General features: G+C 49.3%; 6 protein-coding genes across 8 annotated transcripts; 3 read left to right on the top strand and 3 right to left on the bottom strand.

Annotated features, from left to right (window-relative positions):
- The first annotated feature begins 28,338 nt into the window (after positions 1-28,338).
- On the top strand, positions 28,339-30,502 carry EGR4 (early growth response 4). 2 transcript variants are annotated; one of them, XM_021699233.1, is made up of 2 exons: positions 28,339-28,783; positions 29,184-30,502. In XM_021699233.1, exons 1-2 carry the CDS (start codon positions 28,339-28,341, stop codon positions 30,500-30,502), a joined length of 1,764 nt encoding a protein of 587 aa, XP_021554908.1. The 2 variants fall into 2 exon arrangements, with proteins under 2 accessions (XP_021554908.1, XP_044774835.1); XM_044918900.1 differs by having other exon boundaries at positions 29,187-30,502.
- A 20,061-nt stretch (positions 30,503-50,563) lies between these two features.
- Positions 50,564-60,081, top strand: FBXO41 (F-box protein 41). Its single transcript, XM_021699226.1, has 12 exons — positions 50,564-51,468; positions 53,125-53,350; positions 53,818-53,891; positions 54,157-54,515; positions 55,350-55,591; positions 55,788-55,903; positions 56,031-56,183; positions 56,342-56,437; positions 57,824-57,942; positions 58,120-58,278; positions 59,770-59,885; positions 60,019-60,081. The coding sequence occupies exons 1-12, from the start codon at positions 50,564-50,566 to the stop codon at positions 60,079-60,081; spliced, it is 2,628 nt and encodes an 875-aa protein (XP_021554901.1).
- Positions 60,082-65,699: 5,618 nt separating this feature from the next.
- Positions 65,700-83,412, bottom strand: CCT7 (chaperonin containing TCP1 subunit 7). Of its 2 annotated transcripts, none has more exons than XM_044918880.1 (12): positions 83,265-83,412; positions 77,966-78,119; positions 77,229-77,335; positions 75,109-75,234; positions 74,065-74,117; positions 73,538-73,709; positions 70,353-70,517; positions 69,107-69,295; positions 68,442-68,489; positions 67,665-67,718; positions 67,003-67,209; positions 65,700-66,081 (listed from the first exon to the last, which is right to left on the bottom strand). In XM_044918880.1, exons 1-12 carry the CDS (start codon positions 83,268-83,270, stop codon positions 65,860-65,862), a joined length of 1,503 nt encoding a protein of 500 aa, XP_044774815.1. In that variant the 5' UTR covers positions 83,271-83,412; the 3' UTR covers positions 65,700-65,859. The 2 variants fall into 2 exon arrangements, with proteins under 2 accessions (XP_044774815.1, XP_021554895.1); XM_021699220.2 differs by having other exon boundaries at positions 67,665-67,797; positions 68,392-68,489; positions 83,265-83,406.
- A 1,003-nt stretch (positions 83,413-84,415) lies between these two features.
- On the top strand, positions 84,416-88,551 carry PRADC1 (protease associated domain containing 1). The gene is made up of 5 exons (XM_021699058.1): positions 84,416-84,596; positions 86,574-86,674; positions 87,213-87,322; positions 87,586-87,753; positions 88,010-88,551. Exons 1-5 carry the CDS (start codon positions 84,530-84,532, stop codon positions 88,128-88,130), a joined length of 567 nt encoding a protein of 188 aa, XP_021554733.1. The 5' UTR covers positions 84,416-84,529; the 3' UTR covers positions 88,131-88,551.
- Positions 88,552-89,034: 483 nt separating this feature from the next.
- SMYD5 (SMYD family member 5) lies at positions 89,035-101,179 on the bottom strand. Its single transcript, XM_021699059.1, has 13 exons — positions 101,060-101,179; positions 97,160-97,268; positions 96,246-96,385; positions 95,610-95,731; positions 95,167-95,236; positions 94,472-94,576; positions 93,383-93,445; positions 93,095-93,165; positions 92,672-92,778; positions 92,249-92,305; positions 91,339-91,433; positions 90,625-90,695; positions 89,035-90,527 (listed from the first exon to the last, which is right to left on the bottom strand). Exons 1-13 carry the CDS (start codon positions 101,153-101,155, stop codon positions 90,377-90,379), a joined length of 1,257 nt encoding a protein of 418 aa, XP_021554734.1. The 5' UTR covers positions 101,156-101,179; the 3' UTR covers positions 89,035-90,376.
- Positions 101,180-103,278: 2,099 nt separating this feature from the next.
- Positions 103,279-107,229, bottom strand: NOTO (notochord homeobox). The gene is made up of 3 exons (XM_021699116.1): positions 106,851-107,229; positions 105,389-105,603; positions 103,279-103,437 (listed from the first exon to the last, which is right to left on the bottom strand). The coding sequence occupies exons 1-3, from the start codon at positions 107,227-107,229 to the stop codon at positions 103,279-103,281; spliced, it is 753 nt and encodes a 250-aa protein (XP_021554791.1).
- Between the last annotated feature and the right edge of the window lie 33,163 nt (positions 107,230-140,392).

Below are 140,392 nucleotides of genomic sequence, written 5' to 3' on the forward strand. Positions count from 1 at the left end.
TCTTTAATAGGAGCTCATGTAGTTTAGTCAAGTGCAACAAAAACAAGTAAGTACAATCAATTTTAAGAGTAGAATTTAAGATTTCTTGTTTTCTACTGGAGGAATAAAATTTAATGCTTTTTATTTTTGTTATATGATTACCCTTAAGTTTGACACTTACATTTATTTACTCCTATTAATTTATTTAATTTACCACATATTATCTTCCAAACAAAGCGATGACTTTAACATATTTTACGCCCGTTGGGACCATGACCAATTTGGTATTGTCTAGAAAATTCATTCTGGGTTGTTATAGATGTACTTTATTTAGGTTCCAGACAATGATAACATTTGCTAAGTTATTTAATTGCCCTTGTACCTCCCATTTACCTGGCAGCATTCTCTTGGTTTATTTCTCCTCTTATTTAAACACTTCCCTTAAGAGTATTTCCAGTGTTCTTTATGTGGTAACTTCTCAGGCCTTTTGTGCCAGAGAATATCTTCAATACAGTCTCACATTTAGATTATAATACATAGTAGCTCTTTTTCTTTAATACTCTAAAATTATTATTCCATTGACATGGATTCACTTTTTCTGTGGGAAAAGGTGATGTCAATATTATTCTTGTTCCTTTGTAGCTCATTTACTCTGGAGATTCTTTGGGTATAAATGTGATTTTTTTTTCTCACCTACCTGGCTTGACATGTAATAAAACTTTTCAATTCTGAGAACTTTATCATCATTATTATTTCAAACATAACTTACCAATAATTTTATTCTTCTCTTATTCTGGGACTCCGGCTATCTGGATGTTAACACTTCTACCTCAATGATTCATCTCTCCTAGCTTGCATTTTATGTTACATTTTCTGCTACCTCCTGGGAGAAGTTTTTAATGTGATCTTTTGAGTCACTAATTTGTCCCTTGGGCGAATCCATGCTGCTATTTCTCCCATCTATTTTTATACATAAATATAAATATAATTCAACTATATATTATATATATTATATCCCATCTGTTATTTCAAGTAGTTTTTACAGCTTTTCCACTGTATTCTTTTTAATGAATCATTTTTCTTTATTCATAGTAATAATCTCTTCTATTTTTCTCAGTCCTTCTTTCCTCATCTCTTCTCCCTGTCTCCTTGAAAATAATAACTTTATTGCCATTAAAAATAATCACAGCAACTTTCTAAATGCTGTAAGATACTGAAGAAAGAATCACAAAAACCTCAGGGGAAATAAACATGATATTTTATTCCAAGCCAAACTGTCATTCAAATACATAGGCAACAGATAAGCAGCTTTGAACACAAAAGAATTCTGAGAATTCCTGTGAGTTCAAATGGAGGATTCTATTAGAAGATAAATTTAGGCCTACCTGAAGATGACTGGAGAAGCTGCAACAAAAGAACTGGCAGAGAGCGTTGGATGCACATTACTGCGGAACCAAGACCGAGCACATGCAGTGACTGTGGTGGAAGAAGAGATTAGAAATGATCTAGAAAGGACATAACTGACAAAAATCAGAGGGGAAAGGGGCACAAAGACAGGATAAGCTATAAATATGTTGTGGCATAAATGTGTTTCCTCATCTTCAATAGCTTGGTCTATAGAGCTGCCAAAGCAAGTGAGAGAAAGACATTTAATAATGCAAAGTTTAACTCTAAGAAAATAAAACTATCAATTAAAATTAAGTGAGGGTAAAGAAAAGGGGAAGGAAGTAGAAATATTCTAATTTTATCATGGCTCATAGTGGGGAATTCATAGACTCTACCCGAAGAAATATAAGATTAAGATAGTTACATAAATATCAAAAAAACAAGAAATAACAAGTGTTGGTGAGGATGTGGGAAAAAGGAGACCCTTTTGCATGGTTGGTGTAATATAAATTGGTACGATCATCATGGAAAACAGTATGGAGGTTCCTCCAACAATTAAAAATAGAACTAGCATATGATCTGGCATATGATCCAGCCATTCCACTTCTGGGTATTTATCCAAAGGAAATGAAATCACTATCTATCTCAGAAAGATAGTTATCTACACCCCCATGTTCATTGAAGCATTATTTACAATAGCCAAGATATAGAAACAACATGTGTCCATTAATGGAGGAATGGATAAAGAAAATGTGTGTGTGTGTGTGTAATGGAATATTATTTGGTCATAAAAAAGAAGAAATCTTGCCACTTATAACAATATCAATGGGCCTTGAGGGAATTATGCTAAACAAAGTAAGTCAGACAGAGGACAAATACTATATGATCTCACTTATATGTGGAACCTAAAAAATGAAACTCCTAGATACAGAGAACAGATTGGTGGTTGCTTGGGGGGGGGGCGCAAAATGGGTGAAGGTGGTCAAAATGTATAAACTTCCAGTTATAAGATGAATAAATCCTGGGGGTATAATGCACAGCATGGTGACTATAGTTAACAATATTGTATTGTATATTTGAAAGTTGCTAGGAGAGTTAGATCTTAAAAGTTATCATCATGGGGCACCTGGGTGGCTCAGTTGGTTAAGCGACTGCCTTCGGCTCAGGTCATGATCCTGGAGTCCCGGGATCGAGTCCCACGTCGGGCTCCCTGCTCAGCAGGGAGTCTGCCTCTCTCTCTGACCCTCCCCCCTCTCATGCTCTCTATCTCATTCTCTCTCTCAAATAAATAAATAAATAATCTTTAAAAAAAAAAAGTTACCATCACAAGAAAAAAAATTTGTAATTATATGTGGTGATGGCAGCAGCTGGGTGATGCAGTTGGTTGAGCATCAGACTCTTGGTTTCGGCTCAGGTCGTGATCTCGGGGTCATGAGATTTAGCCTGGGGTTGGGCTCCATGCTCAGCACAGAGTCGGCTTAAGACTCTCTCCCCCTCTCCCTCAGCCCCTCCCCCCATGCTCGCTCACGCTCTCTCTCTCTTCTCAAATAGATAAAACTTTAAAAAGTTATGTGTGGTGATGGATATTAACTAAACTTATTCTGATAATCATTTAGCAATATATGCATATATCAAATCAAATTAGGGCGCCTGGGTGGCTCAGTTGGTTAAGCGACTGCCTTCGGCTCAGGTCATGATCCTGGAGTCCCGGGATCGAGTCCCACATCGGGCTCCCTGCTTGGCGGGGAGTCTGCTTCTCCCTCTGACCCTCCCCCGTCTCATGTGCTCTCTCTCTCATTCTCTCTCTCAAATAAATAAATAAAATCTTTAAAAAAAAATCAAATTATGTTGTGCACCTAAAACTAATAAAATGTTGTATATCCATTGTATCTCATTTTAAAAAAGATAGTTACATAAAATTACAAAGCTAAAAATTAGAATACAAATTTAAAATTTCCAAATTATTAGAAGAAACCCACACTCAAAACAAAACAAATTGCTGGAGAAATCTGAATAAGATTGGTGGTTGTATCAATGACAATATCCTGGTTGTAACATTATACTAGAGTTTTGTGAAATGTTACCAACTCGGGGAAACTGGGTAAAGGGTATGCCAGATTTCTCTGTATTATGTCTTATAAGTGCATGTGCCTGCAATTACTCAATTAAAATTACAATGAAAAAGACAACAAAGCAAACAGTGCAAAAATATTTTAAAGCTAAAAAGCAGTAAAGACCCAAAATATTACAGAAATAGAGCCCCAAACCTCATATTAATTAATGTAAATGAGCAAGATTTAGATTTTCAGACAAAAAGACTTTCAAATTGGCTCACAAAGCAAAAGGCAACTATGTGTTATAGTCTAGAGACACACCCAAAACAAATTGGCACTCTCATACTTCCTCACACTGCCTGACTTTTAGTGGATGCTATTTTATTTTCCATTGTGGAAGTTTATAACATAGACATTTCGTTCTATAACATTAGTTTCCCTAGTGTTTATTCCTAGCTCTATGTTTGAATTGGTATTGCAAATAACACTTCCAAACATCATTTCTAGTTCTTTATTTTGATTCTCTTCTTGATTCTATTTCTATCATTAAAATACTTTTTTCAAGAAAGGCTTATATAACAACAGCTACAACAACAGAGTCGGCAGTGCAAAACAATTTTAACATTGGTTCAGCCCTCGCTATGTGCTGAGAACTGTGCCCAGATACTTTAAATTATCTCATTTAGCCCTCAAAACAACCCTGTCTTGAAACTATTATTATCTCTATTTTATAGTTACTTATTCCTTAAACACAGTAATTTTGCTCTCTTCTAGTTTCTGTATCTAAAATTGCTTATCTAGGGGTGCCTGGGTGGCTCAGTCATTAAGCGTCTGCCTTCGGCTCAGGTCATGACCCCAGGGTCCTGGGATCGAGCCCTGCATTGGGCTCCCTGTCCCACAGGAAGCCTGCTTCTCCCTCTCCCACTCCCCCTGCTTGTGTTCCCTCTCTCACTGTGTCTCCCTCTGTCAAATAAATAAATAAAATCTTAAAAGTGAAATAAAATAAAATTGCTTATCTACACCCCACCACCCCAGCATTTAAATTCTATCGTCAAGAATATAGAAGGTTATTATACCAAGGACAATGTCTTCATTTGAATTTGGCAAACAAAAGACCCCATCATCCTTAGAGGGCAGTGGGAGATTAAAGATAATAGCAATTTTTTTTAATAATAGCAAAATTTTGTTCTAGCACACTTGGGAGTTCCACAAAATAAGCCCTGAAAAACTGACTTTTGAGACCCTCCATTTACCAAAGGGTGAAAGGAGAGCTTGAGGTAGCTCAGGGCTGGAAGTAAGGTGTTTTCTTACATGGGTAGGATATCAGTGTAGCCAAAGGAAGATCATACTAGAACTTTAAAGTACTCAAGTCTGGGTGAGCAATGAACAAGAATTGTTTTATGTGAAGTTGTAATTCTGAAGGAAGAGGCTAAAAAAATGTTGTTTTAAAAATTATTGGTAATTGGAATCATCCCCAAATCCTGGAGCTTACATACTTCCCCAGTTGTGGTAGTGAAGAAACAGGCACAAAATTCATTTGTGTGTATTGCCATATTCTTAATTAATTGCATCTTTCTGTACTGCTTCTGGGGTATTTGAAGATTGGATAATTACCTTCTCCTTTTACTTTTCTTTAAAATACTAGTTATGGCAAAGTTATTCCTCTTACTCATTCCCACCTCTCACTATTGTAAGTGGGTGTGTAGGTGGTAGTTAAATTCATCATTCATTCCATAGGTCGAAGAATACTGGAATGATGATAAACTGGATGAGGAATGGGCACCACCTGGAAATTGCAATCTCCAAGACTAACTAACAATCCTAAAATGAAAACAGTAAAGCATGGTGATTAAGAACAACGGACTTGGGAGCCAGAAGCTCAGGTTCAAACGCAGGCTCTGCCATACAACCTAGGCACCGCTGTGAGGATTAAGTTAATACATCTAAAGTATTTAGAGGGTGCCTGGGTGGCTCAGTTGGTTAAGCGACTGCCTTCGGCTCAGGTCATGATCCTGGAGTCCCGGGATTGAGTCCTGCATTGGGCTCCCTGCTCAGCGGGGAGTCTGCTTCTCCCTCTGACCCTCCCTCCTCTCATGTGCTCTCTCTATCTCATTCTCTCTCTCAAATAAATAAATAAAATCTTTAAAAAGAAAAAAAATAAAGTACTTAGAAAAATGCCTGCCACACAGTATGTGCTCAAGAAAAAAATTAATGGTCCCATGCTTTTATCTCAAGGTGCCGAACATGACTGTGTATTGGTTCCTGGGAAGCATTTCATGTTTTCCAGTTAGCGGTATGGAACAGACCCTTAAATATGTTATACTGCCTCCCGCATTCAAAGGTGTCCCTGAAACATTGGTATTCTTCTTAGTGATGAGGCACAAGGTGAAACAACTTGCCTTTCATTTTGGATGGAGTTTCCCAACATATCCCAGATCTTTTCACACTCCATCCGTCCGATAATTTCTCTAGAATGGAAGGCTCCTGTATTTCACAGAATTATCTCTTTGCTTTGCTCCCTTCACGGGAAACTTCACAAAGTACCCTGTGTACTTGTGGCTTTTAGTTCTCCAGAGCCTTTGGTATGATGCCATCATTCTTACAAAGCAGCATACTGTCCTTTGGAATGGAGATGGAGTCAGGGACACTGCAGAGTTCCAGAGCCCCATTTGGTTGTGGGGGCTCCCAGGCTCTGTTCCTGATTCATCAGCCACCTGACTTACCAGCCTCTGGCTTAGTTTTTTCTGCTTGTGAAATCGGACAAGGTTGCTTTGTGGAAGAGGCCAAGAGAAAGGTTGGGGAAAGACCTGGAATGGGCGGAGAGTCAGAAGAGTATGGGATATCAAGTGGTGTCAAAGAATGACAAAAGTCTTGGATGACAGGGGCAGCACAACCAGGGTCCACGCTGTACATAAAACCCAGCGTTCCCAGCAGATTGAATCTGTTTATATTCAGTTTTAAAAAGTGGCAATGGGGGTGGGGGTGGTAAGGAACAAGCAAACAGACTAAAAAAGAAACCATCTTATTCCCTTTTTTATGCAGCTTCTGGAACCCACTCAAGTGGTAAGACATCCTATTCCAAGGAAGAGAAATGCTTTTCATTACTTGGTGATAAGCTGGATTGGCAATTTATTAGCATCTATTTTAACATCCCAGGCATCTCATGTAACGACAGGAGAGGCTGATCAACATTTATGGAAAAACATTTAGGAACTTCCATAAATTTGTGTTTCCTGTACAGAGCACTGACAATCCGGAGATGTAATGACGATTTTGAAATCTGGGTTTAGGAATTCCTTTGAAATCGGTCCAGGCTTGTCAGTGCCTTTGAAAAGCATATGGCTAAAGGCAGCAATGATAATAAAAACCCAAGGAGGCACAGCTCAATCACTCAGTTGCTTTTCTCCCCCACCCCCAGCTGCCTTTGCTATCCATCCATTACATGCTCTCTGGGCCATTGGCAGGAAATCTGTAAATGTCAATGTGAGGAGTTTCTGGTGCATTATTATAGCAGGCAACATTATTGTTTTTTTCTCCTTTAAAAAATAGCTTGGCAAGATACCTGAGACTCTGGAATGGGCCGCCAAATCTCAGTAGGATTCCAGATGGTTGAGATTCCGGCTCCTGATGCCCTGATGTCTCCCCCTCCCTCCCCTCTTAGATATTTTCATTTGTGTTCTCCTCAGAGATAAATATTTTTATGTCAACCAGCCTCAATTGTGGTCATTATTGAACATTTCCGTGTTACCCCAGAGGTGAATGAGCTCAGTCATGTACACTTGTGGGGTGCAGCCTTCATTTCTCCCCTTTGCAGGTGCCCCTTGCCCCTTTCAGGAGCCTCCCCCCCCCCCACTGAGGTGTCCTGTGAGGACCTGACCTACTAATGCTCCCTCTTTCTTCCTCCATTTACCTGGCTGGCCCCTAATATGTCCTCAAGCACTGGCACGGTGGTGTGTGAGCTTCTCTGTGATCCTGCCCTGACCTCGGCGGTCTGGGTGACTGCCCTGCTCTGGGCTCCCCGTGGCACCCCATGTTGTCCCCCATTGCAGGAAGAGAATGTAGCGGCCACACATGGAGACTTCAGGCAGATTCGGCGCAGCTCCGGGCTCTGCCTCTTGCTTTGTGTGACCTCAGGCCGGGCACTCAACCCCTCTAAGCCTCAGCCCCCTCATCTGAAAGTGGGGAATACTAAAATTACCCGAGCCTGACGGTCGGGAGAACTAAACAAGGTAAAGCACTCCCATGGTCAGGGTCACACCTGCACATAGTCATTGTTCTGTGGATGTGTAGCTATTGTTGTTGTTATTCTAATAGAACTTCATTTCCACTGTTGGGTGGGGGTCTGTCTGCCATGCTGGATGGTAAGCTCCTTGAGATCAGGGACCACAGCTTTGTCATCTCTGAGTCCCAATCCCTAACTCAGTAGGTATTAATCCATTCTGCTCAAAGGGTATTTGTATGTTTAAGTGGGGCTGTTGGAAGGACTGTGCCCTCAACAAAAGGTGTGACTCTAATCGGGGACACTTCAGTTATATGTAAGGCAGGGATATTTCTACTACTTTACTCGTAGGTCCATTTTTCCCCCTAAGGAAGGGAATACCACATTATTGGTCCTTTCTGAGAGAGGAGGAGTTGCTCAAAGCCTAGAACATTCCTGAACCATGTTGCATGGGTGGATAGAGCCACTGGAACTTGTACCAGGTAAGAGTTTGAGTTCTGTTCTTTTACTCCCTGCCTCCCTGCAGTGAGTAGAGCAGGTTTGACTGTCCTTCTGGTCAACTCCCCTGTTCTGTCTTCCCTGCCTGGACCTATGGGAGGGAGGGGTATGTGTAGACTCTGCGGGGGTTACCCTCCGTTCAGAAGAGATGGCATAGGAAACACCTCCTAGACTTTCAGAACTAAGCCTCATGCTCCAGCCCAGAGAAACCCTACCTTTGGCAGGTGACCTCTACTTGTGGACTATTAATAACGTGATGCTGTATTTCCCACTTCTATGTATAGCTGAGGGAACCTCAAAATAGATAGGGAACACATACTATAATTCAGACACCAAAATCCCACCCCCGAATTGAAATAGGGGATATGGGGGCTACCCTCATGAGCATTTACATGATCCCTGCTAGGGACTACAGAAAGGATGACAGCACTAATCCAGACACTCTTGAGACATTCTGAGAGAGTTCTTGAGATGGGCCAGAGCAGGGGGGTTTTCATGTTACTCTCTACCCATCTGTTCTGATTAAATCAGTTATGATGAGCCCATGCGGCTTCGACCATAAAAAGGTCGTGATTGAAAAAAAAGAGGCCCATTTTCCGATTGGGCAGCAGTGAATAAGAGGCAGGGCAGGGAAACCACCTCTTCTCTCCTCCTTTGAGTCCTACTTCAAGAGTCCTTCCTTCTGTATTCTGCTTCCCCCTTTGAGCCACACTATCTTCTCCTCCAGAACCCTCTCCATTTCTAAGTAAATAGCCCTTGGCTGGAAGTCAGGTGCCCTGGATTCTTGCCCAGCTCTGCTCCTAACTCATCAGCCAGGGGACCTTAAATCCTTAACTTCTCTGTGTCCATTTCTCATCTGGAAAGCACGTACAAATACTTAGTTCTTAGGAGACTGTCAGGTCATCAGGGTGAGCCCTAATCCAATTTGACTGTTGTCCTTATAGAAAGGGAAAATTTGGACATAGAGACAGACATATGCATGGGGGTAAGACAATATGAAGAGAACACAGGGAGAATACAGCCACCTACAAGCCAAGGGACGCCTGAGGCTACCAGAAGCTAGAAGAAAGGCCTGGACAGATCCTTCCCTACTTCCTTCAGAGGGAATACAGCCCTGCTGACACCTCGATTTCAGACTCTGGCCTCCACTTTGTGATGGCAGCCCTAGGAAACTAATATAGCACTAACTGTCCTCAAGATTTATGACTGTGGCCAGGTGTTCTGTTCCTTACTGCCAAAAACATTGCTAATTGCTATCCCTGAGATGTATATACATTAGTGTAAGTTATTTATTACTGTATAACAAATAACTCCCAAAACTTAGCAACTTAAAACAACAACAACAAAAAACCATTTATCTCATACAGTTTCTATGGGTTGGGAATCCAGCTTAAGTGGGTTGTGCTGGCTCTGACGAAAGCCTCATGAAGTTAAAGTCAAGATGTTGGCCTGAAAGCCTGACTGAGGGTGGAGGGTCCACTTCCCTCCAGAACATCAACATTGATAAGACTCCATTCTAGGGACTTCAGTCCATGTGTGTTTTGGTTCCATAATTTATTTGTTTGTTTATTTATTTATTTATTAAAAGATTTTATTTATGTACTTGAGAGAGAGAGAGCATGAGCAGTGGGGAGAGGCAGAGGGAGAGGGAGAGGCAGACTCCCCGCTGAGCAGGGAGCCTGATGTGGGACTCCATCCCAGGACCCTGGGATCATGACCCAAGCCAAAGGCAGTTGCTTAACCAACTGAATGACCCATATTCTTTTGGTTCCATATTCTAGACCCTCCTAGAAGACAGAATACAACTGGCCCAGCCTGGACCAGGTCTCCTCCTGTAGACCAAATCAGCCTTTGGTGAGAAGTCCCAAGTCCTTCTGCCCCTGGCTCCCTCCTCATTTCTACTCTTCTACTCACACCTACCCACCCCGTCCATGCCTTCACCCTACCCGAGGCTTCAGACTCCAGGTTCCATTCTGACAGAGGCACTGGTGGTCAGTGTCTTAGAGACTACATTGTCTTGGTGACAGGTGAAGCCTTCTTATAGTACCTGAAGTCCAAATAACCATAGATCTTGCAGATTCTTCAGAGTAAAACATTTACAAGACAGACCTTTGTTCTGCTAATTCAACTTGCTTCCCACAATTCATTTTTATTCTAGGGACCCTCTCCCCAACAAGGGGGGAGAGGGACTAAGGGGTTTCCACAGCACATTTCGCTTTTTATCCCCAAGTCTGGGCAAGTGTCTTATGACTCCTACTCGCTATCTGGAACTAGGAGACACAGATACCAACTCCGCTGGGAGGAGTGAGTAATGGCAGCATGTGTCACTCCACGCAGCAGCCTCTAAATTATGAGCCTCGAAGGAGAATGTCACTCACCAGCCATTCTGCTTCATGGCAGAGGCTGAAGGAAAAACACTAATCAGTATTGGAGAGGAGGTGGGTAGAGAGTGTGGGGTGGGGATCTCTTAGTCAGCCACCCTGATCCTATCCTAGAAGAAAGAATTTCTGGAATGTGACAAAGGAAATTATATCCAAATTGGTGGGGGATGGCTTCAAGATGAATAATATCTCAACTATATTTGAGCTCCTCTTAAACATAGAAAGTTATGCTGCAAGAAATAGCATTTAATCTGAGCTTTAGTCTCTGCCAAGTGAGGCCATTTAAGGATGTTTTGAAAATGTTAAGCCCACCAACGCAGATTGGCCCTATCAGTGACAATGAGGGCAGATGAGAAAGTGATATAACAGGACAGGCTTCTGACTCCAAACCTGATCTGGGTACAGCATGGGAAGTCATCTTGGGGGGAGTAAGATGAAGGGATGACATGGGGGACCACACAATTAAATATGAATTACTGCCAAGGGCCTAGTTTTGTTCTGAGTGGTGAGTTTTTGGGTGCTATTACATTATTAAAAGCAACTAAATAAAAGTAAGTTATAAATGAGGATGGGGATGAGACAGAAGAGTCCTTAGCAGTTCCAGGTTCCTATCTTTTAAGTGGGATTTTTTTTTTTAATGCTTAGAAAATACTGGATTCACAAAAGAGTAAATATCTCCATTATCTTATCATGTTTGGTATATGGAGATTATACATATCTCTCCCCCACCCCTGCAAGTCTGGGAGTTCTCAGTAGGTTTGGGGCAGGTACTTCCTAATTTATAAAATGACCATATAATAGGGAGATCTTCAGCTTCCTCAATTCTGTCAGTCCACTTGGTGAAAATATCTCTTTAAAATCTCTCTCTTTTTTAAAGATTTTATTTTTAAGTAATCTCTACAACCCAACATGCGGCTCAAACCCACAACTCCAAGATCAAAAGTCACATGCTCTGCCAACTGAGCCAGCCGGGCGCCCTCCCTTTAAAATCTTAAAAAGTGTTTACACATATAGACTTGCCATGGTATGAGTTTAAGTGATGATCAAAGTGAATAGACCCAGAATCTGGAACTTCCATGAGCTTGCAATCTAGATATGATTAGGAAAGACTGGAACACCAGTTATTAAATAAATACACAGAGGTAAAGAAGGTCACTTTCATTTGGTTCAAGTGAAAGAAAGAAAGAAAGAAAGAAAGAAAGACAGACAGACAGACGGGCACTTGGGTGGTTCAGTCGGTTAAGCATCTGCCTTTGGCTCAGGTCATGATCTCAGGGTCCGGGGACTGAGTCCTGTGTCAGGCTCCCTGCTCAGTGGAGAGTCTGCTTCTCCCTCTCCCTCTGTCATCTCTCTTGCACTCTCTCAAATAAATAAATAAATAAATAATCTTAAAAAAAAAAAGAAGGAAAGGAGAAAGAATGAATGAAAAGGAAAAGAAGAGAAGAGAAAAGAAAAGAAAAAAGAGGGGCGCCTGGGTGGCTCAGTTGGTTAAGCGACTGCCTTCGGCTCAGGTCATGATCCTGGAGTCCCGGGATCGAGTCCCGCATCGGGCTCCCTGCTCAGCGGGGAGTCTGCTTCTCCCTCTGACCCTCCCCCCTCTCATGCTCTCTCTCTCTATCTCATTCTCTCTCTCAGATAAATAAATAAAATCTTTAAAAAAAAAAAAAGAAAAAAGAAAAGAAAGAAAAAGGTGAAGGACATTTAATGGGTGGTGAGTAAACTGTGGGGCCAGACGTATTCTGGGCACCGCCAGGAGGTGGTGTGGACAGACATGCGCTGCGTCCCTGTGCATTGAGCACCAAGCCCCCGGCCGGGTGCTCAAAGGTCTGCACAAGGAGTAAGGACCGGTGCCTGCCCTCAAGGAGTTGGGAGTCTCCTCGGGGAGATAGGCCTGTATGCCAGTAGCTATTTTATACAAAAACACAAAATCTGACTTAGATTTCAAAAATAGCAGGGGAAAGGGGTGAGCCAAGAATGTCAAGAAAGGGAAGATTTGAATAGTCTGGGACTTTGCGTCACCTTGTGCTGGGACCTGGAGGAAGAGCCAGGCAGAGCATCCCTGGACACGTCGCTCAGTGACAACAGGCTTAGAGAAGAGACAGGGATACTGTATGCTTGACGGCTCAGAAAGGGGGGGTGAGAAGGAGCAAGGACAAGGGGCACAAGGAAGGGTAGATCCCCACTTTTAGTCCCTTAATCTTGGGTTGAAACATAAACGCTTGGGGTACTGGGTGGCTCAGTCAGTTGGGATGCAGATTCTTAGATTTTTGGCTTGGGTCTGATCTCCGGGTCTGGTCTCGGGATCATGGGATCTAGACCTGCCTCTGGCTCTGTGCTAGGCATGGAATCTGCTTGGGATTCTCTCTCCCTCTCCCTCTCCCTCTGCCCCTCCCTCTGCCCCTCCCCCGGCACCCCCTCTTTCTTTAAATAAATAAAATCTTTTTAAAAATTTAAAAAAACATAAACTCTGTTCCTCAGATTGCTCATCTGTAAAATGTGCACGATAAAATCACCCACCTCTTAAAGCTGTGACGAGCAGGAAATGAGTTGACAAGTATAAAGAATAGCACATAGTTAGCAATCATTGATGTTAGCTAGGATTATTCTCTAGTCATTTGACATGAGTGCCCACCTTATCTTCTCTATCCTTACTGATTTTTTTTTCAAAAATCCATTCCATTTTAATTCAGGGCCAATTCATTCAATTGGCCAAAATGTGGACTACTGAGGCCAGTGGAGAGCCTGGAGCTCAGTCTCTCTCTATGGATCCATTAATGCTTCTTAGTTCTATACCAAAGATGAAGCACACCCCAGCACTGACCCCATCCTGGCAGGTGGTGGGGGGTCAGCCATTGGAAAGCAGGTGCCCTTGGTCATAAGGGACCCTGTAGGAGAGCAGGAGTGAGCAGGGACCTTATCTCCCCATTGAACAATCACTCTGGACCCCACCATTCCCACCATTCTCTAATTCTCTAAGATAGGGAGAGAAGAAATACTTTCAATCACAGGTTTCAGTCCCTTTTTTTCCCACCCACCTTCCCATCTCCTCCAGCCCCTCCCGGAAATCTGACACCCCAAAGAAGAGAGTCTTGACACTCCTACTGCTCTGGAGAAAGGCTCAGCCTCTGATAACACAAGAGACACGAGGCTCTTCTCGAAGGCAGCAGAGCCACCAGGCAGCTCAGGAGCTTCGAAGCAAAGGTGCCGGCAGCAGGCAGCCTGCAGCCTAAATATGGAGCTGCCAGGGAAATGACTGTTTCCAGGGTGAGTTGACACAGCCGTGCAGGAAACGAGCAACTCAGAACTTAGCAACGTAATTGAAGCCTGCCAGGCTCACCTCTCACACCTCCACCCCCAGCCCAGCTCCTGCTCTGTGTGGGGCTGCTTTGGAGGATTTGCGGCTGGTGCCCAATAGCTGGGTGAATTCTGCTCACATGTGTTTCCCAAACAGCCCTGAAGGAAACCTGGGTCTTCCACGGGGGTGGGGGGTGGTGGAAATAATAGCCACCCAGTGGAGACAGGGACATGAGAGTAGAAGGAGACAGCACAAAGGCACCATCCAGGGAAGAGAATCGGCCCAGATTATCCCGTATGAGAATGGAAAACGTGCGCTTGGGACAAGGACTGGCTCTCCTCTTAATCACTGTCATTAAAATAAAGCAATCATAAGACAAATGGTAGCTTAAACAAGATCAATTAATGAATGCATGTACTGACAGGATGCATTTACAAAGATACATTGGGCTCCTGGGTCCTCACAAAAACTTGCCCACAAGAAGTACCTCAATGGGGCTCTGTTCTCTCCTCTCCAGGATGATGACCCTGTTGTGATGGCCACAAGAACCAGGAAAGACCTGGATATAGGCAGCCAAGTCCAAAAAGATTTGCTTTGAAAGAAGTCTAAAATTAGCATGGAAAAGAAATGGTTAAGAGAGACCTATCAAGAGAAAGAGAGAGAGAGATTGGCCAAAGAAATGGGACCTCCAAAGCCAGGATGGGGCAGGGTTACCAGCGCCAGCCCTGAAAGGTAATCCTGGTCACACAGGGCCTCTGAAGAGAGAGACTCTGTCTAGGGCCAGAACCCACCTTGAACTGACCTCCAGTCACTTTTTTTTCTTCTCATTTTAACAAAGATATATTTGATTTAATAGACTTTTGTGTCAGTGCTATTTAAACATATTTTGTTGTCTTGATGTGGGCTCTTCTTTTTCTATCCTTATCCTTATTTTATTGCTTCTTTTTCTAATTTTCAGTCTTCTCTTTCTACCTTCTCTCTATTACTTCCCCTTACCTTCACATCCTAGGTATTAAACTTTATTCTTCAGAAAATTATTTGCTTCTATATTGTAGCTTTTCTATTCACACTTTTGAATCTTTAAAAAAATCTGCCTTTTCTTTATGTTTTGTATATTCCTTTAAAACGTTACTTATTTAGATATTTACAGATTTAATACTTTCTATTGCATTTAGTTTTAGCTCAATGTTTTATTCTTAAAGCTTTTTTAAAAAAGCTATTATTAACTGTATCAATTATGTTTCAGAGCAGGAATGTGGCAGATTGTACTTCCTAAAAAAGGCCACAATATTTTCATCCCACATGCTCTTCCAGAACTTTGCTGCTCTTCCATCAAGAGGAGGCATCTAAGTCCCCTTGCCTTGAACCTGGGTGAGTCTTTGTGACTGTCTATGGTAGTATGGTAGAAGTGATGCCACCGGACTTCTGAAGGGAAGTAATAAAGATGATCACACACACACACACACACACACACACACACACACACACAAACTCGACCTTGGAACCCAGCCACTATGCAGTGAGGAGAGGCTGGGAAGCAAGCAAATCAGCTGACAGCCAGCATCACTTTACCCTTCTGGAACTAGATGTCCAGCCTTCAGGAGAGCCCCTCCAATTTGTAAGGTATGGAACAGAGATGAGCTTTCCCTGCCCAGCCTTGCCCAAATCACAGATCTGTGAGCCAAATAAATGATTGTTGCCATTTTAAACCACTAAGTTTTGGGTGGTTTGTTATGTAGCAATAAAATAACCGAAACAAAGACATAGAAATGACCTTACATATTTTAAAGAGGAAGAGGCTTATTAGAGGGTATTGGGTACTTACAAGATGTTGAGAAGGGTTGGAATGAGCCTCAGAATGTAAATTATTGAGCTCCAAAGCACACTGCAATAGATGGAATCTAGGAAGGAACTAGAAGTGTCACCTGGCCAATACAACCCCCTTTCAACACCTGAGAGGCCAGGGAGGGAGCGGACCCTGGAGCACTGTTGTGGGAAAACCTTGTGTCTCCTTGACGTGACTTGGCAGCAGAGAAACAACCCAAAGAGGCAGGAAGAGGACTTCTGCCACACTCCCGCCTTCCAAATCTCACAACACTACTTGGCAGTACCTAATTTGCATTCTGAATTCTAGCTGCAAAGGAGTCTCAGAACTGTAGTTTTCAGCTTCATAGCCTCTGCAGTGTAGGGAAGCCCTTAGAAACAAGGGGAAGTAGAGACTGAGGAATCAGCCCAAGGTAGCCACATCGACCACCTGCCCAAGTGATGACAACAATGCTTATCTCTTCAAACTTTTTACTTCATTTTCACCTCCTTTTCTTCTCTTCTCCATCTTTATCACCTTGCCCTTCATTATCATTATTTGTTTTTATACTAGCTAGCAGAGTTAATGGATTTAAATAATGATCGCACTGAGGAGCGTGCATCCTCCACGCAGGGGATCCGAGCCTTCTGCACCCAGGTGCCCTTACAGGACCCATCTGGCCTCTCCTAATTAATAACATCAATATTTTTATCCTCACAAAATTGTAATGGGCTCGGCATCTATATTGTTCTGCAATTTTTGTTATGTTGTAATGTATCAAAACACATTTCTAACAGTATACATGAGATATGTATTATATATAACAGTATATATCTGAGCTATACTATCTCATTTTTAACAGCTACAAGTTTTTTCAATGGCAAGAATTACTGTAATTATTTAACTAATCTTCTCCTGATTGACATATAATTTGTTTCAAATGTTTTTCTATTATAATCAATGCTATAAAGAATCTTCATTCACAACTACATTGTGGGAAGTTTTTTTGGAATAGATTCTGGAAGTGTAGCTGTTGAATCAAAGGGAATTCTTATTGTTTTTCTTTATGTTTAAGTGCATTCATATTGTTTAAAAATTCAAACAAGGGGTTATGTAAAGTGAAATACAGAAATCCCTCCACATACACTTCCCCAGAGTTAAACAATCAACAGTTTAATGTATGTCCTTCAAGGCCTTCGTCTATACATAGACAAGTACACATATAATTGTTTGTTTTTCAAAAAATGGGATTTTATGTTTATTGTTCTGTGTCGCTTTTAAACCTAACAGTGTAATAAAATAAAATGTGTAATAATAAGCATTATCATAAACAACTCTTTTCTCAAGTTATTTGTAGATACTCTTTCAGTATTAAGCCATGTCTATTATATGTAGAGAGATTTTTTTTTCTCCTAAATTGTACTTTGTTTTAAATTTTATTATGGCTTTTGTCAAACAACATTTAAGGGGTGCCTGGGTGGCTCAGTGGGTTAAGCCTCTGCATGTGGCTCAGGTCATGATCCTGGGGTCCTGGGATTCAGCGCTTCAGAGGGAAGCCTGCTTCTCCTTCTCCCTCTGCCGCTCCCCTTGTTTGTGCTCTCTCTGTCAAATAAATAAATAAAATAAAATAAAATAAATAAAATCTTAAAAAAAACATTTAAAATTTTGGGGGTGACTGGGTGGCTCAGTCGTTAAGCGTCTGCCTTCGGCTCGGGTCATGATCCTGGGGTCCTGGGATCGAGCCCCGCATCAGGCTCCCTGCTCGGCGGGGAGCCTGCCTCTCCCTCTCCCACTCCCCCTGCTTGTGTTCCTGCTCTTGCTATCTCTCTCTGTCAAATAAATAAATAAAATCTTAAAAAAAAATTTTTAATTTTCACATAAACAAACTTTCCAATCTTTTTTTTTTAAAAGATTTTATTTATTTATTTGAGAGAGAGAGAGAACACAAGCATCCTCGTGAGCAGGGGGAGTGACAGAGGGAGGAGGGAGAGGAAGAGAATCCAAAGCAGACTCCCCACTGAGGACCGAGCCCAACGCAGGCCTGGATCTCATGACCCTGAGATCATGACCTGAGCCAAAATCAAGAGTCAGACGCTTAACCCACTGCACCAACCAGGTGCCCCAAAATGATAGAATTTTAAAGATTCTGCTTTGTTTTCTTTTTCTTTTATATTTCATTTTCTGACTCATTGTTGCTGATATATAGAAAAAATATATTTTTATATGTTGACTTCGCATCAAGAAACTTTTACAAACTCTCTTACGATTTCTCATAATCTGTTTCTTCCTTTAGATTTTTCCCTGTACATAATCATATCATCTGTGCATTTTTATTGGAATTACATTAAACTTCCAGATTAATTTGGAGAGAACTGACTAGCAGCTGTGGAGCCCCCCTTCAAGACAGGAAGTGCCATCCAGCTGCAAGGCATGCAGTTAGAACAGAGCCTCCAGCTGTTAGCACCCTTCAGGCTCACCTCAGCTTTCAAGCCAATGCCATGTTTTTTCCAGGAAGGCCCTTAGCAATGACTGAGTACAGAGGAGGTACTATGGGACAAGCCATTTCTTCTCAGTGCAAGATTTTTCTAATGGGCAATTTTTGCTCTGAAATTCATCACTGGGTTGCCCAAGACTTTATCAGATGTGCATTGCAGGCTAAGGCTCTCCTGCCCAATCCTGCCTTTATCCCTCACATGTATCACTCCCAAATAAGCCCCTTGTACCCCTGACTCCATCTCAATGTCTGCTTCACAGAAAATCCACTGACACTGAAACATTGACGTATTTATAATAGTGAGCCTTTCCATCCAAAAAAACATATCTCCCCACTTAGTCATATTTTTTAATGTTCTTCAGGAAAATGTTATAGTTTTCTTCTTATTCACCTTGCACAGTTTTCAGTTTATTACTAAATTGTTTAAAGCTTTTCTTTTTTTTTTGCTTAAGTAAATGAGAGCTCTTATTCATACTCTATATATTTTAAAACTATGTAGTAGGTCATAAGGGTTTATAACTGTTACATCTTTTCATTATCATTCATTTCTAAGTCATTTTTATTTTCTTCTTTTTTTAAGGTTTTATTTATCTTAAAGAGAGAGAGAGTGAGAGAGAGTGGGGGGAAGGGGTAGAGGGAGAAGAGAATCTTAAGCAGACTCTGCACTGAGCGTGGAGACTGATGCGGAGCTGGATCTCACAACCCTGAGATCACGACCTGAGCCAAAACCAAGAGTCAGATGCTTGAACGACTGCACCTTAATCATTTTTCTTTTGGCTTTCTCAAAACAAACAAACATAAAGGCAAACAACAACAACAAAAAGCTATTTCCACCACTAGGAGAATGGATAACTAAACTATGGTATATTCAAACAATGGAATATTAATCAGTGATTTAAAAAAAAAGAACAAACTACTGACACATGCAAACTATGGAGCGAATAAACTTACAGACTTTGTGTTGAGCCAAAGAAGCCAGACACAAAAAGTACATACTGAATTATTCCATGTATATGAAGTTCAAAAACAGGCAAAACTAATCAATAGGGATAACACTGAAAAATGTGGTTACCTCGGGGCGCCTGGGAGGCTCAGTTGGTTGGGCATTCTACTCTCAGTTTCGGCTCAGGTCATGATCTCAGGGCTGTGAGATCGAACCCCACATGGGGCTTCCTGCTCAGTGTGGAGTCTGCTTGGGATTCTTTCCCCCTTCCTCTCTCTCCCCCTCCTCACTCTGTCTCTCTACTTAATTTTAATTAGTTAAAAAAGAAAAGTAGTTACTTCAAAGAGGGGTGTCTGTTGACTAGAAATGGGCACAAGGGAACTTTCTGGGGGATGTAAATGTTCTCTATCTTGATTTGGGTAAAAAATCATCAAACTGTACACTTAAGATTTGCTCCTTTTACTGTATGTAAATTATAGCTCCAGAAATAAAACACAGTGTGTTTGGTTGGAAGACTCTGCTTTTTCTGCTGGTTCTCCACCTAAATAAATGATTACCCCAATGTCAAACCCAGAATCTGAGAGTCAACCCTGATTCCTTCTCTCCCTTCTGCCCCATGCATACCTAATCACCCATGTATGTCCATTATATACTCGCTCCTAACTGGCTGTTGACTCTGAAAGCTTCTCCTTTCCTGTTACTACCATGCGGGCTCAGGCCTCAGGACCTTCTCTCACCTGATTTGCTGCAGTATCCTAACTGATCTCCCCTCAGAGTCACCTTCCATACAGTAGACAGACTGGTCTTCCTAAAGTAAAAACTGCATGTCCTACACAGCTTAAACCTCTTCAAAGACATCTTATTGCCACCCTAAGGATACAGTCCAGATGCCTGAACATGCTTTAAAAGGTCCTCCATGACCCTGAGCTTGCCCTTCTCACCCGCTTGGCTCCACTTCTCCTTCCTTTCTAGCTTCTTTTACTCCTTATGCTCCAGCCATCATGGACTTCCTGCAGTTCCCTGAATCCTCTCTCTCCCCCAATCCGCCCCCCTCTTTTCAGCCTAGAACATTGTCCCCACTCAACCTGTCCTTTCTTCATGGCTTTCACTCAACCTTCTGGTCTTGAATGAAATGTTGCTGCCTCAAGGGAAGCTTCCCCTGAAATTCTGGGTTTTTAAACATTTATTTAAGATTTTATTTATTTATTTATTTGAGAGAGAGAGAGTGCATGTGCGCAAACGGGGAGGAACAGAGGGAGAGGGACAAGCAGGCTCCCCACTGAGCGTGGAGCCTGACGTCCAGCTCTATCCTACAATCCTGAGATCATGACCGGAGCTGAATTCAAGAGTCAGATGCTTAACCAGCTGAGCCACCCAGTTGGCTGTACCCTGAAATTCTTAACTAGATAACTATCTGCTGCCTCACTGTATGATCTCAAACCATCCTGTCCTTCCCCCGTCACATGCATCACACCTTTCTGTAATAATTTCTTGAATTATTCTTGGCTGATTCATTAATTCCTCAATAAAGATTTAAATGAACGAATAAGTGAATGAATGAGAGCAAAGACTGGCAGGGGGGAAGCTAGTCACAAAATTCTGGTCACAGTGACCAATCCCACCCCCATATGAAGAGGTCCTTAGAAAACAGGGAGCACATTTGGGGTGGGCAGGGTTACCACTATTTCTTAACTGGATATCATCTCTCAATTTGATAGTAAGTGCTCATCCTTCAACTGCCGAATTTGTTGATTCTAGCTCTTAATCTTCAGATTGTAGGTGAGCAAATAACATACCCCCATTTCACAGGTGAGAAAAATGCAAGCACAGAAGGCATTGGTAATTTGCTCAAAGTCACAGGACAAGCTAACGGCAGAGCTGGGTTGGACTCGGTTCCCCAGACTCCCAGGCTTGAGGTCACTACTCCATAATGGGATTCTCTGTGACCCTGTAAGTCATGTGTCCCCAGTCTGCCCTTTATGGGAACTGGTGTTTAGAAATCCTGTTGAAGCTCCTTTCATTCCCTCCCTCCCTGTACCAGAAACCTGCTGTAGATCATTGACAAAGCCAGTTCTGTTCTGGGCCCCTGCTTGCTGCTGCCTGGGCAGGGGACCCCTGCAGCCCTCCCCCTCAGACCCTGACTGAGTACAGGCCCCTGCTGGAGTCTTCACATGGCGCACCGCATGAATGTGTGGGACCCACTGGTTGCCAAGCCGAATATGGCTCCAGATTATTCTAGGAAATAAATACATTGTTTTGCTCTGGATTGCAGGAATTGCTAATTAGGGATTTTTATTTTGGGCAGTGTTCCTTGGAGCCGGCAGACAGATGGAGTAGGCGACTTGCTCCAGGGGCACTGTGAAGCCGAGGGAACTATCCATTTCTGCCCCTGTTATGAGAACATGCCAGAGTCCATTGCTGCCTCGCTCCTGCCCTCAGGGCCTGAGGCACAGGTCTCTTGGAAGACTTTCTGGGCTCCCAGTGGTTTCCTCTTCTTTGGAAAAGGCCCTCAAAACACAAGCACAAGCTCCTTGTGGTCTTATCAGCCGTCTATTACCCTGCCCCCTAGCCAGATAATTTTCCTAGGGAGGATAGCAGAGGTCTTTCCTGGGATTTCTTACCTGGGACTGAGAACAAGAATCCATTTATCACAGCAGGCTGACATGGAGAACACCAAATTTGCTCATGGCCAGGTTTTCAGTCATCAGTGAAAGGAAAAAGAGCTGAGAGCATTTGAAGAATTCTTAGCCCCTGATTCTACTAGTTCATGATATGCAGCTGTATCTCTACCCCCTTGTCAGTTGGTTAGTTGGTTGGTTGATTGACACTCTTTTGGATTCTGTGAGCTGGTAGATTTCAATTAGGGGGGTAATTAATTTATTTGGCCTAAACTAATTCAGGTTGCATTTCTGTCACTTGCAACCAGAAGCCTGGCCTACTGGTGGTCGTCATGGTTTGGGGACACACAGAGGACTAGGACTATGGCTCGATGGCCCATCCCATGGCTAAACTGCCTGGGTATTTTGGAGTTTTGCTGTCAGATCCCGGTTCATTGACCAATCTACTTTAAAGAGAACTATCGTGAGATGGAGGAGGAGAGAGGATAGAAGACAATGAGATGAAGTCAGGTGAGAGGAATCAGGAGAGGCCAGGGAGGAGAGAAATAAACCAGGAAGGTGTAGCAGGCCTGTTTCTGATTCTAATTCTGTTCTAGAGCTACAGCCTCTCAGTCCACACTGTCAGCCTCTTTTTCTCCTTCTTGACTCATGAATTGAAAATCAGTGCTCTGAACACCATTACCTAATCAAATAAAAACATCTATCAAGGTTCAAGGCCATCAGTACCCACAAAGGGGGGACCAGACTTAGATATAAAGGGGTGGTGGAAGGATGATTCCAAATCCCAAGGTGGGTAGCAGTGTGGAGAAGTCACTGAGTGCCCCCCGCCAGCCTTGCCTCTGACCCTCCTGGAACCCATCCCAGTCACACCTTTTCTGTGATCATCTACCTCTCAGCTCTGTCCAAAGTTGACTTCGCCTAAGGAAGGATGTAGAATGGAAGACAGGAGAAAGAATAACCTCCCTTTCTCCCATGAGAGAACAGCTAGAAGCTGCCTTGGAAGAGTTAGGAAGCTTTCCCTAAAAGGTTCACAGTCACCTTGTTCTCCTCTTCTCTACCTCCCCCATGACCCAAACTAGAAAGAACAAAAGGAAGGAGGGTACAGAAGCCCCCACACCCCACACCCTACTCTGGTCAATGTCAGAACAGAACAGCCTCATCTCCACTGCCCATTGTGAGGATGTGAAGAATATTAGGAAGGTTCCCCTGGATCACGGAAAGATTCCAATAATGTTTACAATGCAAATTAAATTTACAATGAAAATTAAAATGTCACTGGGCTGCCTCTTTGTGCTTACCAGTTGACTCTCATGCTGCTGTCTGGCTCCAAAATCGAAACAATTTTCTTAGAGGAACATTAGACATTATATAATTTTGAATGTTTGTACCTTTGACCCAGGGATTCCAGGCTTTGGAATCTAGCCTGTGGTTTTACTGTAGGTTCAGACTCTGGCACCAACATTTACTAGCCTTGTAAGCTTGGGCAAGTTTCTTGACCTTGGGCTGAAGCATGGGGGCCTCAATTTCCCCATCTATGAAACAGAGATAATAATAGTACTCATCAAGTTGTGAGGATTAAATGGTGAGTGTATGTAAAACTCTCAATACCTGATGAATAGTGCCCACAGTCAGTGCTATAAAATGTTAACTAGCATACGTATCATTATTAGCCCCATCAGTGCACCAAGCACACATACAAAGCTGTGCACAGCCAGATTCTTTATATCATAGTGAAAAACAGGAAACTATAGAGTTAAAAGCTTATATACATGTACATGATGGAATACCCTGAAGCAGTTGTTAACAACACTATAGACTAATCTGTATCATGATGGGGAAAAGAAAAACCATTCAAGGGATGATGTTGATTACAAGAGTATGTATAGTGTGACAACATCGGTATGAATGATGATGATGACCGTAGTGCTATGGTTGAATAGATGAATGTTGAATGAAGAAAAATCTATAGGAATCAACTTGAAACTCTTTAAATGTATATATCTGGGTATAGAATTGGGAGAGATACTTTCATTTTAACATGTTTATCTTTTTCCAATGAGCCTATGTTACTTTGTGGGCATTAAAAAAATAATGACAGAAACCATAAACCAATGACTGGCCAAGGGCAGGGAAGAGGGAGGGGACAGAGAAGGACCCTGACAGCGGGTCCCTTGCCTCAGGGACAGATGACCAGACTCCTTCTGTCCTCGTGGTCAGTGTAGCCTAAGGGGCGCTGCAGGGGCCTTGGGGAGGGGACATGTGTTCTGCAGAGGTGGTAGTTGGAGGCAAAGTTCATCTCCGCTGCAGCCTCATTGGCCTTTTCCTTGTTAGTCTGATGGCTGGATCCTGCTCTGTCCCTGCTTTTAAATAAATCTTTCAGGAAGAGAAAAAGGGAGCCAGTGGAGAGGGAGGATGAGGAGAGAAGAAAGGGGAGGAAGGAGGGAGAGAGGAGAGGCAGAGAGGAAAGGGAAGGGTGAGAGATGCTGTGTCCCCGCATCTCCATGGCCCCAGGAAGTGGGACGTGGAGCTGCTCCTCAGCTCTGTCAGGAGTCGCCATGGAGACTGAGTGCTGGCCTCTTCATGATTAATACTCTGAGGCAGCTGTCTTCTTGGAGTCTTTTTAAATATATACACTATTATTTGAACACAATGATATTTAGAGCAGAAAGATCAAGGTGGGGGGTGGAAGAGGGGGCAGTAGCATTACCAAAATGATGACAGGGGCTGGGCCCTTCCCAGAAGAGAGAAAAGGGAGGCTTACTCCTCCCCATCCCCCTCTCCTCCCTCCTCCCGCCCTGGATCCAGAGCTTCCAGTCCTCCCCACTGCAGCATCAGCATCAGTGTCCCGAGGGCCTGCGCAGCACCTGGCACAGGGCTGTGCTCAATGAACATTTGATGAATGAATTTTTTCATTCATTAATTCATTCAGTAATTGTTCCATGCTTGTCCAGAAGGTAAACTCTCCTTCCCCAGCCTTTTCCCACGGAAATCGGAAATTTCCTCTCACCTTCCCCAAGGCCACAGGCGTGCGTGGACACACACACACACACACACACACACACTCCCACGACCACCACCAACTTCCACAATAATTCCCAAGGACCTTGCATGTGCTCCTTCTCAGCACATGTCTGATGTGACCCACAGTGTTTCTGTCCACGGCAGTCACTCCAGGGAACCCTTGCAGGGAAGGACACCAGCCAGATCAAACTTATACTTCCTACCCTCCTTGAAAAGGTGGAGGGAGATCCTCCATCTAGGCCATCCCAGAGTGAATCCTTTTGTAAAATGAATAATATTTTCCTAAATTATCTTGTGGAGTAGACTAGACTGGGCTTGCCTCTCAGTCTTACCACTGAATAGAAGTGTGGCCCTTACGGACACCTGGGTGGCTCAGTCATTAAGCGTCTGCCTTTGGCTCAGATCATGATCCCAGGGTTCTGGGATTGAGCCCCGCATGGGGCTCCCTGCTCAGCCAGGGAGCCTGCTTCTCGCTCTCTCTGCCTGCCACTCCCCCTGCTTGTGCTCTCTCTCTGTCAAATAAATAAATAAAACCTTAAAAAGAAAAAAAAGAATAAACCAAATCTTTAAAAAAAAATGTGGCCTTGAGCAAGCTATTTAACCTTATCTAGTCTGTTTTTTTCATCTGTGAAATAGGTCTCCAATTCCTTATTCCATAGAGCTTCGGGATGATTAAATGGTAAGTTTGTAAAGTGCTCAAAGTGTGTGATTTTCCTTTTTTCCCTTCCACTTTGTGTTTTTATATTTAAAGCATGAATTAAAATAGAACTCACAGGTCTAAGCTCCTCTTTCTTCCATCCCCTCCCAAAGACCTTTATTCTATCTGGGCCCAGAATCTCTTTTAGAGCTGTTAAAATTTAGGGGTAAGAGGGACTGAGCTGGGAAGGGCTACAAAATGCCCTTTCTCTTTATATTCCCTCCCCCTCCTCAAGGAACCAAATGCAGATGCAATTACCCTCCAGAGGTAACCATCCCACATGGGAGAGAGTGTGTATGTGTGTCCAGTGAAGGTGAGTGGCTCAGAGATGGGGGTGTGGGTCAGCCCACACCCAGACCACAAGCTGTGTTCCCCATTTCCTCTCCTACTCGGTCTTCCCTCTGCAGCTCTGCCCCCAGGCCTGGCCTATAACAAGAAGTTGGGGTGACTTGGACCCTCGTCTTAACACAGACCTAGCCCAATAGCCCTTGGCAGAGAGCAACAAAGGCCTGGGTACTTGCCAAAGGAGTAGGGGAATTATCTATGACTAAGAAGGAGGAGGAATGCTGTGGCAGAGGGAAGAACAGCAGAAGGGATGGGGAACCTGGGGCTGGCCAATCTGGCCCGACGGGGCAACATGGGGAGCCCTGGACACCAGCCTAGCCAAAGCCCTCCACTCCTCCTCCCTCCCAGGCAGCAAGATGCCAGAATGGATTTGAGACATGTGTGCCCTGCGTGTCTGGTGTGGGCTCACCTGGCCTTGGCAATGCATTTGGAGTACAATCAATCCCAAGTTCTGAATTAGAGTATAATGGAAATAGTGCTCTGTGTGCTTCATCCTTACAGACATGTGCTGGGTTTCTTCATTTCCTACATGTAAACATATGTGTAGAGAACACAGAATTATTATATCTGTGGCATTTGTTAGAACATGCTGCACATGCATGACTCTTGAAAAGCTTTGTATGATTTCCAGACATGGGGAGAAGATGAACAAAAGCGTATCAGCACAGGTTTTGCAGGTGATTATGTGATGACATATTCTGTGAACACACTTACAGGGTCATCGTAGGGTGGGGTTGGGACAGCTAGGGATGGAGATGGGTCTTAGGGTCCTGGTAGACTCAAAACCAAAATCTACCTTCTGGCCTTTAGTAAGCACTTAAGGAATGAATACTGTGTGAATGAACACTGAGAAAATGAATGAATGAATTTTTGGATAATGGACACAGGGTAAAAGAACTGAGAATTTGGTGGGGTTGGGACATTCTTGGCACTCTCTCTAAAAGGAGAGTACCAGTGGGCAAGGGAGGCTGGGAGATACACTGCAAATCATGCTGTAGCTCATCACCCCTGAATGGCTTTGTTTCCATTCCTAGGAAAGCAGAGAAAGAAAAGGGAACCCCAGCTCTGCCCTCCCCACTTTCCAGCTCCCAAGAATTGATGCTCTTTGTAAAGAAAAACGTGCTATCCCATGTATTTATTTAATCCCCTAATTTTGTTCCAGAAAGGAGGCAAATGAGCTATAACACAAAATTAAACAGAAGATTTTTAAAGAGAATGAGAAAATAAGACAGAGTGAAAACCACAGAGGAAGAGAGATGAGATCAGGAGAGCAGGCAGTCTTCTTTGCTGGAACCGACTGACCTGCTGCAGCCAAGCAAGATTCACAGCCTCCTTAAGAAGAGGGATTTTTTTTTCCCCATAAGAAGCCCAATTATTCCAGGTGCTGATTCCAGGGAAATATATCCTGTGGATTCTCTGTGTGTTGCTGGGAACAACATCCTTAGAGTAAAAGCCATTTATATAAAGGCAGAAAGAAAGTCTACAGAAGCATCTCATACCCTGTAGGCGAGGGAGGAAGGAGCAGGAATTGGCCCCTACTTCTATGGAGGACAATTTGCCAGTTGCCTCTCAAAATTTTACATACCCTTGACCGAGAATTACACTCATTGGAATTTATCCCACAGATATATTCACATTTATAGAATTAAGAACGCTGACTACAACAACATTGGTAAAAACCAGAGGTTGGAAACTTTCTACATGCTCATGGATAGGGGACAAACTGACCTTCCTCACAGTGGAGTACTTTGTAGCCTTAGAAAAGAATGGCCCAGCTCTTTATGTTCAGACATGGAGCAATCTCTCAACTATTATAAATGGGAAAAAATTATATTGCAAGACAGAGTGTATGCTTGCATATGCATTATTTTTCTGAAAGAATACACAAGAAACTTAGATGTTGCTACCTCAAGACGTAGATGGGTAGGAAAAAGAAACTTACTTTTCGGTTTAGAATATACCCTTCTGTACTGACTTTTTCTCTCATCAGTAGCAAACGTTATGGTCCTTTTTTATTGAATTAAGTTATTTTTCCTAGAACAAACTAGAGAAAAAAAACTATCAAGAAAATGAAAAAAAAAAAACAACACACACAAGTGGGAGCAAATAGTGAATAATGGCAAGAATCTCTGTAGTTTACTGTGTGCTCATGCATAGAATTTAATATGCGCTAACCCAATTACTCTTTACAGTAAACTTATGAAGTTAGATATACCTGGCTCCATTTCACAGGTGAGGAAATTGATCAGGGAGATTAAGTGACACAGGTAGTAAGTGGCCCAGAGCAGATTCAAATCCCTAACTGTGGACTCCCAATGCCCACGAGGCTTTTCCTCGCCGACCGCGGGCCTCTGCCTGCAGGCGGGAAGGGCGCTAACCCAACGCCCGGCCCCACGCAGCGGAGCACCCCAGCCAGGCGCACCGGCGGCCCCGGCGCGCACGGGGTTCCACGCTCAGGGAGCGCGCGCGCACGCAGCGGCGCGGGCCCGGCGGCGGCGGCGGCGACGTCACAGCCCGAGCTTTCCTTTTCGGGAGTCCCCGGCACACATCCTGTGTCCATGTTTGGGCATTTACGTCACGGCGGCAGGGCCGGGGCCTCCCGAAATGGCAGTGGCCCGGGGAGTCGGAAGCCCGGAGCCAGCGCGGCCGCTGCTATATAAGTGGGGGGGCCGCGGAGCGGGGGAGCCCGGCTGCGCTTTGGAGAAGCGAGGAGCCGCCGCCCGAGGCCGGTCCCGGCGAGCAAGGGCGCCTCGGCCCCCGGACCCATTTCCCAGAGGTGAGCGCCTGGAGCCAGGAGCCCGGGTGCTTGGGTCTGTGAGGCGCAGGGCACCCCAACTGCTGGCCTCCCCGTCACCCGCTCGCAGCCAAGCTCAGCGGGCGAGGCCCCCGGCGCCCCGCAGCCGCCGCCGCGCCATGCTCCACCTTAGCGAGTTTTCCGGCCCCGACGCGCTCCTGGTCAAGTCCACCGAGGGCTGTTGCGCGGAACCCAGCACCGAATTGTCCCGGCTGCCCGGCAGGGACGCGCCGGCTACTGCCGGCTACCCTGGAGGTAAGGAGAGCGGCCGAGGGTGCTCAGACTGCGGCGCAGCGCGGGGGCGCATGGTGCCTGAGAACAGGCAGGGACTGGGACTATAGAGCTGTGGGGGTAGGGGTGGTAGGAGGCTCTGGGGTCCTGGGGTACGCACCCCCATCCCCAGCCCCACTGTGCCGCCAGCGCCTCCGCAGGAACCTGTGGGTTTATCAGGGCGTCCTTTTGCCTGTGCACGTGTGTTTTGCGTGTGCATGTTTGTGTGTGTGTCTTGGGGCGTATGCGGGCTCCGGCTGGATCAGAATGTGCAAAAGGCACCTTTTATGTGTCAGTGCGTCCCAAGGGTTTCGTGGGTAGGGGCTTGCAGACTCCGAGGCGCGCCCTTTGATGTGCCCGGAGCTGATTCCTGCTCCCTCCTCAGCAGGCGACTTCTTGAGCTGGGCTTTGAGCAGCTGCGGCGCCGGGGGGGACTTAGCCGATTCCTGCTTCCTGGAGGGGCCTGCACCCACGCCCCCTCCTGGCCTCAGCTACAGCGGTAGCTTCTTCATCCAAGCAGTACCCGAACACCCGCACGACCCGGAGGCACTCTTCAACCTCATGTCGGGCATCCTGGGTCTGGCACCTTTCCCCGGCCCTGAGGCGGCAGCATCCCGGTCTCCGCTGGACGCCTCTTTTCCCGCAGGCCCCGACGCCTTGCTGCCGGGTCCACCGGACCTTTACTCCCCGGATCTGGGCGCTGCCGCCTTCCCAGACGCGTTCTGGGAGGTCTCACCCTCGGCGGGCGCCCCCTCACACTGCCTGTATGAGCCTCAGCTCTCCCCGCCCGACGTCAAGCCAGGCCTCCGGGCGCCTCCGGCCTCTCCCGCGCTGGACACTGCCTCGGCCTTCAAAGGCCCCTACGCTTCCTGGGAGCTGCTCTCAGCTGGAGCCCCAGGGAGCTGTGGGTCACAGGGAGGTTACCAGGCCGCCCCCGACGCCCGTTTCCCCTCGATGGGGGCCAAGATTGAAGACCTGCTGTCCATCAGCTGCCCAGCGGAGCTGCCGGCCGGTCCCGCCAACAGACTCTACCCCACGGGGTCTTACGACGCTTTCCCGTTGGCCGCAGGTGACTTAGGGGAGGTGGCCGAGGGCCTCCCGGGTCTCCTGACCCCTCCTAGTGGGGATGGGGGGAGTAGCGGCGACGGCGGAGAGTTTCTGGCCGGTACTCAGGCTCAGGTTTCTCCCCTGGGTCTCCGCAGCACCGCGGCGGACTTCCCGAAACCTCTGGTGGCAGACATCCCTGGGAGCAGTGGCGTGCCTGAGCCTCCCGGGCCACCGCCGCCGGCCCCATTCCCCCCCACCAAGGCGCGGCGCAAGGGGCGCCGGGGCGGCAAGTGCAGCGCGCGTTGCTTCTGCCCGCGGCCGCATGCCAAGGCCTTTGCTTGCCCAGTGGAGAGCTGTGTGCGCAGCTTTGCGCGCTCCGACGAGCTCAACCGCCACCTGCGCATCCACACGGGCCACAAGCCCTTCCAGTGCCGCATCTGCCTCCGCAACTTCAGCCGAAGCGACCACCTTACCACACACGTGCGCACTCACACGGGTGAGAAACCCTTTGCCTGCGACGTGTGCGGCCGCCGCTTCGCGCGCAGTGATGAGAAGAAAAGGCACAGCAAGGTGCACCTCAAGCAGAAGGCGCGCGCCGAGGAGCGGCTCAAGGGCCTTGGCTTTTACTCTTTGGGCCTCTCTTTCGCCGCCCTGTGAGAGGGAGATGCGTTTGTAGATTGAGGCGCCGCCGCCCGGCACGAAAGAGGCGACCTGGCCCGCCCCCCCCCCCCCCCCCCCCCCGCACGCCCCGGGGCCGGCCCCTGGTCCCGCTTCCAGTTCCCTTGAAGTGCCCGCCGTTCACGCCTCGTTCAGCACCAGCTCCGTGGACAGCTCCTGCGGTACCCGGAGCTGACTCCCGCGTCAGCCGCGCTTTGAGGGAAGTCCTCTCAGGCCACCCACTGAGTAGGCCCTTCCTTGGGACTCAAGATAGTCTTTTGTAACTGGCTTGGCGCACGCCCCACGCCCCTCATTAGACCCTCCCCCAGAGGCAGGCTGGGGCAGCGCCGAGCCGGTCTCGCGCGGGATTTTGTACAGCAATGTCGTTTCCAGCAGCCATTGGATGTATCGTTTTGCTTTGGGGTTATTTCCTTTTGTTGTTGTTAATTTTTGTAAAGCAGACGCTACTCTCGAGCAGTTGACAAAACTGTTTATTTTTGCAATTAAAATTATTGTGCTAAAAGCTTACTGAATCTGCCATCTAAGCTTCTGACCCATTCCCCCCAACCACTCCCCCAGGGGAATATGTGCCAGAAGAAATCACTACGCAGCTACTGTCAGGCACTGTGGCACATAGTAGACATTCAATAAATATGTACTGAATTAACAAATGCATTTAATCACAACTGACCTAAAAGCTCAAAGTGTTTCTGAAACTGTTAAACATTGGGCATATATTATCCTTAATCCTCACAATCCTAAATAGCAGTGTATATTCCATTTCCAAAGATGAGGAAGCAAAATAGGTAACTTGTTGGATAACCTGGCTAGGAACAGACAAGGTCAAACTCAGATCTGTCTGGCTCCAAAGCCAGTACTCTTTTACCAACCCCAGAATGTTGGCACCTCAGCTTAATAGCACTGTTTGGAAAGGCTTCCTATCAAGAAGTGAAATAGGTTCCGCAACTAGAGGGAGCCCCAGGCAGTAGCCATGGCAATAGAAGACTGCAGTATGGCAGTGTTGTTTGTGGAACACCCAGAGTATTGGGTATCACAGAGGCTCCAGCCAGTGCCCATGCATCTTTATGAGAAGCACAAGCTGTCGTGGCCAAATGGGACTCAACATTCAGCTAGACCATGGATGGGCAGAGCCAAGCCATGCAAGGTGCTTGCCAGATTCTCACAGTCATGTTAGTTGCCCACAAAGGATCTTGTTCAGGTGGCAGCAGCCCATTTACCATCCAGCCATGCACCTGCCACAGTCGCTTTTCCCTAGCTCTCCTTCCAGGTGAACCCTTCATGGCTTGGGGAGGGGGTTTGGAGCTAGAAGGGAAGAAGGCATGATCTTGGGATGGGGAAGATGGGGAATGGATGCAACTTGGTCCCCCTTTACTCCCTGAACTCCCAACTCAAAAGCTTTTCTGGCCACCTTGAGCAGACTCAAGCCGACTGCTGTGCACCCTATCTCTCTCCTCCCCAGTAACTTCTCTCTGCTAAGGAAAGGATAGGACCTGTCTGCAGGCTTCATTCTTTTCGCTTTCAGGCTGAGCTCTTCTTGAGCTAAAAGTGCCTTACAGCCCTATGATGCCAGATCAACCTGGCTTCTGATCCTTTGGCCTCTTTGTTCCTTCACTGTCAGACAGGCTCACCCTCCATCCCACAGTCTGATTGACCAGAGACAAAATTATCAAGTCAGAGAATTCCACCCATTTCTCTCCCCAGGTATTAAGTGCTTTCATGTGATTGAGTATCTTCTATCTAATAAACCAATTTGTGGTAAAGGACTCCATATTACCTCTTCTAGAAGAGTTAACATTTTCAGAGTAGCCTGCAGAGGGCAATGTTTAACCCTGTAAAGAGGCTCAAATGATGGGCCATCAGGCATAATAGGTAAGCAGTAGATTCACAGAGACACAAGATAATGATGATTTTCATTAGCTTACTATTTAAATGACCACACCTTTCATTTATAGGCATGAACCACCTGACTTCACTTTCCATGCAGAGTAGGGTAAGAAAGAGCACAAAGGCCCAGATTTCGAGCAACTGGTTGCAAACCATACAACCTAAGCAAAGAAAGAAGGCCAGACAGGCTGTGGGTAGGTGGTGTATAACCATGCCACCCTTACCCCCTTTAACATCATTCTATCAAGTACTGTCAGCTCTATCGTGCCCCATCTTGTCCTCACACACACACCTCGGCCTAAATATCACAGACGGGAAAATTGAACAGAAGTGACTTAGTCATGGTGTTGGTGCCAGAGCCCAGCCTAGTTCTAGAACTCACAGCTGAGAAGTCCCTCGTAGTACTCCCACAGGAAATTGTTCCATTTACTGGAGCTTCCCCTAGGGATTGTGAGGGAAGAGAATGTTAGGCCAGAGATGGAAAGAATTTAAAGCAAATAATCAGAAAATCTACCCAAACCCAAGACCCACGCAGAATCAGGGACAAAGAGACAGCTCCTTCCTTCCTTGCTCCTCTTTTTCATCTGACCCTCAAAATAGGGGTGTTTTCCCAGACGTGGTTCCTAGCTCTCACCTTCCCTATTTCAACACTCTTCTTGGAAAGCACATTCATTTCCAGGCCTTTAGCGATCACTGCTGCATAAATGACTTCTAAGCCAGCCAGCCCGAGTATCTGCCCCAGCTGTAGCTCCTTCCTTGGTCAGATAAATGAACACCTCCATATGGGTGTCTCACTGCCATATAAAATACCATCTGTCTAAAACCGTATCATTCTTCTATATGCTCAATTTCTGCTAATGATGACTGTCATTTGTTTGGGCCCCTAGACTCACCTAAATAACTTACAGTTCTTCTGTGGGATTCACCCTTGACCCTTCCTTCCCCTATATCCAGGCTTCACTCAGAACGGTTGGATCTTACTGAAGTTCTTCAGGATCTTATCTACTCTCATCTATGGTACATTGTTTCCTTTTATGTATTGTAATTTTTAGCCTGTGAGCTCAACTTCAGTGGGGGTTTACCTGGGCAATAATACTCTATGGCCTGGGTTGAGGGTATGTTTTTCCTGAGCAGTGTTGTGTTTGCTTGTGCCGTGCATCTCAAGAGTACCAACTAATGGAGATCATTCTCCATGTTAATTTCTTAACCTGGGTTTCTTGTATCATGTAGTTCAAACTCTAACTCATATAGTTATACATTCTCGAGGGAACTCACCCAACCAGGGCCCAGGTCAACACAGACAAGCAATAAGCCTCCCTCCCCATACCTCCTGGGGTTAGTCACAGCACATCCCATGCTTACGTTTCTTGGTCTCCCAGTTCTATGCCCAGTTTTGGCCCATATAGATTTTCTTTCCTTTTTTTTTTTTTTTAAAGATTTTATTTATTTATTGACCGAGAGAGAGAGAGACAGTGAGAGAGGGAACACAAGCAGGGGGAGCGGGAGAGGGAGAAGCAGGCTTCCAACTGAGCAGGGAGCCCAATGCGGGGCTCGATCCCAGGACCCTGGGATCATGACCTGAGCCGAAGGCAGATGCTTAACGACTGAGCCACCCAGGTGCCCCAGATTTTCTTTCCTTTGTTGCATTTTTGGTTAAGCATTTCAGAGGTCTGTTACATTTTGTGAATCAGTGCACATATTCTGTAGCAGGAGGGTCTTTGGTTTATCTATTCCACAATACTAATTAAAAATGAAGCCAGAATGGGGTGCTTGGGTGGCTCAGTCGGTTAAGCATCTGCCTTAGGCTCACGTCATGATCCCGGGGTCCTGAGATCGAGCCCTGCATTGGGCTCCCTGCTCAGCGGGAAGCCCGCTTCTCCCTCTTCCATTCCCCCTGCTTGTGTTCTCTCTCTCGCTGTGTCTCTCTCGGTCAAATAAATAAATAAAATCTTTAAAAAAAATGAAGTTAGAACATGTTGGTTCCTCTCTTAAAATATTTCCCATGTTTATCTTCTCTGTGCCTATTGCTAGCACCTCAGTCCGTGCCGCTCCCTGCACGTACACAAACACCATGGCTATGATGATCACATAGAATCACATAACATGTAGTTGGAAGGAATTTATAAGAACATCCTTTCTGACCCCTCAAAGTACAGAGAAAGAAACTGAGGCCCCAGAGATTTGGGGATTTTCTTAAGGGCACACAGAGAATGAGAGACTAAAGTGGGCCTCGAACCTGGGCCTTCCAGTTCCAAGACCAGGATATATCCCCATATCTAGTTGTTCCACAAGTGTTACTGAGCACCTACCATATGCTAGGCCAGTGTCCCAACTTGTTTCCTTTCCAGTATACTTGAAGAATTCAACACATACATCAGTAACAAAGGTCACCCTAGTCCTGACTTTGACCGTGGAGATACAGGGAAGAGCAGTAAGAATCTTGATGAAGTGGGATACAGGGGAGAGTTTGACAAAGCAACCCAGAATGCCTGCTATTTCTTCCCTCATCCCCCCAACCCCTGTGCCCTGTTTGAGACAAGCCTGCACTGTACCAAACTGCTTCCTGTGGTCTCTCTCCCTCTGTTCCACATTGTGCATCACTACTGATACAACTTCCCTAAAACATTATTCATAGTGTTGTATCCCAAAATGACCAGAGCTTCCACTTTCCTACAAAAAAATATGCACTGCCGTTAAAGCCTTCCGTATCTGATCCAGATTCATCTTTCACCCTCCTCTGCCTTCTCTCCCTTTGCTCTCTCCTCTCCTCTCTCCTTGTGTATTATCCAAATCCTCCCACCCTTGACCATGTATGATCCATGTGTGTGGGCTCCATATCATCATGCCTACTGCCCAGCACACTTAAGTGCTTAATTATTATTGACTGATCTCCATTAGTTGGTTGGCCCCCCATAAAGGTCTAAAGTGCTAAAAGGAGAAAGGAAAAGAAAGGGGGAAAGAGGAAGGAAGGAAGGTGTTTGGAGAGCATGAAGCTGAGAAAAGATCAGGAGGGAGAGATGGGCAGAAGCAGGACTGAGGTCCTGATCCAAGCCATGGGGGTCTCCTGAGTGGGACCACACGTCTGGCTGGTCTGTGCCTGTCCAATTCTTGCTGAGCCCATGATTCTGTACCTCAGCTCTGGGCCCCCAGATGTGTCTGCCACTGAGTTCTCTCTCTCTTTTGGTTTCTCTGGCCCACATGGAGTGGGATTCAGTTTAACATTTTTAGAACTGTGGTTCCCATAACAACCAAGCAGGAACTGTTGTCTGTGAAATGTAGCATGAGCACACATGCGCACATGCACACATGCATACACACATATGCGCATGTGCACATACACGTGCATATCCCCCACACGTATACACACCCACATACATACACATGTGTATTCACTAATAGACACATTCATACATGCACACGTACACCCACATGTGTACACATGCATGCATTCACCTATGCATGTACTCACCCACGCACACATGTGCATATGCACAGCTACATACCTGCACGCGTACACATGTGCACAAAAGCACATACATACATATATACACAGGCCTGCCCTGGATTGTTTTCTCATATTCATAGGAAGCATAGAGTGAGGACAGACAGACATCATCTGAACAAAGGTAGAATCAAGACAATATATGGACATTTTTGGTTCTCTGCAAAAGCAGGTGGATTTGGGGAATCTGTCCTTTGGCAGAGGAGGGTTCAGTAGGCTTAATACAGCAAAGGGGTTGCAGGAGGGCACTGTGTTGAAGTGCAGACTTTGGAGTTCATTGACTTGAGTTCACATCCTGACTGTGCCATTCATTGGGCTCTGAACTTTAGCTTCCTCATCTGTAAAGTAGGAATAATCATAATATGTACTTGATAGATTTATTAGGACAACTGAATGATATGCATTAAATGATTAGTATGATGCTTGGCACTTGGCTAATAGAAGCTGTTATCATTTAGGTCTTAGAGGAATTGATTTCTCACTTGCTCAATCAAAGAAGACTTTCTGGAGGAGGAAAAAAATTCAGGAGCTCGGGGACAGAAGAGAAGATGTTGGGAGAAGGGTAGTTTGACCTGACTGGCTTATTTTGCCTCAGTCCTTTTTTTTTTTTTTTTTTTAAGATTTTATTTATTTATTTGACAGAGAGAGAGAGAGCACAAGCAGGGGGAGTGGCAGGCAGAGGCAGAGGGAGAAGCAGGCTCCCCGCAGAGCAGGGGGAGCCTGATGTGGGACTTGATCCCAGGACTCCGGGATCATGACCTGAGCTGAAGGCAGTCGCTTAACCAACTGAGCCACCCAGGTGCCCGCCTCAGTCCTTATTAAATTTGCCTGTCCCCCAAAGCCACCAGACAAGTCTACAAATTATCTTTTCTGATATTAAATGTTCAATGCCTTTGCCGTAGGAGAATGGGGTCAAGAAAAGTCCCTGTCAGCTTCATTTATTGGAGAATCCTTGGGTTATGTTGGATTTCTGTGCTGTGGCGGCCAGACTGCCCCTCATAGCCTTGGTGCTCAGGCCCTGCCCAAGCTCATCTCTGTGCCTTTGCCCAAGTACTACCCACAGCCTGAAATTCCATCTCCCCTTTTCCTCCTCCAAAGCCCAGCTCAGCCCTGGGCTTAATAGCCCTAACACCATGTCTGATTTCTCAGGCCCCACTGCAGCCCTGTGAACTTCCTCCAAGCCTCGGACAGCTAGATTGTTCCTCCATCAGTGGCTGGATAGGCCTTAAGTCAAGGGCCCTCTAGATGCTCAAGTCCTAGGGAGCTAGGCTTCTCTCCTAATCAAGTTCAAGGTGGGGTGGGGGGGTTGGGAGGAGGGAGTCGGGTGTGGGGGGGGTGGGGGGTGGGGGGTGGCGTGGGTGGGAAGGAACCAAAGCTGCAGGCCACTGTCTCTCTGCCTCTTTTCTCCCTCTCTAGGTCCGGGATGGGATTTGTGATGGGGACAAGTTCTCCTCGATGGTATCCTCAAGGGCAAAATTGGGTCCTGAGAAAGCAAGCACTCGCAGCTTTCCTGGTTCCCTAGGGATGCCCAGAGGGGATTGACTCACGCAATCTCGGCGGAGACCAAGCATCTGGCTGGAGGTCGCTGAGTGCACAACCTAGGGCGCGGCCCACGAGGCTGCTTAGTGACCGTGGCGCATATCCCAGGAGCAGTGCAGCACCCCCGCCCTCTTCCTGACCCACAGAACCGCCCCCCCCACGCCCCCGGGATCTGCCCTGAGTGGAAGCAGGCTCAGCCAGGGTGGTAGGGCTAGGGCGGAGAGATTTGAATTAAAGGTGGGCAGAAAAGGTGCCTGGGGCAGGGAGAGTGCACTGGGCGGTGCCGGGAGTCTGGAAGACCCGGACCCAGGAGGAGCGCGGCCCAGCGGTCCCTGCACCCCCAGGGCAGCGCCGCGGACCCCTCCCCCATCGAAGCCACCTTCAGCGGAAAACGTGGGGTCCCGGCGCAGCCGCTTCTGGCTGCATCTGCCGCTCCCCAGCTCGCAGGAGAGCCCGCCCCGAAGGAGGGGCTGGCTCCGCCCCACCTCCTCGCTGCCTCCCTCCCCCTTCTCTTCCTTTCCTCGGGCCGCGAGCCCCCTCCTCCTCCCTCCTCCTCCTCCATCCTTCCCCCACCCGGTTTGTGTGCCCCTCCCGCTGCGACTGGCTGGGAGGCTCGGCCGCCCCCGCCCCGAGAGGGAGGCGGGGGCGCAAGCCGCGGCTGCCACCCGAGGCTGCGGAGGGGAACGAGATCCGAGGCCCCAGGGCGGCCCTGCATCTGGACCCGGCACGCGGGGGCTGCCTGTGCACCCCCAGCCGAGGGCTGCGGGGCCTGGCCTCGCCGCGGGGTGGAGGAGGTAAGGGCAGAGTCATGGGCGCGCTGCGGGACCGCTCCTGGAGAGAGAAGGCAGGGAGGACCCCAGCCGCTGCCTCCTCCTCTTGCTTCTCCCCCACAGTCCTCGGGAGGCCCACGACGCTGCTGGACCGGGAGGGATTCTGGGCAGGCCAGGCCAGAGGCAAGGAAGGGGTTAATTTAAGGAATTAAAATCAGAACGTTTTGAGACCAGGCTTCCCATCCCCCGCCCCCTTCTCGCCAGTCGCTCCCCGAGCCAGGTTGGGGGGCGGGGGCGGGCTCCAGACCCCCCTGGGACTCTGGACCTTAGAGAGCAGGGCCAGAGGGAGGGAGGAGGAAGGGGAGCGCCCTCAAACCCAGCCCTCTCCACCTGCTTCTGAAAAGGGGTGGGGGAGGGGCTTGGTGTTGAGGCCTGGCTGGGCACCTGTGCGGGAGTCTGAGGGTGGGAGGCTTTGGGTGTCTGTGTGCGTGCCGGTGTGCACGTGTGATAGTCTGGACGATCAGGAGGTGTGCATGTGTGTGCACGCATGTTTCTCTCTCCTCATGTCCCAGTGCCTCCGTTGGTGACTGTCCACAGTGAGCTGGATGTGTGCTCCTCACTGCATTGCTTTGCATGTGTGTGTGACACGGCGCCCGTGTGCACTTGCCATGGAGTGCCTGTGAGTAGGAGTGGGGCCTGCTCTCTCCTTAGGTCGAATGTGCAGTGAGCAGGGGCCCAGATGGTTTTCTGGGTGTGGGATCCAGGTGCTGGAGCCATGTGTGTGTGACCTTGGGAGGTGTGTGCACGTTTGCAGGAGTACAAGAGTGAAGGGGAGCTTAGAACAGAAAAGGCAGTCAGGGCTGCCAGGAAGCAGGGGACTGGATGCATTGACCCCTGTGGGTCTTCACTAGGCTATAGTGACTGCTCTGGGAGGTACGCATGTGGTGACCACAACCCCAGGTGTGGAGAGCCAGAACCCCCTCCTTCTTGGGGGATTTTGAGGGATTTAGAGAGTCGGGGGGCATTCCTTTATTCTCCATCCACAGGGACACTTCCAGCTGTCTCCCCATCCTTAGAACACCTCCTCCACCTGCTGGTAGATGTCTCCTGAAAGCACTGAGCTTAGAGCTTCATTTCTTTTGCCTGTAAAGCCATCTATTAACATCCAAATCTTTCTCCCCCATTTCTGTAAGTTCCACCTTCTCTGCTCCTTTCCTGCATGTGGTTTTTTATGCAAAGAGGGAGAAAGAGCTGTTGGTCCCAGAAGGCCAAATGAGAGGTAGAGGAGGATCTGAGAGGCAGGGAGAATGATCATCAAAAACCAAACTCTGCTAACTTCTCAATTTTGCCTGACCTGAATTTAATAGAGAGAGAGAGAGAGACAGAGAGGAAGTTTGGTGATATCCACACATTTGTTTCTGGATTTAGGGATGCCTAGCATATTTTTGTTTTTGGAATATTTGTGGCTGGAAGGGGGTGATAGTTGTTGAAAGGTAATTACCATCCTGCGTTTGAGTTCCCTGGACTTTTCCTGCCTCCCTGGAAGCCCACCACTCCCTTTATTCATTCATTCAACAAATATTTATTGAGCGCTACTGTGGGCCAGAGAGTAGAGCTGGTGTGACATTCTACTCCCAAACGGAAGGAACATATGTTAAGACTGAGAGCATGGGTTTTGAAGTCAGTCAGGTAGTACTTGGTTCAAATCCTAGCCTATCCACTCATTCACTGGTGTGTAACAAACCACCCCAGAGTTTAGGGGCTTAAGACAACAGTGATTTATTATTTTTCATGGTCTGTGGGTTGGTCATGACTGTGGCTGTGGCTGTGGGCTCACATGGCAGCTCTCAGCAGCATTCAGTTGAGGGACTGGCTGAAACGGAACATCAAGGTGGCCTTTCAACCTCCAGGGTCTCTCTACATGTGGCATCTAATCAGTCAGTAATTTAGCCTGTTTTTTATATGGCAGCTGGATCCCAAATGGAAGTATTCCAAGAGGACAAGTCCTCTGGTACAACTGGGGACCCCATAAGGGCAAGAATCCTGGGAGGCATGGTTCCAAGGGCGCCATCAAAGTAACAGTCTGTTACAGTCACTTCCTGGCCTTGGGCAAGTGATTTGGCCACTCTGAGCCTCACTTTCCTCCTTCTAAAATAGAGACAATACCACCTACATGGCAGCACTGTCATGAGGATTAAATGAGAAACGCAGTATCTGACCAGAATAATTGGTAGGTAAACGTTCACCGTTCAGATTATTAGACTGTAAGCATCTTGAGGGTGTGGCTGCCTTATTCATCTTTGTGTCTCCAGTGGCTGGCATGGCCCTTGTGTTTGACATTTTTTTTTTTTTAAGATCTTATTTATTTATTTGTGAGAGAGAGAGAGAGCGCGCACAAGCAGGGGGAGCAGCAGAGGGAGAGGGAGAGAATCTCAAGCAGATTCCCCGCTGAGCGGAGCCCATAGAGGGGCTTGGTCTCACGACCCTGACATCATGACCTGTGCCAAAATCAAGTCGTAACGGACTGAGCCACCCAGGTGCCCCTGTTTGACATCTTTTTGTTGGGTGGATAAACTAGAATGAAGCAGAGAAGCCCTAAACCGTGTTGCTCTGCTAGAGTGACAGAGTCAAGAAGACACAGCAGGTTCTTACTTTCCAGTGGGTGGGAAGTAAGCAGAGCCAGGGAAGCACTTGTTATTCCAGGTGATTCTTAGATTGACTTAATTATAACCAGATTCATCCAGTTCCATGACAATGAGTGGTAGAAATCACTTGGGCTACATGAAATCAATCAGTTCATCCATTATTCAGTGTGATTCCTCTAAGAATGATATACTGATGTCTTCTGTGTGGGAGGAAGGTGTGAGGGTGAATCATTTGCATTGTCCTTGCCCTCCAGTGTCTGCATAGGGTGGGATCTGATGTGCAAACAGGTCCACGACCATCCAGCATGTGACACCTGTTACCATATGTGAAGAGCTATGGTAAGGAGTGATTCATGCTGGGATGTGATTTGAGCTGAAGGAGGGAGTAGAAGAAGGCTTCATGGAATGGCTAGCATTTGAGCTGGGCCTGCAGAATTCACCGTTCGGAGAAGGGAATCCCAGTAAGAGGGACCAGCATGAGCCAAGACTTAAGGGTGTGACAGCACATGGCACTTCTCAGGGAAGCTAAGCCCCACAGGGCCCATTAAGGACGCACATGGGAAGCAGATGCAAACGCTAGGCTGGCAAGGCTGAGTGGTGGTTGGGTCCTGGCCCACCTTGGAGGCAGTCAAAGCACGGTGGACTTTACCTCCCTGAACATGGCCTGCCCTCAGAGATTTATTTGAGGAGAAGAGTGATAAACTGGATCTGTATTTGCAGAAAACATGAGAATTGAAAGCTGGCGGAGTTAGAGACTACAGTTAGCAATAATATCAGCAGACCAAATAGAAGGGGGTAATTATGGTCTGGGGCAGGGACTAGAGGAAATAGAATCAAATATTTAGAAGGTAGTATTACAAAAACTAGTGATTGATGAGGTCTGAGGGGGACTTTGAGAATTCAGAGATGCCGTGGGGGGTTGCATCCGAGGTGCAGAGTAGATAATGAAGATGTTGGTCAAGATGGGAAACAGGAGAAAGAAGCAGGCTTGAAGGTGAATATCGTGGTATTGTGAGTTCATTATTAGCCATATTAAGCTCTGAGCCACCTACATTAAAATATCAACCTTTTCATCCTCTCCCTCTCTACAGGCTGCTTGTTAGGAGAACTTAAAAAAAAAAAAAAAGAATTGCTCTAAATGTCAGGTCTAAGGCATTGGGTTATGTGTGCCTCGAGCTAGCGGAAGTGATGGTATAGATTAGAATTAGGTTATCTCTAAGAAGCATTTAAATATGTGCAGGTGTCTCTCATCTTGAAAGCTCCTTTTGGAATCTCTCACGCTGCCTCTTCCCACTTCACAGTTGAGCTTCCTGTGTCCACTCACTGTCTCTACCTCACTCTCCCCTCAACCCCATCGGCCAGGCTCATCAAAGCGGGGCTCCCTGAAGTCCCCAGTGGATTCTTTGCTCCTCTTCTCTGACTTGTGTTGTCAACTCCTGTTGTTTACACTACGGCCCACTCCTTCCCTCCTTGACATCCCTCTTCCCAAAGGTTTCCCACCACAATTGCCATTGCTTCTGCTGGTTCTTAGGAACTTCTTGGTTCTTCTCCTTCTTCCACCTCTCTGAGGATTCACCTCTCCCCTGCTCTCCTTTCTCTGCACCCTCTCCCTGATCCTCCTCATCCACTTTTATGCTTAAGGTGCCAAAACCGTATTTTTGGCTCCGTGTCACAAACTATGTACTGACTGTCTCTACTTCCAGGGCCCACTGGAACCTCAAACTCATGGAATCTACAACCAAATTGATCTCTCCCCCAAACTTGCCTTGCTTCACTTTCCCTCCTAACTGAACCACAGCCCCATTTACTTAGGTGCTCAAAACCCAAACCTGAGTTTGATCCTCACTCCACTTAATACCAGCCACAATCATTCTGTCACCAAGCCTTCTCGACTCTCCTTCCTATGCTGCTCCCATGTCCATCCTTCTCCTCATTGTGCTCCTACTGCCTTGGCTAACAGTTTCTACTTCCAACAGCCTTCTTCCTGACGTTGACCCTCGGTAGGCCGTTCTCTCAACTGTACCTCTGATTAAGTCCTGGCCGTTCCTTCATTCCACAAACACTTACCTGAGCAGCTACCCCATGCCACACAGTGTTGGAAATGCTGGGAAAGTAGCAGTGACTGGGACAGAGCTTACGTTTTAGTTCCCAGAGGGAGGCATGCTTTTTTGTCTTTGTGGATCCTGTTCTCCGTGCTCAGAATGCCTTTCTTCCCCTCCCCCAACCTCATAATTACACTTCCTCACCTGACTCTACTTTGCTCTTCCAGAGTCATCCTAGATGCTACCACCTCTGGGGGTTCCCCAGTCCCCCAATTCCTCAAGCTGAGTGTCGAATCCCATGTTCTTACATAGCATTAATTTCATGACTGTATCATCTAATACCTCAGTCTGTCCCGGGAGACCACAAGCTGTTTGAAGGCAAGATCTGTATCTTGTTGGTCTGGGTGTCCTCAACATACCCAGCATGGCACCTGATAAAGTTCATGGCACAGAGCAGGGACTCAATAAATAGAACATGAATGAATTCATGCTTTAATAAAGCTCAGGGGAGAATTCTAGGCTAGAAATACCAATTTGCGAGAATGTTAGGACTTTTGATCACAAGGGACAGAAATCCCAAATTACTTCATGCAAAAAGGGATGTATACCAACTCAAATAACTGGAAAGAAGGGGGATGCGTGGGTTGGGGACATGACCGTACCTGGGTTCTCAAAAATGTGGTGAGGACTCTTTCTAGCTCTTGGCTCAGCTTCACTCTGTTGCCATAATTTTCCCCCCACCATGCATGGGCTTTCTCCATGTGGTAGATGGAGGTTACACAAAGCCATAGACAGCTTCATCATCCTAGCATGTGATCCCAGAGGAACAAGAGACTCCTCAATCTTTCACTTACATTCCCAGGGAAGGACTCTGTTGGCTCAGCTTGAGGAATGTGTCCCTTCCGGGGTCATTCATTGTGGCCAAAGAGATGGGGGCGCCAGGATTGGCCAGGCTTGGGTCATGCAGCCCTGTCAGAAACAGGGAGTGGGGAGGGGCAGCTTACCAGAGAAAGAATGAGATGTTGTATCACCGGAAGGTGAAGAAGGCTTGCCGAGCAGATAAAAATACGAATGTCCATTGCAAGAATTCTCAGGGCCTATGTGGTAGTGGAAACCATGAAAGTGCAAGATTCTCTGTGTTTCTGGCAGAGTCCATGAGAATGTGACAGTAGACAGAAGCCAGAGAAGACACACATCTTGGGATGGTTGGCCTTGTTTGAGGAGATGAGACTCACACACCTGAAAACCTTAAAAAAAAAAAGTCAATACCTCTGGTTCAGCCTGGAGAATCCTTCTACCCAATGAAAACCTTCAGCTGGACTTAGACGAAAGGAGACTTGAGATAGGCATTTCAGAGGGGGGAAGGTCCTGGCTGAAAAAGGAAGCTGGTCTTAGGGCTGGTCTTAGAGGTTGCTGATTTGGGGAGACTAGAATGCAAAGGAAAATCACCAACTGTTCTATCATGATACTAATAATACAGGACTGTGATCGAATTTGAACAGGCAACACTTCTATTTTTCTTTTTCTTCCTCTTCTGCCTCCCCTTCCCTCTATCACCTTCTTGCCTGCATTCGGGCAATGCTTATGCTTATGCTGAGTAAGTGTATACATCTAGGCAAAAATATTCCTAAGAATGAATCATAGTCATTCCTCTGCTCCAGCCTATGGAGGGAAACTGTGGGGCAGGCTGGCTTCAGGTGAAGAGCCACCTGGACCTGAGAAGCCCCTTCCTTCTTCTACCTTGCACATCTACACACAGGCCTGCACCCCCAGACTTTCCTCTTTCTCAGAGCCTGGCTAGCAGGGTGCTGTGCAGGAAAAGGATGCTTCAAAAGTATTATGGGGAGGGGAGGGGAAAAGCTGGCCGGTTCTGATGCCCTGAAAGTGCCCCCACAAAAGGGACCAGCACTTAGTTGGAATGGGCAGGTACACACGGGTGCCCTGATACCAGGCTGACCATACGTTACAGAACAGTTCCCGAACAGTTATGTGTGTGTGAGCTGAATTCTATTTATAACATCTCTGGCCACTTTGCCAACTTCTTCAATTTTATCTCTAGTTATTAATCTATTCAAGTTTTCCATTTCTTCTTGAGTCAATTTTGATAATTCACATTTTCCTAGAAAAATATTCAGTTCATCCAGATTTTCAAAAATTTGGGCCAAGAGTTGTATCTGGTCACATTCTAGTAATTAAAAAACAATCTCTGTGAGTGGTTGTATCCCTTTTCTCATTCATAGTGTTATGTATTTGTTTTCTTTCTTTTTTTTTTTTTTTTTGCACTTTGAATAGATTTGCCAGAAGACTGTTTTTTGTTGGTCTTTTCAGAGAACTGTCTTCTGGATTTACCTCTTGAGGCTACTTTTTGGTTTTAATATACCTAAATGATGGTGATGTTAAAATAGTGACTAAGTATTTTTTTTAAAAAGAAATTTAAGTCCTTTCTTATAGGTATTAAAGTACTTTTTGGGTAAAATAATATAAAATTTTGGATTTGCTCAAAATTATCCAGTGGTGGGGGTGGGGGAAGTGCAAGGCAGGGCGGCAGGTGTACAGATGAAACAGAATTGTCGTAAGTTGGTCACTGTTGAAGTTGGATGATGGGTACATAGGAGTTTAGCATCATATTGTATTTTTGAGTATGTGTGAAAATGTCCATAACAAAAAGTTATGTTTTTTAAATCCTTGTCTGCATGCATACCAAAAATTTTTGGATTTTAAAACTCCACCGTATAAAAGGAAATCATACAGCTTGAAGTATTTGCATGCTACCAAGTCACTGTCACTTTATGGTGTTATGGTTATTTGTTTAAGGCCCTTAATTTAAAAAATTGTTCTAGACTTTTTAAAAAAGGTAATCGCAAGGTACAAAAAGAATACATATATAACCGTTTATATAGTCTTCAGGTAGGGCTGGACTTACTAAGCATGATAACAAAATCAGAAATCCTAAAGATTTTTACTGAAGCAAATTATCAGCTTTATTATACCAGTAAAGACCATAAACAAGCCAATCAACACACTGGAGAAAACCATTTGTAGTATATAGATGACAAGGGATCAATATTAGGAAAAGCCTTTGAAAGTCAATAAGAAAATATGAATGTTCAGTATAAAAATGAGCAAAATAGTGCATAGGCAAAGTCACCAAAGAAATGTAAACGACTGCTAAATGTGTAAAAAATATATCCAGCTATAGTAATGAGAGAAAGGCCAGTAAAACAGCCAGGACACTTTTTACTCTCAACTTGGCAAGAGTACAGTGAGGCCAAAGGTGAAGCTGAGTTTGGCTGCAGTTGGTAGATGCTGAGAACCACTGAAAGAGCATGAACAGGAGTTGTCTGTAGACAGAGGAGTCTGGTGCCTAATAGGGGACAGAAGCGGGCCCCGAGCTGAAGCCTGGGCCAGCTGTCTGGGTGTGAGGAAGAGCACAGAGCAGAAGAAGAGAACCGCTGAAGAAAAAAATCAACAGGTCTTGATGGTGAGCAGAGAGCAAAGTCAAGATGGCCGGTGGTGTGGTGTGACTGGGAGGACAGTGGCACCATTGAAAGAAACAGGGATGGATCCTGGGGAGTGGGTGAGGGGAAGTCCAAGATTTGCTTTTTGACACCGGGGGTCATTGTGTTAGGCTAGAGTTTCAATACTAGTGACTGGCACCCGAGTCAAACGACTTGGGCTACAAAAAGAATTTGCTGCCTCTCACAAGTGACAAGTCCTGGATTAAAGTGTCAGGCACAGCTGGATCTGGATGCTCAAGGGAGGTCATCAGGAGTCTTTGTGTTCTTTAGGGGGCCTGTAGAAAAATGTCACCATGTTGGGGTGTGGCCTCTCCCATGGTCTCAGTAAGGCCCATGGAGGAGGACAGAAATGGCCACAAGGAGGCCCAGGCTCACCTTCTACCAGCTGGGCCCAGGTCCTGGGAGTGGCTGTTTTGGCCTGGAGTAGGAAATGTGCCCAGGATGAATGATCGCTGTGACTGATGAACAGGCTAAGGTTATAGACACTCCCGTCCGAGCCCAACCCAAAGTGGGGGGAATGGTTCTTCAAAGGAAAACAGAGTCTAGCCACAAAGGGGGACTGGAGCTGAACAGCAAAAAAGAATAAATGTCTACTGCATCCCACCTCTGAACAAGATCTACACAGATCCTGCTCCTTACACAATTTTTAAAATGTTTCTGTTTATCCTAACACAACTGTCCCTCACAAAACTTAAAATACACTTGTCCCATCTCCAGAAGGAGATGTTCCAACTGCTCATCCACTTAGCACGTCCAGCCCCAATTCAAGATCTTGGTGATGGGCTGTCTCTTTGGCAGGGTACTGAGCCAGCCCCTCATGGTCTTTCAGCTTATGGCCAGACTATGATGGAGGAAGGATCGGATAGCTGAAAGTACAAAACCCTCCCAGCTGAAGAGGGGAGATGAGGAAAAACAGTCAGTGGTCACAGACCCATATGTGGTCCACATGCTTGACCAGTTGGTGAGGACGGGGTTCCCTGACTCCTGTTTTTGGCTGCTTTGGTTCTGCCATTTCCAAGAGCCTCCCTTGTCTTTCATGCTCTGTGCCATGCAGAAAAGGGGCACTGGGGGCTCACCTCCCACTGGTGCAAGTTTAAGGGGTGGGGAACATTAGGAGCTGAGTAATCCCTGGCCTTTGTTTTCTAGGTTTGTCGGTTTTTCTGGCAATACAATCCCCTTAATCATTAGGAAGCTTTCAGTCAATTTATGTTCAGTTGTCCCCAGAGCCATTAACCAAACTAGAGACCTCACTGGAAGTTGTAATTCTTGAATCAAGTCCCTGGTGATAGTGTTCGGGGAGGAGCAGGGGTTGTCTCTTAGCAACAGCCCTTGGTGCTCTGCCCATCCCAGGAGCGCACGGTTCTGTTGCTTCTGGCTAGGCCTCTGCCGCAGGCCAATGCAAACCCCTCATCTAGGGCGGGAGGCAGAGTTCATTGCCCCTTCCTACTCAAGCTGCACCCCAGTGGAAGGCTGTTTTGGTGAAAGCTTCTGTCGAGCTGGGAGGGCTAGCATAGCAGGAGGGGTTCCTGAAGGGCCTGAGGAGTCAAGAGCCTGTCAGGGCCCAGGTTTGTCTCTCTCTGTGTTTCCAGCCTCCCTGTCTTTGCTTGAGCTGACTTTTAGCTAGAAGCAGAGAACTGGCTCTTAATTATCTGACTCTCAGCCATATTGGATTACTGGCCTCAGGCAGAAAGCGCCTCTCTAAGCCAAGCAGCATTTTCTTCCTCTCTGCTTTCAGAGGTGCCCCTTTCAGCCAGAGTGTGTCTCTTTCTTGTTGGGCCTTACTGAGACCATGGGAGAGGCCACACCCCAACATGGTGACATTTTTCTACAGGCCCCCTAAAGTTCCAGGTAGGAACATCATCTGAGCTCCAGAGACCGGGGCAGAGTTTCATCGGCTGCTTTGCTGCTGGGTAGCAGGGGTCACCAACTTCTGAGGGGGGAGGTGGTACCATCTTACTTCCCCTCTTAGTTCAGCTTATTCCTCCTTAGGTCTAGTCCTTTAAAAAAGTCCATTTCTTATTCTAATTTCTGGGTTAGGACTTTTTTCTAGTGCAGGTATCATAGACCCAACTCCAAATGGCTTAAGCAATGAAGGGAACAAATTGGTTCACCCAACCGACCAGGATCTCAAACAGTGTCTGTGAGAAATCTCTGTCTCCATATCAGTTCTGCTTCTCTGTGTTGGCTTCATTCCCAGGAGGTTCCTCCCCAAAGAGGCAAAGATAGCCCTTGCAGCTCTAGCCTTCCCCATTAGCTTAGAAACCTGAGCCCAAAGAGGATGCTTTTCCCCAGTGGTTCAGAGAAGTCCTGGAGGGAGGAATGCCTCAAGGACTCAACTTGGGCGATCTCTGCCCATCCCGGGACTCTGTTTGGCCAGGTCTATATCACTTTCTTACCCCTGGAGCCGGGGTGGACCATCAACCCCCACTCAGACCATGTGGACTGAGAAAGTGGGGAAGGAAGAATGGATCTCCAAGGTCAAAGCAGAGTGATTTTACCAGGAGAAGGACTGGGTGCTGGGCTGGTAAAGGGAACAAATAGTCACCCATACCTCCACGTGGAAATGCCTGAAGGCAAAGGAAACTCCAGAGCAGGTCAGGATGGGGAGGCAGAGCTGAGAGTCAATTGCTTAAAGCTGGGAGTGAACATGTGGGAGCAAACCAGACTGCCGGGGAGAGGGCAGATGCAAAGAGGGTGTGAAGGTGGACCTCTCATCAGGAAGATTCAGAAGGCAGTAGGAAGAGGAGGTTGGAGAACCCAAACGGGCGGCTTCATTGCAGCCTGGGAAGATGGAGTGGTCAGCGGTATCAGCCAAGCGACCAAGTGGATGAAGATCCTTGACGACAACTGGATTGATAAGCAGGTGGTCTGTGACCCAGAGGAGCACAGTGACAGCGGAGGGTGGCTGGCAGTTAGGATGAGGAGGGTAGTGATGAATGGGGTAGAGATTCCACGAGGCAGAGGAGGTGTGACCAGAAGCCAGAGATGAGGGAGGAGGGGCAGTGGGAGTTGAGGGTGACCGGGGGTAGGATGTCAGGAAGGGTGGTGGTTTGTGCTAGAATGGGCCTGAAGAGGACAAATATGGTGGCCCTTGGAACAAAGGGCAGGGCAGGGCGCTTTTTGGAGACCGACCTAGCAAAGGACTCTAAAAAAGGACCTATCTGCCTAGAGTGGCAGTGATGGGAGGGTACAGAAGCAGGACAGGAATAAACAGTGACATGCACACAAGTATCGTCAGGTGAGGTGACAACTCAGTCACTGCAACATGGTACCAACAGTCCAGCCTGTCTGATGGGTATGGTTTGCATGATCTGGAAATAAGCATCTTCCTTTAAGGATTTTTTTCAGATGTAAGATACATACAGCCAAATACATATGGTGCACTAGCCTTAAGTATATAGCTTGATTGTTTACATATGTATTCACATGTATAACCACCACTCATATCAAGATCTAGAACATTTTCAGCATCACATAAGGTTCCCTCCTGTCCCTTCTCAGTTTATAGTCTCCAGGGGGTAACCTCTATTCTGACTTCTGTCATGACCAATTTCGTCTGTTCTTGGACTCCCTATGTATGGAATGCTACGGTGTGCACTCTGCTCTGGCTTCTTTTATGCAGCGTAATATTGAATGGATTCATCCATGTTGTTGCATGTCCCAGTGCTTCCTTTCCCTATTGCTGGATAAAATTCCACTACGGACATATCACAATTCATCCAGTCTACTGGTGATAGGCACTTGGGTTATGTCTAGTTGGAATATAGGTTGGAAGTATTATAACGAATGCCTTTCCCCACCCCTTAAAGAATTCTCATTCTTTCTCACTGTCGTACATGTACAGGCCCTCCCGCAGGTACCAGAGCAGGCCAGCCCCCTCTGGGAGGTCAAGCCATTGGGATTCCCTCGCCCCTCCATTATGGGCGCGTGTTTCCTGGGGAAGTCAGTTTTCTCACGCGTGGGGGAGACCACCCTCCTAAGGCTTACTCCCTCTCTTCCAGCCTCCTCGCCCCTGGCCGCCGGCGCCCTGAGCCTTCCTGACCGCGCAGGGGGGCTCGCCCGCGGCCCCCCATGAGCGCGCCCGGCTGACCGGCGGGGGCGGCCGCGGTGGAGCCCGGGCGCCGCGGGGGCGGCGGGGCCATGGCCTCGCTGGACCTGCCGTACCGCTGCCCCCGCTGCGGGGAGCACAAGCGCTTCCGGAGCCTGTCGTCACTGCGTGCTCACCTGGAGTACAGCCACACGTACGAGACGCTCTACATCCTCTCCAAGACCAACAGCATCTGCGACGGCGCCGCAGCCGCGGCCGCCGCCGCCGCCGCCGCCTCGGGCTTCCCGCTGACGCCCGAGCCCGCCGCCCTGCTGGCCGTGCCCGGCGCCCGGCGCGAGGTCTTCGAGAGTACGTCCTTCCAGGGCAAGGAGCAGGCGGCCGGGCCGTCGCCCGCCGCGCCGCACCTGCTGCACCACCATCACCACCACGCGCCCCTCGCCCACTTCGCCGGCGACCTGGTGCCCGCCAGCCTGCCGTGCGAGGAGCTGGCCGAGCCGGGCCTCGTGCCCGCCGCCGCCGCCGCCGCCGCCGCGCGCTACGCGCTGCGCGAGATCGAGATCCCGCTGGGGGAGCTGTTCGCCCGCAAGTCCGTGGCCTCCTCGGCGTGCTCGACGCCGCCGCCCGGGCCGGGCCCCGGGCCCGCCTCCGCCTCGCCCGCGTCCCCCTCGCCCGCCGATGTGGCTTACGAGGAGGGCCTGGCGCGCCTCAAGATCCGCGCGTTGGAGAAGCTGGAGGTGGACCGGCGGCTGGAGCGGCTGAGCGAGGAGGTGGAACAGAAGATCGCGGGCCAGGTGGGTCGGCTGCAGGCCGAGCTGGAGCGCAAGGCGGCCGAGCTGGAGACGGCGCGGCAGGAGAGCGCGCGGCTGGGGCGCGAGAAGGAGGAGCTGGAGGAGCGGGCGTCCGAGCTCTCGCGCCAGGTGGACGTGAGCGTGGAGCTGCTGGCGTCGCTCAAGCAGGACCTGGTGCACAAGGAACAGGAGCTGAGCCGCAAGCAGCAGTGAGTGGCCCGCAGGGCCCTGTGGGCGGGTGTGCCGGTGAATGTTCCCGATTGAGTGACCCTGTGTGTCGCTGCCGCTTCCCCCACCTTGAGTGTCTGTGTCTGTGTGGCCGTGGCTTTGTACTGTGGCATCTGTGGCCACAAGCATGTGACGGTGGTGTCTGTGGGGCCAAGAGCGTCATGACGGTATGTGTTTGGGACTGTGAGGACATGCAAGTATGCCCTCATGCCTGCCCGTGAAAACTCTTTCTCTTCCTTTTCTATGTCCCTAGCCAAGGCCAGCCCCTGCATTGTGGCAGCAGATCCTCTTCTCTTTTGCCTACTCAAAGACGTGGCACAATTCTGCTCTCTCCCTTTGCCATCATCAGATTTTCCTTGTCAGCTGTATCATTCCTTTTTTTTTTTTTTTAAGATTTTATTTGTTTATTTGACAGAGACACAGTGAGAGAGGGAACACAAGCAGGGGGAGTGGGAGAGGAAGAAGCAGGCTTCCCGCTGAGCAGGAAGCGGGATGTGGGGCTCCATCCCAGGACCCTGGGATCATGACCTGAGCTGAAGGCAGATGCTTAACGACTGAGCCACCCAGGTGCCCCAACTGTATCATTCCTGAAAGCGACCAAACAGGAGGGCATTTCTACCATCCACCGTAACCCCAGTGCCCCCTTGGGCTACTGCCCCTTTTCTCTCCTTCCAGAACAACTCCTTGAAAATTTATACTCCTTGTCTCCAATTTCCTTCTCCACTTTCTCTCTTGAATTCCCTCTGATCAGATAGATGTCCACCACCACTACTGTCCTCCGCGTCACCAACGATCTTCATGTCGCCGAGGCCCACTCATCAACACCTCAGCCTATCAGCAGCATTTGACACAGCTGATCCCTGAAACACTTTCTTCACTGGGTTTCCAGGATACTCTCCTTTTTGTCTGCTCCTTCTCAGTGTTCTTTGCTGCTTCCTATTTCCCTTGTCTTTAAATGTAGAATGGTGAAATATACGGATGGTATTTATCTACCCCCCATTGTGATATAAGCCCCATGGGGGCAGGAGCTCTTCTCAGTCTGTCCACAGCTGTATCCCTAAATACCTAGAACAGTGCCTGACACCTGGAAGGTGCTCAGTGAATGTTGAATGTGAATACACTTGGGAGTAAATGCTCAAGTGACTCTGAAGTGTGCTGTGTGTACTTGCCTGAGGCTTCTCCATCTGAGAATGTTTCTGAAAGTGTGTGTGTGTTGGAATGTGTGAGCGGGACTGTACCTGGCTCACACTGCGTGTATGCCTGCAAGTGAACATGACAGGAGCACGTGTACGTGCTTGGGCTGTGTGCCCAAGAGTGTATCCGGACGGAGGAGGTGGCTCTGAGTGTGACTGCGTATGACAGAGTGTTTCCGTGGGGAGTAGGGGCGCCTGGCAGGAGCGTCGGGGCTGGGTCAGTGGGGCATGAGTGTGTGACTCGGGGTGGGTGTATGGTTGCATTTCTGTGTGTGCCTTGGCGGGGGGGGCCTTGTGCCCAGGCCTGTACATCAGCAGGCAGCCGCGTGAGCATGAGCAGACAGCTCATGTGCCCGTGTCTCTCCCTCCCGCTCGGGGTCTCCTCCAGAGGGTGGGTGGGCAGCCAGGCCGAGGCACGGGGCTGAGAGACTGCTCCGGGCCCAGGGAGGTGGTGCAGATCGACCAGTTCCTGAAGGAGACGGCGGCGCGGGAGGCCAGCGCCAAGCTGCGGCTGCAGCAGTTCATCGAGGAGCTGCTGGAGCGCGCGGACCGCGCCGAGCGGCAGCTGCAGGTCATCAGCAGCAGCTGTGGCAGCACCCCGAGCGCCAGCCTGGGCCGCGGAGGGGGAGGAAGTGGCGCTGGGCCCGGTACCCGAGGCCCCGGCAGAATGGTGAGCGCCCACCTGCCCCCTCCAGTCCCACCATGCACACGGCCTGGCGTCCCCCTGTTATGCTCCATGCTTCCCTTCTTGGGCTCTTCCCCACGAGCAGGCTCCAGGCCTGAAGGAGGGGTCCAGGAACAGGGGTGCCCCTCCGATTGGACAGAAGGGCCCCTGAGGCTGTGAGCCAGTGAGGTGCGATCCAGCCGCCCTGGTGCTCTGGGGCCCTTCTCTGCCCAACTGAGAGCCCAGGAACCACGAGCCGGGGTCTGGGGTGCTGGGTGGGTGTGGGGAGGGGGGTGGTGAGCCTGCCTTTCTGGGCCGTCTGTCTGTCTATTTGTCCATCTTTCCCAACTTTTTTCCTTCTCTCTCCTCTCCCTCCTCTCTTCTCTCCATCTTGTGCCCTGTTTCTCCTGCTCCTTCTCATCCTCTTACCTCCTCTGCTCCCCCCCTTTCCCTCCCGCTCTGGGGGCCCACAGCGAGAACACCACGCGGGCCCGGCCATGCCTAGCACATACGCCGTGTCGAGGCATGGCTCCTCTCCCAGCACAGGGTAAGCCTCGGGCCTGGCCCGTCCCACACAGCCCACCCTCACCCTGGAAAGATCCACCAGCCCCCTGGATGGCTGGCCCATCTGGGCCTTGGCTCCTTCTCCTTTCCCCATACTCCTTGGGTCACCTCCGTCTGCCTTTCCACACTCTTGGAAGGGGGCTCTTGGAAAGTAGGGCGGGGGGGGTTGCCCTCGGTAGGAGTGGCATGGAGACTTTGGGCAGACCTGGTGCCCCTCACTCCTCACCGTCTGGTCCACCCCACCCCAGGGCCTCCAGCCGTGTCCCCGCTGCATCCCAGAGCTCAGGCTGCTATGACAGTGACAGTCTGGAGCTACCCCGGCCAGAAGAGGGGGCCCCCGAGGACAGTGGCCCTGGGGGCTTGGGCACACGGGCCCAGGCTGCCAACGGCGGCTCGGAGCGCACCCAGGCCCCTCGCAGCTCAGGCCTGCGGCGCCAGGCCATCCAGAACTGGCAGCGCAGACCCCGCCGACACAGCACGGAGGGGGAGGAGGGTGATGTCTCGGATGTGGGCTCCCGAACCACGGAGTCAGAGGCTGAGGGCCCCTCAGATGCCCCCCGTCCTGGGCCTGCTCTGGCTGGGCCACTGAGCAGCTGCCGGCTCTCAGGTGAGTCCTGGAAGGGTAGGCCAGAGGGGCCAGTCTTTCTTTGGCGCTGGGCCCTCTAAGGGGACACAGGGCTGAGGCAGTAGATCTCTTGGGCTCCCGCACGTGTTTCCCCTTGTCCCAGACTTCCTGCAATGAGGATGACAAACTCTCCTACAAGTGCCCTGGGAGCCTGGGCAAGGAACTCATGAGACAGAGCAGTGCAGCAGCAGAGGGGTGCTCATGTTGGGGACTGCACAAGGATGCCACATCTCAGGGGGTCCATTCACATGGCTCGTTGTTGACATTTACGGGAGAGTAGCTGAGTGTTAACTGCAGACTGAAGTCCCTGGAACAGCAGGGAGAGGCCCCTTCTATATATGCACAAGGCCATGTGCATATGTGGGTGGGTCAGGGTCAGGAGGTTAGAGGGCTCAGGTCGGGTGCATGGCTGCTCTTGAGTGACTGTTCTGGGCAGCCTCGCCCTGGCCTTCTGTTTACAGAGGCTGGGTTTCTGTCCATCTGTACCCTCACCCTCCAAACCCTTGCCTTTCCTAGACTTGACTCAGTTGCTTTGCCTAAGGACTGAGTTTGAACAATGTGAGGATGTATGATCTTAAAAAAGACCGTTTACTTGAGGAAGCCACACTTTTTCCTAATGTGTATAATTAGAGATGGGGTGTGCAGAGGAGGGGGAAGCAGAGGCCCCTTGCCTTCCTCCCAAGTCACCAGTCCCCCAGCATGGGTCTTTCATGCTTGTCCCTTCTGTAGCTCCTACCCCACCCCACCTCCCCACCCACACCCCCACATTGGCCTTTGACCCTCCACACTGATCTCTGACCCTCTGGTACCGTGCAGCCCGCCCTGAGGGAGGCAGTGGGCGGGGTCGGCGAGCGGAGAGGGGCAGCCCCTCCCGCTCCAACGAGGTCATCAGCCCGGAGATCCTCAAGATGCGAGCCGCCCTGTTCTGCATCTTCACCTACCTGGACACGCGCACGCTGCTGCACGCGGCCGAGGTCTGCCGAGACTGGCGCTTCGTGGCTCGCCACCCCGCGGTCTGGACACGGGTGCTGCTCGAGAACGCCCGCGTCTGTTCCAAGGTGCCTGTCCCCGCCCACCGCCCCTGCTGTGAACCCACCTTTCTCCCAGCAGAATCTGGGCCCTCGAGGTCTGGCCCTCGCGACCCTTCCAACACCCTAGCTTCAACCTCACTCCCCCAAATGCTCTCATGGGGTCTCCCTCCAGGCAGCCAAGCTCGGGCCCCTTCATCGGCAGGCAACCCCTCTCTCCCTGCAGTTCCTGGCCATGCTGGCTCAGTGGTGCACCCAGGCGCACTCGCTGACCCTGCAGAACTTGAAGCCCCGGCAGCGGGGCAAGAAGGAGAGCAAGGAAGAGTACGCGCGGAGCACCCGGTGAGGCGGTGGTGGGTGGGCAGGGGGGGTGTTACTGCGTGCACACCTGGAGTTTTGGGGGGGGGGCGGTGCTTTCCCGGGGAAGGAGTGGCCACAAGCGGTGCCCTGACCTCTTGGCCATCCCCAGGGGCTGCCTGGAGGCGGGGCTGGAGTCCCTGTTGAAGGCGGCGGGGGGGAATCTGCTGATCCTGCGCATCTCCCACTGTCCCAACATCCTCACTGACCGCTCCCTCTGGCTGGCCAGCTGCTACTGCCGCGCCCTGCAGGCCGTCACCTACAGGTAGTCCACACCCTCCGGACCTCTGGCCGAGCGGGTCCCTGGGGTCTGCATACTCTTCCCCCAGGGCTTTCAGTCAAGGGGACCCGAGAGTCCTCTGGTCCAAGGGCAGGGAGCAGAAGCTACCAGGGTGGGCGGTCCCAGCTTTGTCTTTTCAACAGGAGCGCCACAGACCCCGTGGGCCATGAGGTCATTTGGGCCCTGGGCGCAGGCTGCAGAGAGATTGTCTCCCTCCAGGTGGCGCCACTTCACCCTTGGTGAGCCCCAGCAGGGGTTGGGAGGGGCCGGGGGTTGAGCCGGGGCTGGCTGAGGACTGAGCAGATCTGGGCCATTCCAAAAGCTGGCTGGGGAGACAGATTCACATTCATCAGTCTGTGTATTTAGCTGTTGGGAGCAGAGCTTCAAAATCAGGCCTGGGGTGACGTCCTGGCTCACTGGCAGTGTGACGGAGGGCAATCCAGTCATGCCTCAGTTTCTCTACTGCAAAGTGAAGGTGATATTCGAGATCTTTCAGCCTTAGTGGGACCGTAGCTGGCTCAGATGAGATGTGTCTATAAAGAGTATATATAAGTGTTCAGTCAACACTAGTTAGAAATAGCCACGTTCGTTTGGCATGTGAAAGGCCGTTCAGGGAGGTTGATGTAGCATACACAAAAGAGCTGGTTGTCGGAGAGTCCAGATCATTCATTCACGACTTGGTGTTCCTCAAACCAGACTTCTTTGTCCCTGCACTCTGTCCTCCAAGCCCTCTCTCCGCACGACAGCTCCTCTCGGGGCATCCCATGTCCTTCCCTGCCCCCTGGCGGAATCCGTCCCTGCTCCCCTGCCCCCATTTCTGTGGTGCCTCGGCTCGACCCCTGCTGTAGTTTGTTTTGCAATAATCTCTCTCTGAGTTTCCGCGGTACTCGCAGTTCTCCAGGTCGGGGCTGTGAATGTCCGTTCCCATATCCCTGGTACCAGGTGCGTGGCAGACACCAGGGAACCCACCGCCTGGGCGAATGTTGAGGAACGAGGTGTTCAGGGAAATGGCCGGGTTGGTGTGAGTGGTGGGCAGGGTGGAGCAATGAGTGTGGACAGGAAGGTGGGGGCAAGGTTAGGAAGGTCTTGCATAAGGGGGTTAGATTTTTGCATTTTACCTAAGAGTGCTCGGGAAGCTTTTGCAGTATTTCTGATCTTAAAGACAGGATCACATCAGACTGGTTATGTTCTGTGTCCTCCCCCGCCCCCCTCGTTGAGGGCACGGACCATGTCTATACTGTCACCACTGTATCCCCAGGGCCCAGCTCGGTTATTCTTGGCTCTAGTAGACACTTGAGGCCCATTTGTTGAATGACTGAGTGAGAGAACATAGAACGAGTGGCTCGCTGTCAGCAGCGTGCCGGATGAATTGGCAGAGAGACTAGATGAATCCACATGAATATGGATGGTGGTGTGAACTGTGCTTTGAAGTTACTCAGGAATCAGAATCTGTAGGTCTCGGCAGGAGGTAAGGAAGGGTCAGGGATTATCCCAGGTTTCTAACTTGAGCAGCTGGGTGGTTGGTGGGGCCCCAGCCTGAGCAAGGGTCATGAAAGAGGAGCAGGCTCGGGGTGCCGTGCAACCAGAAGCTTCCTTGACAGCCCTCTCTCTGCCCCATTCTCCAGCCAGCAGCCCACGCGCTTCAGTAACCGCTGCCTGCAGATGATTGGTCGCTGTTGGCCGCACCTTCGGGCCCTGGGGGTTGGGGGTGCTGGCTGTGGGGTGCAGGGCCTGGCGTCACTTGGTGAGTCTTTCCTTGGGACTGGGGCGGAGGGTGGTGGGAAGCAGGCGTGGGTGCGACACCGGAATCCCAGAGGGGCTTGGGGCTGCGGCCTGGGTGGTGGCAGGAGCACAGAGGCACGGGGCCGGAGGCGACCTGGGGAGTTTGTCAGCAGGACCTCTCCTCTTCTCCTCTTCCTAGCAAGAAACTGCATGCGGCTGCAGGTCCTGGAGCTGGACCATGTGTCGGAGATCACCCAGGAGGTGGCAGCTGAGGTCTGCCGGGAAGGCCTGAAGGGACTGGAGATGCTGGTGCTCACGGCCACCCCCGTCACCCCCAAGGCCCTGCTGCATTTCAACAGTGAGCAGTGGGAATGCGGCCGGGGGGCGGTGTCCACTGTCCCCCCTCTTACCATGCCTTGTCAGCAGGTAGCATATGCAATTCCCTGTTGCTCCTCGTCAGCAAGCACCAGCGGGGGTGGAGGTAGGGGTGGGTGGGACAGACTGACCAGGGTGCTAATCCTAGCCTCACCACCAGGGTCTTCTGAGGCCAGTGTGGCATTCGAGGCCTGCTAGCACTGGTCCAAATGGTTCGGTTCCACAGATCTTTATTGCCCTATGCTCAACCCCCATGGGACATACAAGATATGACCTGTTCCACGTGAGCCTCTGGCCAAGGGCAGGGGCAGAACAGACGGGTTAGGAATACAGGTCCTGGAGCTGGACTGATCTAGGTCTCAATTTTGGCTCTACTGCTTATTAGCTGTGTGACTGGGCAAGTTATTCTACTTCTCTGGCTTCTGTATCCCCATCTTCTAAGCGGACGTTCTGGAATGGGTGGGAGGGTTAAATGAGATAATGTATGTGAGCCCCGCCAGGACCATTCTCAGGGTGAAGACCCCTCTCTCCGTGCTACTGTAGACTCCAGCATGCCTCCTCTGACTCCACCAACCCCTAGCCACCTGCCCCACTCCTGACCATTCTTCCACCTTCATTGAGGACATGGGCACCCAGCTGGGGCTGCTCACACTCCTTCAGGAAGCTGTCTCTGACCCCCGCTCCATCCCCCCACTGGAGCATCCTTCTGGGCACAGCCAGCAAGGAGCTGAGTCACCACCAGCACCTGGTGTCATCGCCCTCAGGACCTGCAGTAACCATGGAGTGGCTCCTCGGTTCTCAGGCTACTGGGGCAGGCCCCCCCCGCCCCCTTCCTGAGGCCCTGGTAACACCTAAGTCCTGAGCACTGAAGATTCCTTGACAATCTCATTGTTTCCAGGACCCTCTTCTTCCCTCCCCTTCAGCCTCATGGCCTGGCCCTGGATTGACCACCAGAACTAACTGCTCAGCCTCCAAAATCATGACCTCCAGAACCCTCTCAGCCTCCTTTCTTCCTACTCCACTGACTTCATGGCAACATCTGGTCCCTTAAGTCCTCTGCTCCCAACTTGTTTGCTGCCTGTCTCCCCTCCTCCATGTTTTAGAGAAGACCCATCAGCCTCACCCCAGCCACTCTGTCCTTGAATTCATTTCCAGATGGCCAGGCCGTGGTACAACTGTCCCCTCTGTCAGGGAAGCTCCTAGAGCCTGTGCACAATTGGCTGTTGCCCACTCATCCTCCCAGAGTCCACTGCAACCTCTGCTTTATGACCCTGCCCTCCTCCCCCGGCGCCAACCCCCGTCTGGTTGACCCCCTGGGTGCCACAGGCCTGCTCTCCTCTACGTGGTGCCCAGTGCCTGGCACGTGACCATCTCTCTGTAGGGTTCTGGTTTCATTAAGTAGTGATAGGAGAAGCAGCAGTCCCATTGCCCAGGCCAGACATGAGCCATCATCTTATTACCCACCTTTTCTCAGGCATTTGCCGGAACCTCAAGTCCATTGTGGTCCAGATTGGGATTGCTGATTATTTCAAAGAGCCCAGCAGTCCCGAGGCCCAGAAGCTGTTTGAGGACATGGTGACAAAACTCCAGGTGAGGAATTGGCTCTTAGGCCACCCAAGACCCTAGGTGACATCCCTAGGCTGGAGTTGGTGACCTGGGTGTGTAACGGGAGGGCCCCACTTGCCTGACCCTGAGGGGAACTAACCCAGGGTTCGGTCTACAGGCCCTACGACGGAGGCCCGGCTTCTCTAAGATCCTGCACATCAAGGTGGATGGCGGCTGCTAACCCGGGCGGGGGGCGGCAGGGCCCCTGCCAGCCCCACACCAGGGCACTCTCTTTGGACCTCCAGAGGGACCCTGATTTGGACTAGACCTTCGGAGGCCTAGTGTTATCCCTGGCTTCCAGGGAAGGGTTGAGTTTCCTGTCGTCCTCCTGGGACCGTGGAGCAACAGGTCTGACCCTGGGCACTGCCTCTTCAGGGCAGGGGCTTGGACAGAAGCTGCCCCCCGACCCCCACTTCACCCCCCCACTGGAGCATCCTTCTGGGCACCGCCAGCAAGGAGCTGAGTCACCACCAGCACCTGGTGTCATCGCCCTCAGGACCTGCAGTAACCACGGAGTGGCTCCTCGGTTGCTCAGGCTACTGGGGCAGGCCCCCCGCTTCCTGAGGCCCAGACTCCCGGTCAGGGGCCTCTGCTAGGCCCCAGCCTGAGGGGGCTCCCCAAAGCAGCTCAGACTTGGTAAGGAGGACTCTTTTCCTCCTGCCCTGTTCCAGCCCTCTGTGGGGCATCCCCTTCAGACATCCTGCCTAGGCTCTCGGTCCACATTCCCCAGGGATAACACAGATAGGTCTATGGGTCTGGGAATGTGGTCAGCCAAAAGTGGGGGGCGGGGGTGCAGCGAGGTAGTGGGAATGGGCTTGGAATGGCAAAACATTCATCCACAACTTTTCCCCAGAATATTGAAACCACCATTCTCAAAGGGGGTAAATTGCCAAGTAGAGAAAACCTAGTTTTTATTGCTGTAGAAACAAGACCCTTCCTCTCAGCCACCACATACCCTCATGACACACCAGAGCTAAATTCAGAGGTAAAAGGTGCATGTTTCTATACCGTCCACCAGTCCCGAGCCTCTGGAGGGGTAAGGTCCTAGCTCTGGGAAACCTTAGCAGCAGTGAGCAGCAGTTCCTGTCCTCAAGAAATGTCTTTCTGGTGCTTGGGCAGCAATCTAATGGCCTCTGGGTCCCCAGTGCTGTGGGTGGCAGGGAGTCCCCCTTCTGTGCTGGGGCTTGGAGGAAGCCAGGAGGAGGGAATTTGGTTTGCTTCCTTGTCTGGCTAGCTTGCTTGAAGACATGGTCTTGGTAGGGAACTACACCCATGAAGCCAAAGACGAGGAAGAGCAGCCTCATCAGACTTGCCTCCCTCCTCAGTCTTCATGGGCCCCATGGGCTGTGGAGTGCTTCTGCCTAGCCACGGTGCTGGGGCCTGAGCCAGAGCCACTTGGTTTAGAAACCACAGAATGCAGATGGAGGTTTTTCACTGACTCTTGCACAGTTCTGGTAATACCAGGTTCTGGCACTAAGGCTCCAAAGACTCAGGTCTCCGCAGTTCCTCCTCTCAGAACTCCCATAGTGGTGTAGAGGCCTTGGGTCCTGCTAACATTCACTTGGAAAGTTCTTTCAAACATTAACCTCGATCCATCTTAGGGTTTCCTTCTTTCCTATACAGGGCCAGCTCTGCCCTAACCATTAGGCTGCTGGTCCTGGCTGGGGCTGGACTTCTCTGTAGTTTCTCAGCCCTTTCCAGGGACCTAACTTTCTGCTACATCCTGGCTTGGACATCAAGACCCAGCCCCAGGTTAGCCTGTAATGAGTCCTTCAGACTGGGACCCCACAGGCTCAGTATCCAGCTCCCCTAACTCCACACCCAGCTCTGTCCCAGCTCCTTCTGGCCTTGCCCTTTGAAGACCCCAAATACCAAGGGTGTCCTGTTGGCAACTCCCTATCCAGTCCTGCACGAAGTCTTGGCTGTGTGGCACCCCCCTCCCCCCCAGAGCAGCTGGCCCCACTGGCTCCCACCTCCCCAGCCCTGTCCCCAGGAGTCAAAGGAAGAAGCACAACTTTTCTCTGTCCTCCAGGGGCCTGGAAGGGATATGGGTGTGCCCTGGGTACATCTGTCTTGCCTTGCCAACTGTACCCCCTATAGCTCCTGCTCGAGACCCTAGGATCAGAGGTGCTGCCCTCCCCATCTCCTGGACAAAGCACAAAGGGATGCCCTGCTTGGCCTGAGCCTGCCTTACTGAGGGACTTTTGCCCCAGGAAGCTTCCATCCCTGAACACAAGACTTTGGGCAATTTCTCCCTGGGTGGGTACCCACTGGAATGTCTGGCATCAGTCCTGGAAAAAGAGGTCAGGGTGCACAGGCAGTGAGCTAGAGTGGGAGAAAGGCAGTGCTGAAAGGACTGATTCTAGGAGTAGGTTCATTCACCCAGTCAGTCATTCAGTCAGTCATTCATTCGTGCAACAGCCCTGAGCACCACCAGCACTGGGGGCAGAAGAGTGAACAGCCCACCCCCACCCCCCACCCCCCACCGGTAGGAAGTTTGGCCAGGAAGTCCCCACCTTGTAACTCCCAGCTGAGTGTGTGAAGGATGTGTAGGAGTACATATGGCATTGGCCCCAGCCCCTGCTGACGGGCTCACAGACTCACACAGGCTGGACTTCATGCATGCCGAGAAGTGGTAGGGTGCGGGCCCCTTGTCCCCCAACTCGAAGCTATTTTTTGACTTGCAGGGGGATGAGCCCTGCTACTATATGGGGAGCTTATTTGTAGGGATGCTCCATTTGTTCACTTCTTTGGCAACCACAGAGCATGGCTGAGGATGGGTAACAGGAATGGAGGGTCTGGCCATTCCTAAAGCACCTTATCCTTCACTCACTCAAAGGAGCTTCCACCTCTGTATCTCACACCTAGGTAAGATGCAAAGGAGAGGAATATCTGAGAGAGCAAATTGAAGCAGACCCTGCTCTAGGGGTCCCAGACACATGTAGAGCTCCCATGGGCTCCAGCACTCGGGTGTCCCTACACCTCTCCCTGCAATATGGCCTGGACCCAGCATCTGGGAGGCTTGGCACACTCAGCCTGAGCACTTCATCAGGCTTTGGGCTGCTTCCCCATGGCCCTAGCAGGGAACGAAGGAGATGCTGTATACATCTGACCCCTGGGAGAGAGGAAGGGTGCTGCCCAGAACCATGGCTTTCCACTGGCCAAGAAACCACCTAAGGACCAAGGCAGCTCAGGACTTCCTGGTCCTGTGAGAGCGGTTTGAGCCAGCCCCTCAAGAAGTGCTTCAAAAGCAAAAAGCCACCTCCCTCCCAAGGCCTGCTGCTCCAAGGTTTGGCTCCATCCTTTGCCATTGGGTCCCGACTATTGCCCTGGTCCTTTGGGCCATGGGTGGGAAGCGGCCCAGGCCCTAGTCCCTCTAAGGTGCTAGGCTGAAGACCTTCCCAGAGGGGACTACTGGTGCCAAAGACCCAATTCCTCGGGGGCTTGGGGTGAAGACGGCAGAGATGGTGAGTGGGGGCAGGGCCTCCCTGCCCAGAGGAGTTAACTCAAACTGATCTGTCCAGCCCATCAGTCCCTCCTCCAGGGGCCTGGCACTTCTCTTTTTAACCCTGGTGATCATGCTTTCTTGCCCAGCCTTGTTCCAGGCCTGCATTTCTGTATATACTGCTATGTATCGTGTGTATGTATTTATTCCTGGACAAGTGTATTCATCTGCAGCTTTTGCCTGAGGATAAGGTTTAGGATTGGGTGAAGACCGGAATACCAGGGCAACCAGCTCCTACTCCTTCCCTAACCCCCCGGGACCCTCGCCAGTCCCAAGACTGCCCTGACAATCAGGCAGGCTTCCCCGCCACAAGCCCAAGCCTTGTCTGCCGTTGCTGGCACAGTTCCAGGGGGCTTGGCCTTGGGCGGCCTGGCCTCAACTCTGCCCTGGCGGGGTCTTGCATTCAAGTGCAGAGGCCCGAGGCAACCTTGAGGCTTGCCTCATGACTGGCACCAGTAGGCCTGGCTCTCGTGGGCACTGCTAGTGGGGACCTCCTCAACCGGCCCCCAGGCCTGCCTTCCCTGCACAGCCAGGCTGCAATGGGCCTGAGCTGTGAGGGTAGCTTCCCCCACCCCAAGCACAGCAGGCGGAGGGGTGCAGAGCGTTTTTTGGTTTTGTTTCTGAAGTGGTGCCTGTACCTCCAGCCCCCAGGGGGCCTTCCCTGGCCCCACTTCTCCCCCCCCACCCCCCCCGCTGCCAGGCGTCACCATCCCAGCACTTTGCTCCACGTCACCCATAGATGCCCTTCGCCGAATGTACCTGAGTGTATGTATTTAAAAGGACTCACATGGGCATCAGAGAATTTACGACTTTGTATCCAATAAAAGATGGTGAAACTGGATTATCTGCCAGGGAAGTAAATGGTAGGTGGCCATATTTTTGTCTGTCTGTGTCACCAAGCCTTTCTGCAGTTCAAGTGCACTGAGGCAGGAAGTGGGTGGATGACCTGAATGGCATCAACAGTGAATAAAGCATTAGGAAGACCTGTCGCAGGGCTGCAGACATCACTGTCCCCACCAGAGCTCACTTTTGGTATCTGCACAAGCTGGGGAGGCCATCTTTACGGACAACCCCAGGACAAGTCCAGCAGGAGCACCAGACACTGCCCGGCCCCTCAGTGGCTTGGCCACCTCCGTAGGAAGCTTTAGCCAATCAGGCTTTGGCCTGGGGGAGAGACCAAATTGCCCATCACTTTGTGGCCTCAACTCCCCCATTTTGCCAAATGAGGTTGCCCCACTGATTAGATTACTCAGGTTTGGAAATATTTAAAATCAGAAAAAAGACCAGATGCTTGGGCTTAAATTGCGTGTGATTTTAGCATCAAACAAGATGAATATTCATCCCCACAACTCTGAGACAACTATTCTTATGTTCCCCACACAGGCAGGGCAGCTGAGGTTCAGAAAAGTTAGTTTACCCAGAGACTGTCAAGTTCGGAGGGATGCCAGACTACACAGTCTGGACCTGCCCACCACCCCATCCTGCTTGAGTCCCTCTAACCAAGAGTGGGCCAAACTCAAGAGATTTTCTTTTTAATCACCTCCCAGTGTCAGGCAACTAAAGCTTCCGTGGCTGAAGGTCACAGAGTCACACCTCCAGCTTCAACAATTACTAATGATAGTTAGCTACAGGCCAGCTCTCGGGACTAGTGTGAACGAGACGGCAGTCAGATCCTGCTGATTTCCACTTTATCTGTGCTGGCCACTCCAAACCTCCACTGGTCAGAAGAAAGCAAAAGGAACCCCCAAGACCATTAGTGGCTGAACCAAGACTGGGTGGGTGCTCCTTCAGCCACCTCCTCAATGGACTTCTAAGGAATCACCACAGAATTTCAAGAGGATGTGGCCTCTCTAGAACATTCCTCCAAGAGCCCTCAACCATGAGATCCTGAAAAAGGAGAGACCAAAGACTGAGCCAAGAGTATGGAGGTGGAAGGAGTAAACAAGGTAATGTAACACATCTACTCAAACCCATAGAAACCCTGGGAGCAGTGCCTGGTGAGGTCAGGGCTAAATAAGATGACATCAGAAAAGGAAGGGACTCCACATCTCCTAGCCACTTCTGGGACCAAAAAAAACCCCAAAGTGAAACTTCCGGATGGAGGCCCCTCAAGTGGAGCTCCCTGCCTGCAGAGCAGACCCATACTCTGCCTTAACAACCAGAGGCTGTTGAGGACTGAGCCCAACAGAAAAGAAGAAAATTTTTCTATCTGTGGGTGAGTACATACAAAAGTAAAATCCTGAGCTGGAGTCAAGACATTTCCAAGTAAAACTCCTGTGCCCAAGTAATTTGCAAAGTGAATTCTAAGTCTTACGTTTATTTAAATAACCTCCAGTGAGAACAGAGTGGGCCAATTACTACCCTTTCCTCGTAATACCAATGGACCGAGACAGGGAGAATAAGCATACCCTGCAGCCAGCCCGCCAGCCACTCGCGTGAGGGGCAGGGTGCCTCTCAATGCGGGCGGCCCCGGCCCCGGCCCCGGCCCGCAGCTGGGGGAGCGTCCACTGTTGAGCGAGGGTTTTTGATGGTTTCATCTACCGACACGATAAGGCAGGCGGCCTCAGAGGCTGCGGTCAGGGCATTGATGCGCACCATGGCTGGCTCCCACACGAAGGCCTCGAAGTTGTCGGCAATGTCCTCGTTGTTGATGTCCACTCCGTACCACATGCCCCCCTGAGAGAACAGGAAAAGAGGGGAGGTTAATAGGGAACTGCTCTCAAATTTCTTCTCGCATATCCTCCAAAAGACTCCGGGCGTTAGGAAACCTCACTCTCTTGAACTTGCCTGCATTTCCCCAAGGAAGATGGCGTCTGCCTGGCATCACACCAGGAACCTGGACGTGCACGTCTTCCCACCCGTGCCCCTAACACCCACCCCCTTCAAACCCTAAACATGCTGCTCACAAAAGAGCTCTGGGCCCTCTTCCGGGCAACATGCTGTGTTTGGGGGAGGTCCCGTCCTCAGGTCACCCCAAGGACTGTGTATTTCTCAAGAGGAACACTTTCTAATCCCTTACTAAGCTCACTGCTTCCGTCAGCCCCCATTTCAGATGAGGAAATGGAGGTGCAGAGAAGTGAATGATACGCTTCAAGCCCTCACACAAGTCACAAACAAGGTCACTCACTGAGTGCTTTTGTCACAGTGCCGAGCACTTAACACATCTCTCTCAACAAACACTTGCTAAACAGCAAATAACAAATTAAGCTCGCAGAGAGATCCCAACCTAGAGGCGGTAGAGCTGTGGCTGGGCCGCTGGTTGGCAGGGCTCCGGCCCGCTTCACCCGCACCACCCTGGGGAACCCATACACGTGGTCAGCGTGTGCTTTCAGGGAGGAGGCCGCAGGGTCCCCCTGGCTCCTCCGATGGCACCGCAAGGAGCGGGATCATCTTCAGTAGAGGCACCGAAGAAAGCCCTGGAAGCTCCAGTCCTGGCACCGCAGCTTTCTCTCTGCCCTCAGAGGCCCAGTTAGCTGGTACTGGCTTCATTTACAGCCCTGTCCCTGGGGCCCAACACGCAGAGCTGAGCAGGCGCAGCACACGCTCAGCATTCATCCCCACACACCCAATCCCTGGGCCCCAAGGGGAAGGACCCACCTGGGCATGCCGCGCCCGCAGCTTGTTGAGGATGTTCGTGGCATCAAAGCCAGCATTGTCACACAGCTGGCGTGGGATAATTTCCAAGGCCTTGGCGTACGCCCCAATCAACAGCTGCTGTTTTCCTGGAATGGTCCTTGAGTAATCCCGCAGGTACTTGGAGAGCTCCATCTCAATGGCCCCGCCACCAGCCACCACTGAATCGTTCTGCAGAGACCAGACGCACCTCTCAATGCTAACAGGCCCCTGGTCCAAGCTCCAGCCACAGCCAAGCTGGACCAGCCGGTCAGCAGGCCCTCTAGCACAGAAACGGGAGTGGTTCCTCATTCCTCCCACATCCCAAACCCCAGGAAGCCTAGATGCGGCTCTTATCTAGCACATCCCAACTGCAATCCAGTGAACCTTCTGGTTCCTGACCATCTTCAAGGTCACCTTGTAGTTTGAGGGCACTGGTACAATCACTGGGATGGCTGACGACAGCAGCTTCCCTGCTGGCTCACAAGTCATAGCCTTTAAGGCGGCATGACCTATTTTGAGAGACTGAGGCTATTTCTCTATGACTTGTGAGGCAACTCAGGGAAGACAGGTTATACAGGGAAGAAATCACCACACAAATCCAGGGTCTTATCGGCTGGGGAGGCAGGACACCCCCAGCCTAGTACCTTGATGGCCCTCCTGACAATCATGATGGCGTCGTGCAGGGACCGCTCTGTCTCCTCCATAAACTGCTCAGCACCGCCACGAAGGATGATCGTGCAAGTCTTGGCCTTGGGGCAGCCAGTGAAGAAATTGTACCTACACCCAGGATCAAATCACACACGTCAACCTCTTTCTGCTGCCAGCCTGCTGCGTCTGACCTCACCACGTCCTCCCAGCTCGGCAGCTGCTCTTCTGTTCCTCACTAGGGCTTTCTTTTTTTTTTTAAAGATTTTATTTATTTATTTATTTGAGAGAGAGAATGAGAGAGAGAGCACATGAGAGGGGGGAGGGTCAGAGGGAGAAGCAGACTCCCTGCCGAGCAGGGAGCCCGATGCGGGACTCGATCCCAGGACTCCAGGATCATGACCTGAGCCGAAGGCAGTCGCTTAACCAACTGAGCCACCCAGGCACCCCTCACTAGGGCTTTCTAATCCCACTCTTGTAGACGTGTTTTGGGGAAGGTTTGGGGCTGTACCCTGGGGCATAAAATAATGCGGAGTCAGACTTTAGACCCAACTTGATCTCCTTCCCTCTCGAAATACTTCATATCTGAGTTCCTTACACTCCAAAAGGTGAGACCTCAAAAAAGAGTAGCAAATGCTGTATACCACCCCCCAAAAGATGGCAGAAGGCCAGACTCAGGCAGGTCCCGTGAGCTCAACCAAGAGGCAGCCCAGGCCTATGGCTTACCTCTCGCCTCCAATCTGGGTCTCTTCAAAGACCTGGCAGCGGCCCAGCACATCTGACGACAGAGCATTCACACTCGTTTGAATGGAGCCTCCGCAAGCCTGATGAGCACAAGAAGGTGAATCACCTGGCAATTAAGGCTCACGTGAAGCCAGGAGAGAGCTTCGTGCCATCTAGCCTCAAAAGCCAATTCTCACGCTAAACCCTGCCACAGTGCCCCAGAGCCCCCTGCCCTGGATAACCCACTCTCACCGTTACCCCCTGGAAGAGGAGAAAATAAAACAGAACAAAGACACATGACAGGCAAGCAGGCCCAGTTAAAAGGAGATGGGGACCCTTTACTTCACCCAAAACCCACTCCCCCAAACTAGCGTGCCTTGGGCCCAACAACTAGTTAGGATCGGTGCTTTGGACCTAACACATCTTTGGTGAGATGCTCAAAAGAAAAGGAGGAAACCTTGCTGGAAACACCAATACTTGAGTTTATATAGCTGATCACAGCATGACTACTAGGTACCCTCACAAATCAGATTTCCTAACTTGTTTCATTTACACTGAGCATGTACACATGGGGACTGGAGTGCTTCAAGGCAAAAAAAAGCAAAGACCCGCCTAGAGTCACATGCCAACCTGAGAGTGCACTCCAGTATACCGGGAGTAAATGAAAACCCCTCCAGGCCCGCAAAAGCCAAGAAGCAGCACACGAATGTTTGGTTACCATCATTGTCCTCTTCAGATCCTCCTCCGGCACTCGGCCAGCACAGAACATGTCCCTGTCGGCAAAGTACTGGGTGGCCACATCCCCGATCGGGAGTTTGGACAAGACGACTTTGGCTCCAGAATGATGGATCCTCTCTAACTTGTCATAGAGAATATTCCATTCAGCATCAACAATTGCCTGATAATCCTGAAGAGACCCAGAAAAGGATGAGGATGCTTTTGGAGAGAGATTAGCATAGATGGTAGGCTAAAATATACCAACCCCCAGAAGTAAAATATGCTGATTTATCTGGGAATTAACAAGGGTGACCAGAATCGCCTCTCCTCAGTCCAACTAAACAATGACCCCACACAGTAACTTAGAAACCACCTAAAACTTTCAAACACCAAAACAGAAAATAACCCCAGGACTGGGGGTTCCTCCAGAGCTGGCATGCCAAGATTTAAGAAATAGTTTAGCCTCACAGAGTTCTACATTCCTCTGAGAAGCTGTACCCGTGGAGTTCCCAACGACAAGACCCCTTCCCCCAGAGGCCATTCCATGTTGGGGGCACATTACCTAACAGCACCTGCTTATAGCTGGGTGACATGGCTACCTCCAGAGACAGCCTTGGTATTATCAGTGATGGGAGCACACCTGTCCCTACAGTGTGGGACCCAGTGTAGAAGGAGAGCCTTCATCTGCTCAAAAAGGAGGACTCAAAATCCTGGGCTCGGTGTATAGGTGGAAGGCCACCGCCAGCCCCTTCCCTGGGGCCAGAGGAGAATATTATAGCAGGCCTTCCCTATCCAAATCTCTTCAGGTTCAGGTCACTCTGAGTAGAGTGGGAAAAGAAGTGGGCCTGGTACTTGGACATCAACATATTCAGGGGGCCAGGAGGAGAATGGGGTTCATAGGGAGCCTGAGATACAGAGCTGGGCCCAAGATGGCCACAAAGACCCAAGGCTTTATTTTTTTATTTTTTTTTAAGACTTTTTTTTTTTTTTAAGATTTTATTTATTCATTTGAGACACAGAGATACAGAGAGAGAGCATGAGCAGGGGGGGAGAACAGAGGGAGAGGGAGAAGCAGGCTCCCTGCTGAGCCAAGAGCCCGACATGGGGCTCGATCCCAGGACTCTGGAATCATGACCTGAGCCGAAGGCAGATGCTTAACTGTCTGAGCCACCCAGGCGCCCCAAGATCCAAGGCTTTAGCCCAGAAAGCTGACCGTTCCCCGGCCACTGCCAGCTGATAGGGCCTACCTCAACCGTGTGGACTCTGATTTCAGCATTATCTTTCTCAGCTTTGAGCTCAAGCTCAACATTTAAAAGGGCAATCATTGGATTATTGTACTTTTTGGGTTGCATTTCAAACCCAGCATAAGAGAAAGTCTTCTTGAATGCGACGCCAGCTACCAGCTGGGACTCCTGTTTAAAAACAAACAAACAGTCAACAGTTCAGTACTGGCACGAAAGGAAATCAAGCCAGTGGTGTACTAGGCTAACGTGTGTCCATTCCCCCGAACATGAAAGAGTTAACCATGTCTTTACTTTGCTGTTACAACAAAGCCTTTTCATTTACATAAAAGCTTGGAAAAATACAAAACGTATTTTGGTTGTCCCTCCAGTAGAAAGAAATCAATCCTTCAGCTTGCAGAGACTAAGCACGGTAAAGGGCTGTATGGGCCATCCTCTGAGCCTGACCTCCGAAGCAGGAGCCAAGGGAGAACGCTGAATGCCAGCCTCTGGTGCCAGGCACGGGACCGGGCGTTTATGAATAAGGCACAGGCTGCCCAATGCCTCCCCCTTCAATCCCATCTCAACCCCCCGCCCAGTCTTCTACTGGACACCCTCCCCACAGCCCTCTGTATCTGCCCTGCATGCGCGCACACACACTGGGACCTGTGCGCAGGAGCCTAGGTGCTTCCACTTCCCAGGATGCAAAGGGTCAGAAACTCCCTGTACAGTTCCCTAGCTACAATTGTGGCTTCCTGTGGTTCCCTCAGAACATGAGCTTCCTGTGGGTTGGATTTAACAGCAGGGAATAGTAAGAAAGCATGCTGCTTTCTACTTGGGACTGACTTCAGCACTATCAAAAGACTTGGGTTCAGATCCCAGATCTCTTTCTTACTAAATGACCAAGTCATTTCCCACTCGATAAAAAAGGGTATATTCAGCTCAATGACCTCTCTGTTCTCTGCCAATGCTAATCTCTAATACTGTAGTCTATCAGTGAACATGTTTGTGCATCACTCAAATCCACAGCATCCCAAAGGCGGTGATGCCTGAGCTTAATCAAGATGGATAAGCAGAAATCAAACAGAAAAAGGGAAAGGTGTTCCGCAGAGGCAGTGTGGTGGCATCAGAGAATGCAAAGCCATTGGCAGCTGCAGGAATATAAAGCAGAGGGCAGGGGTCAGTGCAGGAGAATCTTACAGGCTCTGCTAAAGCCTGCCCCTCGTCCTGTATGCAATGCAGGAACCCCAACAGGCTTTCCACAGGGTAGTAAATTGTGGAACTTCACCTTAACAACAGAAAACAGGGCTGACTGAGGGGATCCAAGACTGGAAGAAGGGTGGCCACTGCCAGGACAATGGTCTTGAGAGTAAGTGAAAGAGACAGCTCACGGAAGTAAATAGTAAATTGGCAGGCAAGAGGAGACAATGGTGATTGACAGGTTGTGAGGAGTTGTAAAGATTTTCAGAGAAAGTTTTTTTATTTTTATTTTTTGAGGAGTTGTAAAGATGACCCTGGATTCCTGGTGTGTGAGTGATGTGAGTAAATGATGGAGACACCAACTATGTCAAGGAACACAGAAAATGCTACAGGTCTGGAGGACTGAGAGGAGTTTAGCAGCAGATAGATACAAGACCATGAGGCTCAAGGGGGAGGTAAGGACTGAAGATACAGATCAGGAAGTTCTCAGTTAATCCTGAGAATAAGTAAATAATTACTACCACCACTTATTGAATTCTGTGTGTCAGGTTTTATATGCATTTAAGAAATGTGGGACGGCCTAAGGAAAAAGTAGGTTGGCTTTCTCACCAGATAAAATTATTATTTTGATCCTTAGCTGAGTGAATGCCAATCTAATCTCAAGAGTCTAGGGAAACAGGAAGACCCGGAGAAGATGGGCGACTGCTACCAAAGCAGTGGGTAGAGACAAAGTCAGTAAACCATGATGGGCTGAGAAAGGAGCGGTACAGGGGCCAAAGACAGGGGAGTTGCTCAGATGACCTTCAGATTCCTCATAGCTTTATTACAGAAGAGAGAACCTCAGTCTACTGACATGTGCCAAGACAGAAGGAAGGAGAACAGAGTGGGGATGTAATCTAGAAGGGTAAAAGTCAAAGAAAAAAAGTGAAGGGCCGGGCCAGGATATAATATTTCAGGCAGGTCTTGCCCTGTCTATAACACCTCAGGCCAGGTCACCGAGGTGGAGTAAAGAAGTAGGGCAGGCCAAGTGGAGAAGGGCCAAAAGGGCACGGAGATACCAACATCAAAAAAGGCTTCCGGACAGATACCACTGTGTTAAAAAAGAACAAGTTACAGTTATGCTGGGCAATGCAGTTAGCCATGAGCCACATAAATAAATAAAAGTTAAATTAAAAACAGTTCCTCAGTTGTACTAACTGCATTTCAAGGGCTTGGTAGCTACATATGGCTAATGGCTACCATAAAATGGACAGCACAGACAGGTAACAGTCCTGCCATCGCAGAAAGTTCTACCATGCAGCACTGAATTAAAAGCCCCACATGCTGATATGGATCAAATTCTAAAATACGTTGTTTAATGGACAAAAGGGAGTTACAACACTGCGTATTATAAATGAACACTGTGTTTAGAAAAGCACTATTTACATATGTACTTAGAAATACACAGACTAATTCTGGAAGCACCTGCACGCCCATGTGCGTGCGTGCGTATGTGCACGCATGCACGCACACACACACACACACACACTTAACAGTGGTTGTATCTGGGGCAGGAACCATATAGGGGACATTTATTTTTATCTTTAGGCCCCTTTATACATTTAGAACTATGTATCATCTATGCAAAATAAATGAATAAAAGGGAGAGCTTGGGCGTGTCCCTTGGAAAAGAGTGGACTGAGAAGTACTTCTCAGATTTATTAACTGAGAGGGTCATAGGTAAGCTATCGGGTGGAGCTAGCGCTGCCCCCTTCCACATCACACTGAGATCCTAAAAATCAACGAGTTCAATCTGCTCTTGTGCCGACAAGTAAACAGAGGTCCAGAGAAATTACAAAATGTATGTACAGTCACAGGCTGTAGCGACAGCGTGGGGACTACAACTCAAGTCTGACTCCCAGCCCAACATGCATTCTCTCAACACCTGGAACGCGTGCTCACCTCCTATACCAACCTGCCTGGAGAGTCCATGTGAAAGCAGGAGCCTCCTAGGGAGGCGGCAGCAGGCTTACCTCTAGGGCACCACCTTGCACCTTCTTGATTCCAATCATTTTAAGCTGCAACAAATCGTCGAGCATTATCACCGCATCCACCACCATCTTAGCGAAGAAGGCTTTCTGCTGGGAAATCAGCTTGGAGCTCAGAGCGGTCATGGCACACTTCTCCAGCAGCTTCCTCTGCTCCCTGGGACATAAGGACGGGTGGGACCTGCGTCAGGCCCGGAAAGCCCCTCTTGTCTGAGTCTACTGCAATGTGGAGGGGGTGTCTGTTCTGGTCTCTAAACTCAGCCCACACCAACTTCATCTTCCACATCTTTAGGACAGATTATCACTGACAGATGGTGACTGCAGTCAGAGACCTCATGTGTGACAGCTTTAAAACTACAGTGTACAGCCCCTTTTGTGCTGTGTGAGCTGGGGCACAGCCAAGGGTCTGGCAAGAGCCAAATAGCCCCAGGCCCATAGAGGGTGGCAACACGCTTCTACGTCCAATTTGGCCACAGAAGTCAAGGTTCTGACAAAGCCCACCGAAAACTTACACTTTATCTTCCTTCTTCACGGTCACAGCGATCTCTTTGATCTTGTTAACTGCCTGCCAACAACAGAAGCCGAGTGAGTCTCTGGTGCCAGAGGCAAACTGGAGAGGTGGGTCCCAGTCTCTCTTGCCACTCTCCAATCTGTTTACTCCCAAATCTTAAACATTCCCATTCTGCAGCTGAAACAACACTTCTAAGTCTGGTAGCTGCCCGGAAACACACATCTTTACAGTTTAGAAAACTCCCAGTGACCAACAGGTATAGGCACAGGTATGGTGTAGGTATAGTTCTGAAGAATCATCAGGGTATTTCCAGGATTTAATTCTAAATATGCAGGGAACACACTAAAATAAATGAGTGGAAACAACCTAAGACGCTAGATTGGGCCAAACCTTCTGGCTTATGGAAAACACCCATGACGACTTCTAGCGCTTTATATATTAATTAGATGTGTTATGCAATATATTTGTATGTTAAACTTAGTATCTTTTCAAAAGCACTTCTCATATATGGTCTCGTTTTAATGTTACCAACCTGAAATAGATAGTAAATAACTTTTTGGGCGGGGGGGGGGGGCAGAGAATTTCAAGCAGACTCCCCACTGAGCATGGAGCCTGACTCGGTGCTTGATCCCACAAACCCCAGATCATAACTTGAGCTGAAATCACGAGTCAGACACTTAACTGACTGAGGCACCCACATGCCCCTGAAACAGAGACAGTAAAGGGAGAAAGTGAAGCCTAGAGGGATTGACTTGCCCAAGATCACAGAATGAAGGTCAAAGATCAATAAAAGCAGGGTCTCAAGATGTGCGCCATGAGGAACTTGATAAAAAATCAAAAAACACCAGCTCTCACTTACTGAGCCCATCAGGAAACCTGAGGCTTAAGGAGATAGCTACTGAATGGTAGAACTGAGATTCGTAGGGAGAAGTCAGAAAACGTCCAAGGAACCCTATTACCAGTCTCCCTATACCCTGCTAAAGGTATCCTAAGAGAAACATGAAGGTACCCAGGCACAAGGCCAAGGTAGCCAATATTCCCATACCAACTGGGTGGCAGTGCGGAAAGCTCGGATGATGATCTGTGGGTGCAAACCTTCCTCCACGTAGGGTTTCACTTGCTTCAGAAACTCTGCAGCCAGGAGGGTCACTGAGGTGGTACCATCACCGACCTGGAAGAAGATGACAGGAAATTCACATTTTCTTATGTTTAGAGACAAAGCCTGAAACGCCATTTTTAGGCAACCTACCCATTTAAACTGGGGACTGTTTAATGGGTGTGAAATGTGTTTTCTGCAAGCAGAGGTGATGGCAACAAGTACAAGGAAGGTGATGGTAGTTAGGTATCCATCCCATCAAATGGCTTTGGGCTACAAAATTAATTCCCCAGCCAGGCCCATTCTTCAAAGAGGGCTGATTTGGACACTCAAAGTTCCTCAGGATATAAATCACATAAGCAGATTAACCAAGAACTTATTCATTGCACACAGGCATGATGAATAAGATAGTCTCAGTCACACTTATAATATAATGCTTAAGTGTCTCAAGTAACCACGGTAGCAAGAGACATGAGACAAATATTCTTTAAGGAGTACAAAGTACTATAGGAGTTTACAAAAAAATAATTTCCAGCCAAATCCCACTAAAACAAACCTTCCAGGACCAGCCAAAGTCCTTTACATTTTAAACACTGTTTGGAATAGGCAGATCACTAGTCTGCTAACCTTTCTAACATAGTCATTTTCTACAATGGGATCTAAACCCTATTTTTAATGAGGGAGAAAAAGAATAAGAGCTAAAACCAGCTCACCTCTGATTTGGTAGAAATTTACTTTCAACTCACTTATGTCCATTGTGTAATGTGAGGGATTTTCAAGGGGGAAAAAGTGTTACTGTGGTAAAAGGTTTAAGCTGCCAAATTCCTGGCCAGAAAGGTATTAGTCCTTTGTTGAATACAGTTACAGGTCAAATCCAGACTATTCTCACTTTAATTTTATACAAGCAATACTGTTTCATAGACTACTGGGTCCTAATAAACCTTTCTATATAACTTCAGAACATATTTGTAATACTCTAAAATGCAAACCTGTTTCCTCTCAACATTTTTTTTTTATTATTTTTATTTTTTTTAAAGATTTTATTTATTTATTCATGAGAGACAGAGAGGGAGACAGAGGCAGAGGGAGAAGCAGGCTCCCCGCGGAGCAGGGAGCCCGATGCGGGACTCGATCCCAGGACCCTGGGATCATGACCCGAGCCGAAGGCAGACGCTTAACTGACTGAGCCACCCAGGCGTCCCTCCTCTCAACATTTATTATCAAGATTCTAGTGTTAGAAAATTTTTTTTTTTTAAAGATTTTATTTGACAGACAGAGATATAGTGAGAGAAAGAGCACAAGTGGAGGAGCGACAGGCAGAGGGAGAGGGAGAAGCAGGCTTCCCACTCAGCAAGGAGCCTGACGCGGGGATCAATCCTAGGACCCTGGGATCATGACCTGCCGAAGGCAGACGCTTAATGGACTGGGCCACCCAGGCGCCCCTAATGTTAGAAATGTTTTAAGGGTGCCTGGGTGGCTCAGTTGGTTGGGCGGCTGCCTTCGGCTCAGGTCATGATCCTGGAGTCCCGGGATCGAGTCCCGCATCGGGCTCCCTGCTCAGCGGGGAGTCTGCTTCTCCCTCTGACCCTCCCCCCCCTCATGTGCTCTCTCTCTCTCAAATAAATGAATAAAATCTTAAAAAAAAAGAAATGTTTTAAGACAGACTGATTAATGCCGTCATATTGTACACTTGAAAATGGCTGAGGTGATAAATTTTATGTTACCTATATTTTACCAGCATGGAAAATACAACAACAGGTAAACTGGAAACCTTAAAGTTTCCAGGCCCATCTTACAAGGTGACTAACACATGAGAGATTAAATTATTTACCATGTCAGTGATATGAATGACAGTACATGAGCCCGGTCCTAAGATCTCAGCTACATGCAGTGAAATAGTGTAAATTTTAAAAGATTATCAATTCCATCTAAATATTTTACAAGTATGTATTACTTGTGAAATCATAATTTAAGAGTTAAAATAAAAAAAAATTTAAGAGAGAAAAGCAAAGGAGCAAGCAGGCATGTATTTCAACCTTTATTTAAACACATATGCTTGATTTTCCCACCTCAGCATCTTGGGATTTGGCAATGTCCACTAAAGTCTTTGCTGCAGGATGGACAACATCAAGGAGTTTCAGAATTGTGGCCCCATCATTAGAAATTGTTGCTTTGCCTTAAAGGGAAAAACAAAAAGTAAAAACTTAAAGACCCTTTTCCCAGCTGGAATTGGAGCCCATGCATACTTTATTGGGATGGGACAAAGGAGACCATGGCATATGCAAACTGATGTTTTTTATAGACTTAGCTCTGTGCACAAAGGGCCACCTAAAATCACAAGCTTCCAACAACCATGAGCTCCTGATTTTCTCTGAACTGCATTTAGCACACCTCAAACTGAACGTAGGAACTATTAATTAAATGAGAATGAGAAACCATTTAGATATTCTTGACACAGTTGATACCCTAACATCTCACGTCAGCTAATACACTAAAACATGAGGGGGAATTCTGTCTTGTGAACATGATACAATGGGAACGACCACAGGCAACTCAGATGGTTCTATTTCATGCTTCCAGGCTGCCTCTCTCTAAGAAGCAAAAGGCTCCTGAGCCCAACTTCTCCCATATATTCCCATAGGGTTCAGCATTCAGGACAAAGTACGAAATGGAACTGTTTCATAGCGAGCAATCCCTCAGAGATCTTAAAAGCAGTGGCATTTGTGATGCCAACCTCTGCTAGCCCCAAACATTCCCCAGGAGTCTCCTCTCCTGCACCCTGGCCTGAGGAACCCTGCAGACTTACCTCGGCCATCTACAATCAGCTTGTCCATGCCACGAGGGCCCAAGGTGGTTCTTACAGCCTCCGCAATCACCTGGCAGGCACTGATGTTACTTACAAGCTGGGGGATGCCTTGGGAACTATCAGTCCCCTCTTTCAACAGGATAACTGGTGTGGGCTGGAGAAGAAAGAGCAATGGACCGCTTTTAATAATCATCTATTACAATGAAATTCAAGGAGGAAGGAAAAAGGATACTCTCCCATAACAGAAATATATGTAAGCCTTTTAAGGACTGGAAAGAGAGAGCGCGCGCCAAGTGCGCACATGCAAGTGCGCACATGCACATGAGGAGGGGGTACAGAGGGAGAGAAGCAGACCCCCTGCTGAGCACGGAGCCTGACGCGGGGCTCGATCTCACAACCCTGAGATCATGACCTGAGCCAAAATCAAGAGTCAGACGCTTAACCGACTGAGCCACCCAGGCGCCCCTCTGGAGGTTTTTTAAAACCATATTCCCACTATCTACCACACTGATTCCTTAACCAGCCCCTATATCCATAGATACTGCCAAGACCACAGCATACCCTGCAGGTGTGCTAGAAAATGGTACGAGGAGCATGATTTAGTCTAAAAGAACAAATCAAATACTGTGTTCTCCAGTGCTCAGCAGAATAAGCATACCCTTTTCAACTTCTGACACTATTCCCTGTGTTGAAGAATTAGGTCACAGCACAGGAGGAAGAAGCTCAGTGTTCACCCTCCAGCAAAACCACCACTTATCTGCATTACAACTTAATCCTAGAGAAGTTGATGGGGCACTGATGCAAAACACGAGGTGCCAACAGCTTCAGGTGGTGTCCTGGAGATGCCCAGGCAAGCAGCCTTACTAACTATGCTTAGCTGGAGTGTCTGGAAGGAGCCAGGCTGAGAAACAAATAGCCTCACAAAATGACAACAAATCTAATTCGTACAACAGTGTTTCCATCTCTCATGCCAGTTCCATAGCGCTTCCCTGTGACCAGTCTCCAATCAAATGTCCCACAGAAATTTTTCTCTATTTTGCATGCTAGCCTCCAGAACAATCACTATTCCTATAGAGGCTTAATTTGCAGACCTGCCTTAGAAACTCTGGGAAAACAGGGATCCTTGCCTATTTTAAAAGACTGCTTAGAGACCTTTGCTTCAGTGACCATTATTAGCACAGACAGTAATTCTTCACGTTAACAAACCAGAGTTTCTATCAAAACCTGTGCCTTCAGAGATGAGCTCATAAACCAGAATCAGTCTTCCCTGTGTTTGTGAGTTAATTTTGAATGTGAAACTGAATATAGTAAGGGTACTGTTTCAAAACTTGTGATGCTATGAGCGCACTATTAGGCTAGGACTTCAAATTTATTTCTTACCATGGATTGCAATATGAAGTTTGAAAGCCACTGCCCCTGTCCACCCCTACAGGTACTTCAGGTGTCTGAGCAGGAAAGACAAAGGAAACAAAAGCACAAGGGAGATCTCGATCCAACAATAAGGAATCAAGGATTCACACATAAGAAAGTCTAGTGACCCATGAGGCTGACAACATATTTGCTGGGCAATTCCTGATAAAGGCCAACTCCTTTGGCCAGTGAGGCTGGATGGTAGTGGGCAGGAGGAAGACTGGAATAGAGCTGAAGAGACAGGCAAGAACCAGATCGCATACTCAATTGTAGACCATGGTAAGGAGTTTGGATTTTATTCCTACAAAAGGAAGCCCTGGAAAAACTTTTAGCAGAGGAATGGCATGTTCTGATTCACACTTTATCTATGTAAAATATAAAGAGAGAGAAAGGAGGCAGGATATAATATGTAAACGCATAAGAGGGGACTGGAAAGATGCGCAACAAACTAATGAATAAGAGAGTGGGAGTAAAAGGGGTTTTGATGCTTTGTACTGTGTATTTTTCTGTTTTGTTTCAATGTTTTCCCAATGAACATATACATTACCTTTTTTTTTTTTTTAAAAGAATACCTGTCAGCTAACCCCCTAAATCTGGGGTTAGGCATGGGCCAGAGGGAAAATTCCTTCCCTTTCACAGTAGTGTCCCAGGTCTGGCAGCAAGAAATGGCTTCTTTATACTCTCAGCATTCTTTCAGGCCTCTTACACCTTCTGTAAGGAAAAAGGTATCCCGCCAAAGGCCCCACGCTCTCCCAGTCCTGCTAAATTATTCCTCATGGCAGCCCCCAAGCTTCTTCAGTTCATCCTTGCCATGGATAGTCTTACACTTCAAACCAAAAACTAACTTTCAGATCTCAAGCTCTTCCTATTGCCTTCAACAAATTTTTACCTCTCGAACCTCCTACCTCTCCAACCTCTCCTACCTCCAGGATAGGATAACTTAAAAATGCTTGTGAAGGCTTTTTCTTACCTCCATCTCCATAAACTATATGCTTATTTACAAGAGCTACCCTGGCACTTTCCTTTTTTTTTTTTCTTTAAAGATTTTATTTATTTATTTGAGAGAGAGAGCACGCGCATGAGCTGGGGGAGGGGCGGAGGGAGAAGCAGACTCCCCGCTGAGCGGGGATTCCCCACGGTGGGGGGAGGACACCCATCCCGGACCCTGGGATCATGACCTGAGCCAAAGGCAGAGGCTTAACTGACTGAGCCACCCAGGCGCCCCTTTTTTTAAAGATTTTATTTATTTATGTGACAGAGAGAGAGAAAGAGAGTGCACGCGTGCGTATACAGGGGCAGGGGGAGCAGAGGGAGAGGGACAAGCAGACTCATTACTGAGCCCACAGCCTGACACGGAGCTGTCTTCGGACCCTGAGATCATGACTAAGAGTCAGATGCCCAACTGGCTGAGCCACCCCGGTGCCCCTACCCTAGCTCAGATGGTAGAGCATGTGTCTCTTGATTTCGAGGTCATGAGTTTTGAGTCTTATGTTGGCTGCAGAGTTTACTTAATGAAATATGTGTGTGTACGAAGATATTTTTAAAAAGTAAAAAACAAAACAAAACACTTTCTTACCAGGAGAGCAATTCATCAAAGCCCTAATTCTTCCAAGATGTTTTCTAACAGCAGCTACTAGGGGCACCCTGAACAGAGGATCCCATAATTCCCTCTGCTTCCTCTTGTGTACAACTTTTATACCACCAGCCATCTTAAAGTATGAGCTTCCCAAAGGTAAGGATTATAGTCATCTCAATTTGTGGAGTGCCTAGCTTTGGCCACATATGAAGCAATATGCAATATGCTTTTGATACTGAAAACTCAACTTTACATATACTTGTAAGTGTCTGATATAAGCCATGATATAGCGCTGGCTTCTAATTTTTGGACAAGTACTGGCAGTATGGTCACACTAAATCCACAGAGAATTCTTCAGTACAAAGTAGGGCTCAGAAGCAGCTGACCATAGTCCCCACGTTCCCTGTGCTTTGTAGTCCTTATAGAAATGGCAGGCTAGATAGAGGAGGGATCCTAAGGGAAGGGAAAGGTGGCAGAACTGGATTGAGCCAAGCCAGGTCAAGCAGGATGGGTCCTCTTCTATTAGCTCCCAAAGGGCATGCATTGCTATGGAAAGTCCAGCTTCTTTTCTAAGTTACTTTTCAATCTCACTCATTTTTACTCAAGTAAAGAAACAATAGTGGAACCAGTAATCTGCCATCGGTATCATGGAAGGCTCTGGAATTTCAGCTTAATGATCTTCATCTTCATCCTCCCTAAAAACTTACACAGCAAGGAAACAGAGCAGGGGTCAGTTAAGGAAAAACCCAAGTGTGGTGGAGCCCCTCGGTGAAGGGTTTTATCACCAGACAGAAGAACCTTGGTTGTGATCCTCAGTTCTTTGAATACCAACCAAAACTCTTATGGTAGCCTTGTCAGCATGACAGATTACAGGGAGGAAAGGAAGCAAACCACCACCTAGCAGAGCAGCTAACACCTGCTGAGTGCTTACTACATGCTGCACGCTTTATATGTATTAGCTCAAAGAATCCCCTTAATACACGGAGGGCAGGACGTTTAATAACATGCTCAAAGTCATACACCTAGTAGGTGGCCCAGCTTATTTACAAACCTAGGCATCCAGTGTGGCTCCAGAGCCCTTACTCTCAAGGGCTCTGCTGCCTCTACCCGGAAGATGAAGGTGACTTCAAGAATAGGTAATGCTGAAGAGGGACTGAGAAAAGGGCAGTACTAGAGGTATGAAGGGGAGAAAGAGTACAGATAAATTCTAGGTTCCTTCTATCGTGGGTACAATTGGGATTCACAGGGCATCTGGTAACAGAATGAACACCTCATAGGTGTCAGTTTGACATCTACCGGGACAGGAAACAGCAGCAGCAGGCCAGAAAAAGAACAGAGGACTTCCTCCGATTGACCGAAATGAATGAGTGAACTGCCAAGTGCACCACAGGGAGCAGTATCTTAGTCAGGGTCTTGCCTCAGACACCCCCTTAAAAGCTGGCCCTGTTCTACAGCAACTCAAGAGACAGCAGCAAGCTTGGGACCTATGGAAGGCATCTACAGCTCTGAGGTGGCAGAAAGGGATGATGCGGAAGCGGGAGGGGCTACAGGGGGCCTCCGGGATTCATCAACACCCCTAATTCAAGAAAAGGAGACCCAGAGTTAGGTGGCCAACTAGAAAAGCCTGGTCTGCTGCCAAATCCGGAAGGACAGACAAGGTCGGAATCACAGCCCGGGTCTTCCCACCTCTGAAGTAGTGTCCCCATGTGCCCTGTCCATTCTGCCGGCTGAGGAGCTGCACCCCCAACAACCAGCTGGCATTACATGACATTCAGTAGGCATTCCTTAAGGAATTAACGAGTGAGTGTTAAAGTACAAGCTAAGTCTGTTTCCAGTACGCAACAGCAGGCGGGCTGGGGGACCCGCGAGCAACCATGGCTGAGCCCCATGCTGCCTCAGCCCGTTCTAGGAAGCACACGTCTTTACATCCCACGTTTCCCAACGCACCCGCCGACCATGTATGCATGCACGCTCAAGTCGCGCCCGTTTAACACCGGTTATAATTGTGGGGGGCTCCAAAAATCCGGTCCCCTAAGCGGGCTCGCGGCCCCGAAGCAGCCTGGGACTTGTAGTCCCCAGCCGGCCAGACCAAAGCCTTCCCTCTGGCCCCACAAAGCCCTCGCCCAGGGCCCCAGTTCCGTGCTGGGGCCGAGCCAGGCCGCGGCGGGCCGGGGTCGCCCGTAGACAGTGGGGTCCGGGCAAGTACAGAGTCAATAGGCAGCGGAGGGCCCTACGGGACCGACCCCGGCCGGGCGGCGCCACCCACGGGCCGGATAGCAGCGGATGGCGACAGATAGGCGAAACGCCACTCACCATCATCTTGGAAGCTTATTCAGTGGGCCGCTACTCCTCCTATCTTCTCCGCGTCCGGGCGGCCCAGCAACCCCACAATCCCCCGCGCCAGAGAAGTCCCCAGAAGCTTCGCCAAGCCGTTGGCTCGAGAGAGGAAGGGGACGAGCCACTTCCGCCACTCTATGGCTTGCTACCACAGAGTCGACACGGCTAGCAGGGCCAGAGGCTGGGCGTCGTAGGGCGCTCTAGCGATAAGTGTTCGTTACCTAAGTGTCGCCGGATTTTGGTTGTGCTTTCCTCTTTGAATATGTAGAATCCTTGTTGAGCCCGCGTTACCCACTAGCCCTCATTCCAACCCCTCTCACCCCGAACGCCAGACCAGGGAATACAATAAACATTTATTGAACGCTGACTATGGGATAGGCTTACGTTAAATAAGCACTTGGTGAGAGATCTCATAAGCCCTTCCAGTCCTATCGAGTTGGTACTGTTATCATGCCCATTTTATAGATGAAGGAACTGAGGCTGAGAGGTTACGAAGGTGTCCAAGGTCACAGCTGTACGCTAAGCAGTAGAAAAGCAGGCGTGGGCACCCGGCACCTGGCCCCAATGCCCGTTTTCTGGCTCTGCGCTGGCCACAACCTCCTCGAGGGAGGGGATCACTAAGCCGCGTCCCCAGCGCCTACCGACAGAGAGCGTGCAGGCACTGGTGGAACTGGGCAGAGGACGAGCGGAGCGGAGGTCGCGGGAGACCACCTGGGCGCCAGACGAACGCCTTCCCAAAGAGGTGGTGAGGAGTAAAGCACAGTTGGGAGAAGCAAATCGTCGTCTTGCTAGGCGGCCGCAGGGAAAATCCGGCCGAGATCGCATCAGCTGACCGCCCCGATTTGCCGCGGCTGAAGCGAGTCCAGAGGGGGGCCCACTTCCAGTTCGCTTTCCTCCCAGGCCCGCCCACCAGCCCGCGCGGCCCTGGAATCGAATCCAAACTAAGAAATGCTGGGGCTCGGGTTGCTGGGGGGCGGCAGTTGCTGTTAAGAGTTTAGACCAATCAGCCCTCGGCTCCACTTCTCTCGACCAATAGGAAGTGGGCTAAGGCGCAGAGGCGGAAAGTGTAGCTACACGAACAGGCATCAGAGCCAATCAGCCGTGGGCCTCGTTCCCGTCCGCCAACCAGCAGTAAGAGCGGGTCTGGGGGCTGGAGGCCAGAGCAGCTGTCAGGCTGAAGTCCAGCGAGCTAGCGCGGCGGGGCGGCTGGAGGAAGCGCGGCGCCGGGCCGGGCCCTGGAGATGGTCCCCGGCGCCGCGGGCTGGTGTTGTCTCGTGCTCTGGCTCCCCGCGTGCGTCGCGGCCCACGGTGAGCGGCAACGGGCGGGGCTGCGGGGCGGGGCGGGGCTGGCCCTCTAGCTCGCTCGCGTGTCGGCCCGGGTCACCTTGGGGACCCCGCGAGTTCGGGGCAGGGCAGGTCTGGGGATAGGCGACTGGACTGCGTGTGTTGCTGGTCCCCAGCGACATGAGCAGGGTGCGGCCTGACGCTGGCCTCAGTCCTCAGCTCCCCACGTCGAAGCAAGACTCCTCTCCACGCCCCCAGTAGCGCCGACCCAGATGGCTGAAGGGGCGACCAGAAGGAACAAGGGACAGCTAGAGATATTACAAGCTGGAGATACGTATGTGAGCACTCACGTACGCATACGGGAGCACACATTCTTACACGTGGGCTCACATGTACAGGCACACACGTACACACACAACCTGTTTGCACCTGAAGGAGCACATAAACATACACACCCATACACACACATGGGCACATACGTATACCCACACTTGATTTACACAGATCAGCAGATGCAAAGGCCAGGCAAAGATGTATGTGGGAAGGAGGAGGAGTTTAGTGTTAAAGAAAGCTTCTTGGGAACGTATCTGTATCTGATGGGAAGTCCCCACTCCCAGGATAAAAGGCATAGAGCCCAGTGCCAAGCCAGTGGGACTCTATCTGGTGGCTGTGTTTTGGGCAGGAGACAAGGACAACTAAAGCCACAGTCAGTCCTAACCCTGACACACAGTAACGGCTTGATAGTTAGTTGACTGACTGCTTGACCTGTGGCAGCAGCTTCCACACTTCCACATTCCTCAATCTCTCTGGGCTGAGGAAACCAAGGATTCAAATCCAGGTAAATATTAAACTTTGATGCTGAAGAGAAAATCCCAAACCCCAGAAAAATCTGGTTGTTCTGAAAATTCTCTTCCTCAGTGCAATGGAGCTGAAAATAGTTGTTCATTCCTTCAACAACCTTTATTGAGCACCCACATATCCTAGCCGCTGTTACATAATGTGGATACAGCATTGAACTAAGCTGCAAAACTGTGGTTCTTGCCTTAGTGGAGGAGACAGACATTAAAAAAAATTATGCATACTGTATAATTACAAATTATGTTGAAAGTGTCAATGGAGAAAAAGCTGATTTTGAAGGGTCATAGGGGGAGAGCAGTGACAGGGCAGAAGGTTTCTCTAGGAAGTGACATGTCAGTTATGACCTAACCAATGAGTAGGAGTGAGCCAGGTGAAGAGTAGAGCTGGGGTGGGGTAAGGGGAAGAGGCCTCCCACATAGAGGGAACGGTTGCGAGAAGACTCAGAGAAGTGAAGAAACTGAAAGGAGGCCAGGGAGGAGTAGATGAGGTTGTAGCAGCGAAGGGCCAGATGGAAGAGGATCCTGCAGACCACAATTAAAAGTTTAGATTTTATTTTTAGTGCAAAGGGTAGTTGTTGAAGGGTACTGGAGCCATAGGAGTGGTGACCTCATCATATTTGCTTTACGATATTTTAAGAAGCCCCCTGGCTGTTGTTTGGGGGAATGGACGGTAGAGAGCAAGAATGGAGGCAGATAGACCAGTTAAGAAGCTGGACCTGTGAAGACAAGAAATGATAGTGGCTGGACAGCGGGCATGGCAATGGAACCGGAGTGAACTTTGAAGTTCTAGTGAGAATCGTTTTATACTCAAGCCACCACAGCTCCACCTTGAAACTCTCAGGTCCACTTCAGAGCAAAGATGGATTCATCCTGAGAGAGAGAACACAAAGGCTCTCATCTTCCTGGCTCCCTGTGCAGCAGCAGCTGCAGCTGATCTCTCTGGGGTTACTAACCCTCTCTGCATCAGCTCTGTCCTCCCCAGGGCAGAGACCATCTGTCTCACCCACCTGGAAGACTCACTCGGCCAAAGCTAGGTCCCTGAGGCCAGACTATAACCAGCCCCATTGAAGACAAGGGGTCCATGATCTGAACTTGAACCAGCTTGTTCCCTGGAGGCTTCTCACCTGTACTCTTTATCTTTCAGGCTTACGCATCCATGATTATTTGTACTTCCAAGTGCTGAGTCCTGGAGACATTCGATACATCTTCACAGCCACACCTGCCAAGGACTTTGGTGGTATCTTTGTAAGTTCAGGGAGACCCTTTTCTCTCTGATCTTGTCTCCACCTCCATCCGACTAAGTAAGGTGACCCTCTCCTCCCTTCAACCAATACTTGAGTGCTGGGACAGGGAAGGGTGCAGAATCCAACTCTGTCCTCCTGGGGCTGCTGTGCAGGGAGAAAGGGTTTCCAGCTAGCTACCCTTCTGGGTGTAATACAGACTCAGGCACCAGACAGGGACAAGCTGTCTTCTTTGGGGACATGAAACAGTGAGAAACCAAGGGTTCTGCTAGTTCTGTCTGCACTACGTGACTTAAGGCAGGTTACTTCCCCTTTCTGGGTCCATAGCAACTCCCCTACGTAGCTCATAGAAAGGCAGGGTAGAGGGGGGACAACTAGATAAGCCTTTGTGAGAATTTAGTAAAAAATACCTCAGTGCCCAGCATACAGAAACGACTCCCATGTTCCCTTCACACTTTGTGAGGAACCAAGAGAATGGGGCTGTCAGCCTAGTCTTAAAACTGGCATGTCTCCTCACTCTGACATATCTAAATGTCTTTCAGCACACAAGGTATGAGCAGATTCACCTTGTCCCTGCAGAACCTTCGGAGGCCTGTGGGGAGCTCAGCAACGGTTTCTTCATCCAGGACCAGATCGCTCTGGTGGAGAGAGGGTAAGGAGCGGACAGACAGGCACCAGAGGAGGGCAGGTGTAGGGTAGATTCTGAGATCAGTGTCGGTGGTGGTGCTCTGAAATAGCTGTTCTTAAATAATTCACATTTTTAATGGTCTTTAAGAAACATCTTATGATCCATGCCTTTTGACCATTTATAAGAAATTCTCCCTGGTTCTTCTTTCATCCTTCCAGTGTTGACAGTCTGGAGGAGGGCTAGCTAGCACCTTGCCTTTCCTTTGGTCTCATCATCACCTCTTCCAGGGGCTGCTCCTTCCTCTCCAAGACCCGAGTGGTGCAGGAGCATGGCGGGCGGGCAGTGATCATCTCTGACAATGCGGTTGACAATGACAGCTTCTACGTGGAGATGATCCAGGACAGTACCCAGCGCACAGCTGACATCCCTGCCCTCTTCCTGCTCGGCCGAGATGGGTGAGGGCTCCTTGTCTCTGGCTGTATCAGCACCAGGCTGGGTGCCATGACTTGGGGAGGTCAAGGGAAATCACCAGTCCCTTCCCACAAGCCTCAGTTGGAGGGCCAAGAGTCCTTGGGCCAAACAAGTTGGAGGGCCCCAGTTGGAGGGCCTAGTCCTTGGGCTCTAGAACTCCCAGAGTGATGGGGACAGTGGGGCATGATGGGGTGCTGAGAAAGTGACCATCACCACCTACCTCTCTTCATGCCCTCCCAGCTACATGATCCGCCGCTCCCTGGAACAGCATGGGCTGCCATGGGCCATCATTTCCATCCCAGTCAATGTCACCAGCATCCCCACCTTTGAGCTGCTGCAACCACCCTGGACCTTCTGGTAGAAGAGTTGGTCCCACATACCACCCTTAAAGCAACTCTGGGCTGGGAAAGGAAAATCCAGGAATTCTGCTCTTTGGGATTTGGGGATAGCACTTGGGGACAGGTGGAGCTGGGTAGAGGGAAAAGGCTTGGGCCTTGGCTATGCTAAAAGCCATGCCACGGGCCTTCCCTTCCTCAGGGCCCCCAAACATCTCATGCTATGGGAAGAGTAAAGAGGCCCCAGAGCTTCTTGGCTAGAATCTGGAACAAAAGGGGCTAAAGGCAGGTGGCCTGAGAGCCACCTGTGACCTGTCACATCCCACCTGCTCCAGCCTCCCCTTCCCAGGGTCTCCTCAGTGTACTTCACAGCAGTTGCTGGTGTTTGAGGAATTAATAAACCCTCACTGATTTTTTAGCAATAAAGCCTCTCATCAGGGTCGCAACTGTGTCCTAGAATAAGAGCACATGGGTGGGAGGAGCCTTCATACTCATCTGGTCCCATGCCCTTATTTTGAGGGGGAGGAAACTGAGGCCCACAGAGGGAAAATGACTTGCCCAAGGTCCTTTAGGACCAGTGCTTGGGCTGCTGCTAATCTTGGATCCCAATACAGCCTGCTTCCTGCTCAAGAACTCAGGAAGCCATGGGTCAGTCCCCTGAGAAGACTCCTCTGATAGCCTGGTCCTGGGGATACACACCAGACTGCAAAAGACCCTTGCTCTTGGCATTCAGAAACATTTGCACAGCAGAGTGTAGGCGCAGAGTGCAGAGAGGAGCCCAAACTGAGGAGCTGCAGCTCCCATCTCCTGCCATCACCTGGTCTAAAACTATGTGCCTCTGCACCACCTACGTGACTGCTGCGGGCCCCAAGCAGCTTGTCGAATCCTTCTCCACAAAGCATTCCTGCAGAGGCCTGTCACCACTCACACTTTATTGAGGACAGTGGGCAGGCGGGGGTGGGAGGGGGTGCTGGCTGCTGTGAAGGAGTAAGAACCCGACAGGCCTCACACAGGTGGGGTGCCACCCGACTCATGATCTAAGACGGCCTATGGGCTGGGCACCTGCCCTCCCAGAGATCCCTCAGCAGGGGGATGTGGCGCCCCCGCCCCCAGGGAAGGTAGGCAACGAAATTGCAAGTGATGGGCTTTAATTCTCATAGCATCCAACCCAAGAGTGAGGGGTGGTGCTGATGGGGGGGGGTGGAGTGAGGGTGACACAGTCAGGGCTTAAGTCAGAATATCCAGCCCAGCTCCTCTAGCTTTCTGGAAGACTTCAATGTTCCTCTCTGGAGACCCTAAAGATGGAGATTGAAGCCAGGAGAGCCCCTCACTGTCCCATGTTAAACTGGTCCCAGAGAAACCTCTTGAGCATCCAAATTTAAGGAGCACAGGCCTGTCATGCCCCAGTGTCAGCCAAGCTGCTGGAGTCCTCGGTGGGAAAGAGTGTTGAGGAAGGGGTGATGATCCCCCACATGCCCCTCTTGAGGGAGGCAGAGGCCTCTTCATACCCCATGTGGCCAGCCACTGTGCCAGGGCCTGAGAGGCAAGGCACAAGGTACAGAGATTCCAGAGTCTGGGGAAGGGGTTAATCTCCACTCCCCAAGATGTCCAAATAGTGGGGGTGAGGAGGTGGACAGAAGGAAGTATACCCTTGGTTCAGTGTCCCTGGCACAGAGCCTCCGGGGAGGTGCTCTGGAGGCCAGGTTGCTCCTTCCTGCCTCTCCCAGCGGTGCTAGCAGGAGGCAGTTGCCTTAGCAGCTGCAACGGTGGGAGGTGGGGAAGAAGGTGGAGGCAGCTCACCCCCCTCCTTTCACTTCAGTGCGGTCAGGCCGTCCTCAGATTGCCATTTTGTTATCCCGTCTGTAGCAGGCTGAAAGGGGTGAAGCCTCAGGTAGACAGGTAAACATGGCCATGGGGCCAAGGGGAAGAAACGCTGTTAGGGTCTGACCTTGGCTGCAGCTGCTCACACCTGGAGCGTGTGTGTGCGTGTTGTGCGGGGGCAGTTCTGAGAGGCTCGGGGACAGCGCAGGGCCTGAGCCACTCAGCAGCAGTGTCCAGGGCATGAGGTCCAGTGGGAGGTGAGTGCCTGGGCCTAGTGTCCAGCCTCCGTCCTACCCTCCAGCAGAAACAGCTGGAATGGGGGGTGGGGGAGGGGGTGTGTGTGGAGAAAGCAGGCAAGGGGAGTGGGGAGTTCCTTCCGAGCCTCCTCTCTGCGGGGAGGCTCCCTTTTCCTGCAGGGTCTGGGGCAGGGCCCCTTCCAGGCAGGGTAACGTCACACATCAGTCATCTCATCCCCCAGCTCTGCATCTTCTGGCTCTCCTTCCTCCTCTTCTTCCTCCTCCTCCTCCTCCTCCGAGGTCACATTGGGCTCATCAGCCTCTGCCAGGCATTTGGGGCAGGAACAGACAAACAGATAGTTCTCTCTGCAGGGGATGGGAGAGGGTGGGGAGGGCGAAGTCAGGCAGCCATGAGGACGGAGCCTCCGGGAGCCCGGCCGCCCACCGCAGCCCCGGCCGGCACCTGAGGATCCTGTGGCGGCTGTGACGGCTGCGCTCGCGCTGACAGCAGTCTAAGTAGCTGATGCAGATTTCCTGGGGGACACAGAAGAGGTGGGGTCTGATGGCCTGTGCTCTCCCTTACATGGGAATAGGGACTCCCCACCTGCTGCCCCACCTCCCGGGAGCCAGCCCTCATCCATTTCCCTGTGCCCTCAGCACACCGCCAAGAGGCTCAAACCACTTGTGTCTGAGACGGAGAGGGGACTGTGGGTAGCCTCAGGCCATGGTTACAGGCAGTCAATGGCCAAGGTCTGTGGCTGGGGTCAGAGGTTATCTTGACATGGTGCTACCCGCCCTGGAAGAAGAGTCAACCAAGGCTCTGTGCACTGTGCTAACAGCCCCCAAATGCACACATACACCATAGCCCAAGCCACCAAGAGCCATCTCTTGCTTTCTTAGAAGCTGTGGATTTATCGAAAGGTGGCTAGGAAGAAGAAGCTGGGCATATAGTTGTCTCTCTGTCACTGCTCTGAGGCTTTCCAGTTATTTTTCAAAGAACTGGGGGGGTAGGGTGGGGCTAGAGCATAATCATGGGTAAAAAGATGGCTGCCCTGGGGCATGTGGGGATCAACCAAACAGCCAGAACTTGGGGCTCTAGCCACTGTTGCTCCCAGTACTGAGGGAAAACGTGCAAGGCCCACCGCCCCCCACACCGCACAGCTCCTAGCCCCCTCACCTCTCCTGGCTTGATATCCTCCAAGGCAGTGACATGCAAAAGGAAGTTGTTTTCTGGGAAGGAGGTCTCTGCATTGGGGACACAGCTGTGGTTACCTGGATCATGAGAGGCAAGTCACAAGGATTGTTGACTAACAAAAGTAACAGCCTTGCAGAGCACCGGCTCCCATCCTTCCTTCTTCTCTGACCCCCGCTAGGGCCGTGCAGGTCCTGGCACCCAAGTTTCCCAACTCCCTGTCCAGTACTCTTTCCTGAAGACCACACAGCACAGGCACAAATGCAAAATGCACTCCCTCTTCCCACCCCCTCCCACCTGCCATCCCTGCCCCTGCTGTCCTCGGCCCTGGGCAACTTGATTCTCCATTGTTTCCAGTACCCCACAAAGGGAGGGATGGGGCTGTGAAAGGAATGGCCATGCCCGACCACTGAACTCAGTCCTGCCACAGTTGAGCCAGGCCCTCTGCAAGCCTAGTTTGGGAGGGGCAGAATGGCCCCATGGCCTGGGAGGGGGGCTTACAGTGAGGAAACCAGAGTGGGAGAGGCTGAGATCTGGAAAAGACAATGGTGTGAGCTGGCTCTGCCCCTCCCTGTCAGGTGCTAAGGAGACTCGCCTTCTAGCCCTCCCAGGCCCTCACAACACTCCCCTCCCAAACCTGGCAGGGCAATGGTGGTGCAAAACCAAGGCTTCCGTTTGCAAGAATCAAAACTCCGTGTCCTGCCTTAGCACAGGGCCGGGCCCACTGGAAGGTTTTATGTATACACATATATTAAGTCCAGTGAATGAATGAATGAGAAAATGATGGAACGAAAAGGCCCAGGAGAATCCCCAAGGAAGCTCAGACCTAATCCTGCTCCCAGACTCCTCTCCACCAGCCTACAAGGGGCCACCCCTCCTCAACACCGGGACTCACAGCAGCTCTGAAGCACAAAGAGGCCAGATCCTTCACAGTTAAGAAACTCGCCAGTTGCTGTAAGACAGTAATATGCAGCTGTTACTGGGGGGCAAAGGAACCCAGGCTTATGAGGATAGCACTGGCTCTCCTGTCTTGCCACCTGGTCACTACCAGTTCCCCTGAACTTGCTTCTTGGAGGCACGAGCTTTTCTGTACATATCACCTTACTTGTCCAGGACCCCCCACCCCCAGCATCGAGCCTCTGTATGGATCTCAGGGTCATGGCTTATCTACGTGTCCTGTGGATAGATCTGAAGCTTCCCATAGGCACAGAGGGATTATCTTCCCCATCCATTAGGTCAGAACTCCCTCAGGGGAAGACTGTGTGTCTGACTGGGGGGCATCCGAGGTTGGGTGAGACCAAGGCTCCATCTCACCAACCTGCCTCGATGTCCTTGTACAGCTGGTCAATGAAGGCGTCCAGCTGCTCTCGGTCCTGAGGCTTCAGCTCCAGAGCATCACAGGCATGGACCCACTGGCTCAGGGAGCTGGGGGTCCCAGGCATCCATGGGTGGAGAGGAGGAGGCCCAGCTCGCAGGGCTCTCCACCTCCAGGCAAGTTAAGCCCACGTCTTTCTCCAGGGAAGGGGCCCATCTTCCCCAACAGACCAAGGGCTCCCAAGAGCAAATTCTACCACCTTAAGTCTTTCTGACTCCCACCACTGTGTCCAGTCCAGCTCTCCGGCCACAGAATCATACCTTACCCCAACCTAATCCTGAAAGGAGGTGTGCTACCTTCCTCTGTCAATCTCCCACCCCAGCCCTGAGGAACAAGTTCAATAGCTTTGGAACATTCTCTCCTAACCTGGTCCCAATTCCTTGGCCATTGGTCCCAACAAGAGCAAAGAGAGACCGGAATCCATCTGGTGTGAACCACTGTGGGGAGAAAGAAAAATGAGTGCTCAGGTTATAACCACTCGCTTTTCTTCCTGATATAACTCTCCATTCGGGAAGTCTTCTGTGAGTCAGTCCCATCCCAACTTCATACCAAGTCAGCTCTGGCTTAGCTCTCCAAGTAGGAGGTGCTGACCTGGTTGCTCCTGGAGAACTGGAATGAGTAGAAGGCCATTGGTCCCACCTTCCCCACACTCACCTGGCTGAGCGCCTCCTCATAAAGGGCCTCTGTGAAGAGTCTCCGCAGAAGTTCCAGCTGGCCCTGGTTTAGGGGAAGCAGGGAGAGACGTGGGGATTTGCCATTAGCACCCAGGCAAGGCCCAAAAGACCAGGTGAGGGAAGGAAAAAGGGCCAGCTCTGTAGAAGAGCTTTCCCTGAAGGCAAAGGAAGCCCACAGAGTCTTTATTTCCAAAGAACCTTAGCACTTTGGTGGATTGTTCCAACCCAGGGTGGTGAACCCCAAATTCCTCCCAATTTTTTTTTTTTTTAAAGATTTTATTTATTTGACAGAGAGAGACACAGTGAGAGAGGGAACACAAACAAGGGGAGTGGGAGAGGGAGAAGTAGGCCTCCTGCCGAGCAGGGAGCCCGATGTGGGGCCCGACCCCAGGACCCTGGAATCATGACCCAAGCTGAAGGCAGATGCCTAAGGACTGAGCCACCCAGGCGCCCCTCCTCCCTACTTTCCAGCGCTTGTACCAGGAGGGCTGAGGCAATGTGGCTTGGAATGTCTGTCCTCACCGCCATCTTCCAGGCTCCCTGACCTGGTCTCCGGACCAGCTTGACTCCCCACCTCCTCTCCTCAGAATGAATGTAGGAAGGCCCACCCCAGCTGCCCTTAAAACCCTGCCTGTGCCTTCAGGCAGCTTCTCCATGGAAGTCTGCTGTCTTCAGTGAGAATGTGTTATCTTTGGGTGGGAGTGGGTACTCAGCACATCGGCAGCTAAAATCCTCCTGTTTCATGCTGCTCCCTCATCCTGTGGACCCCCAGTCCTCCGTTTTCCATTATAACTGACTTGCCCATTGCCATCCTATCATGAGATTCCGCCTTACCATGTCAGGGCGCTCAACCCCTCCTTCCTCTGTCATCACCCCACTTCTCAACTCTTGGTCCATGTTAGGTCACAAAGTTAAATAGTGGCAGGAATATAGGCCCTCTGAATAGATTTTTGGCCCCAGGCTCTAACCTCTTCCTGTGGTGGGAAGGGACCAAATGTGGAGCTCCTGTCAGGCAGCCACAGAACATCCAAGGCTGTTGGGGGTGGGGGGATCACAGGAGAAGCCTAACCTTGAATTTGTCCCCCAGGAGTTTGTGGACAATTTCCTCCTCCTCATTGGCTGTTTTATTACAGAACTGGGAGAAGAGCCTGATCCAACGATCTTTATCCTTGGCCTGCAGCAGAACAAATATACTTCAAAGTCACATTCATATATGCCCGTGTGTGCATGCATGTGCATGCGTGGACTCAGGGACGCCCGCCTCCTTGCTGCCCCTCTGCCCAGGTGGGAGGGTAGCCCGTGATTCTGAAGCCCCTGCCATCAGGGAAACACCAGCACAGATGAGCTTCTCGATAGACCCTTCCTCAGCCTGGAGACTCCCTCCCCCCCAACACCCGCACCCAACCATCTCTCCAGCCGGGCCAGGCTAGCCGGTTCAACACCACTCGGAGAAACAGGAGGATGAGGCTGTGGAGCTTCAATGTTAATAGAAGGGGTTGGAGCGGCTCCTCTCACTTGACACACGAGACACGATCCTGAGAAAGTGGCGCCTGAAAGCTGAGTGCATGACCTGATGCCGCACAGGACGTCCTCTCCTAGATCAGAGTCTCCTGCCAGACCTATGGTTAGCTGCTCCTGATATTTCCACAGCCCAGGGGGAGCTCTGCATCCAAGCAATACTCCCTCTCGAGGTGAGGGGGAGACTGAGGCCAAGGGGCAAACGAGGTCAGAACCGGCCTCCCTGGGAGGGCCGGGTGGGCTCACCTGCTTCACCGTGGCCACCATCCGGGCCATCAACATGATGCTTGCCGTCTCAGGGGGGTAGTGAACACTCCTGGGGAGAAAGAAAAAGATTTGGCCTAGAAATTCCCTCCCTAGTAGCTGCGTTCAGGGAAGCCCAGTCTGACTGCTACAGAGAATCCTTCCTACCCACTCCATTCATAACCAAAGAGAGGAAGTCATTGGCAAGGACGTGGGCAGGCCTTTACATCCCTATGGGCGCAATGGGGCTCTTCCTGGGAGTGTGTAAAATGCTGAGGTTGGTGGGACTGGCGGCTCACATTGAAGGTGATGTGACCTCTGTTTAACCCTAAGATGGAGGAAAAACCTGTGGGATGGCAATTTCCGAAAGATGACTGCCTCTGCTGGTCTCAGGCAGGCAGGCAGAGAGGGAAGATAAAGGGAAGAAGAAATGAAATGCTACCTACCTCCAGGCCTCCTGCAGCTTATTGAGAGGATGCAGGGGGTCGTCCTGGGAGGGCCCCGGGCACAGGACCTGATGGTATTGCTCAGCAGCTGCCAGTCGACATTCTGCACTGCAGTACACCACCTGGTGGAGTGGGTGGAGGTCAACACCCTAGGATCTGGCCACGGGGGGAGGCGCAGACATCCCTCAGTGGTGCTCACCTCCGCTAACTGCGTTCCTTCCCTGAGCAGCCCGAGCAGTAGCTCGGTGGCGTCACGAAAGCAGAAGGCACACGGTGCCCCAGGGGCACGTGAGAGGGGCACCCAGCCTTGTTAAACTATGGGAAGGAGAGAGCTTTCAGGTAGAGAGAAGAGCCCCTGCCAGGCTCCCGGGAAGAGGGCAAGTTCCCACCAGACCTATTTTCTAGACAGTGGGACTGGGACAGGAAGGACAAGATAACTGGAACAGTAATGGTGCCTTCTGAATGTCTTCCCCTCCATCATGGCTCAGAGGGGCCAGAAGCACGTCTGTTGTCATTCCGAGCAGGTCAGGTCTGTTGTCAGGTCAGGTCTGTTGTCGTTCCTGTCTCCTCACAGCGGACTTCAGCTAAGGCCCCTCCCCCCGCCCCCTTCCAGGTGCACTCCCTGGGGATGCTCACCTGACAGTGGGGACAGTTCTGGTGGAGGTCCTTGCGCACGGCACACAGCTCGGGGTGAGGCAGAACCTGGCCTGGCTTCCCAGTCAGCCTCTGGGCATTCTCCTCTGCCTTCTCCAGTGCCCGAAGGCAGTGATCACAGGCTGAGGGAGAGAGCCACACAGGACAATGAGAGTGTCTTTAGAGCAGGGGCCATGTTTTGTCTTGTTCACAGCAGTATCCCCAGGGCTAAAAATAGTGGCTGGCACCCAGTAGGTGCTCAACAAACATTTGGGAAGTAAGTGAATGAATGACTGTGTTAAAGAACAGAATGAGTGAATAATTTCACATGCATTCCAAGGCAGACTGGTTTTCTTCCCTCTCTGGAGTCCCATCCCTTCTGTCAGGCACCCCCCCCTTTCCCAATGGGACTTAAGTCTGTGGAGCTTCCCTCCTAGCCCCCAGACTGCACTTTCCCCACATTCTGCAGCCAACTGACCCTCCTTTCATGTTTGTCTCTAGCCTAAGAAAAGTGTGAAAAAAGCATGTGGCTGGAAAAGCTAAGGGCATCCTACTTGCTTCTGACCCCTAACTCCACCTGTTTTGACCAAAGGGCACGTGGCCTCCTCTTGGTGGAGGGCTGCACTTCGGCACAGAGCCCTTTAGCATGACACCCAGGCCCTTATACTCTGGCTCAGACTGAGTTCCACCTGAGTGACAGTGCCCCCAGGGAGCAGGCTGGAAGAGCCCCTCAACCGCTCACTCCCCAAATGCCCTGAGACTAGAGACAAGCATGGCTCTCAGGCACAGTTCTCCAAGGGAAGATGAACTTTTCTCCCAACACCTGAAGTCCCAGAGACATCAGCTAATGTAACTGTCTTCCATGCACAAAGGCAGCTGGGCCCAGAAGCCACGAGGAGTGGACGAGATGTGCTTACCTCGGTAGCGATAAAGTGCATTCCAGAGAAACTGCGCAGCCACCAGGGGCCGTTCTACAAAGATGGTCTCCCCCTTCCGGATCAGTTGTGTGGCAAACAGCCCTTTTCCCTACCAGGGGAGAGAAGGAATAGGATGGCCATAAGGAGAGAAAGAGGACCCAGTTCCAAGGGTTCCCGGAGGGCTGCCTAGCATCACCCCCCACACGCCTCCATCTCAGGAGAGGCCTCTGCCTTGGGAGGGTTCATGGAGCAAGGTCAGCACCCTCCATAACTGCCTCCTCTGGAAATGCAGCTCTGACCTACTTTCAGTCACACTTCTTTCAGCCTGTTCAGAGCAGAGGGACTGGGATGGGGAGGGAGCCACCAGGTCAGCCAGAGGAGCAGAATTTTTGGAATGGCCGCAGGAGCACCGAGGCTCCTGTACCAGGAGCTGGTAATGACAGGGCAGTCTTCTTGGTGTCACCCATGCGCCCCTCCAGGATCCTGGCAGTGATGCTGCTGCTCAGGGTTGCAGAGGGCTCCTATACCACAGAAGAGGGAGGCCTAATTTGGGGGAGAATGTGCCGTATTTCTCTGGTCCGTGAGGTACTCACAGGACCCAGCCAGTTTTCAGTGTTAGGGAAAGGAATGACTGAAAGGAATGACGAATCCTAGCAGCAACCCTAATACTACCTGCTGTGATCTTGGAGCCAACTGTTTCACTTCTTTGCATCTGTTTTGTATATGAAAAATATTATCATAATACCTACCAGATAGTTTCCAGGATGCACCTCAGCCCAGGTGAATGTACCTTATGAGCTTTAGCTCCTTACTACTCAAAATGACGTGATGGATGGGCAGCATGGGCATCATCTGGAAGACTGTTAGAAATGCAGAATCTCAGCCCCTCCTTCCCCCCCGCAAACAGACCTGCTGAAGCAGAATGTGCATTTTAACAAGATGCCCAGGTGATTCACATGCATGTTAAAGTCTGAGGAGCTCTGGTCTAAAGCACTGTACACATCACATAAGACATGAAGGAGGTGCAGAGGGACTCAGGAGACAGCTTCAGGACCCAGGCAGTTACTGGCCCTGTGGGGCACTTACGCCCACGGTTCACTTAGAGAAGAGGGGTGCTGCCCCTGCTAGCACTGAACTGTCACAAAAAGAGAAAAGAAAGAAGGAAAGAAGGAAAGAGGAAGGAAGGAGGAGGGGGAGGGAGGGAGGGATGAATTGATTGACACAGCCATAAACCGTCCTGTCATGTGGCCTCTCAGGTAGCTCCCTGTTTCCTTCTAGCACTGGCACTGTGGCTAGATAGCAGCACCTCCCAAAGTCAGAGAAGCAGGGATGTGTAGACCAGGATGGCCCCGAGCAACCCATGAGCTACAGATCTCAACCCTGAACAACTTTGGGAGCTCCAACCACAGAGTGGGACAGCTGCAACAAAACCCCTGGCCAAAGCCGTTGATGTACCCTTAGTTGTCTTCTTGGAACCCCACCTCCATGCCTTTTAGCACTGGACCCAATCTAGCAAAACGAAAAGACAGCCTTCCCCTATGGGACAAAGGGAGATGAACATGGACCCACATTATCCCTGACAATCTCAAATCTCAACGCTGGGTAAACAACAATGTCTTTCTCTTTCCAGAGGACGAAATGCAGAAAATATTTAGTAATCAAAAACAAAGGGAACAGAATCAGAGCTGGTTCCTTTATAAAACCACTCATCCCCAAACATAAGAGTGTTCCAAGAAAAGCAGCTCTCATTAATATCACCAAGAGGCTTGGAGAGAAGTGAACCTGAATGCAAAGGGCATAAACTTGCAAAGATAGTTCCAACTTGAAAAATAAGCTTTAGAAAAAAGTTTGTGCAAAATTCTAAGACTATGTAGTAAATTTTAAAAGCTTTACTAAATGGATAATTTTCTAGGAAAATATAAATTACCAGAACTGAATTCAAAAGGAAGAAAGCCTAGAGAAAGAAGCAGTGCCGATATCTGGCTGACCCACACCAGTATGACATTCTGGTTGGCATCCATCCTCTTTGGTCAGACACTATCATGTTCCGAATGGTCCTGTCCCTGGCACAGTAGTTGGTAAATTTTTGAAAGATCACTTCTGCCAATATCCAGAGAAGCAATAGAGAAAATAGTCCAAACAACCATGTGAGGTCCATATGGTTCATGAGCCACCTCTCTCAAGCCAAAGAATAAGTAATTCTCATGCTATTTAAACTACTCAGTAACAGAGAAAAAATGGAAGGCTTCTCCATTTTACTAAAAAACAAGCATAACTCTGATGTGGTAACCTGAGGAAGATAGCACAAAGAAAAAACCTACAGACCCAGTCTCACTTGATGAATACAGATGCAAAAAGCCTGCGACAATCCATCTTGTCACCATGTCTAAGTGGGTATGTGATCTTCTCCAGCTGCAGATCAGATGTGGGCATGGAGAGGCTGGCCAGCTCGTTCTTCCAGAGGTGGGGTTTGAAAGAAGGCTGGGACAGGACAATTGGGCAAGTAGAGGGGCTGATGGGATGAAGTAAGAGGAAGAAGGGAAGAGAGGAGGGGCTGAGAGATAGGGGGTGCAGTGCATGGGAAGGTGATTATCTCTGTGTGCTAGGAGTGATGGAACCCGGACACCATCAAACTATGAGCCGATCAAGGACACCAGAGGCCTGTGTGCAGATAGAGATGTGAGCGGCTGAGGAGGCCAAGGATAAAGGGGAGCTGCTTTATCATGGAAGGAGAGGAATGCTCCAGATGTGTCTGGAGTGGAAAGAAGGCAATGGAAGCTTGGGTTGGGGAGAGCAGGAGGCAGATGACTGACTAGAAGGCTGACATCTTGGGGGGGGACCAGGGATACACACAGCCATTACACATGATAAATTACTCAAACTCCTCAGTAAACAAAGAAATGTAAATGAAAACAAAGCGATACCATTTTGCACATATAATTTGGCAAAGTTAACTAGGAAAAAAATACTCTGCTGGAGAGAACAAAAGGATGTGTGCACAGAAATTGAGCTCCAAGTCCTTTGACCTCAGGGATGAAAAATAAAATACAACATAAAAGTCCATAAATAAGCAGTTGGTTGAATGCGCTGTGGCCATCCCCTGAAACGGCTCTTAAAAATATTTACAAATAGGTTTATTGACGTTGATTTACTGCTACATCAAACAGCGATTTCCAAAATTGTAATTTTAATATCCACATATTTGCATAAGTATAGGATTATGAGTGATTTTTACCTTCTCTTTCCTTACATGCATTTTTAGCATTTTTCTACAATTAACTTTTAAAACATAATATTCTAACGACAAAAAAAACCAAAACAAAACAAAAATAGTATAACGACAAAATCATGTCACTCCTCTGTTTAAACGCTTCAAATGCTCCCACGGGCTTCGAGCTCTGTTTCAAATTCCTTAGCATTCCGAGGCCTTTCGTGAATGGTCCTAGCCTCTCTCCACACCCCATTTCCAAATCTCACTCCGAAAGTTCCCTGAGGACCTACGCCTTTTTATACCTCAGTTCCCTCTGCTCAGCATATTCCCGCCCACCATACCTGCGGCCCAGCTGCAGAGTCCCCCAGCTTGGCCCGAAAAGCCCGGCGTCACCCTCCCCCCGGCCCCGGCCCCGCCTGGAGCAACGGGAGCAGGGCTCCCGGCTGGCGCACCGGGTCCCGCGGGAAGGGAGCGCGCGCACGGAGACTTCGGAGACCCCGATCCACCGCGTGACCTCCCCGGAAGCCTGCGCGCAGGCACAGACAGGGAGACCCCGGGCCGCGAGTAGGGACCGAGCCGCAGAGTCCGAGCCACAGAGGAGCTTCTAGGCTTCAGGCCTGGGATCCCATGGGGCTGTCTCCAAGGCCGGACAGGGTAGGGGGCTCCCGGCGGGTCCGCCTTAGCCTCACCTTAGCGCTGTTTACGAAGCGGACTTCCACGGCGACCCGGGCCCTGCCCGCCACGCCCATGCAGAAAGAGAACACGTCGCACATGGAGGCCGCCATCTTGGGCGCGCCTCCGCCTTTTGACCCTTGACCTCGCCTCGACCCGGAGGCCCCGCCCCTTCCCGGCCCCGCCCCTTCCCGGCCCCGCCCCGGCGTGTGTGTCTGAGGCTGTGAGGGTTTGCGCCCTAGCGAGTCCGAATCTAAATTTAATCTACATGTTTAGGTCGATTGGTTCGGTGGCTGGATGCAGCTGGGTCTGCCTTTGTGTTTTACATCTGTGCGGTTTTTCGTGTCTTCGTACGTAGCTGTGTATTATAGCCTATGGGTGTGTGTATAGTTTTGATGTGTCTGTGTCCACTTCGTGTTTATATGCCCCGTTGTCTCTGTCCACCCATTGGCCCGCTTTGTCAAGCGCTCTTTGGACCCAGCCGAGGCGGGGGCGGGGGCGGGGGCGTGTGTGTGTGTCGGGGCGGGGGGAGGCAGCGTGTGTGTGTGTGTGTGTGTGTGTGTGTGTGTGTGTATGTCGGGGCGGGGGGGAGGGGGGAGGCAGCCGGCCGACTTCTACCCTCTCTGATCTACCAGAAAGGAGGGACTAGCTTACTGCACCTATCCATCCTATTCGGTCGGGTTCAAGAATTCCCCTTTCCTTGGGCCTTCAAGCTGGACTTGTGCTTCTCTCAGACTCTTCAGGGGCATAGGGACCTTGCGGCCTAGGGGTGGTGTTAGGGGGTACACGGTGGACCTCAAGTCTGAGGACCCCTGAAATTGTATGCAGGAGTGTGCATATGTACATTGTCCTGGTAACAGGAGAGGGGCCTGTTCATTCAGGACACCACATAGCTGAAACCACTGACTTTTAGTATCTGTCCCCACAGCCAAGCCTGACCACCATGCCTTACTTCCTTGCCCTCCAATGGATTCTGTGCTCGAGAAAGGACATGTATCTGCTTCTGTTACGGTCTCACGGTGACATTGGGGGATTGGGTAGAGCCCAGTAACTGCTGAATAGGTTAACGGTTTTATTTTTAAAAAGTGAGTCAATTGAAGAGGCAGGTGCTGGAAGAGGCAGATGCTGCTGGATCCCTTTGATTAACAGTTGACTTTGGGTCCAGCATTAGGAAGGATTTCCCTGAAGACCGGGAGAGAGAAGGGCTCTTGAAGCTGGACCCTGACCTCCCTCAAGCCCGTGGCCTAGTGTCTAGGAGAGGATGGTCTACCACCACTTGGAGGCATGTGGTTTTTCCAAGGCCACCTCTGCTCCCTGCCTTTCTTTCCGCTCTCCCTCAGAACACTGCAGACAGCAGTGGGGACCGTGCCTTCTCCCACCACCAGGTGGCAGGGCAGGCCTCTTTCACTAGCACAGCTCAGTACCCAGAAGCCATTCTAGATTATCAATACCGTCAACAGAGGCCTGCCCAGGAATGTAGAGCATTAAAGAAATCAGCTCTGGAATTGCTGGTGACTGGCCTCACAGGAGTAGGCTATCAGTAGGCTTCCTAGAAACTGAGCAGCTTCCTGGGAAGGAAAGGGAACCATGAGTTAGGGTCCTGAAGGGGGAGAAATTGTAACTGTCTCATGGAAATACAGGAGAGTTTGTGACAAAATGCCTGCCTTGACAAAGGCAGAGCCAAACTGCTCTATTTTATGTAATGATGGAGAGGTGTCAAGGTGGGTAGCTAGAGGGAAAAAGATGGTAGTCAGGGTAGCAGGTCTGCTCCTAAGTAGGCAGCTGGGGCTGAGCTCCTGAAAATGGTAACAGTTCAAACAAAACTTTGGGAAACTCTGAGGGGTAGGAGGCTAACTGGTTTACCTTTCCCCCCTCTTTGCTCTCAACTCCACCATCTCTGGTGGGGAGGAGGCTTCTAGGTCCAGACACTGATTCAAGGAGGCCTCTTCTCCACAGCCAGACCAGGAAAAGATTAATCCCTGGAGAGGCCGGTGCTGGTGCAAACACCACACCCCCAGGACCCACCTCTAGGTGAGTCCTAGAAACCTTAACACTTGCTGAACACTTAGGCCTGGGCCTAGCACACTGTAACAACTTTACAGACATCCTGTCAGCTCTGGGAGGACGAAGCTGTCAGTGCACCCATTATACAGATGAAGAAAAAAGGCTCAGTTCCAGTGAGTGCCCCCAAGAAGAACTAGCTCAGACAGCCTAGGTTGAGCCTCTGTCCCAGTCCTCAGCTGTCCACTCCTGACTCAGTGTCTTCTCTCTGAACGCTGTCATCAGAGCTCCTGGAGGGCTCATCCTGGGAGGCAGCCATGGCAGACGCAGCTGGCAGCTTCAGCCTTTGCTGCTTCTGATACTTGACCCTGCGGTTTTGGAACCAGACCCTCACCTACAATCAGAGGCAATGGTCAGAGATTAGAATGTGACCAGCAGTCCCACGGTTTCCCCTATTCCACAGTGCCCACATCTGCTCTTTCTTTTAAAAGAAGCATCTCCTCCAAAACACCCTTCCCTAGAATTTCAGACACCATTTGTTCATCCAACAAATATTTATTGAGCTCCTATTATGTACTAGGCACCATCCTAAGTGATGCTGATACGGGGTGAGCAGTAGAGGTATGGTCCCCGACCTCATGGAACTTAGGGTCCAGAGAGAGACAAATAACAAACATGGAAACAAAAACACAAATGGGGGTTTGAACCTCCCTGAGGAACCAGCACTTAAGCTGAGGCTCAAAGGATAAGAGGCCAGTTTAATGAGGACAAAGAAAAGCAGGCTGGATCAGGAGACAACTTGTAGGAAAGCTTGGGGTGTTTGAGGACCAGAAAAGAGGCTGAAGTATCTGAGAGTGAGATGGAGAAGTAAAGAAAGGGACAGTAGGAGAAGTCAGCAGGGGCCAGATCACCCAGGACCATGGAGGCTATGGGTAAGGAGTATCAGTTTTGAGGCTTTTAAGTGGGATGTGACATAGTCCTCTTTGCACCTCAAGTGAACTGCGTACCAGGCTGCTTTGTGAAGAATGGATGAAAGGGGATGCAGAGAGACAGCTGGGAGGCTATTGCGATGATCCAAAAAGAGCTGGGACCAGGATGACCTGGGGGCAATGGAGAAAAATGAAGCGATCCCAACTGTATTTGAGGTACAGGTGACAAGGCTTGGCGATGGATTGGAAGTGGGAGAGGAGGGATCTAGGATGACTTGGTATTTTGAGCAACCGGACGAATGGTGGGGCCATGAGTAGGGAAAGGAACAGATCTGGAGAGAAAAAAAGTCAAGAACTGAGGTTTAGACTTGTTAAGTTTGAAATGCCTACCCAGAGACATCCAAGTGGAGACCTCAAGAAGTTAGGTAGATGTACACACGAGAGAGGGGAGGAAAAAAAAGGGGGTGGGCTAAGGTACAAACCTGGGAGTTGTTGGCTTATAGATGGTATTTAAAACCATGGGATTAAATGAGATCAGCTAGAGGGGTGGACGACAAATATGAGGTCACAAAGAGAAGAGTACCCTACAACAGAGGTGACAGAGAAGAAGTGGCCAGAGAGCTGGAAAACCAAGAATGCAGTGTCCAGAAGCCAAGAGAAGTGCGTGTCAATAAGAAAAGTAGTCAACTGTACTAAGTGGGGAGTAAGATGAGGAAAGGAAAGCATTTGCTGACTTTGGCAAACATGGAGGTCATTAAGAGACCCTGAGGAGAAGTTCTGATGGAATGGGAGGGAAAGAATTCATACTGGAATGAGTTATGTAGATGGGAAGTGAGGACATGGAGAGAGGAACTATAACAAGTTCTTGGGAAGTCTGCCTATGAAAAGAGCAGAAAAATGGTATAGTGGCTGGAAGAGAATATGGAGGTCAAGTGAATGTTTATTATTTTTAATATTTAGGGGCACCTGCGTGACTCAGTCATTAAGCATCTGCCTTTGGTTCAGGTCATGATCTTGGGGTCCTGGGATGGAGCCCCACATCGGGCTCCCTGCTCAGCAGGAAGCCTGCTTCTTCTCCCACTCCCCCTGCTTGTGTTCCTGCTCTTGCTATCTCTGTCAAATAAATAAAATCTTAAAAAAAAAAATTTAGTCCCTTGAACATAATTTCATTGTCACCTCCTTTTTTAACATGCAAAATTCTAGATTAATATGTATTGTTCCCATAATGTAGTTTCAAATGGGACTATTGTCATCATTCATGTAGGGAGTGTGCTAGTGATTAGGGCTTGTCTCCCCCAGTGGCCTGGCACAGAGGAAGAAGGCCCATGTCTTCCCCCCAACCTCACCCAGGGCCTTCGGGAGAGCAGCGTCGGCCCCCAGGTATAGCCCAAGTCCTGCAGGAGTCCCTGCTCCCACCTGATTCTCCGTAAGGTTGAGCTGGGCCGCCAGCTGAGCTCTCTTCTTCCCCACAAGATTGTGCTGCTTTGTAAACACGTTCTCCAACTCTTCCAGCTGCTTCAAGTTAAACATAGTCCGAACCCTCTTTTGGGGTCTCTCAGTGTCCTGAAGTTCCTCTGCTGGAGCCCAGTCTGGGGTGCCCCAGAGGCCTGAGCAGTGAGCCAGCTCTAAGCCTAAAGAGCATATGTATACACACACACACAAATGCATAAAACATCTCTGGAAGAATAAAGAGACTGGTATCATTGGCTGCTTGTGGGGTGGGGTTAACCAGGTGACTGGGAGACAGGAATGTTAAGGGAAACTCTTCTCCATCTAACTTCGTAAACATTTTGAAGTTTCAACTGTATGAATGTAATAACTATGCAAAAACTAACTTGAAAATGAGATCACTGTAATATAAAGCAGTAAACTGCAATTCAGAGCTCAGCTGTCTGAGGAAGTTAGGGAAAATTGGCTTGGAGCTATGCGCATATCGCTCAGATGCAGTGGCATGAATTCGGATAGGGTTGAGAGCCTAGAATGGGGGTGGGGTGGGGTGGAGAATGCCCAGCAGAAAGGGATGGAAATGCAGAAGGGGGAGAGCCCAGGGAGTAAGCACCAAGTAAGACTGTGCTACATCGATCTTGGTATGGGTTGACAAGGCTTGCACTAACTTTGCTCCTGTTTTCCTCAAGGGGAGGTGGGGAAGCATGAATCAAATTGCCAAAAATGGCAAAAACTCCTGTAGGTGGATGTTAATGCTAGAGGAGGTTAGGTCAACAGTTAAATCCTCACTGGGATTTAAGTGCCTGCGCCCCACAGCCCGAGGTTCCCCTTCTAAGAGCGCTATATGCAAGCAGGCTCAAAGCAAGTTCAGTGTGGAGCCTAAGCTCCACGGACGTGAGCCGTGCGCGCGGCACCGGGGGCTGGGCATTTGTCAGCTCCTTAACAGCTCCTCGCTGAGCCTCAGCACCGCAGGAGCCGCTTCTCCCAGCTAAGACGGGGCCGTTCGTTTGGGAAGAGAGCTGCTTTGGCGAGGAGTCTGCGCTACCAAGCGTTATCCGAAGCGGGTGTGGAGGGGGCGAGAGACTATAAATCCCTTCCGAGGGGACACGCTGCAGCCCCAGCCCCCGGGCCGGGCCTACCGAAGCCCCCTCTGACCCACCCGCACGTCCCGCTCCGCACCCGCGCTCACACACACCTCCACCCTCCTCCGCAGCGTGCGTGCGGGGGAAGCCTCGTGCGGCGGCGGTCTAGTCTCTGCGCTCTCTGGCCTCGGATTCCACGGCAAGGTCAAGGGTCATAGGGCCCCTTCCCACTCCGACCGTGCGTGGTCCTCAAACTCAGGGACTTCTCTACCCTGTGCCCCCTGCCGCGGCTTCCACGCTACAGCCGCCCCGCCCAGTTCCCAGGTCGCGGGCGCCCGGGCACCTCGTACCTGTGACGCCGAGGCCCTGGAGGCCGCAGAAGTGAGCCACGCGGAGCCCCGGCCCGGGCGGCTGGGGGCACGGCTGGTGGAGACCCACGCCCAGGTAGGCTGGCAGCCACGTCGCGGGAAACCGGGAGGGAGCGGTGCCGAGCCTCGCGGCGGCGCCGACCGCAACGGACAGCGGGGCGGCGGCGGCGGGCGCGCGGCGGGCGGGTCTGGCCAGGATGGCCTCGACGGAGAAGGACGACTCGAGGCGCCCGGGAGCGCGGGGTGTGCCTGGGCCGGCCGGGCGGCGCTGGGGCGCCGGGGAACCGCCTGAGCGCGGGGGCTGGTCCCGAGCGCCGGCGGGAGTGGGCGACCGGCGGCCTCGCGGCACCGGGCTGGGCATGGCTCGATCCCCGCCCGGACGGGCCCGGGGAGAGGAGCCAGGGCCTGTCGGCAGCCGTGCGGGGAGCGCGGGAGGCGAGGGGGAAGCACCCCGCACAAAGGGAGAGAGACTTGTTGGCCAGGAAGAGCCCCAGCGCTCGGCGAGGGCTCTTAAATTTGGCGGGGAGGGGCGGGGCGGGGGGCCGGCCTTTTCTTCCAAACGCGGAGGGGGTGCCTCCGGCGTGCTGCGGCGCCCCGACCCTCCAAAGCCCGTGCGCGCCACCAAGTCAAGGTGGGTACTCTCTCCTTCCCTTCGTCCCTCCGCGTTTGAAAATGCCCACCCTGGTGCGGTCAGGAAAGGATCCTGAGCTCGCTGTGGCTCCCTGGTGGTCCTGGGCGAGCTACTCCACCACTGGGCGCCGGCCTGGCCTTATCCTTGCACCATCTTTGAAGCAGAAGCCCCGGCCAGATTCCCAGATTCACCTGGGACTAAGCAGACCTTTTTTTAAAAAATGTATTATTTAATTTAAATATCTTGATAAATACAGTGAAAAGTAAATTTCCCATCCGGCGCACCCCCCCTCCCTCCCCAGCCACTCAGTTTCCCCTGCCTGGAGACACCGCCACGGTTACCAATTTCTTTTGGATTTTTTCCAGGAACTTTCTCCACCCACATTACCTGGGCCCCACTGGAAAAAAATCTTTCTTATATCCCAAAAGGTGGAAGGGGAAAAACAGTAACAGTTCCAGCTTAAGAAATACCAATGCATAGGAGTTGTGTACAAAACTTGAGTTATGTAGGTTTAGGGCCGGCATTTGTATCCCTGTTTTACAGATGAATAATCAGTACTTACTAGCTGTTGTTCTTGGGCAAACTACAAGTTACTGTTTGTATTTCCTTACCTGTTAAGTGGGTGATACTAGTAGCTACCTCGTGGAGTTGCTGTGCGGATCACACGAGTTAACGCCTGTAAAGCATTTAGAATTAGCCTGGTGCATGGTGAGCGTTGTGCTGTGATTGTGGGGCTCAGAGGGATTCTTGCTTCCCAGGCTCCTATTGCATTCTGCCTCCTCACATTAATGGCTAACATTGAAACTACTCAATCAGGTCGAGGGCAGTTCCATGCCATTGTCAATAGGCATCAGCTGTTTGGGACACAACATGCCCCTGTCTGCTCTGCCAGGTAGGGACTAGAGGAACCTGGTTGAGGTAAAGCAGCCTCCTGCCCTGCCTTCCTTCCCACTTCAGCAACTACTGGCTCCACCTTCTGGACAAACCCCCCAGGCAGCCTGGAACCTGCGATTGTGGGTGAAATCATCAGTGGGTGGCCCAGCTAGTCCTAGGTCTAGGATTACTGTGGTCTGCCCAGAGGGTGCTGGGTCAGAGATGAGGAGACATCAGTGACAGCTCTGGGGAACGGGTGTGGGTGGGATGCAAACTCAGAAGAGCCACTGGGGGTATCAAGTGAAAGTTGACTCCCAAATCCTACACACACCATTCCATTTCTCAACATATTTCCTTTCCTTTCCCACTTATTTGAGAGAGAGTGTGTGAGAGAGAGCACAAGCAGGGGGAGCGGCAGGCAGAGGGAGAAGCAGACTCCCCGCGGAGCAGGGAGCCTGATGCAGGGCGCCATCCCAGGACCCCGAAACCATGACTCCAGCCGAAGGCAGATGCCTAACCAACTGAGCCCCCCCAGACACCCCAACATATTTCTTTTTAAGGAGCTTTTCCTCTAAGAGGGTGGGGCTGTGCCACCCTGAGGACCCCCCCCTGCGCTGCAGATGGCAGTGCCCAGGTGCCAACAGCATGCCTGTGAGGAGGGATGTGAGCACCCACCTCTTCAGACTCACAAAGACAGTAACAGCTCATGCTGTTGGGGGTCAGTGGAGCACAGTGATAAAAATGTAGATTTTGGAATTGGATAAACCTGTCTTTAAATCTCAGCTTTGCCACTGAACATTTCTGTAACTTCAGATAAGTGGATTATTCACTCCAAGCCTCCAATGTCTTGTAAAATGGGAATGATCTCTTGGGTGAAAAAATAATACTCACCTGATGGGATTGTAAATGAGATGGTGTTTTTAGCTAAATGGTAACCATTATGAGGAGGAGAGAGGCTATTTACATTGGTAGATGAGCTGGGCTAAGCTTTAAAAGGGTTCAGTGAAAGGATGGGGACAGATTTATAAGGCCAAGATAAAGTGTCTGGTCTATGTCACTTTATGCACTGAGACTCGCAATGGGCTAATCTGGCAGGAGCAAGCACCCTGGAATTAGGGCGAGTTGACAAAGAACAAGATAAAACAAGATGGAAAGCTTAAGAACATTTTAAGTCTATTTGTGTTGATTTTTTGGTAAAGAATATAGTCACTATATCTCTAGCTCTGGATTTTCTTTTTTTTAAAGATTTTATTTATTTATTTGAGAGACAGAGTGAGTGAGTGAGAGAGAGCACATGAGCAGGGGCAGAGGGAGAGGAAGAGGGAGAAGCAGACTCCCCTGCTGAGCAGGGAGCCTGACATGAGGCTCGATCCCAGGACCCTTCGACCTGAGCCGAACGCAGATGCTTAATTGACTAAGCCACCCAGGCGCCCCTCTAGCTCTGGATTTTCAGTACACAATTCACTGTATTTCAGTACATAGTTATCTGTTTTCTGTTATTTCACTTATTCCTCCTCAGACTGTAAATTCCTGAGGACAGACATTAATATTCCCAATTTAAACATAAGTAAATAGAGCAAGAGAGGTTAGCAAAGTTGCTAGCTTTGTGAGTTTAGCAAAATATGGTTTTAATTTGAATTTATTTCCCTGAATACTATTTATGTTCAGCATCTTTTCATAAGCTTATCAACCACTTGGATATCATCTTTTATGTGAAGTGCCTGTTCAAGTAGTTTGCTTATTTTTGTGTTGGGTTACTATCTTTTCTTTTTTTGTAAGATGATTTACATATAGATAGATATAGATATTTTGGGATCAACTTTCTTGTTGCAATATACAAAGAAGCAAATATCTTCTCCCATTCTATAGCCTGCCTTTTCATTCTTTTATTGTTGGGTTTTTTTTATGAACAAAAATTACAAATTTTAATTAAGTTTAATGATCTGTTTTTGGTCCTTTAAAAGAAACCTTTGCCTGCCCCAGTTATGAAGATATTCTGTTATTATTTTTTTAATTCTTTGTTATTTTAGCTTTTACATTTAGGTCTGGAATTTATTTTTGTGTAGGTGTTAGGGAAAAGATTTTTAAAGGATGAGTCAAAATCTGAAGCTATAAAGGGAAGTATTGATTGATTAAAAAACACAAAAATTTAAAAATTAATTGTAACAATGGTTTGTACCTGTACTTTTGTTTTCTACATGATTTAAGAGATAAATACATTTAAAGAAAAGACAATTATTTTATGTAAAAGGTAGTATTTTTGTAATTTTGGTTTGTAACTCCAAATCTTGTTTTCTACATAATTTAAGAAACTAAAGTATTTAAAATATTTGTTTTGGGGCATACAATGCATAAAGATGTAATTTTGTGATATCAACAATTGAAAGAGATGAAGTTGTAAAGGTGCAGAGTTTTTGTTACACTATTGAAGTTAAGCTGGTATAAATTCAAATTAGAATTTTATAACTTTAGGATGTTAAATGTAATCCTCATGGTAACCATAAAGAAAATAGTTATAAAATATACATAAAAGGAAATGAGAAATGAATTTAAACATTTCACTAACCAAAAAAACCAAACATAAAATAAGACCGTAGTGATGGAAATGAGGGACAAAAAAGCTATAAGCCTTTCTATATAGAAAGCACATAGCACGATGACAGAAGTCAGTCCCTCCTTACTGGTAATTACTTTAAATATAAATGGATTGAACTCTCCAAAAGACAGAGAGTAGATCCCATCCAATGAGAAAGAACTTCTTTGTTTTTACCCCGAGGGTAGTCAGACATACTCCACTGAATATGGTCTACCATGTCTAACTGGAAAAAACAACTTTTTTTTTTTTTTAAGGGGGGTGGGTACTATGTAGGGAGGAGAGCTCCACATGAGCATTTCTTCATAGGCTCTCCCTTACTTCCTGTTTGAGATTCACACATTCACTGATATAGTGATCTATTAATGTGCTGTACTTCATGTATGAACATAATACTAATTATCAAAGGTCAACTTTGAAATTAATCTAGTTATGTCCTCCAGAGAGAATACATAGATTGAAGTCATATGCATGTGTCCATCCATATGTATACCAATGGAACTGAACCTTAGTTTTAAAATGACTTAGGGATGGGGCTCTTGGGTGGCTCAGTCGTTAAGCGTCTGCCTTCAGCTCAGGTCATGATCCCAGGGTCCTGGGATCGAGCCCCGCATCAAGCTCCCTGCTCAGCGGGAAGCCTGCTTCTCCCTCTCCCACTCCTACCTGCTTGTGTTCCCTCTCTTGCTGTGTCTCTCTCTGTCAAATAAATAAATAAAAATCTTAAAAAAAAAAAAAAGAATTAAAATGACTTAGGGATGCCTGGGTGGCTTAGTGGGGTAAGCGACCAACTCTTGGTTTTGGCTCAGGTCACGATCTCACGGCCATGGGATGGAGCCCTGCTTCAGGCTATGCACTTGGCACAGAGTCTGTTTGAGATTCCCTCTCCCTCTGCCCCTCCCCACCACAAGAGCTCTTTCTCTCTTTCTCTCAGATGAATAAATAAATCTTAAAAAAAATAAAATGACTTAAATGTAAGCCTTGAAACAGTGCAGCCTTGGAAAAGGCAGCACATTAACCAACAGGACACCTGGGTTCCAGTACCAGCTCTGCCAGTATGTTTTGTGACTTTGGATAAGATTGTAATAATTACTGAGCAGTTATTAGGCTTTGAGAAATTGAGCTGGGTATTTTATCATATTTAATCTTAATAGCCACTTTGTAAATTAGATAATACATTTACCTTGTACAGGTGAAGAAATTAAAACTCTGAGAAGTTAATTAACAAGATCCAAGATCATGCAGCTGGTAAATGACAAAACTGGGGTTTGACACAAGCTTTTCTCTGCATTAAGCTATTTCCATCACTTAATCATTTGAGTCTTAGTTTACTACTTTGTAGATGTGAGATCTACATATTCTCTGTATCCTTTGTAAATTTGCTGTTCTTTGATTTCAGTGTAACTATTTAAATGTAATGTTCTGTTCTATTATTATCCATTTCACTGCTGGCAGATCTTTTTCTTAGTTTGTATTATCTGTATTGAACATTTATTTCAATCAGACTTATCAAATTATGAAATTCCTATTTGGGTTGGGTTAAAATACCATATCATCATCATTTAGTTTTACATTCGTTGTATTTATAAAATAAAGTTAAGTATTACAGAATTTGACACCTGCCATCCGAAGCTACAAGTACCCTTTGCTGAAAGTAGAGGTGAAAGCAACTTCTGTCCCCTCCATCAGGAGATACCACCTCACAAGGATGGTTCTCATATTTGTTCTCCCAAAGGGTAGGGGAATAGAAGTGCCTACAGTCTTTTGCAAAACTCCTCTTCACTTTGGCCTGGTGCTTGAAGATAAAAGTTACTGTATATGTAGGGGGAAAAAGGGTAGAGGTTTACAGATGGATAAAAGCAAATGATCCAAATATATTACATTTACAAGAGACTCACTGGAGATCCAAAGACACAGATTGGAAGTGAAACAATGGAAAAAGATATTCCATGCAAATAGTAACCAGGAGAGCAGGTGTGGCTATACTAATACCAGGCAAAATAGATTTTAAATCAAAAAAGGTTACAAGAGACAAAGAAGGACATTCTAAATTAATAAAAATTAATGCCAAAAGAATTGACAGCAGAGTCTGGAAGACAGATTTGTACATCTGTGTTCGCAGCAGCGTTATTCATAATAGCTAAAGCATGGAAGCAACTCAGGTGCCCATCAATGGATGAATGGATTAGCAAAATGTGGTTATACACACACAATGGAATATTATTCAGCCTTAGTTTCCTACCCAAAGACCCTTCCTTATAAGAGACATATTAAAGAGTAGGTTAGCAAGAAAAAACACAATTCAGGAGGCACAAGAAAAATAAGTATAGAGATCTATTAATTTGTCAATATAAATTTTCATCAACTATCAATTATTAATAATATTTTTTTTAATTAGAAAACTAAACTTTCAACAGTGATAATAAAATTGAGCATATTAAACAATGGCCTGTTAAGGTGATTGACTAATTTTATTTATTAGTAGGCAAAAATAATAGTTAAGATTGTATATTAAAAATTTATGGGGGCACCTGGGTGGCTCAGTTGGTTAAGCCTCTTTGTCTCAGGTCATGATCTTGGGGCCCTGGGATTGAGCCCCACATCGGACTCCCTGCTCAGTGGGGAGTGCGCTTCTCCCTCTCCCTCTGCTTCTCCTGTTCATGCTCTCTTTCTGTCTTCTCAGATAAAATAAAATCTTTTAAAAAAATTATGGACAGGGCGCCTGGGTGGCTCAGTTGGTTGGGTGACTGCCTTCGGCTCAGGTCATGATCCTGGAGTCCCAGGATCGAGTCCCGCATCGGGCTCCCTGCTCAGCGGGGAGTCTGCTTCTCCCTCTGACCCTCCCCACTCTCATGCTCTCTCTATCTCATTCTCTCTCTCAAATAAATAAATAAAATCTTTAAAAAAATAAATAAATAAATAAATTAAAAAATTATGGACAAAGACTAAAAGAATAGAAATACAATCCATGCTTCCAAACCAGCAAAGGATTTTTTTTTTTTTTTTTAGACAGGGATGGGTAGGTAGAGGGAAAGGGAGAGAGAGAATCCCAAGCAGGCTCCACGCCTAGCATGGAGCCTGATGTGGGGCACGATCTCACAACACTGAGATCATGACCTGAGCCCAAATCAAGAGTCATACACTTAACTGAGCCACCCAGGCGCCCCCAAACCAGCAAAGGATTTTAAAAGGGGGGCAGTATATATGTGGAAAATTTTATCATTTCTCTAGAAGGTAATAAAGGAAGTGAACAAATTTTTAAAAGAATGGTAAACAGAAAATACAAAAGAAATAGGAGAAAAAAGTCCAAATCCAAAAGCATTAACATAAAAGAGAACCTTAGCCAATGTTTAAATGAGATGAGTGGTTCTAAACCAGAAGGGGATGGTAGGCCAGGATAGCTTTCCCAACTTCGTGGTTCTTGAATTTGCTCTTAAAGATGTTTTTGTGAAGGGCCAAAAAAAACAATATGAAAATACTGTTCCCACATCTCTGCCTGAAGAATCTGCTAGAAAAAAAACTTCTGACAACCAAAATGACAGGACAGAAAGCAGCATAAGGTATACTGGCCATGATCTTCTCTGGTCCTTAACATCACAAATCTAAATCTGATCACGTCTTTAGCTCTAACTCCCAATTCACAGGAAATATGGTGGCCAGAGCAACATGTTAAACCCCACAGGGATGCAATCAGCCAAATCCAGACTATGGGACACTCCGTTTGACGTACTGCCCATCTTCATAATTAAATAAAGCGGAAGAAAAAAAAGATGAAGAGAGAACCTATAGTTTAAGGGTCATAAGAGACATATTAACCAATTGCAATTATTGGACCTTATTAGGAGTCAAAGAAACTGTATAAGTATTTATGAGGTAATTGAGGAAATTTGAGTCTTGGAAACTGAATGACATTAAAGACTTGGTGTATTTTTTTAGGTATTATAATGGTATTTTTTAAGGTATGATAATGATTTTTTAGGTTAAATATAGTAATACTGTATGTTGTAGAAAAACTTACTGTACTATTTATACAGGAAAATATATGGTGTCAGAATTTGCTTCAAAATAATCTGGGGTGGGTGATTGACTAACACAAAACTGGCAATGAGTTGAAATTGTTAAAGTTGGCTGATGAGTGCATGGAGTTTCATTATAGTACTCTTTTATGCTTTTGTTTATATTTAAAAATTTCTGTAACAGGGCACCTGGATGACTCAGCTGTTAATAGTCTGCCTTTGGCTCAGGTCATGATCCCAGGGTCCTGGAATCGAGCCCCACATGGGGCTCCCTGCTCTGGGGGAAACCTGCTTCTCCCTCCATGGGAAGCCTACTTGTGTTCCCTCTCTCGCTGTGTCTCTCTCTGTCAAATAAATAAATAAAAATCTTAAAAAAAAATTTCTGTAACAAAAAGCAACAATAAAAATAATGACTAGCAAAAAATGAATTGTGTTCAACATAAGTAGGTGGGGAAAAAACCAATAGGGGAAAAAAATTAAAGAAAATAGAAGAAAAATGCAGATAAAAACAAAAAGTAATGAAATAGAAAAAATTGATACAGTTAATAGAAAAAGACAGTACGTTGAGAAGATCAACAAAATCACCCAAAATGGTTCTTTGGAAAAGATAATATAATCAGCAAACCACTATCAAGATTTATCAAGAGTAAAAAGAGAAAAGGCATAATAAAAATTATAAGGAATGATGACATAGTAAGGTTGTAAACAAAGATTATTCTATTGTAAGCAATTATCATGAATAGCATTGTCAATACACTTGAAAACTTATATGAAAAAGGTAATTTTCTAGAAAAATATAAATTGTCAAAATTGATTTTGGAAAAAATAGAAAACAATATACCACTAACTGTTCATTAGTAATTAACATTTTATGAACCACTTTCCCCTCTTCCCAAAAAAGAATCCAGTTCCAATAGTTTTATAAAACAAGTAGTCCTGATTTTATGCTCTCTCAGAGAGTTGAAAAAAGGGAAAGCTACCCAGATCATTTTTTTAACTTAAATCATTTTTAAGGATAGTGTTAAGTTTGATATTCAGACCAGGAAAAGATGGTTTACAAGATAAAAATCATAAACCAATTATCCTAAGATACTAAGGTGCTAAAATGCTAAATAAAATATTAGCAATTCAAATTTGGCAGTTTATATATAAAAAAAAAATGATGCCCCAACATCATAAAATCTTTTAAGGAATATACCGTATTAACAGATTAGAGAAAAATATATAACACTTTTAATAGCTACAGAAGGACAAAAAATAGATACAGAAGGAACATTTGATCAATTTCTACAATAATTTAAAAATGTAAAGTTTTATCTTTAAAAAAAAAGTAAAGTTTTAGTAAATTTAAGGGTAAAGGTAGTCATCAAAGTAGTATTCTGTATAAACAGGTTGAAGAAAAAATATAATAATCTTAATAGGTTCAGAAAACATTTTATAAATAGGTACAGAAAACAGGTACCTATTCTGTACCAATAGGTACAGAAAACATTTTATAAAATTCAACTCATTTAAAAAGTACACCTTTTACCAAACTAAAGGGTAAAGGATAGTCACAAAAAACCTATAGCAAGGGGCGCCTGGGTGGCTCAGTCGGTTAAGTGTCTGCCTTCAGCTCAGGTCATGATCCCAGGTTCCTGGGATTGAGCCCCACGTTGGGCTCCCTGCTCTGTTGGGAGCCTGCTTCTCCCTCTCCCTCTGCCTGCCACTCCCCCTACCTGTGCTCTCTCTCTCTCTGTCAAATAAATAAATAAATCTTAAAAAAAAAAAAACCCTATAGCAAGGATCATATTTAAAAATAAGACTTCGGAAGCAGTGCCAATTAAAGTCAGGAATAAGACATGTATATCCATTACCACAGTGTCTATTTATCATTGTACTGGTAATCTTAGCCAATACAATAAGCCACAAAAAGAAAGATATAAGAGAGGGCGCCTGGGTGGCTCAGTCGGTTGAGCGACTGCCTTCGGCTCAGGTCATGATCCCGGGGTCCTGGGATCGAGTCCCGCGTCGCGCTCCCTGCTCTGCGGGTAGCCTGCTTCTCCCTCTCCCACTCCCCCTGCTTGTGTTCCCTCTCTCGCTGTGTCTCTCTCTGTCAAATAAATAAATAAAATCTTTAAAAAAAAAAAAAAAGAAAAAAAAAAGAAAGATATAAGAGTTGGAAGAATTTGTAGACAATATGATTATCTATAGAGAAATTAAGCAAATCCACAGAGAAAGATTTCTGGAAATGTGATCAATATATAAGAATTGGTAAAGGTAAATATTATTAGCAAATGTAATTGAAAATATTTCTTTTGTAACTGCATCATAAACTATAAAATACACAGGAATACACTTAAGAGATGTGTAAAATGCTTACAGAGAAAATTAGCAATACTGAAGGACATAGAATAAGATCTGAATATATGGATGGTAAGACTCAATGTCAAAAGATGACAGTTCTTCCCAAAATTATCTTAAAGGCAAGTAGAATTTTAAAAATTTATGGAATTGTACAACTTGGCAAACTGATTCAAAAACTATATACTGGAGCACCAAGAATATCTAAGACAGTATGAATAAAATGAATAAGATGAAAGAACTCCCCTTACCCAATATCAACACTCCTTATAAAGCTAGAGTGATAAACATGGTGTGATATCAGCATAACGATAGATGAATGGGTCAGTGGAACAGAATGGAGAGCCCTGACCCTATAGTGACCTTCCAAGAATAAACATGGCTGCCTCACTCCTACTTTTCAAATGTCACGCAAATTTCTCCTATGGCCAACTCTAGCCCAGAACCATACAGGAAAGGAAATTCTAGGAAGTGAGATTCAACTTAGCTAAGTTGACACTGTACAAAGCCACCATAGTCCATCCTTGGTCAACTTGGCATCCACAAATACCCGTTTTCACTATGCTTAACTTTGAAATAAAGTTTGAAAGCAAATGATAGCAAACTTGCACTTCTGCTTGACATGATGCATCTATCCCTTGCACAGTGAAAACGTGTGAGATCAAGTGGTTATCGATATGGAGAAAGAAAAAGTACATTCTTAATGCTCCCCACCCAAAGAAGATACAAAGTCTCTTGATTCACACTACAGTGTTGTTCATTTCTCTTCTAGCTGAGTCACATTTCTGCTGTGACATCCTGTAACTTAATTACTGACAAATAATCTTAAAAATTTATTTAGACAGTAGGAGAATGGGGAGGGAAAGGAAATATTTTTATTAAAACAGAAAAGTATTGGGGCGCCTGGGTGGCTCAGTCGGTTGGGTGGCTGCCTTCGGCTCAGGTCATGATCCCTGGGTCCTGGGATCGAGCCCCGCATCGGGCTCCCTGCTCCGCAGGAAGCCTGCTTCTCCCTCTCCCACTCCACCTGCTTGTGTTCCCTCTCTCACTGTGTCTCTGTCAAATAAATAAAAGCTTTAAAAAAAAACAAAACAGAAAAATATTTACATTGAAATAAGAAGAAAAGTTTCATCCTCACTTCTGCAACTGTTTTAGCTGGTATTTATAAATACTCTTCCTCTTCCCATTTCATACTCCCTGCCTGGTGAGGTGACCTTGGCTTCTGGTCTGGACCCCTAACACTTCTTCCTGTATTGGGTTGTGGTAGTTTTGCTATTGACTTTAATCACAGGAATGGGAATACCAAGAGACTCCCCATTCTCCCCTTTGGAAGTCAAGACAGTCACCCCAGGCAGGACAATAACCTTCTTCTTTGCCTGTTGATTCGCTGGCAAGACAAGTTCAAAGTAGCAAGTCCAGTGTCAACGTCCAGCTCAGTGGAACCACTTCTGTGTTCCACGTGGAAATATTTCTTTTTGGGGAACTAATACCTCTAGATCAGCAGAACCCAACATTTCAGAGACAGAAAGCAGCATTTTTTGCTAGAGAAGCACCATGTGTTATGTTGAGGGAAGCTGTTCTCATCTCTAACCTCTGCTTCCTGACCCATGAATCCCTGTTTTGGGAGAAACAGCAACATATGTCAGTTGCTGACTGAGAGAACATGTTGCATCTCAAAGGACATGACCCAAGCCCTGCAAGGTGTTGCCACCCAGGTGGTACCATAACCGAGGCTTCAAAAGGCCATTCTACTCTTCCCTCAGGTCAGCTGCTTCAGGGTGATGGGGAACATGGTAAGACCAGTAAATTCCACGAGCCCGAGCCCATTGTTGCTCCTCATTTGCTGTAAAAGGAATTCTTTGGTCAGCCATAGAAACTTTCAGGTCCCTTACACGGACCTTGAGATGAGAATTTAAAGCCCTGACTCATCATATTCTTTCCCCAAATTCTTCAGGGCATTTTAACAATCCACCAGTCTTATTGTAATTATATTCAAGCAAATAGTCAATCAAAACACTGACTTCAATAAGCACCAAATTACAATTGTCTACAGGTGATCACTTAAAGAACATTTTTCTCCCGTTCTGTGACATGGAGTACCAGTGATCCCTGTACCCCTGGTAACCCTTGGTAATCCTTGGTAAGGGGTCAATTATGCCTTTATATTTAAAAAATATTTATTTATTTTGAGAGAGGGAGAGAGTGAGTACGAACAAGGGGGAGGGGCAGAGGGAGAGGGAGAAGCAGACTCCCTGCTGAGCAGGGTACCTGATGTGGGGCTCGATCCCAGGACCCTGGGATCATGACCTGAGCCGAAGGCAGACACTTAACTGACTGAGCCACCCAGGCGCCCTCATTTATGCCTTTAAATCTATTTAGATCACAGAATCAATTCTATAATCCAGACCAAATTCAGAGAACCCACCACTCACTAAGGTTCTGATCTTCTTGGAAACCATGCCTGGTAGCATATTCTGGATTAGTCAGGATCCGATCTGAGAAGCAGGATGACTAGGAATGACAAAGAATAAGGACTTTATCATGAGAATTTGTACCCAGTTATGGGAGCTGGTTATATAAGATTGTTACTTCTTTGTCTGGGGCTGGGGACTAAATCCAGGGACAGGCAGTTGGGAAGGAAGGATGGATGTGAAGTGGGGGAGCAAGGACAAATTGGAACCCAGGAGCAAGAGCAAGAGAGAGCTGGAAACTGCCTCAGTCTCACACCAACTGTAAGCCTCTAGCTTTGTTCATGCAGGTGACCTGCAGAAGAATCTGGTCCTTCGTTTTAGAACTAAATCCACACCTCGCGCCGGAGTTGGGGAAACTGAAGAGGCTCTGATGGGAAATAAAGGAGCTTTGTGCCCAGCTGCTTTCCCCCCACTTCCCCATCAGCAAGGTGAGCCAGCAAACCTGTCATAATGCACGAGCCATCCCAGGGCCTGCCTTACGCGGTGTAAACAGGCAGCTAGGCAGCTGCGGCTTCACTTCCGTTGCCAAGTATCATGCAGATTTCTCCTGTGGCCAGTCCGAGCCCACAGCCATGCACCGAAGGAAATTCTGGGAAATGTAGTCCTAGCTTAGCTAAGCTGACACACTACAAAGCCGCTACACTCTTCATAAAAAGGTTTAAAACATGGATAACCTAAGGCATAAATATGTGATGTAAGCATATAAAGACATTGTTGAGCAAGAAAACTACGGCAATTAAAATAAGGATGAGGGGCGCCTGGGTGGCTCAGTCGTTAAGCGTCTGCCTTCGGCTCAGGTCATGATCCCAGGGTCCTGGGATCGACCCCACATCGGGCTCCCTGCTCAGCGGAGAGTCTGCTTCTCCCTCTCCTTCTGCTGCTCCTTGCTTGTGCTCGCCCTCTCTCACTGTCTCTGTCTCTCAAATAAATAAAAATCTTAAAAAAAATAAAATAAGGATGAGCTCTGAGGAGGAGGAAGGGAACAGGACTAGGCAGGGCACATAGGCTGCCCATTTTCTATGACAGTTTATTTCTTTTTTCTTTTCTTTCTTTCTCTTTTCTCTCTCTCCTTTGTCTCCTTTCCTTTCCTTCTCTCCTTCCTTCCTTCCTCCTGCCCTTCTTCTGTCTTTCTTTCCTTCCTTTCCTTTCTCTCTCTCTCTCCGCCCAGCGTGGAGCCCAACTCGGGGCTTGACCTCATGACCCTGGGATCAAGACCTGAGCTGAGATCAAGAGTCAGACAGTTAACTGATGGAGCTACCCAGGCACCCCTGTGACATTTAATTTCTTAAAACAACTGTAGTATAGATGTTTGATAAAGTATGTAGCGGTGGGCATATGGATATTCTTTTCGTTATTCTCTATACTTGCCTATAGGTTTGAAGTGTAGAAGGAGGAAAAGGAGGGAAAAGGGTAATAACACTAATTGCTGATGTTTACTGACCGCTAGGCTTGGCCCTTGGATTATGTCACTTAGGTAGAGAACAAGTTTCTTTCTCTGGATTGAGGGAAAAAGCACAGCTGTGGACACCAACATTCTGAGCCCTAGTCAGGGTCCTAGAGCCACTGAGACCTAGGAAGTTGGAGAAGATGTGTTGTGGGGGCCCCTTTGCTGCCCTTTCTCCCAACACCCTCGAGAATTCTTGTCCCTTTTCTCCTTTTTGCCCTCTCTTCTGCAGGGTGTCTCTCCACCTCTCTCATCTTTCCAAAGGGTGGCTTTTGCATCCAGGAGAAAGGTGCTAAGTGGGGCAAGCGCAGGTCTTCGGGGCTGCGATGCAGGGCCCACACACATCAGGCCCGAGGGAAGCCCAGCCCACAGGATGAGAAGGCCTGGGGCTACCGTAGGGAAACCCCACACCCCCTCCCCCTGCCTGGCTGCCTCAGCTCCAGCCCACACCTGTGCTGCCCCTCCTGCATCCCCTTGCTCTGACAGGTCAAGAGCAAACAGGGTTGTTTGTTCCTCTCTCGCCGGGATGCACCGTGACACTGGGGAAGCACTATATATGCGGACAACACACATTGCACTTTGCAGTTCCCTACTGTTTCCTAACTTTTTCTTATGTATGCTGCTTTTAAGATTTTCTCTGAAATCCTGGGCTCTTCAATTAGACTGAAGTTAACAAACATCTATTTGTTTGAGGCCTTTTTTATGTGCTGAGTTAATGAGGGGTACAAAGGAATGAAGAATGCAGTTTTTTCTCATTGGGAACTCACGATCTCATGACTGGGGCCCCGGGGGGGGGGGGGGGGGAGGGATTCACAACTGTCAGACTAAAGGGGCAGATTCTATGGGAGTAGGAAGGATAGAGAGTAGTTATAACTTCAGAGATCCAGGAAGGCTCCTTGGAGGAAACTTTCCTCTGCAGATAACCTTCAAAGAGAGGGAAGCTTATGAAGGCAAGGAGTAGGTGAGATTAGGCAGACAGAAAATGTTGGGAGAGAAGAGAGAAGGTCTAGCTATAGTATGGGCCTCTCGGGGCCTCCCAGCTTTAAGGATGGGTGAAGACAGAGGGAAGAAGGAATGATCAGAGAGGAAGGATGAGGACTGGGGCAAACAAGCCTCATGCAGTGATACTAGTATGCTTTCTACCTGCTTAGAGTACTTTAGAGCTGGTTGGGCCCTTAGCAGCAAACTAGCCAAAGCCCTTTCTTGTGCTGAAAAGGAAGGACAGTGAGGCCCAACTAAGTGGGGAGTGATTTGCACAAAAGGGAAAACTGGATCCAGGACTCAGCCTCCAGCTCGTGCTACACCATGCCCCTGTGACCCCCTGTGACGACCCAAGACCCAAGTCAGCATCTCCACTGCCATTCTGGCCAGCAGCCATGCCTGCCCCAGTGCCTAGCACATAGTAAGCACAAACCTATTTGCTGAACTGAATTCTGGATCTTCCTTATTCCTCCAGTTTCTGAAGAAATGGCCAAGAAAGAGGGATGGTCCTCTATCAAATCTTGTGCTACCACAGGCTCTGTGCGGGGTGCATATTGATGCTGCCTTCTTTCTTTCTTTCATTCGTTCGTTCTTTTTTTAAGGTTTTTATTTATTTGACAGAGAGAGACATAGTGAGAGAGGGAACACAAGCAGCAGGAGTGGGAGAGCTCTGGAGAAGCAGGCTTCCCGCAGAGCAGGGAGCCCGATGTGGGGCTCGATCCCAGGACCCTGGGATCATGACCTGAGCCAAAGGCAGACGCTTAACAACTGAGCCACCCAGGCGCCCCTTGATGCTGCCTTCTTGATCCCCGCAGCCATGCTGTTATTCCCACTTTACAGAGGAGGAAACTGCATCTTGGAGAGTTAGGTGGTCTGTTTTACAGCTGGTGAACTGCCTTAACTCAAACCCAGGTCCATCTGACTCTAAATTCCATGATGAGGGTGTCAATGTAAATGGCTGAAATTGAGTTTCATTGAATTGATTTCTGTTCCCTGCCCACAGCCCTTGGGGTGAGATTTTTTTTTCCTTTGGGGTGAATGGGGGATGGCGTTGTAGTGGAAGAGTGTGTGTGAAAGAGGATAAATTCTTTTAAAGACTGCCTTGCTTTAACTGCTCATAACTGATGGAACTTCCAACACCAACCAAAGGTATTGGTTCTTTTTCTTAAAGTCACCGCCCATGTCTTTAGCTCCTCTCTGCATCATGGGCATTAGAACCCAATCTGAAGATGCAGAAACTCAGGGGCATTGTTGAAATAGAAAGACATAAAAAGAACTGGATTATAGTGTGTGTGACCTCTCCAAGTGTCTTGTAAGCAGATGCAGTTGGAGAGGGGAGAGGATGAGAGAATCATCTAGAAAGAGGTTTCTGTGCTCAGAAGAAAGGAAAATGGAGATGTGATGGTGGTAGTGGGAGATGTATGAGTCTTCAGATAAATGTTGGGTGGTGTTGGGCAGGGAGAAAACAGACTTGTCACAGGCTCTGCAGTACCAGCCTAGACCTCCCCTCATCCACACGGGTGGGTTTCTGGGGTTGTCACCAAGCTTTTGCCACCCCCTACTAAGGCTGGGGGAGGTTGAGTCCAGGGTTGGGGACAGGTTGGGAGAGAACTGGGTGGGAGGGAGCACTGGAAGTCCCAGGAAAGCTCACGTTCCAGGCCAGGTGCAGAGGCTGAGCCTTGCTGACAGCTGGAGGTCTGGGAGTGGGGCGGGGGCTCTGGTTGCCTGTTTGTTCAGCACTGAACTGAGGTTCCTGTTAGGAAATGCCTTGTTTGTGTCCAGACTGATTTGTTTGCTGTTCACACTTACATGGAGAGCTGCCCCTTAGAGTCCTGGCTTCACACATAGGGGTAGACGTGGGAAGGGGGAACATGGGCAGAACCCAGAGCCTGCAGGGTCTGGAGTATAATCTGGGAAAATGAACGTCTACAGCTCCTGGTGAGGAGGGTTGGACCTCACAGGAAGCTCAGCCCTGACTTCTTGCTTTCCAGAGAAGAGGCATGTCGGAGTCCTCACTCAGGAAGGGCTTGGAGTTTGGCTTCCTCACTCCCCACGGGAACTGTCTAGTGAGGAGCAAAACATCTTAATGCAGGTTCCACTTTGAGATGCTGATTTGGTTGGTCTGGGGTGTGGCCAGGCCATCAGGACTTATAAAACCTTCCCAGGCGATTCCAACTGGGCAGCCAAGGTGAGAACTGCTGTTCCAGAGTCTGTCAGCTCCTCACACCTTAACATGCATACGGATCACCTCGGGGTCTCGTTAAATTGTAGATCTGACTCAGTAGGCCCGAGCTGGTTCCTTAGCTTCTGCGTTTCTAACACACCCCCAGGCGAAGCTCGTGCTGCTGGTCTGGCACCATACTTGGAGTAGCAAGGCTCTATACTTGCTTTGGACTCCTCCTTCCAATTGTCCTCATTGCTCAGAGGGAAAGGGGTAGAACCATGAACCCAAGCTTCCTGCACCTGTTCACCCAGCCCACCCTTTTCCCACTACCTTACTTGGTAAGTAATCAACAGGCCTCACAGACTCTCTGGCTCAAGGCCAGTCCTCTAGTCATTTTCAGCGTCTAAGTGGACCAAACAGATCCCTGCCCTATCTAAGACAAACCAATTCAGCTAGGCTCCAGTGGGAGTGTGGCAGAGGGAGAGAGAGGGCAGGAGTGGAAGCAGCAAACACATCCTTCTCTGGCCTGTTGGGCAGACAGGACACACATATCATATGGTAGGGTATATTCCTAAAGATGGGTGTAATAATACTTTCTTCACACATAATCTGTTACAAGGAGGCCTTGCCATGTCCCCAGCCACTCTTCTTGGATCGAGGCTAGCCCTCTGGCTTGTTTTGGCCTATAGAATGTGGGAAAAGTGACTGGAACTTCTGAGGCTGGGCCTTAGGATCTGAAGTCTTCCTGTTGCCATTCGGGATGCTCACTCGTGGGATCCAGCTTCCATTGAAGAAGCCCAAACTAGCCATGTGGAGAGTTTTAGAGAGGTTCCAGCCTTCCAGCCAACCCTGCCAAGACCCTAGATTTGTGAATGAAGCTATCCAGAATGCTCCAGTCCCAGACATCTGATAGCAACCCAGACCAGCTACACAATTTGTGAAGCCCACTGTAAAATGAAAACATAGGGTCCCTTGTTCAAAAATGATTATGAATTTCAAGAATAGCAACAGCAGAGCATTAGATCAACCCCAGGGCCTCCTGAGCGTGGGGCCTGGTGCAGATGCCTAGGTCCTACGCTTGCAGAGCCAGCCGGATTGCAACCTCCTAAGAAATCCTAGCTGACACCACATGAAGCAGAACATCCCAGCTGGGCTCTGCCCCAAATCCCGACCCCCAGAGTTGTGAGCAAATACAGTAGTTGTTGTTTTGAACCACTACGTTTGGGAGTGGTTAGCTACATGACAGCAGATGACAAAACACATCCCATGGCCTGACTCTTTCTCAGGATGGGAGAGCTGTGACGGGAGGGGAGTGACAGGCCAGACTTTGGGCTAAGAACAATGACAGGTAATAATGCTTGTTCACTAAATGGGCGAATCTTTGACGATGCAGCCAACTTACAGACCACAGCGGGTTAAAAACTAACTACAGCCCAGTGTTTGAAGGCATGATTTCCCCAGAATATGCTGACCTGGGGGAAGGCAGAGGAGGCAAGGACAGGACCCTGCTTGCTTTGCCTTTTCTCCGGGGAGGCAGTGTGGGGGAGCAAAAGAAGAAAGGGCTTGCGAGTCAGACAGACCTAGGCTTCCATCAGGCATGTGCACAGTCACAGAGTGAGCCTCATGCCTCCTCATCTGTTCTCATCCTGCTCCCCTTATGGTTTTTCCCATCCCTGAAAGTGGCAACTTCATCCTTCTAGCCGCTCAGGCCAAAAAACGCAGTCAGCCTTGGGTCCAGTCTTTCTGTCATCCTCATATCCAGTCCATCAGCATCATTCTCATAAGACTCTACCTTCCAAATAGACCCAGAATCTGACTTCATCCAACCACCTTCACTGATGCTACCGGGGGCCAAGCTTCATGTCTCTTGCTAGGATCACTACAGTAGCTACCTGTCTGTTCTCTTGCCCGTCTTCAGTCTTCAACCCAGTAGCTAGCGTGGTTCTGGTAGATCGGATTAGAGCATGTCACTTCTTCACTCAGTATCCTCCAGTGACTTCCCAAGTCATTCCAGGTAGGGGCTGATAAGGCCCTTGACAACTCTTACTTCTCTAATCTCATCCACTACTCTTCAATACCCCCCTCCCCATATGCACGCGCACACTCTGCTCCAGCCACACTGGCCTCTGGCTTTCCCTTGGCCAAATATACTCCTGCCTCAGGGCCTTTGCACTTCTGTTCTCTCTGCCTGGAACACTTGTCCCCTAGATATCTGTGGGGCGCATTCCCCATCTTCTTAAGGTCCTTGCTGAAATGTCACCTTTTTAATGAGGTCTTCCCTGACCTGACCCTCTCTGCCTTGTCTTATATTCCTTATGTCCTTGTACTGCTTAATTTTTCTTTGTAGTACTTATCACCATCCAACAAATGTGTATTTTACTAACTTATTTATTTTTACTATCTCTCTCAACAAGAATATAAGCTCTTCCAAGGACAGAGATTATCTGCTTTGTTTATTGCTTTTTCTCTTTGTGCCTGAAACTGAGCTTGGCACAGAATGATCAGTCCACAAATATTTGTTAAATGAATAAACCAAATGAATGAATGTAACTGATGTCAGCCTCACCTAATACAGCCCACTTCGTTGGATTTAGTGAAATCTAAAATGAGTAATAAAGATACAGCTCCTGGCATAGAACAGAGGCTTGTGCACACATACATGTGGGTATCAGGGAGGAGATGTGAGCAGGGCAGGAAACAGCTCATCAGCCTGATTAGTGTCTTCCCCTTTGGCTAGGTGCTCCTTTCAGGGCCCCTAAGGAACCAGGTAGGGGCACCTGGGTGGCTCAGTTGGTTAAGTATTCGACTCTTGATTTCAGCTGGGGTCATGATCTCGGGGTTGTGGGATGGGGCTTCGTGCTCAGTGTGGAGTCTTCTTATCCCTCTCCCTCTGCTCCTCCACGCCGCCCCCCCATGCTCTCTCTCTCTTTCACTATCTTTCTCTCTCAAATAAATAAATAAAATCTTAAAAAAGAAAAAAAAAAAGAGCCAGGTAGGCTGCCATGAGCTTGAGTTTCTGGTTCAAGATCACCAGGGTGTCAGCTTTTTCTAGGGAATTCTGGGTAAGGATTGTTTTGGGCCAAACACATCACATATCACTTGAAACTTAGCACTTTTCTAAGCAAAAATACATACCTGAATCCAAGTTCTTTTTTTTTTTTTTTAAGATTTTATTTATTTATCTGAGACAGAGAGAATGAGAGAGACAGAGAGCACATGAGAGGGGGGAGGGTCAGAGGGAGAAGCAGGCTCCCTGCCGAGCAGGGAGCCCGATGCGGGACTCGATCCCAGGACTCCAGGATCATGACCTGAGCCGAAGGCAGTCGCCCAACCAACTGAGCCACCCAGGCACCCCCAAGTTCTTACAAGCTCTCCCTGCTGTCACTCTGCATCATCATTTAATCCAATGACTCTCAATCTTTTTTCTGCATTTAATATTTTTTAAATTATTTTTTTAATGACTCTTTTTTGCTTTTAGACCTCAGAAGTAGAGAGCTGGCTCTTCTACTCCTTCATGACCATTACCCTCAGAGGTCCATACCAGACCCCACTCCTCTTTTTGTCTTTTCCTCTTTATCCTTATCCTCTTGCCAGTTCCCCCCCACCCCAATCAGCCTCTCTCTCGTGTATTTGCTATTTGTTACTATTTATGGATCCATGTGAAACATGTAGGGTGGTTTTGTATATATGTTTTAAATTTATATAAGAGTATTGTGTATAAATTCCTTCCTTCCTTCCTTTTCTTCTTTTTCTACTCAAAACTATTTTAAAGGTCTCTCTTTGGTGCTGTATGTGCAGAAGTTTCACTGTTTCTAATAACTATTTTCTAGAATTTCACTTGTGGATGAAAGTCTGTTGTCAGGTTAATTTTTATTTGTAGAAAGCCTTCTCTGTTGTTGAAAAGCTTGGAAGATTGTTTCCTTATCATCAGCATTCAAAAGTCTCAACAAGATGCTTGGGTGTATATTTTCTCCCCACACATCTTTACAGCTGTGGGCAACCAGCCATTGGAGGGGAGAGTTTTGGATGTCTTGAAGATGAGGTATCTGAGAAACATGGGTCAGTGGAGACACCGGACAATGTGTTGGATCGGAGAAGGTTTCTGGGCTGGACGTAGATTTGGAGGTCACATACATGTGGATTCCAGTTGGGAAAGAAAAACATCAGTGCATGAGATGAAATATGGAGGAGAACGGTCAAGTGGGGAGATGAGCAGCCTGAGCTCCTGAAAGCAGGTTATCAGAGGGCTTATTTTTAGGTAAGCAATTGTTTTCCTCCCCTCCATTTACAAAATTATAATCAAATATTTCAAACTCTAAGAAAATTATAGATAAAAACACGGTAAATACCTAAGAGGCCACCATCCAATTTTATTTACTGTAGCTTCTGCCACACTTACTTCAGTTTTTCTTTTTTAAAGCACATTACAGACACATACGCAACCCCTTTGAGCCTCTCTCCAGTCCCATTCCCTGGAGTTAACTACCATTCCAGTTGGGGTTATCATTTCCATTCATGGTCTCATGCAGTTGCTCCACAGTTACTTATCCATAAGCAACATATAGCATGAGGTGTTTTGCATGCTTCTAAACTTTAGATATGTAGCATCATACTGTACTTATCATTCTTCAGCTTGTCTCTTTCACGCAGCACTATGTTTGCAAGTTTTGTGTATGTAGCCCTGTATGTAGCAAGTTTTGTGTTTGCAAGTTTTGTGTATGTATGTTTACTCTTCGTCTCTGTAGAGTATTCCAAAGATGAATGTACTACAATTTTTCCATTATACTGTTGAAGGACATTTGGGTTGTGTCCAGTTTTTGGTTATTCAAACAGTCCTTGGTTATCCAAACCACAGCCTCAGTCCTGGGGGTGGGGTGCATCTAGAGCTTTCTTGGGCTGGTGTTTCTGCGGGCTGGGACCACACCTGGACTTGGTGCTGGGGAGGGTCCTGTCAGTGCTCGCTGCCTGGCTAGGCTCAGCCCAGAGACAGAACAGATAGGTGCACGATGCTGGTCACTGGGCTGTTTGTGCACCTGCACCTGCTCTGGGGCTAGAGGCTCGTGGGAGGCAGAACCCAGTTTTCTCAGTCTCTGCGGAGCTCCTCGTACAGTGCCCTGGAGAATTTAAGCTCTCTGTTCCGGCAGTAGTTTGTAGGGGCCTGGATTTGCTGTCAGGAAACCTAGACTCTGGTCAGGTCCTATATCTAACTTGCTGTGTGACGAGACCCAGGAAAGTCACTTAGGCCCCTTGTGAAATGAGATGATAGCCTCAGGGGGTGCTGATCCCATTCATGGAGGCACCATTTTGCTTTTTAAGCGCCTGTCCCTCCTGGGCACGGTCCCAGCGAGGCTGTGAGAACGCCCCACGACGTGAGAGGGTGGGGGGCTCCTGGAACCTACGGACTGAAGGGGCAGACTGTCGTCTCTCGCGGCAGGCAGCAGGGGGCGCGCGCAGACCGTGTGATGTGGACGGCCAGCGCCTTGGCTGCCAGTGGCACCCCGACCCCTGGTGTCTGGGCAGCCGGGGCAAGGGCGCGGGAGGCGGCAAGGCCCCTTATATAGGAGTCTAAGCGTTAGGATCAGTTTGGTCTGCAGACCCCTCAGAAGCTCCAGGGAATGAAGCCTGAGTTGAGGAGGAGGGGCGCCGCGCTGTGTCCCGACGGGGCGGTAGGGTATGGGTGAGGAGGGAAAGAAGGGACGCAGTGTGCGCGCCGACCACCGCTGCTCTCGGGCTGGTGGCGTCAACACTTTCTAACTGCGGGGGAGAAACAAGCATCCCCCACCTCCCAGGCGGAAGAGTGTAATGTAGAGTCAACTGCAGGAGATCCCCAAATGTCAAAAAGAAAAAGACCTCATTTTTCGTCTGATTCCTCTCCGGACTCTGGAGGGGTGCAGACAAGGAAAGCAACCCTCCCCCTACACAGTCCCAGCTGGGAGGTGGCAGTGCCCCATAGGGGACCCATTTTCCTGCTCCCAGACCACAACCCTTGCCAGCCTCAAGTGTCGAAGGTCCTTCTGTCCTGATAGTATAGGTTCTTTTCTGATTCCAAAACTAATATATACATGTTGCCTAAAAATAAAGCAATACTGAAATTACCATTAAGAAAATGAAAGCCCGAGCGCCTGGGTGGCTCAGTTGGTTAAGCGACTGCCTTCGGCTCAGGTCATGATCCCGGAGTCCTGGGATCAAGTCCTGCATTGGGCTCCCTGCTTGGCAGGCAGTCTGCTGCTCCCTCTGACCCTTCCCCCTCTCATGTGCTTTCTCTCTCTCTCATTCTCTCTCTCTCAAATAAATAAATAAAATCTTTAAAAAAAAAAATGAAAGCCCTCCCATAATCACTTTTTTTTTTTAAAGATTTTATTTATTTATTTGAGAGAGAGAGTGAGAGAGAGAGCATGAGAGGGGGGAGGGTCAGAGAGAGAGGCAGACTCCCTGCTGAGCAGGGAGCCCGACGAGACGTGGGACTCGATCCCGGGACTCCAGGATCATGACCTGAGCCGAAGGCAGTCGCTTAACCAATTGAGCCACCTAGGCGCCCCCATAATCACTTTTCAAGTTTATTTCTATTCTGTACATAAACTAACACACATTTATTACAATGACTTTACAGAAATCATTGACTCAAACAATAGCACTATTCTTCAACTTGCTTTATTTCTCACTTAGTATGCATTGGACATACTAAGTGTCCATATATATATATAACTCTGCCTTATTTATTTATTTATTATGATAGAGAACGCTGGGGGGAGGGGCAGAGGGAGAGAGAGAATCTTTTTTTTTTTTTTAAAGATTTTATTTATTTATTTGAGAGAGAGAATGAGAGACAGAGAGCATGAGAGGGGGGAGGGTCAGAGGGAGAAGCAGACTCCCTGCCGAGCAGGGAGCCCGATGCGGGACTCGATCCCGGGACTCCAGGATCATGACCTGAGCCAAAGGCAGTCGCTTAACCAACTGAGCCACCCAGGCGCCCCGGAGAGAGAGAATCTTAAGCAGGCTCCACACCCAGTGAAAAGCCTGATGCTGTGCTCGATCTCAGGACCCTGAGATCATGACCTGAGCTGAATCAAGAGTTGGATGCTCAACCGAATGAGCCACCCAGGTACCCCAGCTCTGGCCCACTTTTAATAAATGGTTGTACAGCGTACTAATATAGTTAACTGAGCCAGCCCACCACTGATGGACCTTAAGATGGTTTTCCATTTCACCTCATGACAAGCATCCTTAGGGGCGCTGTGCTCCCTGCAAGTTACTTGTTAGGAGAGATTCTTAAATGTGCACCTTCTGGAATGAGAGAGGGGCTCGTGTGAATGTTGGCTGATGTTGCTGCACTGCACTCCACAAGCTGATTACCTGGCGGGAATGTCCACCCACAGTGAGGGCTAGTTCCTGATGGGTTTAGCCACAGCCTCTCTGGAGGTGAGGCTAGAACCCTTCAACTCTTGGAACTGGTAGTTGCCTGACTGGTCACTTCTGGAGGTCCCAGCAGCTCACTAAGGAACCTTAGGGGAGGGTGAAGAGGAAGGGGCACACAGGTCAGGGAAGACAATTTGTTTGTTCAATTCAGAAATGTCAACGGCATGAGAAAGGACTTCATAACCTCCAAGAAGAGCAGCGATTCCAAAGCAGTTTGGGGCTGGAGGCAGAGGAGCCAGTCATTGGAGTGAGGCACCAGTGAGCGTCCCTGGGAGGGGAACTGTGTCGCTCTTGAGGGAAAGTGGCCCATGTGGACACAGATGCCTCAGGGACTGGTCCACTGTTTTTTCAAGCTCCAGCATCTGTCTGGAGGTGGAGGGAAATTCTATCCCCAGTTCCAACAGAACATATAACCTGTCTTTCAAGGAGAAAACAGATGGCTAAGGCCCCTCACAGAGGGATCCTAAGACCAAATCAGATGCTGAAGTGGTTCAAAGAGCCTCTGAGCTGGAGAAGCCCTGGAGGGCTTTCTGGAGGAAGGGGTTGGAACATACTCGCCCCTTGGTAAGTGGGCAGGATTTGGACCCTCTGAGAAGCCTGAGCAAAGGCATTTGTAGGAATGATCAGTCTGTTCAGGGAACAGGAAAGAGCACGGATTGAGGGTGAGTTGGGTGGGCAGGGTGTGGGGGTGTCCTATGGACCCCAGGAGAGGATTTGCTCTGGAGTCCTAGATTGTCCTACCAACCTCTGGGGCCCTGGAAGATCTGGCTTAAGATTCTGGACATGTCCCCTGGGGCTGCTGGAAGCCTGTTGGGGCGGCGATCACCGCCAAGCAGCGCCGTCCCCTGGACACCAGGGGGCGCCGTCCCGCACTGCGCGGGCCCCGGGCTGCTCCGCCGTGGGACCACTGGCATTGCCGCCAAGCTGCCAGCCCCCCGGTGAGGGGCCCATCACTCTCGTCTTCACACCTCCACCTTTGGCTCTTTTTCCTTCCCCAGACCCAACCAGGGGTTCCTCACCCCAGCAGGCAGACGGTGAACTAGGGGTACGGGGAGAGGGGAGAGTCAGAACCGGTCCTGGGAGGCTAATCAAGGAGGGTCAGAGGGACTAAAGGCGTCCGTGCCTAGGTTTCCCCCTCTCGCCTTCCCTCTTCCCCTTCCTCCCCCCTTTCCTTGCCTCGTGACCCCTCTCCGGGCCTGCTCTCCCTCCCGTGCCCTCTCTCTCCCTCCTCGCACCTTGACCTTTTGTACCAAGCCAGCTTTTAAGGGAGTTGGTCCTCCACGTGTGCGCTCATTATGGAAAGGGTGCAAAATTCTTAACATTGGAAGGAAGAAAAAAATGCTTTGCTCCCTCGCCCGGTGCCTGTCTCCTCAGAGCGGCCAAGCCTCTCCTGGGGCGGGCGCAGAGGTTCCCCCCCCCACCCGGCGGGGAGGGGGCCCGGGCTCCGCCCCCCCTTCCGCCCCGCCACCCAGCCGCACGCAGCCGAGTCACGGCCGGGCCGGCACTGCCGCGGGCGGAATCGAGGACGGGGGATTGAGGCGGCCGCCGCGTGTTTGCCCAGCGTCCGCCCCCGCCGCCGCGGGCCCTAATCTCCGATACACTTGCGAGTTGGTTTCCTGCCCCGGGGCCCCGGCTCCCCGAGCAAACAGGCCGAGCGCGGCGCTGCATCCGAAATGTGGCATTTGAGCCGCACCGCGGGAGGAAAGCCAGAGCGCGGCCTATCGGGGGTAATTGCCCTTCTCCGCCCCTAATCCTCCTGCCCGGCCCCCCTCCCGCCGGCTGCGGCCCATTGATTAGCGCCGAAGCCCGGGGCTCAGCCCAGTCCCGGGAGGGGCGCCCCGCTCCGCACCCTGGGCCTAGGAGGCAGTCAGGACCCTCTCCCCGCCCCTCCCTCCCCGCGTCCTCGGAGCTCCTCTCCAGCGGGGCCGTCTGGATTGGAGGCGGAGAACGTCCCTGGAAAGGGCATCGATGGTTGCCAAGGGAGAGAGAGAGAGGAGGGGAACAGCCGCAAACTTGCCCAGGCACACCCCGGGCTAGGGAAGTGAGACCCCCCAGACCACGCTGTTTTAAGCATGGTGAGGGAGGATCCAAAGGGGCCTGGCTGGACTTGGGAAGTCCCTATGTACTCCAAACCACTGTCAGGTTCCCAGTGCTTCTGCGGGGGCCAGGGCCCGCTTCCTGTGGTTCGCCCAGAGGGTCCGGGGCCCCGCAGTGGCTTCATTCCGTCATTCATTCACTGAACATGGTGGTAGAGATGGAGTGCAGAGCCCCAAGTGCTCCAAGCCGAAATAGACATGGCCTATTCTACAAGTCCCTAACGAGAAAGGCCAGTGCAGGGGAAGAGAGAAATAGGGTAATATGGGAGCCTTTGGGGGCAACCCCCTGAAGCCTGCGTGATGGCCCCCCAGGGACAAGACTGTTCTCAGCAGGGGTGAGTTTTCTTCCCTTTCACTTCCCAGCCTCCCATGCAGGCCTCCAGGATGCACCTCTTTCTCTCCCAGAACAGCCACCCCAGGCCAGGAAAACTGAGGCTTGGCCTGCTGAGTGACTTTCCTGGGCCTAAGCTGACAGTTCAAAGCTTGGCTTCTCTGTGTGGGGGAAGTCTTGCTGCTGTAGTCCTTGGGGGATTCAGGGAGAGGGGCCTCCTCCACACCCTGAGGCCCAGGGAAGGAAAGCTAGGGCTGCGGGCAGAGGCCAGGCCAGGGTAAGTGGAGGGCTGCAGGAATGGACACAAAAGCAGAGAGAGAGGAGAGAAATCTGGGTAAGAGGGCTGGACAGTGACCTAGCACCTCATGCCTACGTGCCTCCTCTCCCGTTAACACCTTGCACAGGGCTGCGACTAGGGTGAAGCACCACCACAGAGGGCACAGATTTAAGGAGACACTCCCTCTCAATGTTGTGCAAAAGCAGGGTGAGCACCCAAGAGGGAGGGCCTCCTTGCCTCACCCTGGACTCATGCCTGCCCTCATTGCCCTAACGGAGCCCTGCCCCGGCCAAAGGGAGCCCCAGTCACTGCCCATTACCTGCTGATTTGCCTCCTAACCTGACACCACCTTGACATCATCCTCACTCGTTGCCTGGTTGGTCCCAGCTGTCTCCCAGCTGGGATAGAGCTGCCCAAGGCAGGGATCTCACTCCTCCAAGACAGTGCCCAGGTAGACAGTGCATGCCGAATAAATAATTTGCTAATGAATGAATAAATGACCCAGGATCTTCCACCCTCCTCCCCCCAAGTCTGAATTTTTCCCTCTGGACATGGCCAGCTGCAGTGGCCACCGCGGGGTTGCTTGCTTTACCTTGAACACCATTTAATCCTTAGGCCTTCTGCCTGAGCGTGAATATGCACAATTGGTGTATGTTTGTTCTCACATCCTCTGTTACTAAGCCCTGCATCTCTCTCCAGCCAGACGCTGTCTCCCTGAGGACAGGGCGCAAGGCTGGCCCGGAATTCCTTATCTGGCCTGCAGCACTCAGCCCAGGGCGGCACTCAGTGCATGCAATACGGTGAGCACCCGGGGCCCTCACGCCCATCTGAAGACTGGACAAGTCCTCATGCCTTATTTCTGGTTGAGGCGAGGGTGATCCAGGTCACATGTCTCTACCGTGATAGAGCTGGGCCGAAGCCCGGGGCCTGCGTCCCAGAAGCTGGGGACTCTCCTCCTCGTGGTTAGTAACTGCATCAGGCAAATTATGAGGGTGCAGTACTGCCTCGTGCGTGTAGGTGCGGGCTGGGGGGGCTTCTCAGCTTTCTCATATCATACCAGGTGCATGGCCACCAACTCCAGTGAATGTGACAGAGCACGTGCGAATGGGTGGGCGTGTATGTGATATCTGCTGGGGGTGTGTGTGGAGTCTGCCGTGTATGGATGTGTGCGTGCCTGGGGAGGGGTGTGTATGTGGTGTCAGTGGAGGGTGTGTGTGGATTCTGTTGGATAGGAGTGTAGGTTGGTATGGGGGGGGGTGTTGGCTGTGTGTGTCTGCTGAGCGTGGGCGTGTAAGTAGTATCTCTTGGGTTCTGTCTGTGTGTTTGTAGTGTTTGCTAAGGGCGAGGGTGAGTGGTATCTGTGGGGTGTGTCTGCACCGTGTGTGCAGTGCTGGCTGGGATGTATGTGTGTGATGTCTGCTCTGTGTGCACGTGGGCGGCTGTCGTGCCCGTAGGCTGTATTATAACGCTGCCTTCCGGAAACTTCTGTGTAAAATGCCTGATGATATTTCCTGACCAGTTAACCTATGCCTGGGCAGAGGCTGCTGTCCCAGGCGTGGGCTGGCTAGGGAGACATGCACGGAGCGCCTGGGAGTCCAGTGAGTCAGGAGGTCAGGAAGCCGAAGGACAGCAGTAACCGTTATGACCAGGGCGCAGGCAAACCCAACCTGGGACAAGTGCTGGCTGCTGTGAGTGGACGGAGGCAGCGCCTGGATGTCTCAATCCTATTGAACACAGAGGGAAAGGCCCCCCGCACCGCACAGATCCTGGGCAGGGGAGCGGACAGGACATGTCAAGTCTGGATCTCAATCCAGGCAACACATTCGGTCTCAGCACAATTCAGAAGGAGAGAGTGCTGGGAGAAGGCTGAGCTCAGATGGCTGGGCAGGCGGGGCAGAGAAGTGAGCCAGCTCTGGACGGCTAGCCCCATTGGCATCCTTCCGGGCAGAGGCAGCTCCATGTCTTGCTGGGCGCAGGACTCAGTGAAGAAAGCAAGAGCTGGATCTCAGCCCCTCTCCCCACCTGGCCAGGTACCCTTGTGCAATGTACAACCTGCCCAGCTGTACACAGTGACCCTGGGCCTTGGCCTGGGAACCTGCAACTTCTGCTTCTTCAGGGGCTAAGAAGAGGATGTCCTCCTGGGGCTTTGGAGGAGAGGGAAGGCCTGACTGACTGGGGTGGGGATGGCTTTGGAGCAGGATAGCTGGAGGCCTGCTGGCTGGGCATACTGTCTTCTGGGCTAGCCTTCACAGTGAAAGCAGGGTAGAAGGTACCAGCAATATAGAAACTTATTGCTTCACAGAGTGCCAGAATGGCCATTCACTGCCCACAGAAGAACTATGACAGGGAAGAGACTACAAAAAAGGGTAGAAAGATGGCTGACCAAAAAGAGCATTCAGAAAGGAGTCTGGTAGAGGAGAGAAGCCTCCAAACAGTAATCCGAGTCACCAAGATAACCCAGAACTAGATTTGTAACCTCTGACTACTAACTTCTTCCTGGTCTCAGTTTTGTCATCCAATTCAGGGGGTTGGGATAAAATGATTTTAAGGTTCTTTTCCCCATGACTCTAACAGACAGAACTGGCCCAGCCTTGGGCTGACCCAGATGAGGGTCACGCTAGTTCCTGGCCCCATTCACAGGGACACTGGGGCCGGGGTAGGGGGTGGAGAATGTGGATGGCTCAGTGCAGCCCATCCCCACACTGAAAACCCCGCCCAGAGCCCCATCTTGCCGTCTGGAACGCTGGGCTCATGTGTGAACAAAGACTTCAAAGGACTGTTATGGACTTTTAGCTCCAAGGAAGGCTATGCCTTTCTAACTCAATTCTAGAATTAAATGTGGAGCTGACATCTGTAGACTTTCAGAGCTGAGATTCTGGGAAACTCCAGCCAAACTCCAGAGCTGATGTGAGGAGTAGCCTGTGACCATTGTTTTGGTCACTGGGGCCTGGAGGACAGAGAAGGGCAAGAGGCAGAGAATTCGGGCCTTTGGAGGTCAGAGGAAAGTGGAGGAGGACCTGGCTGCCTCAGCACTGAGGAGGGAGGAGGGAGTGATGAGCAAGAGTTTTCATCCCTTCAGTAAAACAAACAAAAAAATTATTTCTATTTCCTTCTCTGAGATTAGTGATAAACTGTCTGTCCCCTAAAAGAAAACGATAAAGACTCTAATTTTACTTGGAGGCTTAGAAATGCCATTTCTACGCAAAACAGGGAGCCCATAATCAGACTTGAGCGGGGCAGAGCTTTGATAGAAAATGTTTTCCTCTCTCCCTCCATTTCTTCCCCTCCTTTCCCTCGCAAAGCAAGATGCCCGACAGCTAAGAACAATGCTCAATAAAGTGAAATAATATTTTAGTCAAAATAGGCCGAGACTGCTCCCAGCCAACTGTAAATTAGCATTTTGAGGGCAAATATGCAGACAATTTGAGATAATGAAGCCTGATTATTCAATCCAATGAATGTTAACTAGGGAGCAGGGGCTCCACTGCCTTATCTCACTCCCTTCGATTTATTTTTTTTAATCGTTTCACATTTGAACTCTTTATTTGTTTCTGTTTTATGCGCCCCCTCCTTCACACACACACACACACACACACACACACACACTCCCTCCCTTCTTCCCTGTGCTCCTGCCTAGGCTGCTGAAGAGGACCATGGGAGATGGCCAGTCTGTCCACCTGGGATCCCAACCTGGCCTTCCGATCAGCTCAGCAAGCCCCACAGAGCACCCACTATGTGCATGGCCCTTTGTGGAGTCAGAGGGGGTGAGGGGCGGGGGCGACACCCACTAAACAGATGGATAACACAGGTCCTGCTTCTCAGAGCTTAGGGCAGGGCTGGGCCCAGGATATGGGGAAATCACACAGGTTTATAAAGGATTATGCCTGGTGTGTGTGAGGTGCAGGCCATACACCCATGCCACTGGCCCTGGCTCCAGGAGTGCTGGGTGTAGGTAATCCAAGCAGGCTTTCTGGGGGAGGAATGAGGCAGGAACCCCCAGTTCCTGGCTAGCTGTCAGCACAGTGATGTTCCCCCCTTGATGGTGGCTGTTTTCCAGCCCAGAAATGATGTTTACTTGGTGGTGGAGAAAACAGCTCCCAGCTGGGCAAGGGACCCTCCGTGCTCTGGTGCTCACCTGAGCCTCAGCTTTCTCCTTTGGCCTTGGCCTTGCTCTTTCCTTCACCAGCGCCTGCCTCCCCATTCCGTTCCTTTTTCCCATGGGCTCCTGCCCCTGTACCAGGCCCTGCAGCTCCCTCTTCCCTCTGTGGCCACTGAGTGTCCCTCATGGTCTGTGCAGCAGGAAGCCTCCTCCCAAACATGGCCTGTCCCTTCTCTGCCCTCCTCCTCAGAATGCCCACTCGCCACCACACCGCCTGCTCCCAGTGGCCATGTTCATTATGCCCAAACCCTTCAGTGTGTCTGTTCGTGCTGGGATCCTCACCTGGAGGCTCTTCCTTCAGCCCCCTCCTGCCGCCCCCCCCCTCCACTTACCCCCCCATCTACTCTGTTGCCATCCCTCTCTTCATACCCAGCCGAAGAGCTTTGCTGTCAAGCAGCCTGGTTCTCCGCCCAGCTCTGCCCTTTACTGGCGTGTGCTCTTGGGCAGGTTATTTCTGAGCCTCTGTTTCCCTGTGAGTAAATGGGGAGGTACTCAACCCTGTCCCCTGAGGTGCATGGGAGGGCGGAATGAGCTGGCACAGGGGGCCAGCCCTCTAAAATGTGCATATGTTAGCTTACCACTCTGGGAACCCAAAGGGTGAGCTGTCCCTCTCACAACTGATGTGCCATTTGGAGTCCCCAACATGTATGGGGCCCCGCAGTCTTCTACCATTTCTTCCACCTGGCTGAGTTTTCCCCAAGTGGTGTGGTGGGCGCTGATGATGGGCTCCCTTAGCCTCCCACGCCATCTCCTTTTTGGCTGGAGAGGTTGGAAAATGAAAAACTGCATTTCCCAGAATCCCTTGCAGCAGGGTTCTGGAAGTGAAAAGGATTCCAGCCGTCAGTTATACCATGATATTTGGAGGGGAGGTATGAGGCCGAGGCTATTTCCTGTCTCTGGTTGTTTCTAGTTCTTTGTTTGTTTGTTTTCTGCAGGAACTTCCCAGGATCCATCCTGTAGCTTCTGGGTGTCACAAGGCAAAGACAGGGGCGACAATGGCAGCAGCGGTGGCTCAGTTCTGACTTTGTGATCTCTGTATTGCAGATACAGTGGCTTCAGATCCATAGTTCAAGGGATGGTTTCAGAGGGGGTAGTGCCACCGGGGTCAGTTCAGAATCCTTCTGGAAATCGTTCCTGGATGTTCAGGTTGGAACCTGCTGTTCTGGCCCCTCCAACAATTTTGAAAGCACCTGATTCTCTGTATTAAATATCTCCTTGGTTAAAATGCCCAGAGGGGTCTCCTACACAGAGCCTTGATGGGCACCGGTGCGAACCAGGCCTTCTTTTCCTCCTAGACACCCACAGCGTAGCCCCTAACCTAGATCTCCTTCTCCTAAAGGAAGCTCCTTCACACCAGCAGAGCCGGCACCAGGATCGGCCTCTGAGCTGCCTGTTTGCCCTGGCGCTCACTTCCTGCCCTTCCCCTGCTGTGTTCTGCATGTAGGGAGCCCCCCTGTGGGTCACGTGTCTCTGGCTGCCCTGCCCACTGGTTTCCTGTGGGGTTCAGCCAAGGCAAGGCGCTGGAGGGCAGGAAGAAGGAAAGGCCAGAGTATTTCTTCTTGTCTTCTCTCTCTCTTTGCTCGCAGTGGCATCGAATCTGTGCCACCAGCTTCTGCCACACACTCCCCACAGGTGGGCCCAGCTCCCAGCTGTTGGCCCCTCCAAGTCATAGCTCTGACCTGGGGGTCCCAGCTCTGGGCTCTGGAGCTCCACTGACCGGCTCCAGGGGGTG

This window comes from Neomonachus schauinslandi, chromosome 10 (genome assembly GCF_002201575.2).
Source record: "Neomonachus schauinslandi chromosome 10, ASM220157v2, whole genome shotgun sequence".
NCBI lineage: Eukaryota > Metazoa > Chordata > Mammalia > Carnivora > Phocidae > Neomonachus > Neomonachus schauinslandi.

Coding starts and splice junctions, on each gene's coding strand:
- EGR4 (XM_021699233.1), top strand. CDS start 28,339: ATGGCAGTGGCCCGGGGAGTCGGAAGCCCGGAGCCAGCGCGGCCGCTG. Junction 28,784..29,183: donor TACTGCCGGCTACCCTGGAG/GTAAGGAGAGCG, acceptor CTCCCTCCTCAG/CAGGCGACTTCTTGAGCTGG.
- FBXO41 (XM_021699226.1), top strand. CDS start 50,564: ATGGCCTCGCTGGACCTGCCGTACCGCTGCCCCCGCTGCGGGGAGCAC. Junction 51,469..53,124: donor GAGCTGAGCCGCAAGCAGCA/GTGAGTGGCCCG, acceptor CTCCGGGCCCAG/GGAGGTGGTGCAGATCGACC. Junction 53,892..54,156: donor GGCTCCTCTCCCAGCACAGG/GTAAGCCTCGGG, acceptor ACCCCACCCCAG/GGCCTCCAGCCGTGTCCCCG.
- CCT7 (XM_021699220.2), bottom strand. Junction 75,235..77,228: donor CCAAATCCCAAGATGCTGAG/GTGGGAAAATCA, acceptor ATCTTCTTCCAG/GTCGGTGATGGTACCACCTC. Junction 74,118..75,108: donor TCCGCACTGCCACCCAGTTG/GTATGGGAATAT, acceptor TGTTGTTGGCAG/GCAGTTAACAAGATCAAAGA.
- PRADC1 (XM_021699058.1), top strand. CDS start 84,530: ATGGTCCCCGGCGCCGCGGGCTGGTGTTGTCTCGTGCTCTGGCTCCCC. Junction 87,323..87,585: donor ATCGCTCTGGTGGAGAGAGG/GTAAGGAGCGGA, acceptor CACCTCTTCCAG/GGGCTGCTCCTTCCTCTCCA. Junction 87,754..88,009: donor TTCCTGCTCGGCCGAGATGG/GTGAGGGCTCCT, acceptor ATGCCCTCCCAG/CTACATGATCCGCCGCTCCC.
- SMYD5 (XM_021699059.1), bottom strand. CDS start 101,155: ATGGCGGCCTCCATGTGCGACGTGTTCTCTTTCTGCATGGGCGTGGCG. Junction 90,696..91,338: donor AGGATATCAAGCCAGGAGAG/GTGAGGGGGCTA, acceptor TGTGTCCCCCAG/GAAATCTGCATCAGCTACTT. Junction 90,528..90,624: donor AGCCGCCACAGGATCCTCAG/GTGCCGGCCGGG, acceptor CATCCCCTGCAG/AGAGAACTATCTGTTTGTCT.
- NOTO (XM_021699116.1), bottom strand. CDS start 107,229: ATGCCCAGCCCGGTGCCGCGAGGCCGCCGGTCGCCCACTCCCGCCGGC. Junction 105,604..106,850: donor CCAGGGCCTCGGCGTCACAG/GTACGAGGTGCC, acceptor TATGCTCTTTAG/GCTTAGAGCTGGCTCACTGC. Junction 103,438..105,388: donor TCAACCTTACGGAGAATCAG/GTGGGAGCAGGG, acceptor CTCTGATTGTAG/GTGAGGGTCTGGTTCCAAAA.